Genomic DNA, 144,179 nt, shown 5'->3' on the forward strand with positions numbered 1-144,179 from the left:
ACAAATTTAAGAGAATCTTAATTGTTGCCAGTTTAAGAGGTATTTTAGGCTATAAATCATTATACACAGTGAACTAAACTGAGAACTTAACATTGTGCGGTAGAACAAGTTTCTGTGTATTTAAGGATTGAATTCAAGCACAGAAACACTGGCACATATATGCACACTTCTGTGACAATAGCAGCATCAAAAGAAGCATTTGGACTCTTCTACACAGCTGATCATTATTATATTAAATTCTAATAACTCAAACTTAACTCAAACACACCGCCAGATCCATTTCACTGAGGCACATGCCATTGATTATATCTTATTTCTGGACATACAGTGGACCCCCCGCCTATTCACTGTTCACTTTTACCTTCCACTCAACTTTCCATTAATATGCTCGTGGATACAGCACTTTTCAAGCCAGCTTTTATAATGGCTTATTGTGGTCATCCCCGCATCACTGGACAACTAGCAATAAGTATTTTCCATAATTGTGTAGGTGGTAAACAACATAACATTTTACTGGTCTTTTTTTTTTTTTCAAATTCTTTCTGACTGAGACGCTGAGCTTGGATTTTTGGTATAATCAATGACTGTTGAATTCGCAGCAAATACATCTTTTTTGGGTAGCGAATGTATGTATGAGTGATTATGTGATATTCAAGATAAATTAAAACAAGGCGCTGCTCAATATTGCGCATAATTCCCTTTTCAAGGCATTGATTTCAAATTTTTGAAGAACTACTTCAATCGCATCAGCTGTATTTTGCGTATTTCTAAGTACTTCAGTGGGTGATGTTCCAGATCCTCCGTGAATTATGAGAACCTCTTCTGGACGGCCTGCTGAGCTAATTGGTACAAGCGCCTCGGGGCAAAAACGCCTTTAACAAACTGAGGCCATGCATGTATCGCTCAGGGGGCTAAGATAGAATTAAGAAAAAATAAAAATGTAATCAGAAAACTTGACTTTGTAAACATTTGTTTTAATATACGGACTCTCTAGTGCCCCCCCCCCCCCCCCCCCCCCCCCCCCCCCCCAAAAAAAAAAAATCGGAAATGAAAGAAACTGATTTAAACCTGAAAATCCAGAGTGTAGCCTGCTGTAGACGGCCTGTTTTTCCAGGACGGGCCATTGCTGGTACACAGTGGCTAATAATGCAGCTTAATAGGCTGTGACATGGCAAGACTAATACTGTAAATAGACCAATAATGTGTCTGCATTCTTTTATTGTGATAATGTAGTGATGCTTCCATGAAGCAGGGGAGAGTAATGACCCGCACCTGCATGTGTTGGCACAGGGGGGATGAGTGCACAGACGCGCCCGCGCACCCGCTCAAATCCAAAAACCCAGGAGAGGAAACCCCTTAAAATACTGCGTATATAAAACAAAATATCAATTAGAGTATTTTTTTTTTCTAATTTGCATAAGATGCGAGTTAAATCTTTGCTGCAGATGAACAGTGAAAGGACGTGAAGCATTAAGTAAGGATTAAAACGGCGAAATGCGGGGCGATTGTACTATACTGTAGCCTACATTTAAATCCACAAATTAATATAAGAGCCACTGTGTTGTTACAGAACCAACTGGAAGCAGTTTGGCTAATAAATTCCGATGTATTTCATAGTGAAGAACTGAACCGAACGGTCTGGACTATGATTTGTATTTGTGTAATTTTTTGTTTTTAGGAATTAAAAGCAATTGTGTCAGGAGACATTTCATATTAAAAATGAAATCAGTGCTGTGCTGTAATGCAGACTCGACCCAGAGCGTTTTGACAAAAGGAGGTGACGCGTTTTAATATGGAAATCACTGGCTAGGGGCATACGTCATTTATTGACAGATTTGATGTTAAATGTCTCAAGCTCACTTAGTCTTGTAGCTCTTAATTTATTATGTTTTTTTTTTTTTTGTCTCTCTCTCTTTCTCTTTCTCTTACCACTCTCCCGTTCTGACCCGCAGAGGTCACACACGCAATTCTTTTTTTAAACGCATGATTAATTCCTCAGTAGGGCAAGCGGCTAATGCATTCGGAAAAAAAAAGTTAAATGTATTCCAACGGGGCTATTAGCGCTATTGTGTTCCAATAAGGCTTTTTCCTGCTTTGCGTGGTTTAGTCATGCAGTACGTTTGATAACATGTCAGACATACTTATCCCGGGACAAAAAAAAGTTGTTCCATTATGCTCTTTCCAAAAGTCTCTCCAATTGTATTTTTGCCTAATATATAAGTTCATATATTTTTCCATTTATCAAATCAAATTAAAAAAATCTAGCTTTCTTTTTGTACTTTTTCACTTTTCCGAAGATGTACATAAAACGATCATTTTGCTTATTTTATGTTCATTGTGCGCGCACGCCCCTCCCATCTTGGTGTCCTCCCGTGGGGTTTGTCCGCGAGACAAAAGCGCGCGCGGTGACAACCTAAATTGGTTGAAAAGAAGCAGATGGGGTCTCGTGCTTCTCTCGGTGCGTCGCTCATGCATCAGGGGCATGCGCGCACAGATTTAAAGCGGAGACTAAAAGCGACTCTGCTATCTTAATCAAGATGCTCTAATGTTAAAATATATCAGGTGACGGTTACAGATAGTTTCAAAAATAGGTACCCTGACTGCTAATGCACTGATTTATAATTTAAAGACCGCGAATAATGATAATAACAAGACGCAAAAAACAAAGACTATATATATATATATATATATATATATATATATATATATATATATATATATATATATATATATATATATATATATTAAAATGTTACAAATGTTGAACGTCTAAGAAATTTAATTTTTGCTGCAAAAAAGGGAAAATGCTGGTAAAAATACTTTCATGATAAGGTATTTATTTAATCAGACATACAATGTTTGAAAGTTTTGCAAGATGAGACTTCCTTAAGAGTTTTTCTGCATATGTGCTGAATGATGACATTTTTTTTTTAAGAATCTTATTGATTTATCAAGACAACCCATGTTGTATGAAGCCTTAAGGTTTATTCATCTTTCAAACACGTACCTCTAGATGCACCATTTATATTGAAGTGAGTCGTGTTCATTTTAGAGTTTGGTATAGCTCTAAAACTTGTTGGTCCCCTGAAAAAAAAAAATGTTTCGAGGAGCTTGTTCAGGTGCCTTTTATAGCACGGTGCGCTCCTTCTGAGCTCCTCTTACCTTCAATTACAACAGATGATAGCCCATAGGCTACAGCGTGCTTCCTGCTGCCGCGCATCCCTTGGGACCAACCTGCACATGCAGGGAGAGTCAAGTTTCCAAAAGCCTTCTCAGCGTTGAATGTGGGTATCAGCTGCTCTGACAGACATTATTCTGATCTCCCAGACTGTGTAGCCTATACCTGTCTGTCTGCTGCCTCAGCTTTTATTTCCCCCTCTCTTCTGCTCCTGCTTCTGTGGTTGGAATATTGTTTTAGTCCACACTCTGTCTGTGTTTAAAAGCCACATCTCCTTTTGCCACTTTCCGCTTCTGGCTGTCTGGTGCCAGCAGTCTGTTTTGACATCAGTTTACTGGTAATTAATTTGTAACTCAGACAGAGGCGAATCAAGACTGCATAGGGCCTTGAGCAGAATTTGATTGGGGCGCCTTCCAACTACCATTAGGTGCTATAACTCGGTACTCCTAACTTTGAGGATGAAATCTGTATGTTCAAAGTAGAAAACGACTTTTTTTAGTTCTTGGAAATTCTGTTCTACCTAAGTGGAGGGTGGAAATTAACATAACACACATATTCCTCTATTGTGCTATTTCCTGCGGTATAAATGTATATTTTGCGGTCCAGTTGTGCTGTTGTGTTAAAAAAATAAAATAATTGAAAACAATTTGACAATTTAACACATTTCTAATACAGAAATGTAACTGGTTCCACTATGCCATGTGGAACCAGGAAGACTACTGACTTGTCAGCTGTCCAATAGATTGATTCCCTTCACAAGGAGGGAAAGTCACAAAAAATGCTAAAGATGACTGCTTATAGAGAGCTGTATCCAATCCTATTAATGGGAAGTTGAGTGGAAGGAAACGAGTTGTAGAAAAAGGTGCACAATCATCTGTGCATGTTTAAATACACACATAGACTAGAAGTCATTGTCTTTAATATAATATATATATTCCATATATATGGAATATATATATATGGAATTTATATATTCCATATATAAAAATATATCCCAACTTACAGTCGACACTGACATACAATTTGATCAGGAAATTTATGCTTAATGTAGAGTAAAATTGGAATATTGATTCTTCACAAAGAAACTCAAGTAAATTAATGAACTCGTGATTAAGTCTAAGTTTTGTTGACCTAAAGAGTTTTTTACTTGGGATGAGATTTGCGTTTGCAACATTTTATTGGTTGTTGGAAAGACTTTATTTAAGCAGTTTAGTGGGACAGAGCAGCAAAGCGTGTGAAGCGGAGGGTAAGGAAAGTGACTAAAGCTGTCCTGGACGGTGGGCTGAGCTAAGGCTGCACGCCAATCAAGCTCAAGGCAGGTAGAGAGATGAAGGGAAAGCGAGAGAGAGAGAGAGGCAGGCACTCACAGGGAGAGGGAGAGGAGGAGCGCGAGATTAGGACAGCGCGTGGCAGCGCTGAAAAGAGGGATAAAGCCTGCGCGAGCGTCGCAGTTTACTCACACCTCACGAGCGGGTTCACGCCACAGTTAAAGAAAAAACTCCGGTACTTTCAGCGCGAACTTCCCGGAATTACCTGAGTGAGGAAAAAATGAAAATGTTTCTGCTGCGTGGGATAAATCGATCCAATTTGTGACGGGGTAACTTATTCTTGACGCGACTGGGAAACCCCGACAAAGTCAGAGGTAAGAATTGTTTATTTGTTTACTCCTGCTCTGAAGCTGAAAGCTAAAATATCCCCGAAGATATAGTTCTTGTATCACTTTTCTAAACCACTTTACAAAATTATTATTATTATTATTATTATTATTATTATTATTATTATTATTATTATTTGTTAATTATAAATCAGCAGTTTACAGAGATTAGTCTTCCACGCAGGATATGGTTCAACTAACTGTTCTTCATAATCATTAGTTTGTATTTGTAGTCCGACGTATTGTTAGAAAATAATTACAATATATAAATAATAATGAAAATAATCAAATAGTCTTGTAAAAATAATAATAACTAAAAAAAGTTTTATGTTCTCGTGTCCAAAACTTCCTTGGTAATAGTTTTTTTTTCTTTCTCGCTGGAGGCCAATGGTCATTAAGTTTAACGAATTAATGTTCCAGGTTTTAAATTTAATGCACATAAACAAGGGGCTGTGCTATCGCTTTAAATTTTAAGATATTATATATATTTCTTGTTAGTTACCAGCCCTTTGCAGCTTAGGACTTTTTTTTTTCCTTTCTATAAAACCAATAGTTTTCGGGCCTCATAAAGTCACTGCAAGCAAAAATCTTTTTAAGGTGCTATCTGTTTTAAATTCAAACAACTAAATGATGATAAAATTTGTTTTGTCAACCAGCGCCTGAACATTGAGATATGATTTAAATTCAGACTGAGCTAAAACTGAAAACTGCTTTTGGCACATTGTAGCTACCCTTCAAACAAGGCATTAAACAAATAACACTGAACAGCACGTAGCCTAAATGATAAGTAATTAAAAATAAGGATAAAATAACAGAGACAAGTTTATCATCGCATGGTGATTATTGGCAGATAAAGTGAGTCTTATTTGAGTAGTCCCTCATTAGAGACGTTCACAGATGATGAACTGAAGTACTTCATGTGTCCTTTTTAACGCAGACATTTTTCTGACTGTTTCGGCATGGTGAGCTTTTACTTTTATTACTGTCATTATCATGCATATTTTTAAAAAGGTTTTTTTTTTTTTTTTTAACCAGCAACAAAAACGGAAGGATAAACCAGAGGACCAGATATCATGATGCAGTGAGCATTAGGGAAAAATAAAACTGACTTCAAATGTAATCAGTTGCTGTTTAATTTCTGCAAAACCATCGATTGCAAGCTGCTTAAAATTGCATCATTTTGAGGTGTTCTTGAAGCACTTTCAGAATATTGTAGTTTCTATATATTTTTCTGTCATAAAAATTACTGAGTGGAAGAAAGTACAAATTGAACTATAAAGTTTTCTTATTCACTATATTTTACAAAACAGTATATTTTACATAGGGAATTAATTTTAAAAACGTTTTACATTTATTTAATTAGGTTGTTAGATGTAATAATTTTCCAAATAATTTTTAGGAATATGTTTTTCTTGCCTTCTTTCATTTTCTTCTCAATCGACAGCTAAAACACACATGAGTAAAACTTCATAAAGTTGTAAAAAAATATTTTTGGATAAAGTCATTAAATTTAAATCCTGAAGATGAAGGTTTTGTAAATACAATTTTTGCACTTTTTAAAAGAACTTTGTTGTGACAATTTTTGGAATCATATGTTGCAGTTCAAAGGAAAATTAAGATAAATTAACTGGGATTTTTTTGTTTTACATATTCCAAGGTTTTCTAAAACACATATTAAAAAATATATATTTTACTTGACATGAGAAATCAGAAAACATTTAAATGATAATGTTATACATTGTGTCTACATTTTTATCTCCTTACCTTTTGTTTTCATGCTAATAAACTCATCAAAAGCAGTGTATCTGTGGCAACAGTTACGCATAAGTTTAACAAGATGATTTATATATATTTAAATATATATAATAATGTGACAATCACGTTTCTTTATTTCCCTTTTCCAACAGGTTCAGCAGCAAAAAAAAAAAAATTCCAAGCATGGACAAGGCTCATCTTTCAAGCCCCAATGAAATAATAATGACAAACTCAACAGGCTCTTATCAACAGGAGCCTCTCACTCCACCCAGGCCTGCCCATCTGCACTCCTCATCCTCTTCATTATCCTCCCCTTCCCCTTCATCCTCCTCTCCCCTCAAACCCAACCAGGTGGGTCAGGTCATCTTGTACGGCGTTCCTATTGTGTCACTCGTCATTGACAACAATGAGAGACTTTGTCTGGCACAGATTTCAAACACTCTTTTGAAGAACTACAGTTATAACGAGATTCATAACCGCCGAGTGGCCCTAGGGATCACCTGTGTCCAGTGCACTCCAGTTCAGCTGGAGATCCTCCGTAGGGCCGGTGCCATGCCCATCTCGTCACGCCGGTGCGGCATGATCACCAAGCGTGAAGCCGAGCGCCTGTGCAAGTCCTTCCTGGGAGAAAACTCACCCCCTAAACTGCCCGACAATTTTGCCTTCGACGTGACACACGAGTGCGCCTGGGGTTGCCGGGGTAACTTCATACCAGCGCGCTACAACAGCTCAAGGGCCAAATGCATCAAGTGCTCCTTTTGCAACATGTACTTTTCTCCAAACAAGTTCATTTTCCATTCTCACCGCACACCAGACGCCAAGTACACCCAACCTGATGCTGCCAACTTCAACTCCTGGCGAAGGCACCTCAGACTGACAGACAAAATTCCACCGGATGAGTTGGTTTACGCATGGGAAGATGTCAAAGCCATGTTCAATGGAGGTAGCCGGAAGAGAGCACTGCCGTCATCTGTCCAGTGCGCTTCCATGGGTCCCATGAAGAGTCTCCCAGGTACAGTGGTACCTCATATGATAGGACCTGACCTGGGTGCACAGAAAAGAGCCCGCTTTGAGGATGAGGATGATCTGGACGGAGGCAGCCTCTCTCCTCGTAAAACACCACGCAACTACCCTGTCATCCCTGTCCCAAGCAAAGGCTTCAGCATGCTGCAGAAGTTCCCCCCTACATCACTCTTCCCATCGCCTTACCCCTTCCCTGCGTTTGGCCTCTGCCAGCAGAAAAAGGAGGACAGTGATGTTTCAACTGTTCAGAAAGGGCCAGGGCTTTCGGGTCTTTTATGGCCTGGCCGCAAAGACGCTTTCTATCCTCCTTTCTGTATGTTTTGGCCCCCGAGAGCAGCTGGGGGGATTCCAGTACCTACCTACCTTCAGCCTCAGCCCAGCACCCTTTCCACTCTAACTGAAAACCCATCTCTCAGGCAGGCCTTTTTGGATCTGTCAGATCCTAGTGATGCTGGAACTGTAAGCAGCAATGGGAATGCTGTCAGTGCTGCTATGGCCCCCAGCAATGGGACCACCACACCAAGATCCGGGTTGTTTGACACTGAGTGCACGACAGCAACCCCAGACCTTCGCCCTGTGACGTCAGAGGGATGGCTAAAACTTCTAGAAAACCCAGCTCTCCAAACGAGGAAGCCCAGCTATGGCTCTGCCTTTCGCCCAGTTGTCAAGGATGCAGAGAGCATCGCCAAGCTCCACGGCAACAGCGGAGGAGTCAATGGAGCAACAGATGAGGACTTTGCAGTCGTGGTTCCCGGATCAGACCGACACCAGCGGCTGTCGCCCACCAGCAGCTGCAGCTATGGCAGTGAAAGCGGAGGTGATGGGGAAGCAGAGGGAGCAGAGAGTGAGGAAGAGGGTGAAGTGGATGTGGAGTCTTCAAAGCAAGAGGATGAGGAGGAGGAGGGGAACTTCACAAATAGGCCGCCACAGACTCAGACCAACCTGTATCTCCCTGTTCTGAGTGACAGTGCTGGAGAGGAACGAGGGAAGGACAGGGGGAGTGGCGCAATTTTTCCCAGCACCTCCCCGGGATCCTCCTCGAATCCCATTGTACAGGAGTCCCCCAGCCTACCTGCCTCTCCACACGCCAGCTTGCCTCTCTCCAGCTCCACCCCACCCCACCGAGAGGACACAGCTTACAAAAACGTAAATATCCCCACAGGCCACTTTAGCTAATTATTATTTAAATGGTGCTGCAGTCAGGCAGTGCTGTGATCTGCATAAGCAGATTGATAGCCTGGTTTCTCCCTGTAGAAATTGAAACAGTCACCCCACTCTGATCTCAGCTAATAGGCCTAGACGTAGATTGTTTAATGGACGCAGTGTGTTTGTTCTGCCCCCGTCACCCCAACCTGTTAGGGCAGCTCTAATCTTTAACCTTCTGACTCCCACATTAACGAAGGCCCTGACAGGATGAAGGAGAGATAGAGGGGGAGTTGTCAAGACTGGCTAATATTAATTTTGAACCAGCTAACATATTTACTGTAAATATTGCATAACACAAACATTTCTTAAGAAAAAAAAGGTAAAATCAGCATCAGTTAAATTAATGGCAACATTTATTTTAAAGAAAACTGCCTACAAAACAGAAGAAACCTTTATAACTGCAGTAGGCCAAGAAAATTGCATTTATAAATAATAATAATAATAATAATAATAATAATAATTTTTTTTTATCAAAGTGTAGTTCATGTAAATGAAATTCTTATCTTTTTTTTCCAGGCTCAGAAAAATCGAGATGAAGGACTGCCTGCATATGCAACCAAAGACAATTCAAGCAATTCTGGTGAGTGCAAGCATGTTGAGTATTTTTTAAAGGTTGTTTTTACAATTCTAGAAGAAACTTATTAGTTGTTGATGTGTTTTACATGGGTTAGTTATTGACTTTTCTTCAGGAAAAATTGCAAAATGTCAAGTTCCCAATTTCAGTAGTGACAAAAAACTTTGACAAAAGTTTCAGAAATTACTATGACTTTTCAATTAGCTGACTTACTGACTGTACTTATATATAATTAATAGATTAATAAAGTGATATATGAAAATAATTTAAAAATGAAATTATATAACTATAAAATATTTTTGTACAAGAATATACATCTCCTCCTCATTCCAGAATTGACTTCTGCTGTGCTGAAGTCATAGGCTCCCACAGCTTCAAATGTTTGCCACCTTTATCAGAAAAAAAAATTCTGCACTGTTTTCATCTAATCAATTCTGATCAGATGCTGGAATCAATTGTATTAATTCCCTTTTGTTTCATTTCTTGTCTGATTCAGTTATTACCATCCTTATGAGGTTTCATTTGTTAAACTCATCTCACAGAATGACCCTTTTTCCTGAGGAAAATATCCTCTGTGTGTTTTCTCAACACTGAAAACCCCACTCTGTGGGCGCACTTAGTTATCTCCATGTGTCCGGATAACCAGCTCAATCAATGGGCCTTACTGAATCTCCCATTTTCTGTCTTTCTCTCTCATTTTCTCCCAGATGAAAACAAAGAGCAGAGAAGTTTCTTTGTGCCAGAGAGTGAAACCTCAGCGCCTGACTACTGGAGAGAGTGCACAGGTATGATCAAACAAGCTAAAGTGTTAAAGAGCAGCTGCTGTCAGACCGAAAACAAATGAATAGCATTTGAAAAGGGAAAATTGGCTGTAAATTTAATTTCTGTATTTTAGTTTAATTCATATTTGGTTCCCTATATTGCACCCTAAATCATCACCCAACCCACGAGGAAACAATGACAAGGTATTTAATGAGGAAATAAAGGTATGCATAAAACTGGTAATGCTGATTAAATTTCTCACATGGTAAAACTAGGATATGATGTTCAAACATTACACTTTTTTTCCTATTTTGTTACAAATGGCACTCAGGATGCTTAACGCAGTGAGGGGAAAGCTCCTCTGTATTCAGATGTGGAGTTAAGGGATTTATATAAATACACACAGAAATGAGAAAACAGCAGAGAGCTGCTCCTGTCGCCGCTCTGCCGCGGCAGCTCTCTGTCGCCTGCAATGTTACTCTTAGGGGGGCTGTTACAGTTCAACAAGAAAACATCAGCTCAGAGATAAGCAGCGCGCCGGCAATCTCCATCCAAGGCCCATATCTTCGCCAGCATAATTGCCTTTTTTCCCCTTTCTCAGCGCAAAACAGCCCTTCCCGTTTGAAAAAGATCACAGCTTATTGCCTTTTTATATCTGTCAGGAAGACATTAAAAGTGCTTTATGACATCTGTGCCAACATTTATATCTACTCCCACCCCCCCTGCACATGCAGACATCGTAATGATCCCCGCGCATAATGTATAATGTATTTCAAAAAATTACACGAAACAAATTAAATGAGACCACCTTTCCCCTGATTGCCAAATGTCTCCCTGGGCGGTGGGAAGCTCTACGTGATTAGAAGGCCTGATTCCTCCGAGTCCCACCACCTCCCTCCCCCCCTCCACTGTCTTTACACTCTCCCTCTGTTTCTAGGGAGAAAAAATAATCTAATTTTCCATTTATGTAATGCAAACCGCCTTGGCTTTGACTATTCACGGTTAATTGACTGTCAAACGAGGTTGTTATCCTCGGGCACTGTCTGCAAATTTGCTTGTCAAATGAGACAGAGAGGGGCGAGGAGAGGAGAGAAGAGAAGAGGAGTGGAGGAGAGCTCTAAATGGGAGAAAGAGGAGGAAGCATGGGGAGGCTGAAGGAGCCAGGACTCGAAATAACTGGAAGAGAATATACATGTTGAGGGGACTGGATTGCTTCATTTAAGCCAGAAAATGCCTCATTGTCACATATGCATACATGCATGACAATGCAGACAAATTCAAACAGCATGTGATGGAGCTGTTTAGTACAGTCACAAAAGTTCTAAAGAGTAGGTTCATTTTTTAGTACTTAGAAAACTAAATGTTGCTGTTCAAAAATAATAAAATTATTTCATTCTGGTGAACATTCAGTTTAAAATGTTCAATATTCTTTGTCTAGAGAAGGGGTCAGCAGCACAATTCTACTCAAAAACTAATTTTTCTGCATGACCTGCATGACCCTTTAACAAAAATACTGCAGCTGTATAAAAAGTGATTCTTTTATGGTGCATTTTAGGAACTATACTTTTTAGACTTTTAGATTTTTAGAGAAATAAATGTTTACTACAGAAAAGGACTGCCCATATTTCTGTAAATATTTAAGAGGCACATTGAATCCAACCCAAGGACAAAATATTAAACAGCTTAGCAAAATAATTAAAACTGATTTGTTAGTGTAGGGTACCTAACATCCTATACTAATAATGCCATAATGTATTTGTTATTGACTACATGTAACAAAATTTCTCAGCTCTGTCAAATTTAGAATGCATCAATGTAGAAGGCCGAGAAAGCAGTGTTGCAGACTCCTGGGATAGAATTATTTGTTGGCCATCCTGATATGATACTGCAACAGTTGTCAGCACTTTTGCTGCTGTTTTTAGCACCATTTCCACACTCTTTTCCTATCTCTAAAATTCAGTTTACTCCAAGAAGACAAAAAGATGGACAAATTAGTTTTTTGGCACCCATCATATAGAGCTCACAAATAATTGGAATAACATGATCACCGGCTGAAAAACATGTAATCTTTAATTGAAGTACATTTATTAAGCGGTGGGGGAAAAAAAATCTAAATCAAATATCACCAGAAACACAAGCATTGTTATCCTTAATAAGCCCTTACATAAATGGAAGCAAAGCTTTTTGAATGATTTTCTTTTACTGAATTTTGGTTTCCCCAGGGTTATGAAGGGGGAGGCTTCTTTCTTAATCAACAATATGCACACTGAGCAGGATGGAAAGAGAGGTTTAAAAAAATACCCAAAATGTGCTACAGCAAAGAATAAAAACCAGTGGGTGGCCAAGTCTTCTTTCTAACTGTTAAGTATGGTAGAAAAACTGTCATGTCATGGGCATTTTTCTCTTCCAATGGCTCTGAGAACCCTCTTACAGTTCATGATGTCATATTGTCTCTTTGACACAGGACTCTGAAGAGTTTTTACAGATTGTAAATGTAAAAGATCCCGCTCTTTTTGTATGCGCCAATCTTGTGTAATGTTATGTCACATCTTGGCAGCAGGAGTAACAAGACGTTTGCCATTTGTGATTTAGTTAAAAAAATAAATACATTTTCCCAAAATGTCATTTTTTTTATATATCTATTTTTTTATGCTAGTGCCTAAAATAAGAATTTAGTTTAAGAGTGTTTATACATCTTTTGCCTGGTTACTGTCACTTTTGCACATGTCCATATGTATGATTTTTTCTTGGTCCTTTTTATATTATTATTATTTTAAACTTACACTGGCACCCAGAGGCCACAAAATGAATTACAGCACTTTAGAAAACGGGTGAAAAAATGGCAAGAAAGTCAAAATTACAAAAGACCTTTCATAAGATTGAAACATTTTTGAGTCTTCACAAATATTATTATATTGTTAAAAAAATAGAACTTTCTTCATGTCCTTCAAAAGCTGTTATGTTGCTGCATCTTCAAGTAAAATTTAACATCAGACTGGTTTCTCTTCCTTGGACCATCTTCTTCATTCTCTCTGTAGTGATTCATCTAGTCTAAAAATGGTCTGTGCATATGGACTGTGGTCCATTACCTCAATATCACCTATACATGTCAATAAACCAATACAAATGTCCAATAATTGTGAGAAACGTTTCCACAAGTTTTTAATTAGTGAAAACTTGGAATTATGTAACCTGTTTGTTGAATCAATCTTTTTTTATTTTTAGGGGATCAGAGCAGAGGCGCAACCTCTCCTGTCACACTGAAGAAGGATGTTGAAAATATGGAGAAAGGTAGATGTTCTTTGATTTATAAATATGTTGGACAACATTTTAGCAAACTAATTATGTAGGCATTCCTATCATTTCTCCCAGTTACCTTAAGAAAAGTTTCATGTCTTCCCACGTTTTTTGTCTTTATGTAGAAGAACTTCAGAAAGTTCTCCTGGAGCAGATCGACTTCAGGAGGAGACTGGAGCAGGAGTTTCATGCCCTAAAAGGAACTTCCCCATTTCCTGTCTTCCGTAAGTCTTTTTTAAAATTATGATATTAATCTAAATGTTTATCTAGTTTTCATTCCAAGACTATTTTTATCATTTGTCTATTTTAGCTCCCTAAATGTCTCTTCTACTTTTTTCTTATTCATGCTATCATTTTGTTGTACCTTTTAAAATTCCATATATATATATATATATATATATATATATATATATATATATATATATATATATATATATATATATATATATATAATCTGATACAACCTAATTTAATTTGTTGCAATAAAGTAATTTCCTGCAAAATGATAAATGTTTTACGCCAACTTTTTCAGATAATTTTCAAGATCAGATGAAACGAGAGCTCGCCTACAGAGAAGAAATGGTCCAACAGTTACAGATGGTGAGAATCCGTAACTGCTCAGTACATTACATGCTGATGCATTAGATACTGAACACTAATAAGAAATAGACTTTGAATGACTAATAAATCCTTGAGTTAAAAACACACTGAATACTTTTAAAAATATTAAGATGAATTTCCAGGAAAGTTTCAATACACTCCAGTACAGAAGGGAAATCTAAAGTCACGGTGAAACCGAATCAGAAATCAAACTATAATAAATCAGGATTCAAATCAACACTAGTTTTGTTGTTTATTTGTCCAGCAAAAGACAAAACCAATCATGCAGTTCGTCTTTCATGGGTGAGAAGTTCCTCTGCAGTCGTCTGATTGTTTCCGTTGACATCAATCACAGGAGCAGCTGGCAGATCGGCTGACAGATGCTGTTTGTCTTTGTTTTCTGACACACGACTCAACTGTGTTCGCTCATACGCCTGTGACGGCGAACCGTGCATGCACACCATAGCCCTCAAACATGTGCACACACACACACGAGCAAACTACATCTGTGTGACTATAAAAGCAGAAAACACAAACACAGACAACAGATTTTTTGCTCATTTGCGAGGGCTTGTGTGCGCTAAAGTGCACGTCTGCACAGTAACTGACAAATGTCTCTAGAAGCAGCAGATGGATCAGTCTGAGAGTAATGACACATTAATTTCACACAGACATTTAAATGAACTTCAGAAATGTATAATCTATGTAGTGTATGTTGAAATTCAAAACCCTTTCTTGTTTTGGCCTTAATTGCCAATTTAAATTTTTTGTCAGTGAAACTATATTAATGTCAGAATGAGATAAAGCATAAATTTACAGACATTGTGCCGGGTTTAAAGTAAATGCATTTTATTAATTGACTCTTTATTTGTCGTTTAGATTCCCTACACCAACATCATCAGAAAAGAAAAGATCAGCCCTCATCTTGGCAAGTAGCTGAAAAGGTAACTTTATTGAATTAACTTGATGAATTCTATAAAATGGTGAGAATAGACTAACCTCCAATTTTTGTTAAACTCAGTCAAACATTATCAATTATTTATTTGAAAAAGTGTGTAAGCCGATTTAACTTTTTCACATAACAACAATCCCAGTGTATTTTACTGAAAGTGTTTGTGATGGACAGGCAAGCAATATTGCAGAATTGTGAAGTCAAAGGAAAATGACAAGCGGTTTTGAAAAATTCTTTATAAAATCTTGTGAAAATGTGGCTTCTGTTATAGTTTAGCACTTCTGATTCTAATATTTTGTAGCCTTTTGCTGCAGTTATATTTCTTATTCTTTTGTGTTAATATCCCTACCAAGTTTGAACAACAATACACTAAAATTCCCATATGGATTTTCTATTTGAATTAGGTTTAAATTCTGACTTGGCCATTCTAATTCATAAATGTGATTTCATCTGAACCATTACATTGTAGTGCTGATTGTATGTATGACTTGATAGTATTTTGCAGCAAACTGTTTATTTTTTTTTTTCAGTCTTGCCCTGTGTTTACCTTCATCCATGTAAGCCATGGAAACATCTCATAAACTATGCACAAGCAACATAATCAAATATTTCTGAAACCCTATGCTTTTTCTTCCACTTCACAATCATTAGCTACTTTGTGTTAATCTATCACACAAAATCCCAACACAGTTTGAAAAGTTAAATGTTATAAATATCAATGCAACATACTATAAGGTTTTACATTTAGCTTCAAAATGGTGGTTTTTCCACATCAGCATTTGAAAATATAGAACTAATGTATAAATCTATATTGAATTTGATAATTAATTAAATTATAAATTGCTTCATTCACAGGGTGAATCATTACGATCAACAGGACGAAGCTGCTTGGACTTGTGAAAGTCGCATATTTTTTTCATAAAAGGCACATACTGTACTGACATAAAAGGAGGTATACTGTAAATGAACAAAACACCAACATTAAGGAATTCCAATGCAATTATATATATTTACACATTTTTGGGATTTCCAAGGACAGTAACTGTTTGACTCATTCCTTCAATTCTTCTGAACTCATTTGGATGACTTCATGCTGCTTTTGTACCAGCATGTTGGTAAATGTTTACCAACTGTTTCATCTTCTCTTGGTCAACTTTCCCCCCTCACACTCGCAAATTAACTGAACTGAAAACATCTGGATCAACGGGACCATTCTTGGTATTTTGCTATTGCAAGATTTCAAGCTTCATTCAACCAGGACCAAAGCAAGCACCTGGATGAAGAACGTCAAAAAGGTGGAGACAAAATGCTGAAAGACTTGTGACTCTCATTGCTGTTGGTTGAATGCACTGGACTGCTGTAGCATTGGCATCACCAACCAGAGAGCCTGAAGAAAAGTTCCCCTTATTAAGTATCAGCATTTGGGCCCAAAGAGATTCTTCTTGGCATGTTGATCTGGGACCAGTCCTTTTGTACACAGATCATCATTGTTACCAATTATCAGCAAACACATGTGATACAAGCTCTGATTGATGTCTAAGTAAGGTGCAGAGCCAACAAGAGAACAAAAAATTTTACATTTTGAATTCCCAAAAAGGGTTCACATGCTGAAAATGTACAGTCACCATCATTTCTGTAATGTACAAACAATGAATCACTGCAGATGTAACGCCCTTGTCAATATTCAGTGTATCACATTTGTTAGTACATATTTTATTTATACATGCAAAGTTACCCTAAAAAATGTATTTCATTCACTATCATATTTATTCTGTATGTGTTTATAGCAGCTGAAAGGCACCGATTCAGATTTTTACCACCTCAAGAACTTTAAGTAAAAGTATTATGTTACCATCAGCTAATAGATGCTGATAAGGTAGTTGTAAGGCCATCTCCAAGCACCTGGTTAATGTATGGCCAGCAAGGAGAAAACTGCAGTTCATTCTTGTTGTGTATCTATTTGTAAATTACTTCACCTAACTGTATAAATCATCACACATGAGAGTATTGAATCTTACAGTCTTTTTATGTGTTTATTTATTTATAATTTGAAAATAAAATCCTGAGACCCTTGTTGTGAAAATATTATTATAGATTTTAAAGAAGTTGTAAGAGACTCAATAACAATGATTATTAAGATGGTGTGTTTAAGTGTATGTAAAAAAAAAAAGTACAAATGACATCTCCCCCACCTGGTTTATAGAATGAATGGATGAAGTTGTCATTTACTGATATGTTATTATCATAACCTGTTAATGCAGATGTATTTCAAAATGTTCCTGTAGTTTCTCTACTATGTGTAAATAAAAAAAATATATACAATAAAAAAACACAAGAAACTGTTGAAGTGTGAAATTTGCAATAAAAAAAAAGTTAAGAAGAACTTATTTTTGCAATTTATGAAGACATCTAATCTCCATGACCAACAAAATCAATTACAATGAACAGTGTCCATCATATTAGCTAGGAGCTCAGTGAACAGTCTTCTGCAAAGATCCATCAAAACAGTTTTGTTGTCAAAAATCACCTCTTGACAAGATTCTTAATCTTACTGGAGAACGTCAATATTATTTTTAGCTTTTAAATTTGGTCCATACATTTTCAGTAAAGGTGAAGTTGGATTAATCATTTTAATGTTGGCCTACATTTTTGTTCCATAACCAGTTTGCATAGTTTTGGGATTATTTTGTTGGAAAACCCGGTAATGTTGAAGTCTGAACTATCTAAAGGTTTTTGGTTAAATTCGGGCTCAAATCAGTGATGCTTTAGCAGAAAGAAGGAGATAAACTGGCTGTTAATTGAGCACGATCACTTTGTAACAGCATTACAGCGAGACATTGAACTACAACGATAAACTACAACTTGCGCCATTTGCACGACGTTCGCCGCTTTTTTACGGCTGTTATTCTTCTGGTTGTGGAGGACGACGACAGCAATGAGGGAGGAGATAAAACATCTTTTGCCAGCATGGCGTTTACTCTGTACACCCTCATCCAGACCGCTATTCTGTGCACCAATGCTATCGCCGTGTTACACGAAGAGAGATTTCTCAGCAAAAGTAAGTAGCTGCTTGTAGTAAAGCGAATACATTTATTAGTGTATGTAAGCAGTCTGGTGGTCATCATCATCATCATCACACAAACTGTAAATAAATGAATGAGCTGGAATTCTAACATTTAGAATCTGGCTTTATACATTTATTTGCTTAATTATGTTTCCTGACTTGTACTCTTTCTGCTTCTGTGTGTGTGTTTGCAGTCGGTTGGGGTGTTGATCAGGGAGTTGGAGGCTTTGGGGATGACCCAGGAGTCAAAGCTCAGATACTGAATCTCATTCGTTCAGTTCGGACCGTCATGAGAGGTGAGACATAAGCAGCGTGAAGCAAACATTTTAGGTCAATACAAAATAAGGGCATCTCAGCAATTAGGAAAGCTTCGGAAATATGTAATTTATTCAAAAAGAAATGTATAATAATGTTTTTTTTAAATTATCAGTCTTTGGGAAAAAAAAAAATAATTAATTGCAGTTACCAACACTTAAACACGAAAAGAAAATCATGTTTTACTTATAAAACAAAAATAGTGCAGCAAAAAAATATATATATTTTATTTTTTAGGAAAAAAGTTCGGATTACTACAATAAACAGTTACACCTTCGGTTGAAGTATATGGAGTTCCAGATGTGCCAAAAATATTTTTCTGTTTATGCATTTGCTAAGTATTACATGTCCATTGAACATGTGACTTAGCATTGTGCCTATGTAACTGGCAGCTGTGCTTTCTTGGTTACAGAATTAGTTGTAGCTACTACAATGTTCATGTAAATGACTAATCTGAGAAAACTATTAATATTGAAATTTTATTTAATTTTGTATTGGTGAAGTCTTGCTTCGCCAATACCAGACTGTATATGCCCTACTATCAAAAATATGCCACAGAGAACACTGATTGAAATGCCTGTGTGAAATAAAAAAAAGTAAAAACTCTTATAATTTTTTATGAGCTGAAGTTTGATACTCGGCTTCAATTAAATATTAGCTAATGGCTTGTAGGGATGTGAGATGAATCATTTTCTCCTAACTTTTTTTTCTTTCCTTTTTTTTTTTACAGTGCCACTGATAATTGTGAACTCAGCGTGCATCGTCCTGTTGTTGCTGTTTGGTTGACAACCAAGCACTGATGTGTCAATGTAACAAGTTTGCACAGGTTATAAGGAACGGCTGCAAAAATACACCCTCACACACTGAACAGTTTGCACATTCTTCAAGGATTTCTGTTGTCCGCCAACAGCAGCATGGAAAAGCCATGGGCTGCAAAAAATCTCTGCCAAAGAAAAGAGGATTCAAACCATCACCTAGTCAAAAATAATTGGAGAACGATTCCTCACCTGCTGTATGTTTTGTGAAAGCTTAAATAACATCCCCCAATAAGGGAATAAAAATTACTATTGCTATCTATTCAAAGTAATGTCCTTTATTTTTGATCAACAGTTCAAGTTTTTCGTTCAGTTAATTCACTGTTGTGTAAAATGTAAGGAGTTTTAATCATCCAAGTTTTTTTTTAAACTAAGCAAAAACGAATGTGCTGTTTACACACCGATCTTAACAGCAGTTAAGTATTTTATCAGATCGCAATAGAAAGCTTTGAAGCAGACTGGTTTCACTGGTTTTGTGTTTCCTCTCCTCAATATCCTCATGTCAGCACACTCATAAACCAGAGATATGAAATGTGAAGATGCTGGCTGGGAGTGATGTTTGTTTCAGCGTCCTCAGAAAGTGCTCAGTAAGTTTAAGAGATTCTAATATTTTACCTTATCAACTCCAATGATATATTTTACACCACATGTTTGTACATCTTCCATGGCCCACTGTCTTATTATTTCTCCTGACTTGTTATGAAATGTAACTATTTTCATTCTATGTTACGAAAAATATCTGTTTTTCATGTTAGTTTTGTACCTAAATTTAAAGGATTTATCGGGAGAGGGCCTTCTGGAATTAGAACATATGTTTAAGGGGGATTGTTACGTTAAAGCCACTTTGATATGTGATTAGTACAGGTTTAGCAGGGGGAAAGCTGTAAGCGATCACAGAATGAGTTGCAGCTTTCAGAGATTTGGATGGGTTTTTTTTTTGCAATATGTATATGTATATATATATATATATATTTTTCTTTTTTGATTCATAAAAGGAGACATTGTGAAACTTATCTCCAAACTAAATGCCAGTCTCTGTTTTGTTTAATAAAATAGTTTAAACTTAAAACAAGTAGAAAATTTTGTAAAATAAATTGAAAGGAAACTGAAAAAACATTACTAATTGATCAGAGAAATAATTAATGCAGTGGAAAAAAAAAACAGGTGGGGGTCAGAAACAATAAATCAGAAGCAAAACAGTACACTAAAATAATAAAGGCATTTTTTTTGTATATTTTTCCATAATAAAATAATGTTAGATAAGGTTTCTGGCGTCTTGTTTACAGAAATTAATATAAAAAAAGAAAAAACTGTATGAAAAAAGTAAATGTTGAAAACAACTGTGTTATTCACTCTGGATGTAAGATAAAAAGAGGATCAGTACTGTCTGGCATCATGCAGGGAATATTTTTATCTCTCTGATAATACCCCCATCTATGTTAAATCTAAAAGACCTACTAATGCGATACATCTGTTGGTTGTTAGTTTGATGGGGCACATATGTTCTTTATTATTCCTCTGGGTGATTATGTGGTTAAGGCTAACCCTCTTAACTGATTAAAAGCTCCGAATTTGAAGGAAAATAAAAATAATAATAACAATACGATATCAAAATTGAAGCAGTTGTAATAAAATGTGCGTGAAGTGCAAAATAGTTTTCAGTTGAGCAAGCTGCATAATGTAGAAAATGTGAAATAATTCTACCGTAGGAAGCGACATCTTATAGCTGTAGGGGGCAGCAGCGAGCACTAAATAGCAAAATAGCCGAAAAAGAAGAGACGTCAACAGGAAGAACCGCTGCTGCAGTAAGGTTAAGATTGCTTTTGTGTGCCTTTTTGTCATTATGGTTGTGCTGTCAGTTTTTGGACTTCTTGATTTATTAAAACTGAAGCATTGTGTGGTTAAACTGATATCATAAGAAAGATTTCAGGCACTGCCATACAAATCTCCTACCTCTGCAAGTCAATAGGAGTAAACCAGCACCATGTTTTTCGTGTAGGTAGAAGACACAAACACAGGAGTTGAATACAGAATAAGAGACTCTTTTATTATAAATTTCTTCACAAATTACCGCGGAGATCTGACAAGAGTTGGGTACTTAAATTCTGCATTCTTCATGTGCACTATGTTGTTTCAATAGTTACTGTATGGTGACAAATTTAAACTAAACAACATAGAAACATGAACCCTGTCATTCTTGAATATTATAGAAACACTGCAGAGCTATATCTCCTGTCTATGCAGTCCTTTTCTTTTTAATTTGTTTGCAATACCTGAAGCTTGGGCTTGTTCCTCTTATTAGAATATTTCCAGTAAATTTCCCTCTTGGAAAGGGATTTGAACACATGCAGTCTCACGACAACATATAGATGCCTTTGCAATTTTACCATATTTTGTCCCATTACAACAGTTGTGATGGAACAGCTTATAAAGTAGTGGTACAATGTCTTTTTCTTTTTTTACAAATAGAAATAAGAAAAGTGTGATATTCACATATATTCAGACTTGTTTCCTCTTCTAGTTAAAAATAAAACCAGTGTTACCACCTCTCCTCAGAAATCACTTTATTAAAGTTTACAAATTATGCATGTGTTCTGTGATGGACTCAGATGTTTGTTGGACAATATTAGCGAAAGAAAGCAGCATCATAAAAACAAAAGAACACAGCAGACAGGTGTGGAAACCGGAGATAAAAGACCATTTTTTTATAGTACATTTCAACTTAAAGGCAGTTCAAAGAAAAATCTGAATACAATTTTAAATTAATAATGCTCCAGCTATTAATTAAAGACATCTCTAAACAGATACATTTATATTTGTAATTTAAGTAAACTTAGTGTTTAAATGCCTTTACATGAGCATAAACTTAGTTTAGATTAAAACATTGCTGTGTATTGGTCTGCTACATACAATTCCAGTAAACCACATGGATGTTTGTTGTTGCATGATGAAAACTTTTAAAAAGGTCAAGAAACGCAAATACTTTTACAATAAACTAAATGTCCACAAATATTCTGGAATCAGGAGAAGAAGAAAAAATACGTAAGGGGTTATAAGATTACCTTTACAACTGTGATTCTGTTTACTATTAAGGTTCTGATTTAATTAAATATCCAAAAATTAAACCTTCATCAAGTTTTTTTTTTACAAACATAAAAAGTACAAAAAATATTGAAGAGTACAATATTGCAAACAGAATAAGAAAGAAACATTATTTTTTTCAGTGAAACTGCACAAACACACCCACATATACACACAAACAATAAACCTATCGTCAGCTTGGCGTTTCCATGACAGTTCAGTTGATCACTTGAGATAAATACAGATCTTAGTGGCTGGGCCTTATCAAGCATCTACTGTATGTGCTTGTGGTCTTTGGTTAGAGCATTAAGAGCATTAATTGCAGCATCAAACTGATAACTACACGACAGAAATCCAAACGTGTCTAAATAATAACGGATCACAGTTTAAATTCAAATACCAAAAAATACCACAAATCTGGAATCCAGGCAGGAGCCCCACACATGAAACGGTTTGGTAATCCTCTCAGTTTGTGCCAATGTGGGTTTTGATCAACTCTATAATCTGATCAATTCTGCCATTACCGATGAGAATTATGATTATGACAAAAAAAAAATTAATCTCTGAAATAATAAATTATTATGGAAGAATAAGCTTTTTTAAACAGAGTCCAACCTGCTCTTATGTGTTATCTAAAATGTTCCAAGCTTCTGTTGGTGACTATATTGAATTGCCATTTACTGTTGTTTTAAAAAGTCTGACTTCCACATTCCCTGTACATTTTTTGGACTTGCGCAAAAGAAGACAATATAACAAAAATATGCAATTCTTCTGCTGAAGCACTCATCTCAGACATTATATTTTTCCCTTTCAGACCTGCAGCATGGCAGGGCGACGGGCTCTGAAGGCTGTCCTCATAGACCTCAGTGGGACTCTGCACGTAGAGGACACTGCAGTGCCTGGGGCACAGGACGCCCTTAACCGGTAGGAGACACGCCACAAACCAAAAGAAAAGTCTCTACTTACACTTTACAAAGGCAGACTTTTAAATGTGCTTTTGATTGTGCCTTTTTTTCTTGTGTTCTGGGGCTGCCAGGTTACGGCAGGCATCAGTAGCTGTGAAGTTTGTGACCAACACAACAAAGGAAAGTAAGAAGAACTTACTGGAGCGACTGCAACGACTTAACTTTGACCTCCAGGTGAAATATCAAAAGTTGATTGTGGGTAATAAAGTGCAGTTTTAGAAAGTTAAGAAATATCAGTTCATCTCAATAAATTTGAATGTTATTGAAAAGCCTCCTAATGGTAGTAAATCTATTTAATTAATAAATGTAACCCTTTTTTATTTACTAGAATAAAAGGTTCTCCAGACTGCTTGTCTGGACAAGCGTTCAAAATCATTACATAAAGTGAATCTGGAGCACTTTCATTCTCTGAATCTGCAGGAAAAAGAAATCTTCACATCTCTGAGTGCTGCAAGGAGTTTGTTGGAACAAAAACAACACAAGCCGCTGCTGCTGGTGGAGGACAGCGCACTGGAAGACTTCACTGGTACCGTAGAAATAATTCTCTGTGTTACAAATTCATCTTCACTTTATAAAGTTGTGTTCCTCATCCGTCCATAACAGTTTGAACAAATAAATGAGCTGATTGAGATAACTCCAGACTGCTGTTCTTCCGTCTGCAGGTATCGACACTTTGGAGCCAAACGCCGTCGTCATTGGACTCGCTCCTGATCATTTCAACTACCAAACTCTCAATAAGGCTTTCAGGTGAGGAAACTGTTTGTAGATTTACTTCTCGATAATTTCAAAAACAGATTCTAATGTACCTCAGTGCAGGTTTTGGAAGGTTTTTTTTTTTTTTGAAGATAAGACATTTTAAAACTTAAAGTCAATTAACACTTCGCACAGATCAAGAAATTGTTGATATGTTGACACATCTTGACTTCTATTTTCAAAACTCTTTTATACATATTTGTCATGTATGTTTCTTTCTAGAATGATTTTGGATGGAGCTCCTCTTATTGCCATTCATAAGGCTCGTTACTACAAACGTAAGGACGGCTTGGCCCTTGGCCCCGGGCCCTTTGTGACAGGCTTGGAGTATGCCACAGACTGTAAAGCTACAGTGGTGGGAAAGCCCGAAAAGACATTTTTCACACAGGTAAAGATTTTTAGAAGTACATATAGGGTTAGTACAGCTAATAATGTTATAATGTTATATTTTCAGATCTGGTTAGTTTGGAAATTCACTACATGATATATATCTGAAAGAGTATTTGGTAGTCTGCCCTTCAATCTTTGCATGCCATTATCCATCAGCCAGTTTAGCTATTGACCCATGAATCCATCTATCCACAATTCTTAGTGAACTAAGTCATCTGGAATCTTTAAATAAAAGTTCCAGATTTGTTATTTTAGAGTTTATTCATCCTCTGAATAAATTCTGCTTATTTTTTCCTCTATATAGGCCTTGTCTGATTTAGGATGTAGCCCCAGTGAAGCCGTCATGATAGGAGATGTAAGTATATTTCTATCTGTTTTACTGATAATCATCTACATCGAAAAGAAGCTCAATGTCATTTTAGATGGTCATAAAGCTCTTAATGGGACTCAAATTGAAATTTTTTCACCTACATTTCTTCAGTAATTCCATTCCAAATATTTTAAACATCTAATAAGTTTAGGTAAAAACTGATATCATCCCATTGAAACATATTTCTATTGGAAGCCACTTACACAACGCAGTTGTAACCCTTATGTCTCATTTTCTGCAGGATGCCAGAGACGATGTAGGTGGGGCTCAGAACGCAGGAATGCTGGGTATTCTTGTTAGAACAGGTGAGTTCAGTCCTCCTGATTATTCATACCCCTTGGAATGATTCTTGTTACAACCACTAACTTTAAATTAAACTTAACATATTTACTTATATATTCAGTTTTTAAGAGGTGTGCAAGCAACATAAAGTTGAAACAAAGCTGAAAGCAGTTTGAAACACGGCTTGCAAACAGAGCAAACATGGAAGGAGGAGCTTTGGACACAATAGACAAATTTTTAACTTTTTTTTCAGTTTTTCTGATAATATTCCATCTTCTCACGCTGCAGGTAAATACAGAGACGGAGATGAAAGGAAAATTGACCCACCTCCTTACCTCACATGTGACAGTTTCTCTGATGCCGTCGAACACATCCTACAGAATCTGCTATAAGCTCCAATCGACTGCTACGAGAATGAAACATTTTGCACTATCAAGCTGTTTAAAATAAATATCGTAAATGTAAGAGTATGTACTGTGAAAAACATCTTGTAAAACAATAATGTTGGCTCTGAAAAGCAATATTCAGATGTTTGTTAAGAAGGTTCAAATTTATTTGATTATTGCAATATGCATCTGTGACCCTCAGAATCTGTGCAAAAGTAATTACAGAATGGTACTGAAAAATATCCAAATGATGTAAAACAAAAACCACAAAAAAAAAAAGAATTTGGATTAATATTTTCCGCCTGGACATCAAACTGACTTGTGCTTTTTCTCCCAGATTGTGTATCTGTCCATCAGGTTTTGGGTCGACGGTTTAGTGTGCACCAGAACCTCCATGAAATCCTCTGTTGTTACAGTTTCCAGCTCAATGACGGGCATGCCCACGTCTCCTGTGGAGGAGAAACACAGAAGAGCCTGAAGTATTGTAGGGGATCGATCTCCAATTACGAATGTGTGTTGTTTTTATTTACCACCATGATGCGACTCCAGAGCATCAAAGATCTTGCGAACTGGTCTCATGGCAGCTTCCTTGCATGTTAGTCTGATGTCACAGCCAGAGTATCCTTCCATCTCCTGTGTCAGCACACAAGAAAGATTCACTTTACAGAAGTAACAGAAATGAATGCAAGAAAAAATATAATTCCAAAATCACATTTATGTTGCTGATATTGGCCATGACAAACCTCTGCCAGCATTTTGTAGTCTAGGCTAGTCTGTAGCTTCACGCCACCAAGGAAGCTGAGAGGAGGCAGCCAATGAGAAATCATGGCTTGGCGAGCAGGTGACGAGGGAAGACCTACTAGAATCCTCTTCTCTAACCTCCTTAGCATCCCGTGGTCCAGCTCCCTGAAACAACAGCTGCTTTTCTCACAAATGCATAGGAATGAAAAAAAAAAAGAGCAGCCATCTCAAATGTTGCAAACGTTTATATTTTAGAATGTTACAATCTCAGACTTTATTTTGTAGGGATTTTATGAGATAGACTGACATAAAATAGTGCAGAATTAGAAAATGAAAGAAAAATATAACCAAACAGTGCTTTAAACTTCTCCCCAACTTTATGTCTGAGGTGGCTGAATGTATATTATGGTTTTACCAAGGCAGGTTGGAAGCAGCGAGAACAAACACGAGGTCTTCTGATGTTGCAAGCCCGTCCATCTGAATCAACAGCTCCGTCTTCATCCGCCGACTCCCTTCATGCTCATTCCTGGACACAGACATCTGGTTTCCGTTAAACTGATCTCTATTCTCTGCTTTGCTCGCTCAGGCGAGTGTTTTCAGCCCTAAACCGCCCTATGACTTATAGTAGCAAAGCTCACGTTGAACTGGTTCCTCTTTGGCCCATCACTGACTCCAGCTCATCCAGGAAGATGGTGGATGGGGCATGGTATCTCGCCAGCTCAAAAAGAACCTGCAGCACAGAAAATGCGTTTACCATAGGTGTAAATAATCTGGTTCAGCTTATGTTTGGTGTGTCACGTGCATCTCAATAAATAAAAAAGTGAATTTATTTGAATAATGTAAAAAGGAGTCATTAAATATATATATACAGGGGTTGGACAATGAAACTGAAACACCTCTCATTTTAGTGTGGGAGGTTTTATGGCTAAATTGGACCAGCCTGGTGGCCAATCTTCATTAATTGCACATTGAACCAATAAGAGCAGAGTGTGAAGGTCCAATTAGCAGGGTAAGAGCCCAGTTTTGCTCAAAATATTGCAATGCACACAACATTATGGGTGACATACCAGAGTTCAAAAGAGGACAAATTGTTGGTGCACGTCTTGCTGGCGCATCTGTGACCAAGACAGCAAGTCTTTGTGATGTATCAAGAGCCACGGTATCCAGGGTAATGTCAGCATACCACCAAGAAGGACGAACCACATCCAACAGGATTAACTGTGGACGCAAGAGGAAGCTGTCTGAAAGGGATGTTCGGGTACTAACCCGGATTGTATCCAAAAAACATAAAACCACGGCTGCCCAAATCACGGCAGAATTAAATGTGCACCTCAACTCTCCTGTTTCCACCAAAACTGTCCGTCAGGAGCTCCACAGGGTCAATATACACGGCCGGGCTGCTATAGCCAAACCTTTGGTCACTCGTGCCAATGCCAAACGTCGGTTTCAATGGTGCAAGGAGCGCAAATCTTGGGCTGTGGACAATGTGAAACATGTATTGTTCTCTGATGAGTCCACCTTTACTGTTTTCCCCACATCCGGGAGAGTTACGGTATGGAGAAGCCCCAAAGAAGCGTACCACCCAGACTGTTGCATGCCCAGAGTGAAGCATGGGGGTGGATCAGTGATGGTTTGGGCTGCCATATCATGGCATTCAGTTGGCCCCATACTTGTGCTAGATGGGCGCGTTACTGCCAAGGACTACCGAACCATTCTGGTTCAAACATTGTATCCTGAAGGAGGTGCCGTGTATCAGGATGACAATGCACCAATACACACAGCAAGACTGGTGAAAGATTGGTTTGATGAACATGAAAGTGAAGTTGAACATCTCCCATGGCCTGCACAGTCACCAGATCTAAATATTATTGAGCCACTTTGGGGTGTTTTGGAGGAGCGAGTCAGGAAACATTTTCCTCCACCAGCATCACGTCGTGACCTGGCCACTATCCTGCAAGAAGAATGGCTTAAAATCCCTCTGACCACTGTGCAGGACTTGTATATGTCATTCCCAAGACGAATTGACGCTCTATTGGCCGCAAAAGGAGGCCCTACACCATACTAATAAGTTATTGTGGTCTAAGACCAGGTGTTTCAGTTTCATTGTCCAACCCCTGTATATATTTTTTGTTCATTTTGATGATTTTTGAATCCAGAGAAAACAGTTAACCAGTAAACTCTCAAGGAAATCAAGAAGGTTTAAAACCTCAAAAGGCTGGCTATTAACAAGGCTGTATCTTAGCAACTTGTTAGAAAGTTGGCATAATGTTTTTTTTATTTTTTTTATTACAGGCATGAGCATTTCTTTTTAAATAGAGCTACTCCATCAAATTAACGTTTTGATGAAATTCAAATTCATTGAGATGCGTGCTGAGTGACAACCTACCCGGACGAGTTTCTCAGAGTCGCCTCTCCATTTACTGACGATGCTAGAGGCTGAGATGTTGAAGAAGGTTGTCTTACACTCTGTAGCCACAGCCTTGGCCAGCATAGTCTTACCTGTGCCTTTGTGTACAGGAGACACAGCGATGAGGTTTTGAATCAAGTCCATAATCGATAAAAAAATTATTATTAAATAAGGTTCCTAAAGAGTCTGAAAAAGTATGGAAGATGAGTAAGGTATTTTCCAGGTTTGAATAAGTAAGGACATAAAAAAGAGAGTATGGAAGAAGATTTGCACTTCCATATTTTAGTCCCTATCTCATTCATATATACATCCATCAACACCTCAGTCTCTCCTAACAATTCATCCATCTATTCTCTAATCCTTTTGTCCATCTTTTGATCTATTGACCAAACAATCCATCTGTCCATCCATCCATTGTCTAGAAGTCTGTCCATTGTCCTTTTCTTTACAGACTGGTCTTTGCAAGCTAGAGCTAGGCTTGGCACTTAAGAAATGTTGATCTACCTTGCATGTATAGTCAAATTTTGTATAAATATTTTAATGTTAACTAACAAGACATTGAGACCTTTGGAAAAGTGAGTTTGGAACAGAGTGGGATTTTGACATAAAAACTGTGTGGGAGCCATGTGAATGTAAGCAGTGTGTTACCTGGGGGACCATAAAGCAGCAAGCCCTTCCATGGAGATAAGATGCCGGTAAACAGCTGAGGGTACTGTGAAGAGGAGGAATTAAAGAAAGCAAGAATCAAAAGAGGGTAAGGTGATTAATCCAAGTATGAGCAAGCTATGAATAATACTGCACAAGTCTTCTATAAATCAACCTATTGTTCAATATCTATTCTAACTACACCGTTCTGGCAGACCCATTAGAAACTGAGTTATGTGCAAGTGAAGCTGTTGAGCCAGATGAAAAGCTGAGTCAGGGCTCCAAATGCCACGGGGTGCAAATTAGTCTGAATTTTAGGTGGTGAATCAAATCCGCCTGACCTTATAAGACTGAGAATGAATAATAATGGAGACAAAAGTTAGGGGCAACAGAGAGGTGGTTTTATTCAATAAAAGAGTCCAGCACTGTATACGTAAGAAGATGGACACATCAGTCCTCATCTTCATCTGGAAATGTCAAGAGGATGCAGACAGCCTGATTCGTTGTCACAAGAAAGGTCTGTATGATGATGATAAAAATGTGTGTGTGTGTGTGTGTGTGTGTGTGTGTGTGTGTGTGTGGCAGTTATCTATACGCAGCAGCAAAATTGCGTGAACGTGCATGGCTATGGCAAATTTTTACATGACCTTCGGTGTTTGTGCATTCCCGCCTCCCTCTCTGTCTATCCATCTGTGTATATGTGTTGCCATAAGATCCCAGATATAGATTTAATGTCAGTCTAATAGAGCGACCTGACCCTGATGGCCTCCTTCTCTTTAAGCCCCTAAAGGAGATGTATTCAGAATCGAAATACCAGGCGCGGGTGTGTGCCGGCCTCACCTTAATGGGATAAACGACGGCCTCTTTGACTAATCGCTTGGCATCCTCCAGACCAATGATGTCCTCCCACCTCACATTTGGGCTGTGCAAATAGATGTCCTTTAGGGGTGAACACACACACAGAGAGAGAGGGATGCATTAGGAAGAAGACACCGAGGGTCAATTAGGTTTGGGTAAGTAGGTGTCCTTTAGGATGAAGCATCATTTAAGTAATATAGATAGAACAGTAGACCTTCATTAATACAGCAGATCCGTCAATTTACAGCAAAGCTCTTTACTGCTCTCTGGTGGACAGAATCAGAATCATTCATTTATATAAGCTACTGCATTTAACAGTTTACAGGTGCATAAAATATATAGATTATTTAAATGAATGACAAAAAATATGTAACTTTTTCACAGTATTCCAATTTTTAAGACGTACTTTTCTATGTTATTGCAAAATTTACTACTTCAGTGATTATTATGACAAAGAATTAGGTACACATGTTTGACTTTATTTTAGATTTTACTAATCCACTTGGTAAAAATACATGCTCAAATATTTACATATACTCCTACTAATATTTTGATAAATATTCACTAGCAAGTTAAAGAGAAACCACAAACTCTTCACTTCTATGGACACGGTTCTGGGATAATACCGTCTGGGTATTTGACCACTTACAGGTGAAATGGTAGAGCTTGTTGATATTCATTGGTGTTTTGGCATGTATTTATATTTAAAATATGTTAATATTCAGAGTGAAGTGGAACCAAAGTCAAATTCCTTGTTTGTTTGCACAAACTTGGCCAGTGATAAAAGTATGAAAGCAGCTTGTTAATGGCTACAGAATGTATGTAAACCAGATGGAAAGTGGGGCATTTCTGTAAATATTAGTAGAATCTGTGTATATATCTGAGACTGTATGTATAATTTTGACCCTGTGTCTGTGTGTTTGTACCTCACTGATGATTGCAGCAAGTTCCCTCATCTCACCACTAATCCCAGAAAAGCCACTGAGGGGCTTCAGCAACCGCTCCTGCAACATAAAAAAACCATATAACTGCATTTCCTTATAAAAATATTATATAGTATCTAACCAAAATTAAACTGCAGTTTTATGGTGATGTGACTGACTCTTCCTTTGGTTTTTCTATGGTGTGTAATTACCATGTGGTCTGAGTGGATAACTGATCCGCTGAAGACATCGTGGATTGTTGATTTCCCATCAGCCATCTGATGACAAAGGCAGTATTAATTAAAATGGATACTTGTAGAACATTTATGAATTCTTTAATAAAATCCTATGTAAAATAACATTTTATTGACAGAATTTCACCTGGGAATTTTCAAACATTTATCAGAAAGGCTGAATGTGTTGTTAAAGTTGATTGGTCTCAAAACTAGTTCTCTGATTCAGACATCAGATATTTCTTATTTCATGTTTACTATGACACAACCAATGCTGCCTGAATCAGCCCTGTTCAATTTAAAAATGGAAGGTATATCAACAACAAAGCTGATGTAATGTCAATCCCTGAAGAATCTTTTGAGTTATGACTTCCTCTTTACCTTTTTGCTTGAAGCAGCTTCGCCAGCAGCCCCATTTTTGATGGAGAATGTGTTGAACCCTAAATCCAATGACTCTGGTGTTACAGGGCTGCCATTTTCCTATGAAAGATTTTACATAAGTTATTTTTTATCTATTTATTTAATTATCTGAGTTGTTTGAATAAAGTGTCCTATGTTTTTACATTAGCAGCTGTTTTCTTTACTGAATTTCCAGTTTGGGGGACGGAGGATGAGGCGATTTTGGGAAGAGGTTTCTGTCTCCTGTGACCAAAACAGACATTTTAACTTGTTAGGACATGAAGACAATTTAAACATCTATGTCATAAATTCATAAGGATGAGTTTTCAAGACTCACTTCTTAACAGCAGCACCTTTTGTCTGGCTGTTTTCACCTTTACACACAAAAAAAAAACACTTTAGGAAAAAAATCATTAATGCTGAAGCAATCTAACATTTTATTAATCTCAATGTTCGTCAACGATAACTTCAGCGCACAGAGGCTTACTTTCACCTGGTTCTGTTTTCCTGATGAGTTTGGGATACTTCTGGAATTTGACATAGTGATAATTCTCGTACTCCATGAGCACTATCTCCAGATCGACGTTGTCACAAACCTCAAATTTTTTCACACCTCCATTTGTCTCCTGATCCAAAGTTACCGCTGCGGATGCATACCTGGTGGGCAAATCCCAATGCAAATGTTAGATTTCAAATTGACAGACAACATCAACCGTTCCTGTCTTGTAGCATTCACAGATGCAGACAAATTAGTTTGGGACCCGTAGTAAAAGATTTTTAAAGCTAACTCAAAAAATATAAATACATTGATTCGGTGGGGGGGTTGCCTGTTAAGAAGCAGTAACTTCATAAGAAAATCAGTAAAAAAAAATTAACTTGATCTTTTAACTTTCTGTAATCTTCTAATTTGTAATTATGACAAAAAAAATCATACTGACCCTTGCCCAAGTAAATGTTGATAAATGAGAACAAGAATGCTCTTCTTCCTCAACTCGGTCCTCAGCTTATCCTGCAGAAGAGCAACAATGAACAGGATCAGGAATACAAGACTCCAGTCGATATAACAGGAATATTTGTCCTTATCCTTGTTTTTCATGGAGAAAAACAAAGATCATACGTAGATAACATTGCTTGATTTCAGTATGAGTTAGCTATTCATTCAATATGCTTAATATTGTATATGTAAGAGAAAGACAAGCTCCAGAATCTAGGTATAGGATGGCAAAAGGTGCCACCATGGAATACCTCAGGAGTAAATATTTAGATATGTGATAAATGATACATTTAAAAAAAAAGAATATGTTTGATAAATAAATGTATGAATCATTATCTACATTTTTAATTATTTAAACAAAAAATTCAAAATTATTTAATTAGAATCAAATACTTTTAATTTGATTTAAATAAATATTCCTAATATTTATTTAGGAATAATGTATGTACCTGCATACATTATTATACAGTGCACATTGTTTGTGCATATGTTAAAAGTATGTGTTATATTTAATGAATTTATTTTATTTGATTTGTTTCATTTTATAGTCAGCCTCATATAGTATGATTATATTTATATTTAAATTCACACCTTGACAATTATTCAAGTAATTTATTTTTGTTTAGATTACATTTCCAGCCTTCTACACACACACATATATAACATATGTTGAATGCTATATTTCAATATATAACATACTCAAAGTAAATTCGCCCAATACAGCTAAACTATTGATTCAATTTAAATTTGCAAATAAAAAGGCAGGGCTACATTGCCAGCAGGGGGAGACAAATAACCAAAACTATACTTCACGGTATCTAGGCAACCAGACAACGCCGATTCATGTGGCTTTTATAATTAGCTTAACGGCTACCTGCCAAACTTTAAAATGTTTACTTTTTCATGCATCTGTAAAGTATACCTATATTCAAATACTTAGCCAATGAAACAAACTGTAATTTCAAACTTCTATGCGTGTTGCCCTACCCTAAGTTTATAAGTGTTACTGTTATGTAGCTAGCTAAAAGATGTTTTAGCTAAAGGACGTTCTCCGTGTTGTCTTCCTGACGCTACAGCAAACAAGAGCATAATATCAACTCACAGCTTCCCGAGCTTCGTGGGCAATTTTCATGGATTGATAAGAAAGCTCCATCATATTTATGTAAACTGAAAGCTGCCACGCAAAACAGTGCTACTGGTTACCAGACGCTGTAGTGGTCACACGCCGTGTTGACATCATAGCAACCAAATCTATTAGTAAGCAATATGCGACGTCATCTGTTGTCGCCAAAGTCCGCGTACGTTTCCAAAAAAGACGCAAGGAAATAATTTGTAATTCAAGTTCATCAGTAAAATGTATTGTTTTGCTCTTTAAAAACACATACAGGAACATTTGATTATTAACACAAATGATCTCAAATTACTTTATCCAAATTGTAACTATTGAAAAAGAAAATAATCTTGTTGGCCTTTCACCAAGATGGTGTACACTTTCTTTTTAAGGCTTGTGTGGAAAATTATTTGCCATGTATTTTTTTTTTTTTTTTTTATAAAAAACGACTAAGCAGATAGGCGTTTTGGAATGAGGTGCTTTTATACATTAGCTTCTGTCTACACATGGTCAGCCAGGGCCTTTCTTACTGTAATTATTTTATAATTTCAAAGAAATTTCTTCAAACCAATGAGAGGCCTAAGTTGAACTCAGTTTGCTAAACTGGAAATGAAAGAAGAAAAAATGTATGCAACAGTAATACACTATATACTGTTGCTGTGATTACATTTCATATAAAGGTCAACTCTTTCTAATTAAATTCTTACATAAAAATACAGCACTGATTTTCCTCAGAAATTATAGATTTATTCTTCAACCATGAGGGTTAATATGTGATCAGTAAAGTGCCCATAATATATTGGTACAGCAAGAAGTTAACACGCTAATGTATGTAAAATGTTTCAGCACAGTACTGTCAATGGTTCTTTATCAAGTCAATAGTTCAACATTAAGACAGCACAAGTTTATTTTTTTAAAGAAGTGATGCAAAATAACACTTGAGCCTTGTAATTTTATCTTATTGTCTTCAGTATGTTACACTCCTAAAAGTTTTACATGTTTTTTTGAAAACATTCAGTAGAAAAATTAAACAGTAAGAGCACAGGATTACAGTGCAAAGTTTGCTGGGACAGATATGACCTGCACATATTTCAAATAGTTTCTATAACAAAAAATTGTCAGATGAACTATTTGACAGACTTCAAGAACATGAGGGGACATAGAAAACTGAACTTTTCTGTTGAAGACAAAAATAAACATTTTAACCATTGTACATAAAAATAAATGTAGTGTGGAAGGAAATTGCATTGTTATTTTACAAAAAGTCTGAACAAAAATAGTTACAACAATATCCTGCCAGCTTTTAAATATTTTCAAGAAGGCCGGATACAAATGAAAGAATCAAGTCTGCTAAAAATTGCTCGCAGTAAGAGAAAACATGTTTTTTTCAGTCCCTGGTGCTGGTTTGTGTGGGTTATTGTTGCTATGATCCTCCTTCTAGAGCATCAATGTGCATAGAAACAAAAAAATTATATGTTTATGTGGGCTGGTCACTGGTATCATGGTACATTGAAGTTTCTAAAGATAAATGTTTTGAAATCAGCTAAAATTGATATGTTACCATTCCTGCAGTTTAATGGTCCTTTAATGTAAAACTTCCAGAGCGATCAGGATTTTCTCCCCACCCGTCTTTTGACACATGAGGAAAAGCAGTCCTCCACATCTCCCACCCGTTACTGCACACAGATGATCAGATGGCTGAAAGAATGTCAGCTTTTCCCTGCACTTTCAAAAAAATACAAGTTGAAAAATTTCGAAATATTTATGATCATGAAAAGCAGACAGTCATAGTGTAGAAACTAAAGCTGGATACCCTAGCAAATATCAGCTGGATAAGCTCAACAATTCCAGGACGATCAGCGTGACAAAATTTTGTCCAACTGGTTCTTGAATTATAAAAGTAATGTGTGCTTTTGTTCAAGTCTATGTGAGAAAATGTTGTACTGTAGATGACAAGATTACTACTGGTATCTTAGCAGCAATATGATTGTTGTTTTCCTGTTTTATTGTGTCAATCGTGTTAAGAACTTTGTTTCTGTGAAAATAATCACAATACTGTTTCTCAAGGTTATCAAACCACATCTAAATATCAGTATATTTTGTACTTGTGGATTTCAGGAGGTTTTTGGACAATGAATTATAAATAATCTAAAATTTGGCATCAGAAACTGTAAGGCCTCAAAATCAATAAACCAGACATCCAGATAACTGCTACACTTGAGCAGTCTGACCTGTCACAGGGAATTATTTAGCGTGGGGTGTCAACCGTTTTGCAGATTTCCAAGATCTGTAGTGTAGTGTAACTGTGTTTGTGAAATTCATTTATATATTTAGCAGGATTTTAAAAAGAATAACTGTAAACTGGATTGTCATAAATTACATGTTACAGTTTTGCTCTCGAGAACTTTCTGCATAAAAACTCCAGCTCCTCATAACAGATTTAAACTGTGGACAGCGTTTTGATGTCCCAAGTCAATCTGGAAGTATGTGATCTTCTTCCATTGCTTAGAAGATTCCGGCCTCTGTAAGTAGCGTGCCGGTCTCCAGCATCAGAGCCTTTAGGTAGACACAGACGGTGTAGTACATGGTGACAAAGTCCTGGGTGCTGAAAAGGGTGTCTGCCAGAGCAAAGCCAAGCGTGGAGGGGATGAAGCCTCGGCCGTACTCCACCATCCACGTCCCAGCGCTCCACTGGACCGACGTGGCTTCACCCACTTCATGAACAATAGTGTCGCCTGAGGGGATACAGCATGGACGTAGAAAAAGATTCAATGACTGATATTTAGGCACATAAAGTGGGAATCAGAAGAGCATGTACCAACAAAACAATTAGCTGAAGAATACAGTTGCTCAGTAGACAGACTGTCTCTCCACTGTTTTGGATTCCTTGTATTTGGTATAAAACTCTTATGCCATAGTGACGGAGGAGCCGTCATGAGCCGGGACTTGGTTATGAGTCCGTGTCAACATGCGGGCACACCTCTACACGCAAATATATACACAATTGCTAACTTACTTTTTGTTGCAGCTTAAACTGACGCTGTTCATCGTGGGTGCACACGCGGCGTTTCTGCTTCAGCTAACATCCATCCTAACCTGTTATTTTCAGCTTCAAACATTTTCCCGGTTCTATTTTCAAGGAGGGCTATTTCGGGATTGTGTTGCGCCGGAAGGGAGTCATATGATGACGTAGTGATGTCATCAGTACGTACTGAGTGTTTTCTAATAAATTGAGTATTGTATTTTTGACCACAAGTTTATTTATTTATATCCCCCCCCCTTTGGTATTTATTACTTTATACTTTAAGAGTTTACTTGAGTTAGAAGTACAGTGGTGTGAAAAAGTGTTTGCCCCCTTCCTCATTTCCTGTTTTTTTGCATGTTTGTCACACTTAAGTGTTTCGGAACATCAAACCAATTTAAAAAATAGTCAAGGACAACACAAGTAAACACAAAATACAATTTGTAAATGAAGGTGTTTAGTATTAAAGGAGAAAAAAATCCAAACCATCATGGCCCTGTGTGAAAAAGTGATTGCCCCCTACACCTAATAACTGGTTGGGCCACCTTTAGCAGCAACAACTGCAACCAAGCGTTTGCGATAACTTGCAATGAGTCTTTTACAGCGTTCTGGAGGAATTTTGGCCCACTCATCTTTGCAGAATTGTTCTAATTCAGTTACATTACAGGGTTTTCGAGCATGAACAGCCTTTTTAAGGTTATACCACAACATCTCAACAGGATTCAGGTCAGGACTTTGGCTAGGCTACTCCAAAGTCTTCATTTTGTTTTTCTTCAGCCATTCTGTGGTGGACTTGCTGGTGTGTTTAGGATCATTGTCCTGCTGCAGAACCCAAGTTCGTTTCAGCTTGAGTTCACGAACAGATGGTCGGACATTCTCCTTCAGGATCTTTTGGTAGACAGCAGAATTCATAGTTCCATTTATCACAGCAAGTCTTCCAGGTCCTGACGCAGCAAAACAGCCCCAGACCATCACACTACCACCACCATATTTTACTGTTGGTATAATGTTCTTTTTCTGAAATGTAGTGTTCCTTTTACGCCAGACGTAATGGGACACACACCTTCCAAAGAGTTCCACTTTTGTCTCATCGGTCCGCAGAATATTTTCCCAAAAGACTTGGGGATCATCAAGATGTGTTTTGGAAAAATTGAGACGAGCTCTAATGTTTTTTTTGCTCAGCAGTGGTTTTCTTCTTGGAACTCTGCCATGCAGGCCATTTTTGCCCAGTCTTTTTCTGATGGTGGAGGCATGGACGCTGACCTTAACTGAGGCAAGTGAGGCCTGCAGTTCTTTGGACGTTGTTGTGGGGTCTTTTGTGACCTCTTGGATGAGTCGTCGCTGCGTTCTTGGGGTGATTTTGGGCGGCCGGCCACTCCTGGGAAGGTTCACCACTGTTCCATGTCTTCACCATTTGTGGATAATGGCTCTCACTGTGGTTCGCTGTATTCCCAAAGCTTTGGAAATGGCTTTATAACCCTTTCCAGACTGATAGATCTTAATTACTGTCTTTCTCAATTGTTCCTGAATTTCTTTGAATCTCGGCATGATGTGTAGCTTTTAAGGATCTTTTGGTGGACTTTACTGTGTCAGGCAGCTCTTATTTAAGTAATGTCTTGATTGAAAACAGGTGTGGCAATAATCAGGCCTGGGTGTGGCTAGAGAAATTGAACTCGGGTGTTAAAAACCACAGTTATAATCTATTTTAACGAAGGGGGCAATCACTTTTTCACACAGGGCCATGATGGTTTGGATTTTTTCTCTCCTTTAATACTAAACACCTTCATTTACAAATTGCATTTTGTGTTTACTTGTGTTGTACTTGACTATTTTTTAAATTGGTTTGATGTTCCGAAACACTTAAGTGTGACAAACATGAAAAAAAACAGGAAATGAGGAAGGGGCAAACACTTTTTCACACCACTGTAATTGTGTAGTTGTTTTTGCTTGTTTGGTCTTTCTGTGGGCAGAGCTTGTGGCTTTAAAAGCAGGGCTCTGCACCACAGGGAGTCAGTCTGTGGTTAGACTCCTGAGAAGTCACACTGAAGGTGATGGACTCTTGCATTGAAGGTACTGTGATTTGTCTGATTTTAACCTGCCTTGGACGTCCTTTGTATATATTCTGCACTTCTCCTCTTTGATCACCTGAAGATAAGCACAATAAATTCCACTAAAGTGATCTCCGGCCTTGGCCAGTCATTTTTGTTTGTCCAAGTCATAATACAACCCCGTCACAGCCATCTGCATGTTGGTACTGCCAACTTTGACTCCACACAGAACCCCAAATTCAAGTTTTAATTTGACTTTTTCATGAGTTTTTGACTCTCATATCATGTAGATGGTATAAAATAAACTTGACAGTCATTTCCGCCAAACAGTACTTGGCATTTTTTTCCCCCACAATATTCTGACCCAAAGCTTAAGCATTTGCCAGTCCATTACACACTTCTACACTGATTTAAAAAAAAATCTATTTTAAATTTCAGAAGATATGTGTCATTGCAGTTGGAAAAAGCTTTAGAACTATTTATAATGTGCTCATTTTATTAGATTGCAAAAGCATTTCATCATGGGAGTGTACACATTTGAGATGTACTGAACAGTTCTCATAGCTACAAATCCATTACAGATATGTGGATTTAAATCTCCTACTTCGTTACCTGGATAGTACATTTCACTCTTGGTGGTCCCCTCCTTCCACTGCCTGAAAGTACCTGAGATGATGGTGTCGGAGATCTCCGCCCAGTATCGACCTGACCCAAACAGGAAACGTAAAAAAAATGAAGACTTTGCTAGTTTGAAAACTAGCAAAGTCTTAACAATTCAGAAAAAAAAGAAGAAAAATAGGGAGATTAATGTAACCTCATGGTTTCTTACCCGAGTGTCCTCCAGTGTCCACTGCAGTACCAAACAGCAACAAGTACTCTGTGAAGGAGGCATGGAGGAGACACATGGAGCCCATCCAGCCTCCAGCATTCACAAACACCCACTGCAAGTCCTCATCTGGTAGGATGTGACCCGGATACCTGGTTTAGACACACGCAGCCTTACAAAAATGCTATAGTAAAATAAAACTACAGAATCTCACAAAACTATTCAGATCCCTTGATATTTTTCAGATCTGGTTTAACAAATCTAAGTGAGGTGTGTATATTTGTTTCGCCCCCAGATGTGGCAAAAACCACGCATTCACTTCAACTCACAATCTTAACAATGACTTATGCTGGTAGCAGCATCATGCTACGTGGATGGAGAAATTTATCAATTTTATTGTAAAGATATTTTTTCAAGTGTTTACATCTCTGCTGCTATTTGGACAGTATCCATTCTCTGTAAATAGTCTTCTGTTGTTTTTATATGCACAGATATACATGTAAATATTTTTAATTACTTAGTTGCTTAACTCTTTGAATATGAATAAGGTATTTCTAACACGGTATTTACTGTGCAGTCTCCAATTATTACTTTTTGGTCTTTTTAGTTCTAACTGCCTATTATTTTCTATTGATTTATGTTGGTCCTCAGCTTGAAGCCTGTAGCATTAAACTATGTTTTCATGCTCAGTTTTTGAAAGCAATCAACAAGTAAAATATTTTCCTATTCTTAGTTTACATTTCTTGGCTCCTTCCTCTCACAGAGTAAAAGCTTTTTTAGACTTTAAGATGTCAGAATGTAACCCATTTACGCAACCTCAAAATATAGAGATAGGATGGTGATGACCCTACTGAAAACAGTGTGCACAATTTGTGATTTATTTTATGGTATGTTGGAAAAATAAATAGGTGATAAAAAAGAGCGCCTTTTTAAAAACTCTTTTTGATTTTAAATAGACAATAAAATACATGCTTAACATTTACAGCACAAATAATATAATTTGTAGAGGAAAACTGATACAAATTTGTTTCTATTATGGATTTGGAACACCTTTATTTAGTGCAATCTGAAAGCACAATTTGCCTAATATTAGACTTAAAGCGGAGGGATATTTGAAGGCAAATGTCCCAATTTAACAATCTAGATTCACTCTCTGACATAGCAGTACCATGTGGACTAGAAGTATTCTCAAACATCGCATTGTTACCTCTTTCTGAGTTCCACCACCACTTTGGCGAAAGCTTGCTCATGGTCCTGCCCTGAAGAGTCCCAGCAAAAATAGATGCAATTTAGACCCTTTGGACCTCAACTTCTACTCACCCAAATAAAACTCAGCAGAACTCAACTTTCATTTGCACTTAAAACGCAACTTACCTGCATACTGCTTGGCCAACATAGCGACCTCTTCGTTACTAAAAACGTACGTCTTTGAGGCCATCCAGTACCGCAGTAGCAGCACAACCACGACAATGACTGCACAGAACGCTAACAGTTTAGAACATTTTCTAGCAAAAGACATGGTCACAAACAAAACTCACAGGCAAAAAGAATGCAGCAGGTTAGACTACATGCGTGCAGACAGGTTGCTAACTGGTTGCTTCTTCCTTATCACGTGAGTGCGAGAGATTGCGACTCGGCCAATCACAAATCTTATTATGTCGCATGCGCAATAGGATGGGACTTCTTACTGTTCTCGAGGATTCGGTTCATCTGGCTGAGATCTTTCAGTTCTCGATCAGCTCCTTGCTTGGAACGACTTCTGATTTTGAGAAACTTTATCCGTAAGAGTATATAAAGTGCTCTCACAAGTTCTTTTATTTTTAAATTTTTTTTAAACTAGTCATGCTAAGCTATTCCTATAAAATGTTAGACTATTGTTCCAATACATCTGGACTTTCCACTGCCTTTTAATGTGATCATATGGATCTTGGCATTTTTTAAATGTATTTTATAATATAACAAGACAAGATCTAAAGGCAATTTAGAACAGTACCAGTTAGAAGTTAGGAACTGAATGAGTTAGAAATTGGCCTGCATTTGCATACTGTTGAAATATCCAGATCATACTTCACTAAAATCGGTTTAATCCCTGCATTTCATCTAACCTTATGCTTACTAAAACGTCCTCCAGGCCACCACTTGAAGAAGGCACATCTTAATTTTTGCTGTAATTTACAAGGTTGCTGTTATAATGCTGTAATGTTAGAATTGGTTGTCAAAGATGAAGAAGATTCAGGGACAGGGATTGGAAGCAGAAACTGTCATGGCTCGATCAACCCCATATTAGCTAAACTTTGATTGATAGTAAATGTCATAATGACTTAATGACTATGTCATAGTTAAGTTATTAGGTACACATTTTTCACATTTTCAATCATAACTGAAATTTAACACAGAGGCATCCAGTTTGTACCGGACCAATCCTTCACTTAAACGAGTCGGTACATTTAGTCGGCTCAACCGCGACCGACCCATAGATAGTGGGCGGGTCCCTTCAAGGTTGCCAGAACACAGTCGAAACCTTAAAAAGGTCTTAAATTTATGTTTATATTTTAAGAATAGGGACATAACAACTACATGTTATATTTTCTACATTGTTTGTTCTGTTCTGTACTTGTAGTCTCACAGTTACGCTTATTTTTACTGAAACCCTAAGCTGTTTCATGGTAATGATCCGTCCCGAACGGAACGCCTGTTCGCCGTTTCTGTTCCTCCATAGGCTAAAAGGATAGTGGTGGACAGTGTGGGACCATGCTAAAGTTCACAACTAGTTTATGATTCATTTGTTCAACACCGAGTTGAGAGTTATCAAAGAGAACGAAGATCATGAGCGGGAATCGAGATCTCAGTTTCGATCCCAAAGGTATGTACGGACTTTAGCACCGATTCATTCAGGATATCATTCTGAGGATTTTGTTTACAACAGACTATATGACTGCTGTTCCAGTTTATTCAAACGTGAATGTTTGTTTTTCCTGTTCAGTGGGTAAAACACTGAAGCAAACGTGTCACAATGCTTAGTATGCAGCATAGTTTTACAATAAACACGCAGTCAGCTTGGCTTTCATGTGACTTGAGTTCCTGTTGTTTTTATATCTGCAAGTTGCGATATCAGCAGTTTTGCTCCTGAATGGCTGTTTGATGTGTTTCTCATAGTAATGTAAATTTTGAACGTCGCTTACATTTAATCTGTTTTTAGGAAGGTACGAGTCTTCTTTATTGGCTAAAAATCTAATTAGTTCATCTGAAACTGTGGTCGAAAGAGAGCCAAGTCCCTTTAAAGTTTATTACTAGTTGTGTTGTTGAAACAGGAAACTCATGCAAGAACATACTCTGTCTGGTCAGAGGGGAATCAAAGTAGACACAGTGAAGCATGGGGTGGAGGCATTGTGATGATGGAATGTATTTTTATGGAGTTATGGAGTTAAAAACAAGATATGTATGGTATGTTATATGAAATAGCTTCCAACAAGATGACAAGCTAGAACTTAAGGGGGGTGAAGTACATCTAGATGAAGATGTGTATAAATGTGTCAACACACATTGAGTTACATGGTTGCGATGTGGCAAAATAGTATAGTATTACACAGACGATAGATTCTGCCCTTGTCACTCCTTTATATTGTTTTTTTATCTGTTCTGCTTTTACCACCAGAGCATCAGCATCTGCGTTACAACCCGCTGAAGGATAGCTGGGTCCTGGTTTCGGCCCACCGCATGAAGAGACCCTGGGCTGGGCAGGTAGAAAAACCACCTGAGGAGCTCATACCTAGATATGATCCCCGCAACCCACTCTGCCCCGGCAACACGAGAGCCAATGGAGAGGTAGGAAGACTACCTTAAATAAGAATAGGTTTCAAAACAAATTAAAATTTGTTTTAATTTGTTGACTGCCGGGGTCCTAAGAGGAATGTTTAGTTCTCTAAAGTGATATTGTCAAAAATAGCGCAGCTTATCATGCTCCCTTCTTCAGATACAAGGACCCACATGACTTATTGTAAGCCCTGGTACGACTGATTTCTTACATTTAGGTGTTCATCGTTTTCCAGGTAAATCCAAGCTACGACAGCACTTTTGTGTTTGAAAATGACTTCCCCGCTCTTCAGCCTGATGCTCCAGATCCTGGTGAGTGTTTGTGTCGAAGCAATATGTTACCCAGTATTAGAAATTGCAGAAGCAAGAATTCTGCTCTTATTTATTGTTGTAATGTCTTCATGTCCTAAAAAGATGTTTTTCTGGTCTTTAGGCTCAGATCAGCATCCGCTATTCCAGTCAAAAGCCGCCAGAGGTGTTTGGTAAGACAACAGCTTTTAGCCTGACAGGGGTAGTACACAAATAGTTGTATTACTTTACCTTCTTAAGACTAAGCCAAGTTATTTACATTTTAAAGCAACATTTCAGTTCTGTTCGAAAGAAATTAGTTTTTTTACCAGGCTATTAAACTAGTAACAAATAGTATAATTTTGTAAAATGTGAAAAACTTGTTTGCAAGTCTCTGTTATACTCTGAATTAGTTCCCTTCATTTAGTTCACACACACTCTATGTAGATTCAGATGTGGATCTTAAAACCACCAGCAGATGGGGATCGTTCCCCACATCTTGCCTTTTCAATTGGTGTTCACTAAATTAACTTTTTGTCATATTTTCTTTTTCTATGAATAATAACTAATTCCACCATCATATAAAGTTCACGGTGACAGTATCCCTGTAGAGAGCTAAAAACTTTTTTTTTTTTGTAGAAATAATGTTTTCTTTTTCCTGCCACCCTGACCTCCCAGAACTTTTGTAGTCTTCTACAGATCATTTTTGAAGAAGTGACAAACTCAGCTTGCATTTTTTTTCTTTTTTATCTTGTCACAATGTGATTGTCTGTTTGTTGATAAAGCTCAATAGCAATTCCCTGTTTTTGTGGGTCTACGCGGATGATTGTGGCTGACAACAGAGTTGCATAACAACTGAATAATAGATTAAATCAAACGTCTTCAGTGAGTGTGCTGGTGAAAAACTGAACTATGGGTTTAATTCCCTAGTGTTGGCAGATGTAGAGGCTGTCAGGTACTCGTACTGTGAAAAGCACTTCAGCAGCGGTGATTGACGTGTTGTGCTTTCTCTGTGTTGATTTTTTAAATATCAGAAGTTATTTTTTTCTGTGTTTTGCAGTCTGAGTGAGTCGAGGTTTTGTCTGTGTTGGATGTTTGTCCTCATGCAGTATCTGCGTGCATCTTCCTGTTGTGTTTGTCATGCAGTTTGTGTCTTTATTGAGGTTGAAAAAAAAGGAAACTTTGAAAATAAGCTATAGCTTGTTGCCCTGGAGCAACTTTCACAGAGCCAATTAGCGAGGAAAACAGTACGGAAAACAGGATTTAAAGGATCTGGGTCATGGGAGACAAAGAAAAATGGGTTAAGGGGAGCGATAAGACAGACACTAATGATTTATTGTATTTTATTTTTTTTTCCAGTTATATGCTCCCAATTAACACCGCTGTGACAAAAAATGTGGTCGCACTTTGTTTTGCTTTCTCATTTTAATTATCAGGTTCTTTAAAATTTCCTTGAAAGGTCAACTTATGCTGCAGGAATTAATTAAAGCTTTTGCTTAGACGGAGCTTGACCAATTTAATCAGTATGTAAAACAAAACTAAGTATAAAAGTAATGTTTCCTATATTTATTTAGACTTCTCAATTCCCAGTTTACTTCTCAGTTTGTTCTCATAAGTGTCAGTTTAATTAATACTCACCTGCTTCTGAAGCCGGAGTACCTGGAGAGATGCACAGAGAGAACATTCGATCTCCATGCAGAAAGGGTGGGACTTGAACCCAGGACCTTCTCACTGCTATGGAACTGTGCTACCAACTGCACTGCTACTTCTCTATAAAAAGCATATATTCAATGTTCATAAAGCTCATTGTCTTAGATGTCTTCACACAAAGAATGTGAAGAGGGCATGCTAAATTTAGCTTTGTTTTTGGACATAAAGCTGTGCACAAAGAGGATGTAGAAGATGTTTTTTGTCCTTAATACATCCAGAATGAACAACACATTCATTCTGGATGTGTTATTCTCTACTTCCAGCATCCTAGCAATGAACTATGGTAACATTTTGCAGACTTTATAATGGTCAGATATGTCTCTTTACCATGCTGCAAACTTGACAGATTTCTTGGACTGCCATTGTAGTAGTGTAGTATTCTAAAGAAGAAGCTGTTGCATATCAGTCAATATATGTTGGTAGTTAGGTGTTTCCAATGAACTCTGTTCATAATTCACACACTTATATATATTTTTAAAATGATTTTCTGAAGAGTTCATGCCCCTGTTTTCATTGAGTGCTTCTGATGCCCATATAGACCAGTTAAATTATAAAATACAAAAGCTGCTGATCAAGCCAAATAATTTAATAATCTCCAGCTGATAGTTATGATTTTTGAAGTTAAAAAGTCAGATATGAAATGAATCCATCTGCTGTGTGGAACTTCATTTGAATAATCCATCAATTCGTAACTGCCAGCTTGACATTTTGTACCTGATTTAAAGTAACTTTCTACCTATTGTCTACTTTAAGGGAAAGAGATTACTGGACTATAATTTATACCAACCTGTAAGAAATTGCTTCTTGTTTGGTGTGATCAGACATCATAGGGGATCAGAAACCAAATAAATGGAAATTGGGCTCCATGCAGTGTTTTCAGAAAATACAGAACTGAGTTATATTATACATACATTTTGAGCATTGGAGCTTTTGCAACAATTTATAATTTCATTAAAACTAAATGGCAGCAGATTTGTATGTAATAGGGCATATGAATGGCCAAAGGAGACGAGACAACGAAATTGAAAAAACAAATACATTTTTGTGATAAAGAAATTTCAGTATTCACACCCCTTTCATGTAGCAATAGTACATTTTACCTGGGTTGTGTTGTTTACGTTTTAAATAAAACACATTTTTGATTAAGGGAAAATGGTTTGAGAGAGTTTACTTTAGGTCTTCAATATGTTAATCATGTCAATAAATGCTTCCTGTATACAGATTTTGACAAAATGAACAAAAAAAATGTCTGATAAAAAATATGTTTTGAACTGTTCTCTGGTCAAAATACTCTTATCTTTCTTTTTTTAATTGCTACTAAATATTTGTACATTGTGGTATTAGGATACAATTATAAAATGATTTTTGCCATATTGTCCACCCAGAGATCTGCAATACATTCACAGTAACTAGCAACACTTTAGTTTTTTTTTGCTTTTAGAGTTCAACTGGATTTAAAAACACAAATACTCAGAGCTCTCAGCTCTTGTAAGTCTTCTCATGAACAATTCATAAATACAGACCATTCATTTTTGCTCTGAGCATAAACACCAAAGTCGCATTCAATTATTGATCGCACACTAGCTGCTTTTCGTCCCAGAAGACTGCAACTGTCAATAGAAATGTAATATCTTTTTTACTCCGACATTCACGTTTGTTTGCCTGGGCGCTGTTTGCAAGCCTGATAACAAACAGTTGCATTAACAGTGAACTTTTCTTTTTTTTTTCCCCCCCAAGCCCACAGAGACATTTAGGTGGTATGTTCAATTCATACTCAAATAATCTTTTTCTACAATACTACTATTACAAATACATTTTATTTAGAAGTGCCTTTCAGAATACTCAAGGACACCATACAGATCACACAGCGCAAGAAGAAACAACACAATTACATATGGTTTCAGATGGCTGAACTCACAGCATGGTTTTATTTAAACCCAGAATTGTAGATATGACTTTATATCAAGTTCAAATTATGTCATTTTTTCTCTCTTCAAGTGTCTGTCAAAAATCTCATCCCATTTCTTCAATTTTAGAATTATAATAATAAAAATAAAAGCTTTGTGTTTCTCCATCAGAGTTTTGATAGAAAATTTGGTTGCACCAGCAATGTCACATTTTTGAGTACAGCCAGGTGGTTGCAGGTAAATATTGGAAAACCATTATATGATTATTAATTTATTAAGCATTTATTTTCAGTTATATATTCTCAACCAAGAAAGAGAGAGCGAGAGGGGAAATAAAAGCCTTGGGAATTTTTTTTAATAAAACTTATAAAACGTTTTCTCTCTAATCAGTTTGACTACGAGGCCAACCAGACACTATGGTCTACAAAACCCTGCACACATTGCAAACTCTTTGGAAATGTTAAAAATATTGTTTAGTGTACAGGTAAATTTGGCCACAAAGTGCACTTAATATTTGACACATAGGGTTTGTCCTACTGATTCCTTGTCCAATCTGGTTCTTTTAATAGGTTTCACTTCTGCACAAAAAGGTTTTCTCACAGTCTCCCAATTTTTGACATAAATAGGGAAGTTTCAGCACTGTCTGAAACCATCAGTTTCAGGCAGTGCTGAGAATGAGATTGATATAGATGTGCAAGAAACTTTTTTTGCTCTTCTTGAAGATAGCTGCCTGTTTGTGAGGCTTGAAGAATGATCCATCATATGTTTAATAAAGGATTAATTTAAGTTTGTGATCCAAACATAGTCATGTTTTCAGTTTACCATTTTAGCCAACAGCCTGAGCTTCAGCAATGCAATCTGAAAAACATCTCAAAGTAGGCATGCAGTAGTATCCAGAGCAGTGATCTCACTTCACAACAGAGATGCAAACAGCACTCCTGCAGATTATCAATTTAACCAGGCCAAGTAGATCAGTGATAGCACTGGCATGTGTTTTACTTATTAATATCTACCAGAACCACAGCAGAAAACTCAGGATAAATAATAGACGCACCAAGAGGAACAGAGAGAGTGAGAGGGAATAGATTCTGATGAGGTGCGTGAGCTTGAACAGAATTGTTAGACATGCACCTTCAATAGTGATGGATTAAAGAAAGGAAACACTGACTCACCTGACAAAGACAAAAAAGGCCTTAAAATACACACATTTTATTTCAGCCGTTAATATTACATCCAAAAGTGATGCAGCTTACCAGTTTAACATTGCACAAGGCTGGAGATAATCCTGAGGTATAGGCTGCTCCCATCTTGTGTTTTATAGTCTTCTGCGGCGCAGCAACAGGTTTTCTACAGGACTCGAGGGCTCTGAAAGCCATGGCAGAAGCTTGTGCACCTAGTGTCTGATATACCATTTTGGGGTAGATTTAAAGAGCTCATGATGCTTTGTGTAACAATCAGAGTATCAGGGGCACCTGGAAAAGAAACAAGCATACAAGAGACCTATAGCCATCATCTGGTGGGAATAAGGTTTTTTGAGGTAGGTTCATTTCTTAAAAGCTCAATCTTGGTCTTAGTGACCAAAGCACATTGTCCCAGCAACAGCAGAAAATAACATTTTCTGTCATGCCCACCAAAAAAGAACAATTGGCTTTTAGATGGCAGGATAAATTTGGTTTCTCACCCAACCTTATTTGTCACAATCCCAAAAGTTTTGTTCTCCTGACACAAGGAGATTAGTTGTCTCTGTGAAAAAATTGTCAAGCTTTATATTCAGACAGAATGGGCATTTAGAGTCCTGCTTACTGATTTTTATACTTATATGTTGTTACATGATTACCATTTCTTCCCTATTCTCTGTGTCATGTTTAGTAAGGTCATGTGCTTCCACCCCTGGTCTGATGTCACCCTCCCTCTGATGAAAAAAGAAGAGATTATCAAGGTCATTGATAAATGGGCTGAAATTTTAGAGGAACTCGGTGCTACGTATCCATGGGTTCAGGTGCATAAAACACACACTCCTTTCACTGCTATTTATTTTCACTCACCTCATCTAACTTTCTCTGACATTGCAGAGCTGTAAAAAGTTCACATCACAAATTTCACAACATTTTCCATTCAGTTATTTTGTATTTTAAAGGTGTTTCCATTGAACTCGGTGAAACTTTAATGGTGCATCTGTGCAAACTCACTTATTCAGAAAGACAGATGTACGAAAACATGGATTAAGGTGCATAACTACCTGAAAATCACTTCCTCTGGGAACAGAAAAAAATCTTTTGTGTGAAAACAGTGTTTTTTTTTCAAACTTCAGGTGCTGCTATGTTCCAAGAGAATAAATTACTTTCATAAATAATTCGCTTTACCATAGGTGTTGAATTTAAACCAGATCCCAAACTGTTTTCACTCACATTCGCATGTCAGCCAACACCATAAAGAAAAAAATCTTCTCAGAAATATCCAAAATGCTCTTGGGTATGGTAATTTAACTTGACAAAAAAGCACATTGTATCATCTACACCTGAAATATACATGGACTCCCACCTTCTGTCTGCAGATTTTTGAAAATAAGGGAGCAATGATGGGTTGTTCGAATCCACATCCTCACTGTCAGGTAAGGCGAGCACCTGAACACCACATTCTCACACTGAGTGAATTCTACACACATATTTACCTTTCTATTCTATTTATTGTGTGTGATGGTATTCTAAACTGTGTCGCCTACTTAGCCTGTCACATTTCAGCTATTTTATGTTTTTTAAAAACACTTGAATACATGTTCAAGTTTACGCTAGTAGCAGTGTTTGTTGGCACCCATGTCTAAAAGTTATAAAGTTAAAAACCCATCTGTTTCACTTAAATGGCTGAGAGAAATGTACTAAGTATGCCTAGACACTGAAACACATGAAAATATAATTTGTGAATTATAGTTTTTAGGTCACATTTCAATTATTAGTATGTTTACCATTCAAAACCATTCTTTTTGGTTTTGCTTAGTTTTCTTTATGTGGCATAATTGCTGAAATTAATAATTGTACATACATCAGAGATTGGACTTTGCCAAAAAGTATGAAATTTGGCTGCTGCAACAAAAGCTAAACTTATTTTAAAACTTTTTATACATCTTTCACAGAGTTTCTCTAAACTTGGATTACTTTACACTTTAATAACTATTAGAAGAAAATAAGGCTACTGATTTTACAATATCTTTGAAATTGCAGAGTGTTGTAGAATAAGTTAATCCCCCTGGTATTGTGCCAGTTACAAAAAGTATTGTCAGGTCTTAATTACTGCTCAATATCTACACCATATGCAAAAACTGAGGGTCTACTCTAGGCTTATAGATACTTTGTAGACATAACATTATTCCTTTTATTTAGTATGTCTTTATATAGAAAAATTCTGTGTTCAAGTTTAGAAATTCATGAGGGGCCGCTACTTTCAAAATGCAGAATGAGTTTAAAAATGACATAAAACAACACTTATCACATACACACCTTTATCTACAAGGGCCCTAATTTGCAGCTCCTTCACACACCACTGAAGAATTACAAATGTGTAAGAAAAACACGTCCAGGTTTTGAAGTCAGAAATGTCGCAGCGTCAGAGCTGTTAATTGAGTCCTCATCCAGAAATCAGATGCAGCTGTGCAGCATTGCCACATTATGCGTAAGGGGGTATGCATAGTCACACCTATATTACAGCTTGGATGCTTTGCTCGTCTTCATGTTTTTCTTTCTGGCACGGTAATTTAGAAAACTCAATTCGGGGACAGAGACTGTCAAGAAAACTGGCATAGGGTGTGAGATCTTTCCGGGTGCATGCAGAAAAGGTGCATAGAGGCCTGAGAGAAAATAAGTAATCTTGTAGTTTGATTAAAAGCTAATTAAATTGAATATGAAGGAATAGTAAAATGAATACAAGTAATCACATAATAACCTTCTGAAATGTATTATCTGAAATGTGATCTGTAATGATTTCTGTAATGAATTAACTGTGGAAAGATTATGGTTGATGAATTATAATAAGTAAGAGATGTGATTGATTGTTAACTAAGGATCAAACTTGTGATAATGTGAAGTTGTAATCATTTGAAATTAATTCAAACAGGTTTAACAACAGATTTGATGTGTTTAATGAGCTATAATACATAATAGTGGGTTATAGAAAAAGAGAGGAATACAGTACAGTCCTGAAACAGGAAATGTCGCAAGCAGTTCTGAACAGATGGTCAGAGCGCACAGGATGGTTGGAGTGTTGAGTTTGACTGAAGCAACGGAGAAAGGGGAAGTACGGGACTTTCCACTGTGGTCAGCAGAAATAGGTTGGGCAATGTGGGGGCTTTTTCATGATACATAGCAGATGTGAAGCAAGTCACGTAGACCAAATTTCCCCATACACACACATGGGGGAGAGATGCATAAAAAGGGGCTGAAAAGAGGAACCAGCCGTTCCCAGTCCGACGGCGCAGAAGGAGAGACAACTTGCTGAAGCAGATTGAGCCACGGACCGCACTTCAGAACCACGGGAGAGCTCGGACTTCACACCGCCAAGAAAGGACTGGGTTCCATCGCCCCATCCCTGGTTCTTCATTCGATCGTCGGTCTCGTCTCAGCCCAGCAATTACAAACTCTGCAACAAGACTTGGAGGAAGGACAAAGCTCCCTCAGGGATGAGGAACTGGGTTTTGCAAAAGGATTCGGACCCGTTCTGCTTTGTTTCTTTTCTAAAGAGGGTTTTTTCCACACAAGGCAAAGACCTCAACCAAGGATGCTAGAAATTCCTGTTGCCAAAGATCCACCATCGTCTGGGTATGAGTTGAATCTGCTCATTGAAATTCCATCTCAGAACTTGCGACTTTAGTCAGGGAAAAGAGGACAGGGTAGTATGATTGTACATGTAAATTTTATTACACTGTTTTTGAATTATTTACGATTGATTATTGATTTGTATGTCGCATATCCCTGCTTAAGCTTGCTTAATAAATTTATACTATAAAATTCTAAAGAGGTTGGTGGACATTGGAATTAATAGAGTCATTTAATCTTCGTTCAGTTCTTTTAATTAAGGTAAAACTAATGTACATGATTCCAGTAAATAGGAGGCTTCATAATTTCCTTTGGTGAGAATAAATAATGACCCTGGGACTTACATCTAAGTCACTAAACATAATCTAGCCGGTTCCAAGTGCAAGTTATGATTTAGAAAGTGGGCTACCGTTAACAGAAGTGGTTATTGGAATTATGCAGCTGTGAGGGCTACTCAGCTGATTGTTTCTTAACTGTAAAGGGTCATAACTTCTGGATTGGAGGTAGTTAGAGCTAGACGAATCACTTTCGCCACCAGTTTAAATAGATTATCTCTTATAGAGTACTTTTAGGGTAATACCCAGGTCTCAGAGATTTTCCGGACCTGTTAGACAGAGAACTGGTCAGTAGGCAGCCCTGGGTAGTAGTGAGGAGTGGGCGGGGCTGACTATTGCAGGATAACCTTCATGGCGCCCAACGTGGGGCGGCGCACAACTGAGTAGGCGGGCCCCAAAGACACCAAGTCAGTGAAAACAGATGCGAGACTCTGAATAGCTCACTTGGGTTTCTAACTCTTAGGGAAGAGAGTTAGTGGTGACTGACAAGGCCATCAGTCACAACCCTCGCAGTAACTGTATAGCATACAGGTGAGGGAAAGCTTCTACTGAGGATAGAATGACCAGATCCAGACAGTGAAGCCAGTAGCCAACACAGCCTGGACCCATCCCTACTCGAAAGTGCAAAGAGAGGCTTTGGGGGATAGGCGACTCGAAAGACAAAGACAACTATGAGTGAAGAAGAAGAAAGAGGGGAACTGGAGCCCCTACAAAAGCCAGCAATGGAACAAGAGGCAAGCAACATCAGCCGGGATGGGAAGAATCATCAATCCCATCTTTCCAAATCTACATTATCGCAATTTCCTGTAATGTTGATATTACTTGGTGATGGATTGGAATCCTGGACTGAGATAAATAAAAAGATGTTCTTTGATTCTCACTTCACCATGAGCAAGGACGTGGCTCGGAGCCCAATGGAAATCATAGTGCAAAAACGGATATACTACTGCACCCAGCTTAGACACGGCCACCGACTGGGGGTCGTCAGATGCCCGGTGAAAGTGGCTAAGAAGCCGGAGGTTAGAGGATGGCTGGAATGGTTCGCTGACCTCCTTGAAGGATGGGCGGATGGTGAGCTACGAATTGTCCACAGCCCCTCCGAAAAGTATGACCGTGTAGTAAAAACAGCTACCTTGGCGGCGGGCATCGATGGAATCCTGGTGGACCCAAACGCCAAGGGAGTGAACCAGTACAAAGACTACGCTGAGGCCATGCAGAGACTTTCAACCTACAAAGAGGGCAAGGAAAAGGAGCGAGCCCTCGAAGAGGCAGGGTCGGAGGTGGCTGAGCCTCCGTCCCGACTGCCCAGCAGAACCACGACACCGACTCGCCAGACGAAGCAACCTCCGAGGTATCTGATAGACCTGACGGGCGGCAGCGACGACAACGCCGGCGGTGACAGCAGCGACGACAGCGATGGAGGTCCCTCAGCTCCACCAGGTCCATCGCGGAACGAGGACATCCCACCTGCACCAGCCAATGAGGAAGACCCCGAGGAAGCGCTCGTCGGCGGCCTCACTGAGGAGCAGTTGGAGCAAGCGGCCAGGGACTGGTCCCTGCGACGAGGTCTGGAGCCCGGGTTTCATCCCCGAGCCCACAGCACGGAGAGGAGGCATCCACTACCACCTACGGAGACCCCAGCGGCCAGCAGTTCCGACGAGGACAGGGAGGAATCGGACGAGGAGCAGCGGGACCCCGGTCGCCCTAAGAAGAAGACTCAGAAATCGGACACCTGGAGGATGGCCCGAGAATTAGCCGAAATACCACCGGGGGCCAGCAACTTTAGACTGCAGACCGGCCTCCGGATTTATCAGGTTATTGGAAGAATATGGGATCTTGAGGGTGACGGACTGATTGTGTTCACCAATGACAGATACAAGATCCACAATCGAAAGTTCAGACGCAGCCTTGAGGACCAAGCAGGGCAATATTACCAAGCGGATTCAAAATTGCTAGAAGCCACCTGTAGCCCAAAGACAAGGGGAGAAGTAGTCTTGATGAACGGCTATAGTCTCCCTTATGGAGCTGTAATCCTAGTCCCGATTGACGTCTACCGAAAAGGAGAGAGTTTGGAGGAATATCGGAAGAAGATGTGGCATGGACTCGAGCGGGGCCTGACAGCAGCCAGCAACGAATGCATGAGAAGAGTGATAGTGAGTGTACAAGGACTGAGATCGCCAGATCTGCCAAGGGACACCGCCAGATCAATCGCGGAGAACGGAGTGGTGAATATAGCCAGGACCAACAGTCATTTCTTTGTGTTCAAAGAAGTGGTGGTGGTGATTGACCCCCGTCTGCATCGACTCCGCACTGAGCAAGGGGTGAAATTGGCAGCTGAGATGGAGGAGCAATGCCGCATTAGCCATCCATCGCAAGAAATCAAGAAATATCCCTTAAAAATTCCACAGAGTGAGGTTTCAAACACCACCCAGATCGGTAAAGCCAAAGCCGTGCAGCCGCCCAGGATAAAGATAAAGGAGGCACCTGTTGAACCAGAGTTCTCCGCAGCAAGGTACGTTAAGGAGTTCTCGTTTGAAGAGAGCCGCAGTGAACTGAAAAAACCCAATGCGGGAAAAGTTAAGAATAAGCAGCCGACGGTCCCGAAAGAAGAAGGACCGATGAAACCAGCCAAGATTCGACCGCTGAACTCCCCCAGGAGAGAACCTCTTCGACAACAGCAGTATGAGGACATCAGTGACTCGGAGGACGAAGAGGAGCAACCGGAGATCGAACATCCTGGAGAAGAAGAAGAGGAGAGCGATCACGGCAGCGTCTTCTCCGACCCAAAGCAACTACCGACCGAGCATAAAACACTCCGAACAGGACAGCACCGGGGTAAGAAGAAAGAAATAGAAACCTTTGACATCGAAGGATCTTCTGAGAGACTGGCAAGAGACGTGACCTGGGGTCCCGTGCAGGCTAAGGACGGACGGCGTACGTATGTACCAGAAGTCGGCCAGACCGAGTACCAGATCCCGGCAGGATGGGCCAGCAGATTGGGAGACCGTGTGCTGCTCGAGGTGGAAGCGACAGTCGGAGAATGGGCTAACATCCTGATGACACCATCCTGCTCTACACTGACAGCACACTATTCCCTGACTACCAACTTCAGGAATGCATACATTGGAATTATGTATGATGTGATGCTGCGACGACTGAAGAAAGCCGCCTTCAAATACTCCAGGGAGGCTCGACAGAAGCTGGACGAAGTGTCGGCTGATGAAGAGGAACCCCAGGCGACGTCTTCGGAGCCAGGACCACAGATCCCGGTGAGACCACCAGGGGCGTTGGCTCAGCTACCTGCCGCTAATACGGGACAGGACGCTTACGCCGAGCTGAAGAATCTAAGGCTGGTGATTAGGAGTAAAAACGCAGACGAAAACAATGAGGAGTATCTGAAAGATGTTTGGCCAACCGTGTTGTCTACCACCAACCACGAGGGAGCCAAAAAGTTGTGGCTGACCAGCGTGACCTCGGACCCGATGGTTGGAACAGATTCAGCACAGAGCAACTATGAAAGGCTGGTGTTGGAGGACATGGATGATGAAGAGTCCCAGGTGAAGAGAGCTAGAGGACGACTGGACAAGGGAAGCCGGTTGGAACCGCTGTGGCACACACTTAAACAGACCGTTTCCCCTGCGAGATATGTGAAAGTACTGCGTGAGGTGACAAAAGGACGCAGAGGGGAGATCGTGTTCGTGAAGTTGCCAGTGAGAAGCACGACGGTCGCTCAGATGGATGTAGCGGTGCAGGGATTCGACCTGGAACAACAGTACTACGAGGACAAAAGGAAGAAGGAGGCTAGCCAACCGGCAAAGCCACCTGGAAGGGTTAACATCAGACAACCAGCCAACTTCCAGGGTAGACCGTTCCAGCAAGGAGCACCGCCATCCAACTTCCAGAGCAGACCGTTTCAACAAGGAACACCGCCATCCAACTTCCGGAACCGGCCGTTCCAGCAGAAACCACCAGGACCGCAAGGGAAACCGACCAACCCTCCGGCTTCATCAAACCAGCCAGGAAAAGGTCAGTTCCTGACAGATGAGGAGTATAGGAAATTGAGCCAAGAAGAGAGGACGGCCCTCCGTGAGTCCCGTAAAGCCGGGGCCGGAGGGTCACCAAAGTAATGGCGTCCAGGTCGCGGGTCGTTTTAGAAAATGCCTACTGGGAAGGGGACGAAATCTACGCTAAAGTGGAAGGAGTGCCCTACCTAGTGGACACCGGAGCGGAGGTGTCGATGACCCGCAAAGACCTAAAAACAGCAGGACACCTGAAGGTTCAGTTTGCCAATGGAAAAATAGAAGAAATGCCATATGGAACCTGGAAAGGAGTAGTATGGGTGAAAGGTCCCTACAATCTCCTCACAGTAAAAGACTTAGACGAACTCAGTAAAAAGAAAGGCACACATCGCCGACTGGAGCGAAGGCTGACAAGTTTGAAAGCAAGATTGGTGAAAGTCGGCCCGACTCAAGCAGGGTCAGAAAAGCAAGACTGGTACAAACCGGTCGACATACCAACGGTGACAGAACAGAAACTTGAAGAGAGTGACTTCTCCCCGGCTGGGAAAGAGAAGCTACGTAAAATCATCGCTACAGCACAGGTAGCACGGTTCAAGAACGATTGTGGAGATTTGGGCCCAAAGTTTGTTCATCACATCGAAGGTGGGGTTCATCCACCTGTTCGGCAGTACCCGTTGAACCCAGGAGCAGTCGAGGAGATGGACAAGATCGTGAAGGAGCTGGGCGCCCTAGAGATCATCAGAGAGGAGCTCAACCCGATCACCAACAGCCCCATCCAGGCGGTGAAGAAACCTGAATCGGCTGGAGGGGGTTGGAGGCCAGTTATCAACTTCAAGGCCCTGAATCGGAGAACAATAGCAAACCGAGCCAGTTTGATCAATCCACAAGGAGCGTTGAAAACTCTTCGAGTCAAAAAGTTCAAGTCCTGCATCGATCTAGCCAATGGATTTTTCTCTCTACGCCTTGCCAGACAGTCGCAAGGTAAAACTGCATTCACCCACAAAGGCAAGAGCTATGTGTGGCAAAGGTTGCCCCAGGGATACAAGAACTCCCCAAATGTGTTCCAGTCAGCAGTGATGGAAGTATTGGGGGACGTAGGTGCTACTGTGTACATTGATGATGTTTTTATTGCTGATGACACCGAAGAAGAACACCTAGAGAGGCTACGAAAGGTGATTGAAAATCTCACCAAGGCAGGTTTGAAGCTAAACCTCAAGAAATGTCAATTTGGACAGTTCCAAGTGAACTATCTGGGTTTCCAAGTCACGTCGGACTTGGGACTCTCGGATGGGTACAGAGAAAAGCTGACGAACATTCAACCACCACAGTCAGAAAATGATTTGCAGAAAATATTGGGACTGTGCAACTATGTCAGAGACCATGTACCCAACTATCAGAAATATGCCAAACCTTTGTACCACTGCCTGAGGAAAAGTGAGGGCGACGAGAAAGACGGAAAAAGACCCTGGGTTTGGACAGCAGCAAATCAACAGAACCTAGAGGAACTGAGAAGGGCCATTCAAGCAGCTGTGAGATTGGAACCAAGGAGTTTGTCAGAAAGACTGGTGGCAGAGATCAGCTGCGAGAATGACGATGCCATGATCAAAGTGAGTAACGAAAATGGAGGCTTAGTTACCCTGTGGAGTTACACCCTAACTTCTGTTGAAAAGAAATACCCGCAGGAAGAGAAAGAGCTAGCGGTGTTAGCCCGCTATTGGGGTGTGCTGAAAGATTTAGCACAAGGACAACCAGTCAAAGTCATCACACAAAGCCAAGTTCACAAGTACCTAAGAAAAGGAACTGTGGAAAGTACTAAAGCAACCAATACTCGGTGGGGAAGATGGGAGGACATCTTGCTGGACCCGGAGCTTGAAATTGGGCCAGCACAACCTACCAGTAAGAAAAAACCACAAGAAACACTTGAGAAGCCAGGACAACCGGAATGGACAATCTACACCGATGGATCCAGAAAGGGGTCCGACCAGTCGGCATACTGGGGATTTATTCTGAAGCAGGACGGCAAAGAGAAATGCCGCCAGAAAGGAAAGGCCCCGGGTAGTGCTCAAGCCGGAGAAGTGACGGCAGTACTGGAAGGATTGCTGGAGCTAGTGAAAAGGAAAATCAAAAGTGCCAGGTTAGTAACCGACAGTTACTACTGCGCTCAGGCTCTCAGAGAAGACTTGGCCATTTGGGAAGAGAATGGTTTCGAGACAGCAAAGGGCAAGCCAGTGGCACACAAAGACTTGTGGAAAAAGATTGCTGAGCTAAAACTGCAGTTGGAAATAGATGTCGAGCATCAAAGAGCACACACGCATGAGGGAGCTCATTGGCGTGGGAATGATGAAGTGGACTGTTATGTCCAACAAAGGAAGATCGTCTTTGTCGGTACCGAGAAGTGGGACAGAACTCCCAAAGGACGGGAGGTCCCAGAAGAATACGTGGTCGAGGTCGTGCGGAGCGTGCATGAGGCCCTTGGACATGCAGGCGTGCGACCTACCCGTAAGGAACTGGAGGAGCAAGACCTTTGGATCCCAGTGAAACAAGTCCAACGCGTGCTAAGGGACTGTGAAGTGTGTGGTCAATACAACGCAGGTCGCCGAGGGCAGCGGATGGATGGGTTGTCCATCAAAAGCACAGTCCCCTGGGGCTCAGTCTGCATGGATGTTGCAGGACCCATGGGGATAACAGGAAGGAGAGGTGAGAAGTACCTCTTAGTGCTGGTGGATTCCATGTCGGGGTTTGTAACTACAAAAGCAGCCAGGAAAGCAAACGGCAATAGCGTTGTCGGCATGCTGGAACAAGTATGCAGTGCCCTGGGAATCCCGAAAGAGCTGCGCACGGACAATGGGACTCATTTCCGTAATTCACAGGTTGACCAGTGGTGTCAGAAGTATGGAGTAATGCGAGTTTACTCGCCACCCTACACCCCACAAGCTAACGGAGTGGTGGAACGAGCCATAGGGTTAGTGAAAAGCTGGATAGCTAAAAATGCTAACACCAACAGTTGGAGCACCCAAGCGGTGGAAATAGGGCAGGCCCTGAACGACAGAAGCAGAGCCGAAAGACCCGCCCCTGCGATGGAACTCAACCAACGGCCGTTCACCACGAAGGAAGTGGGGCGGGGCTCCAGCGACAAAAAGGAGAAGCTGACGCCCAGAGTGCCATTCCGAGAGGGACAGCGCGTGTGGGTCAAAGCAAGAGAGCAACCTGTACATGCAGCAGTAAAACCCAAGTTTGAGACAACTGACATCGTCAAGAGAGTACTGGATAGGAACACAGTATTGCTGGAAAGAAAAGGGATCCAAGGAGTCGAGCAGCTCAAGCCGGTTCCTGACTAAAGCGAAACAGAAGCCGGTGAAATGGCCAGTGAATCATGTACCATTCCACCCTATCTCGGACTGGCCACCGTGAAAGGGGTGGTTGTAATTAGAAGAACCCCTTCAGGGATTTGGGCAGGACGAGCCCTGAAGAAATTGGATTGGGCCAAAAATGGAGTCCTGTCGGAGGACAGAGAGATGCTGGTCTGGAGGAAAGCTAAAAGCGGCTGCCCGGTTTGTTTAGCCGACCACCATCTTCCCATTATCTGGGAAGGACCGGGCCGTGAGAAGCCAAGACACCAGGAGGCTACCGCAGAGATGCTACAACACCTTCGCGTCTCCCCAGTCACGGTATTGAACAACACAGTCTGTGGGAACTGCCGAGTGGGTTACCTGCCCCGGCTTAAGTTGGAAACCCAATGGGGGTGGCTCCAGGAAAAACCAAGAACTTGTTATTGCACGTGGGACGGAGATGAGCTACACCACTGCCCTGTGTGCGAGGAACAGCTGAAGAGTGGAGAGGTAACACTGACAGGCGAAGCTGAAGGGTGGCAAGTGACAAGATTTTACAGCTCGCTGCGATATTACAGAACCTATGGGCAAGTACAGCCGAACTATGGGAGCTCCATACCGATAATATTACCAGGACCTTCCGCCCCTCCGAACACTCCAGAGGAACTGGACCCATGGGTGTGGAAGAGGGAAGAAGGGCCCCATGATGTCCTGTGGGATTCTGTTCAGGCCGCCTGGCCATATGACGCTGCTAGAGCATCCCTGTCGTGTCCACCATTGAATGCCAACCACTCTCCTGTGGTCTTCCGGGTACATCGGCCTCATGCATACCAACCATCAGCTGAGGAGCTAAGTGCACTCCCAGATGACGCCCGAGAGCAAGCCGTTAACGGTGGGTGGACAGGCCCCTGGGAACTAACCACCTGGGCACATCTAATTTTGGAGGTCATCAATGACTGCACGATACCCATAGTGGATCTGCCGGATGTACCAAGAGAAGATGGGGTGCGCAGCTCGGATATGTATTACTACACCACAGAGGTGGAAGGATGGGGCAGCAATGCGGTGAGACCAAAGGAGAAGTCTTGCCTGTACTGGGTGACAGCGGAATCCCAGTTTCGGGATGGAGTTTTGCAACACCCGGGAGGCGTGGCTCACAGGGCGAGTACGCCCTCTGATCCTAGCACCTCCTGTCATGTCCAGCTGTCAGTGCGCATGATCACCGTCCCCTATAAAGGGATCTACTCAGTCGGAGCAGCCATCAAAGTGGTACCAGACGAGCAGACTCACGCCACCGTGTCCAGTACGGAGCCGGAGCCTCCCAAGAAGAAACCCAAAACTCACGCCTGGCAGAAGCTCGCCTCAGCATTTCCATGGAGAAAGACAAACCAAGACTGATGGACGCACCGGAAGGAGGAAAACGAGTCGTCGAGTCTGCAGGTCAGCAAAAAACCAAAAAGCGAAAGGGGAGACAGTGTTTTGTGACTAGATTGTTCAAAGTGGGGGTTGGAGTCTCATCGGGACTATCAGACAGAGGCCCGTTTTTAAAACTCCCTACCACCTCCATTCTACTAGATATGCCAAGAGAAGATTTCACTGTTTCCAATCCGCTCACCGAGGCCTATTTTCTCAAGTTTCTCATATATCTCCGACCCACCAATTTCCAAAACGTAAAAGAGGTGGGGGAAAGTGAAGAATACACGACGCCCCCTGCCATGAAGCCACATTTATTTATCCCTACCGCACCGCCCGCTTGGAAAGGAAGAGGATCCGACAACACGGTTAATGTTGCATCAATCTCACCTATGTGCCCAAGATCTCTGCCCTGGATTTTTAATACAGTGTATCTCAGGGTATGGGGGATCGAACTACGGATTAGGTGGGGTCCCCATTATCTTGAACCACTGCAAGGACTGTATTGTGAAATTTCACTTAATGACATGATGATTTGGACCACTTCACCAAGTATGGCGAAAACCATAGTAAGGAGGGAAATAAATCCTGAATGTTATATATTTAATAACACCAAGCTTCCATTAAAATTGGAAATAGACAGGGTCTACCCCAATCCACCACACCAGAGGATTTTTACTCCGTCAACCTGGGGGTACCGCACTAGACTAACTCTGCATGGACAATCATTGTACACCTACGTCTCAGTACCTGCCCCAATAGGGTACAAACACGAATCCTGGCAAGACCAGGCGCTGAAAAATGGAACCGCCCCAGGCCCATTCCCTAGGCCGGACTACTGGAGGGTGTTCCACTGGAAGTGGGTGTGGAGGGGGTTGGAGCCTGATTTACCCTACCCCTCTCCCATATATACAGCCCTGCAGCAGAGAAGGGCCACCAGACGGGTTGGAAAGAACCCTGCCAACCAGGGCCACTTCAACTCTCTGAGAAAAATCTGCACTACGCCTGATACAGCGGATCCCAGGGAAGCACTAATCTGGCCAGGATGGATGCTATCGGCATGAGGCGCAAGCCTACAGACCCGAATTGCCTGGATATCACATCGGATTCAGACAGCTCTACTGACACTGACGACGACTCGGAGACCTCTAACGAACCCTTGCTACGGAAAACGACTACGATAACCAGAAAAACCCTATGCCTGAAAGGGCTGCTAACGCTTCTTGCCCTGCTGTTTGCTGCTGCTGTTCTTGCTACTATCTTCTACTTCATCGGAGTTGGACCGTGGTATCTTACGCATACAAGAGTCACCTACGGACATTCTAAGTACGCTAACTTCAATTGTTGGAATACAAGCACCACGGCTATTTTTGTACCATGGAACAACGACACATCTGTCCAGAACCGAACCGGGCTGTTAGCCAAAGACAACGGGAAAAAGTACGTGGAGCGCCGAGCCTTCGGATTGAACGACTCCACTCTGGACGACCTTCTGAATCGCACCTGGGAGATCTACAACTATGACTTCCTCGAAACTGGAGTGCTCTGCTGGATACGGGTTCTGCGAAACAAAGAACGACGGACCGTCAGATGCAACTGGATTCACCCGGACCGAGGTATGCCAGAATGGCATTGCAACATGGCTTGTCGATCGCTGCTATTGATGCCAAGTCAAGGGTACTGGGATACCGAAGTAGTATACCCAGCCCCACACAGGTCCTCAGGCTGTCGGGCCTGGCTTCCACGAGGGGAATTTTGGGGAGACATCCACCTGAACTGCAGAAAGGATGACATCATCCCAACAGCACCAACGGGCAACTGGACCTTCCGAAATGCCTCTCGAGGTATCCTTCCAGTCAATGCAACGATTTCACCTACACCAGCCAATTTAACTAACATGACGGCTTTCCTGATCAGACAAGGACCTAGACGGTTTATGTATGAAAATGAGCAAAAGCACTGTTATACACACCACTTTCGTTGGTTAAATCCTTGCCTCTGGAATAAGTTTGTGCAATGTGCAGGACAGAATTATATAGTTACAGCCATAGAGGAATACTGGGCCGATTTGTGGCACTCTACACGCACAGTCCGCACAGAAGTTGAAACCTGGCTGAACAACTCATTCCCATGGACATTCATAGCCAAAGACCAGACGTTCTTTATGGGAGATTTCCCGGAGGGAACGGTTCGCTCTCATACTGGTTTGGAGGAGCTACACATTGCCAATTTGCGTACACAACCCCTTCCAACTCCTGATGACCTTCTGAGCGCTCCTAAAACGGACTTTGCAAAAATTGACAAATGTGTCGCCAAAAGAATTTTTGAGAGCCTTAATGACACCTGTTGGAGGAAAACCCACTCATCGCCACGTTGTGACCTCTGGCAAACGGGGAACGCTCTTCACTCCACCTGGAGGTACAACTGCCCTGATCCTGACAAAGCACCTACTGCTAAGTGGGCTTTGCGGGCCTGGTATGAAGATTACACTCGAAATTGGGAATACGAGTGGTGGGGACTCCAACAAGATGAGTTCGAAGCTTGGGTAACACCATGCCTCACGGAATCAACAAACTACTGGGTTAAGTACCAGTACATCGCCACGGTTTATTCGAAAGACCGCATGATTTGGCCTGGGGTTTTTTGGAGACCTGACAGTTATGTCAACCCGAGACCTTGGCGCATGACCTGTAGAAACACAACGAGACGGGTCCTCGAATGCACAATCAGTTTGGCCAGAAGACCCTGCCAAACCGTTCGAGGTTGGGAAAGCTACTGCGAGGAACATTATGCAGAGGAGTATGACACTCACTCTTCTGAGGTTACTTGGCGGAAAATCAATGGCACGTGGCGGAGGGCCATAGTGAGCGGACGGACATGTACCGACGCAATCCTAGGATATCATCTCCAGAAGCGCAAGAGCATTCTTGGACTACCCGTTCCGTTCATTCCAAATCCCCTTATAGCCATCGCCGAAGGACATGCTTTTCGGAAAAGTCTGTGTGAAGGGAACATCGACTCAGGGTTTGACTGGGTAGGACCCAACCTGTTGTATTCCAATCTCACCTGCTCCACCACTATGGAGCATTGGCAGCAATGTGGAGAAGGCTCTAATAGACATGACTGTTTCTGGTATGAGACTATGGGAGCAACTTTGGTGGCCGTCGCCACCGAGGTTGTGGAAGAAATTGCTCATGTGGTGGAAGAAGGCCTCAACATTGTTGAACAGTGGCTGCTAGACGCTTTGAGCGTGCTATGGCCATATCTTTTAGGTCTCCTGGGCGTCGCCGTAGCCATACTCATCGGCAAAATCGTCTTGGAGGCGTGGCTGAAAGCACTTTGTCGTTGCAAAAAGAGGAACTACCAGCCCCTCCCCCCTAAGGAGGAGCCTACTTCTGCATAAGAGAGAACTGCCGTGTGCCTGCGAGCCATTCAACCTTCATCGCAGCTGCCGATAGGACCTGATCCAGAGCGACCATCATCTCACATCATGGAAAACAACTCTTCGACCAACTCATCAAATCCCAACTCACTTTTTGCACCGATTCAAGTGAGTACCATTGAGCACTTAGGGATTACCCTGGCCTGGGTAGTCTTCTGCCACACCGGTCCTTGGCCCAAGGGACATCCTATGAGGATCTTCGTCGCGCTACAAGGATATGCCAAGCTTATCCTCCGCCCAATCATTCTCCACAGATGGGGGTTGGCTTCGTCCCTCTTCGCCTGTTACCTGATGGGCCGTACTCGCATTAACTGGCGCAGGGGCGTTGTGGTCTGCCTGTGGCTCATCACCGATACCGCAGCCCTGATACTGGAATTGGTCCTGGGGGGAGCACAAGCTACACGAACCGCCCCATTTAAGATTCTCACAGCTATTCTAGAAGGGCTTTTCGCAGTATCTATCCTCATCTACTTAGCGCGCCAGGCCTTGTCTATCAAAGGTCGAGGACGGCGAATTTGGATGCAAAAGTGGGTAATTCTGGCTCTTTGGGCAACGGTTTGGGGGATCCTGGTGGTCCTCTACTGGCTTCATGAGACCTCGGATCTCGCCATTGTTGTATGGCTGATGACCTACGCGGCAATATTCCATGATTCAGCTCATGTCTATGATCGAGGTGAACCAGCACCAGATCATGACATTTCGGCTCCTGTGATTAATTCACCTTGGCTCGCAAAACAAGCCGGCACACGGGCTTAAAACCAGCCTACTCTCTCAGCTTTCGCTTTAGCATTTTCGTCATTGTAAGTACATGTAGTTAATCAATAACCACTGATCATGAAGTTACCTGGGTTGCTGTTTCTCCTCAGGCATCAACCTGCTGTGTGGGATGTGGGATCACCGCAGAATCCTATGGATTCATTTGGGTGGCATCGTCCGCCCGCTGGTGTCACAAATGCGTGAGCAGCCATTTTAATGATGTAACGGCAATTCTCTGCGCCACAGGGCTGGAGGATTTGCCCTACATAGCGGATTCCACATCTAGATCCCTGGAACGGGTGCACAAAATCGTGTGGACCTCTGCATTTGGCCTAGCCGACGACGACTTCCCAGCATCTCCATTGTATACGGGGCTACGGCTGCCCGTAATTCATAAGTTGTGGGAACACCAACTTACTCGGCAATGCCTCCCAACTTTACATCTGTTGGATGGCCGAGTTGTGGCGGTGGGCGACTATCTTCCGCCTACACGTCCCGTGTCTCCGGATTTGTTTATCGACGTCGGATGCCAAGCCAGCAGTGCGACTAACGAGAGAGGTACCCAAACTGAGAACCTCAGTTCATCTCCCCAAGCATGCCAGACTGAGGACATCCTTTCCCCTTCATCTCCATCACCAAGTGATATGGATTTCCAGGATCTGCTGGCAGAGTTGGACGGCTACTGCAACAATCCATCAACGCTGCCAGACTTCGGCATGGACTTGCCTTCGCCTCTGCCGCCTCCGCTGGAACGTTCCACCCTTTCCGTCTCAGGTGACTCTACACTTGACAACGATTTGGGCGCAGAACGCTGGCTTTCTCCGCCATCCAATCTGTCGGAGTATGCGGTTGTGGATTCCTGGACACCTTCATTGTCTCCGGTTACCTGCTATGAGCGGGACATCCTCACTATCACTTGTGATGATGGACTTGATCTCTTTTGACTTTGGACTCTGTGTTTTCTGCGAAGCACCGTCCGATCTCATGGAGGGGGTGTCAAGAAAACTGGCATAGGGTGTGAGATCTTTCCGGGTGCATGCAGAAAAGGTGCATAGAGGCCTGAGAGAAAATAAGTAATCTTGTAGTTTGATTAAAAGCTAATTAAATTGAATATGAAGGAATAGTAAAATGAATACAAGTAATCACATAATAACCTTCTGAAATGTATTATCTGAAATGTGATCTGTAATGATTTCTGTAATGAATTAACTGTGGAAAGATTATGGTTGATGAATTATAATAAGTAAGAGATGTGATTGATTGTTAACTAAGGATCAAACTTGTGATAATGTGAAGTTGTAATCATTTGAAATTAATTCAAACAGGTTTAACAACAGATTTGATGTGTTTAATGAGCTATAATACATAATAGTGGGTTATAGAAAAAGAGAGGAATACAGTACAGTCCTGAAACAGGAAATGTCGCAAGCAGTTCTGAACAGATGGTCAGAGCGCACAGGATGGTTGGAGTGTTGAGTTTGACTGAAGCAACGGAGAAAGGGGAAGTACGGGACTTTCCACTGTGGTCAGCAGAAATAGGTTGGGCAATGTGGGGGCTTTTTCATGATACATAGCAGATGTGAAGCAAGTCACGTAGACCAAATTTCCCCATACACACACATGGGGGAGAGATGCATAAAAAGGGGCTGAAAAGAGGAACCAGCCGTTCCCAGTCCGACGGCGCAGAAGGAGAGACAACTTGCTGAAGCAGATTGAGCCACGGACCGCACTTCAGAACCACGGGAGAGCTCGGACTTCACACCGCCAAGAAAGGACTGGGTTCCATCGCCCCATCCCTGGTTCTTCATTCGATCGTCGGTCTCGTCTCAGCCCAGCAATTACAAACTCTGCAACAAGACTTGGAGGAAGGACAAAGCTCCCTCAGGGATGAGGAACTGGGTTTTGCAAAAGGATTCGGACCCGTTCTGCTTTGTTTCTTTTCTAAAGAGGGTTTTTTCCACACAAGGCAAAGACCTCAACCAAGGATGCTAGAAATTCCTGTTGCCAAAGATCCACCATCGTCTGGGTATGAGTTGAATCTGCTCATTGAAATTCCATCTCAGAACTTGCGACTTTAGTCAGGGAAAAGAGGACAGGGTAGTATGATTGTACATGTAAATTTTATTACACTGTTTTTGAATTATTTACGATTGATTATTGATTTGTATGTCGCATATCCCTGCTTAAGCTTGCTTAATAAATTTATACTATAAAATTCTAAAGAGGTTGGTGGACATTGGAATTAATAGAGTCATTTAATCTTCGTTCAGTTCTTTTAATTAAGGTAAAACTAATGTACATGATTCCAGTAAATAGGAGGCTTCATAATTTCCTTTGGTGAGAATAAATAATGACCCTGGGACTTACATCTAAGTCACTAAACATAATCTAGCCGGTTCCAAGTGCAAGTTATGATTTAGAAAGTGGGCTACCGTTAACAGAAGTGGTTATTGGAATTATGCAGCTGTGAGGGCTACTCAGCTGATTGTTTCTTAACTGTAAAGGGTCATAACTTCTGGATTGGAGGTAGTTAGAGCTAGACGAATCACTTTCGCCACCAGTTTAAATAGATTATCTCTTATAGAGTACTTTTAGGGTAATACCCAGGTCTCAGAGATTTTCCGGACCTGTTAGACAGAGAACTGGTCAGTAGGCAGCCCTGGGTAGTAGTGGGGAGTGGGCGGGGCTGACTATTGCAGGATAACCTTCATGGCGCCCAACGTGGGGCGAATCCTTTTGCAAAACCCAGTTCCTCATCCCTGAGGGAGCTTTGTCCTTCCTCCAAGTCTTGTTGCAGAGTTTGTAATTGCTGGGCTGAGACGAGACCGACGATCGAATGAAGAACCAGGGATGGGGCGATGGAACCCAGTCCTTTCTTGGCGGTGTGAAGTCCGAGCTCTCCCGTGGTTCTGAAGTGCGGTCCGTGGCTCAATCTGCTTCAGCAAGTTGTCTCTCCTTCTGCGCCGTCGGACTGGGAACGGCTGGTTCCTCTTTTCAGCCCCTTTTTATGCATCTCTCCCCCATGTGTGTGTATGGGGAAATTTGGTCTACGTGACTTGCTTCACATCTGCTATGTATCATGAAAAAGCCCCCACATTGCCCAACCTATTTCTGCTGACCACAGTGGAAAGTCCCGTACTTCCCCTTTCTCCGTTGCTTCAGTCAAACTCAACACTCCAACCATCCTGTGCGCTCTGACCATCTGTTCAGAACTGCTTGCGACATTTCCTGTTTCAGGACTGTACTGTATTCCTCTCTTTTTCTATAACCCACTATTATGTATTATAGCTCATTAAACACATCAAATCTGTTGTTAAACCTGTTTGAATTAATTTCAAATGATTACAACTTCACATTATCACAAGTTTGATCCTTAGTTAACAATCAATCACATCTCTTACTTATTATAATTCATCAACCATAATCTTTCCACAGTTAATTCATTACAGAAATCATTACAGATCACATTTCAGATAATACATTTCAGAAGGTTATTATGTGATTACTTGTATTCATTTTACTATTCCTTCATATTCAATTTAATTAGCTTTTAATCAAACTACAAGATTACTTATTTTCTCTCAGGCCTCTATGCACCTTTTCTGCATGCACCCGGAAAGATCTCACACCCTATGCCAGTTTTCTTGACAGAGACATTTCTTGTCAAACTGTTTCTTAAAAGTGTGACGCAGAAAAGGTGCAAAAAGATGCATGGAGGCAAAGGATTTAATTTAATATGTTATGTTATTCACAAACAAGACTGATAAATTAAAGCTGCCTACAAGTCTACTATAGATCATTTGTGAGGATAGTCTTACCTGTTGAGCTTTTTGCTTTTTTATCACATTACTTCCCCAAACTTCAGTGTATTTTTTTGGAGATTTTATGTAATAGATAAACACAAAGTTGGGAGTAATTATGAAGTAGAAAGAAAATGATGAATGGTTTCCTGACGACGAACTCGGCATGGAGTGCATTAATCAGAGAAGTAACCAAAAAACCCATGGGAACACTGAATCAGCTACAAAGATCCACAGCTGAGGGTAGAACAATCTGTCAACAGTTATCCACGCCACACGTCTGGTCTTTGGGGAAGAGCTGCCTGAAGAAAGCCATTAGAGGTCCTGTTTCCAGTTTGTCACAACCCACAACCTTGAAGAAGGTGCCCTGGTCCCGTTGCGACCAAATTTGACAGCAACCCTAATTAGTGGACCTTGAGACAGGATGGCTGTCAAGCCATCTGTCACAGCCTATCTATTTGATCTGTTGTTTGTTGTTATCCTTTGCTCTTTATAAAGATGGCAGTGCTTTATTTCTTTATGATCTTGAAACACCTCTAAATGTTACAACAAATGAAGGACTCCTGTTAAGATATTCTCTGTGTGGTGAAACACAATTATCCCTTCCTGCTTGGTAGCTGGTATCTCAGCTGAGATTTGTTGTCCCATGTACATCTTCCCTTTAAAAGCACCCAAGAAAAGGGGTGTGTGTGCGTGTGCGGGGGTGGGTGTGTGTGTGTGTTTGGTGGTTTAGACTAGTCACTCCTTGCAATTCCTAGAACTAGAAAACACAAACATGTAACAGCTATGCTGGGTTCCTGTTCAAAACAGGATTGTTCCACCATATTTAAAGGTCCTTTAAATTATTAAACATCTACAAAAACACAAAGCTCAAACAAGCAGAAGTTTTGAGGTCTTCTAAGGTTCAAACTAAAAATTAAAGGTGGTTATTTCTTGTCTGTTTCTGTTGTCCCAAATCTACCAAATAATTTACCAGTCCGCATGAGAGCTGCTCATTGTCTAGAAGCTTTTAAGGTGCAAAAGTTCAATTTTACCCTTTAGGCCTTGAATGAAAAAACCCCAAAACTTTGAGATCTTTATTTTTAGTAATGCAATATTTATATTGTAAAACCTTTATTTTAAAATGCTAAGTGTCCTATTGCACCTGCCATGCAGCATTTTGGTGCAATATTGAATAGTTTAGATCAGTGGCATCCAAAATCAGTCCTCAAGGGCTGGTATCCTGCATGCATGGACACCCATTTAGATTAAAGCTTATTAATGTGGTAGAACGGTCCAGTCAAAGTACAGGCTTAGACCAATTTGAGAATCGGTGAAAAGACTTGCACTTTTCTGTTGACATATGCTGTGCTCAACCTCAGCTATTTTGCAAAGAAGAAATGAGATGTGGAAAGCTTGTAGAGATGCACCCCAAAGGACTTGCAGCTGTAATTTCAGAGAACGATGCTTCCTTAAAGTATTGATTCAGGGGCTGGAATACAAATGCATTCTACACATTTCCGGTTTTAGTGAACATTTCTGACAACCTTCTATCTTCTTTTTTCCTTTAGCTTCACACTAATGCACTGCTTTATGTTAACCTTTTACTTTAAAAGTTTGAAAAATACAAATTTATAGAATACCAAGTATCAAACATAAGTTGAAAAATGCATACTTAAACTCGTAAATGTACGTTAGAGTTTCTATAGCAATTAAGTAAATCTACACAATGACAAAAAACAGGTCTTCAGTGATCAATAATTAAAAAGTTGTCTTCTCATTCCTCATCCTAAAATATCTATTTTCTTCCCAACTTCTGAATGATTCCTATAAATGTACACTGCTCAAAAAAATAAAGGGAACACTTAAACAGGTGTTTAACACTTAAAGTGTTCCCTTTATTTTTTTGAGCAGTATAGTTAGATGTGGATGACAAAGACAAACCCAGAGCCTAACTGAGTCTGTTCTGTTGTTTTGACAAGATTGTAGAAATTACCACCAGATGGCAGTATGTCACTGGAGAAAAATATGGTTAAATAGATTATAAAGTATAGCTGTAAGGTGAAAATCCTGTCTAATTTTAAATTATGATGTATACATATCTTTTCATATCAATATTTCATTTTGCCTGGTTTAGTTGTAAGGAATCAATAGCTTCAATTTTTGTGCACCTGGAATACAATTTGGGTCCAGTCTGTGAGAGAACTTTGAATACATTTATGTAGTTTGGTTTCTCTTTTAAAATAATTTTACTTCCTTATTATATTTGTCATCGCATTAAAATCCATGTGTTTGCACAGTCACGTCCCTCCCACCCGCACCCCCATGGTGAAAACCTTAGAAGCATTGATAAAACTTTGACTAACGAGAAACAAAAAAATCTTAATCCTGTTTTGTAGGCGGCATGGCTTCTGATAACTTTGGTCTCACAGGATCAGAGAGGAAGAAGGAAAACATATGCTTCTTGAATAGTAATAGCCCTTTTTAACTCCAGTAGCCATCAGTGTATATGCGGTTCTCTGTGTAGTGTTGCATTTGCTTACATGAGCAGCAACATTGAAGTTAACAGACTTATGGAATTGAAATATCTATCAAAAGAAATACCTTTCTCAGAAGTTGTATCTTCTAGTAAAGGATTATATTTTGGTTTCTCTTGGATGTGTTATCTGGACTTTGCATGATGAAACAACTGTTGTCGGGTAGATATATTATTGCATGTAAAGACAGAGGTGAACCAATAGCCTAAGGACCAGTTTTAAGAGCCCAATATTCAAATAGTCCTTGTTACACATGCCTGTAGTCTTTTAGCTGGTCAATGTTTGTGCATTCTATTTACATCATCTATAGCTGTTTTGTTTTTGCCTCTGCATAATTTGGTTCCAAAATCCACCTTTTGCTAGAACACATTACTTTACACATGTCAACAGTAATTATAAGAAGAATGGAAAGATAGCTGGGATAAATAAAAATAATACAAAATTAATATTTTCTGACTTATAATGAATGAGACCATATATAGGTGTGGTGTGGTTGAAGTGAACTCTGGCGAGGTTCAAATGCATGTGTGGATGGCAAGCAAGACAAAGACAGCTCCTAAAGCAGGAAGCCAACTATAGCATAGGGCATTCTGGGTAACTACAGCCAAAACAAACGTGCAAGTTTAGCACCCGTGGGAGAAATGGCTCAAAGTCTTTTGCCAAAGACAAAAGGAAAAATCTTTAACCATTAAAATCTCACGCCACTCCATATTGGTTTACATTTTGTGAGGAAAGAAGTTGCGCTCAGTTGTTTCCTTTAGTGGTCATTGGTGCAGCGCCACCACAAGCCAGGGGGTAAACCGGTTTTGCTAAGGGTTTAGTTTGTTTGACACAGTACAGTGCAAAAGTGAACTGCATCAGCTGAAAATGTAAAGAAAATGCAAATTTGGTACCCATTCAAACCATGTCTACTGAACTATCATTTCTGAAAACACCCCAAATGTATTTCACAATTTGATGATGGTAATCCCCCCACAAAGTAGATTACTACTTCATCTTTGCTCAGAGAGAGCCTATATAGTTTTCTGCGTGTCTCTGCTGTTTGCCGTTTTGCATAAGTATGAGTAGATAAGTGTGGATTTTAATTTAATGAACCCCGAATACCTCTTGTTCAAAATTTCATTTTTTTCATGTTCTAAATTATCTTGCAGCCCAGAGTCTGTAGTTGAATCGTGGGGTTGTTTTGTACTGCTTGTCTGCTTTAATGCCCATTAAAATGCTATAAAGCTAAAACCCGAATTGTGCAAATGTCTTCTGTTATGTTTATTGTTGCCCATAAAAAGCTTTCTGAAATGTGATAGAAATGTGTTATGAGGGCCAAAGAATGTAGGGATATAATACAGCCACACCAAAATGCAAAGCAGTGTTCCTGTCTGTAAAGCGAATAGAGCTGAATATTTCTTTTCAGATATGTGTTATCTTGTGCTTTGAAGCATCGTGCATAATTTTCTCCAGGGATGCTAAATTGGAGAAATTGCCAGCATCTCATTTAAGGTGAATGCAGTCTGATAAGGAGCACCAGTTGGTGGCTGATGAGAGCAATGCTGGAACAATGTGTTTGTTTCAGTTAGCAATCAGTGTGGCTGATTTAAATGTGTCTTTTGTTTTAGTGTTATCATAACAGATAGAGGCACAACTTTGCGTGTGCATGCGTGTGTGCGTGTTTCTTTGAATGCGAATGAATATGCAATAATATGCTGATGCTTAAGAGATCAGCTTTAAAGAATTAGCTCATTTAGTGATGTGGTTGGTTTTCTCTTTACATGTACAAGTGAACTAAAAACATGTGTAACATTTTAGATGCATATCATATTTCCACATTTAAGTTGTCTTATATAATTGAAATAGAACGTCCGGACCGAATGCGCAAAGGAGAATACAGAGCTTAATAACAAAGCCTACAGTGTGACAAGAAGTGGGCAGGCAGTCGATACTAATCTGGGAGGAGAGATTCAGAAGCGTCTTCAAAAAGACATTCTGGTTGAGGAAATGGGAAGGGAATGGAACAGGGAGGAGCATAATCAGGAGATGTGAAAAAGGTGGCAGACAGGGGGCATTTGAAGGTGGATAAAATGAAGGTGCCATTGGAGGGTATATGTGTTGGAATTCTAATGAGGAACAAAGACCCAGATAACTTTTTTCCCCCCTTTTTCCCCCCTGTGACTTCTAATGCAGGGTTTGTAGTAATCTTCAGAACTGTAAGCATTCAGTTTGTTTGTTGTTCAGTGAGACACAGTTACTGTTTTTGCTCATTTTGAACATAAAAAAAGTTTTTGAAATGCTCTCCGGCATCTTCATAAGGTTTTTGAGTTCAGTACAGTCCTTATTTTTTTATGGCAAAGATTCAGCAAGATGTCTTTCTTGGTAGTTTTTGGTCATTTTTTGAAAAAGTTATACCTCTAAGTTGCTTCTGCTTTGTTGACTGCACAGACTCACCACAAACTTTTGAAAGTAGCAGACTTTTGATAAAAAATTTGGGGCCTCTACCAGAAAATTGAAAATGGGATCCAACACAGATCAACTCAAAACCATCCATTTCCCAGAGAATCAACTATATCCTATAAAAAACTGTGAGGTAAGCTGAAAAGAAGAGTTTATAAGAAAAGATCGACAATTTTGGGCACCCTGGAACGATTGTGGAAAGTTTAACAAACTATTCTCTGTCTGGATTTGCATTTGCAAACTGACAGATTTAGTTATTCAAACATTCCTGGGTGTTGATTCATTAAAGTTTGTTTTTTCTCACAAGAAACGACACAGCATATAACCTCCAAATGCTAATACACATATTAGTGTTTAAAGGAAACTGGTCATCAAGAAGCTCATGTTTCCTCCATGTTTTATGAATATTTGTTGCACTCATAAATTAGTTTGAGTCAATGCAGAGTCTCTTTGTTTTCTTTTCCTTTCTGCTAAAGGTGTGGGCTAGCAGCTTCCTGCCCAATGAGCCTGCTGTGTCTGACCGCTGCCAAAGAGCATACCATCAGAAAAACGGAGAGCCGCTGCTGGTGCAGTATGCCAAACAAGAAGCAGAGAAAAAGGTACATGTAAGATAATAAGTGGACATCTTATGTTCTTTCATACTTGGATTGAGTTGCAGTGTCACAAATGAATCTAAGCCTTTCAGCCTAAACAGTTTCACAAATCATTTTTTTTTCTTTTTACATCTAATAGCTCCTAAAGTACATAAAATCCTCACAATCCAAATGGTAAAACAAGAAGAGCATGCAGGTCACACAGCAGCAGCAATATTCATTCCACCTTAAGTCAAACATTATTCTGAAAAAGCATCATGTTTCCTTCAGGGCAATTTCTGAACGACCTTTAAAGGTTTACAAAGATGGAAGCGTTGCTATGGCAATGGTATTTTTCATTTCATTTAAATCAAAATCTTTGCCTCAAAAACATGGATTTTATCTGTATCTTTCAACATTCAATGTAAAGGGGAGTGAGGGGTAAGATAAAGAAAAAAAAAGGCTGGATTTGGTTTGAATATTTTTGGGAATCTAACCCTGTAAAAGAGTGTGATGTGCAAAGTAAAGCCATCTAATGTTTGCTTACCTGTTTTGTTAAATTAGGGGGTAAATGATGCTGATAATTTCCCCATGCAAATTATTCTAAAAGTGCTTTACTGTATAAAATTGTGATTAAAAGATCCCATTTAAATAATGGTACCACATTTCACTTTTCTCACAAGTCTCCCTTCATCCATTTACTTCCACCCTTTTCCTCCTCGCCCCCTTTTTTTCCTATTCCATCATTCTCTTGATTTTCCTTCCTCTGCCTGTCTCCCAGTCAGTGAAGCGTGTGATTGGACGGCATTGATGCTCATTAGCATAATTCTGCAGCGTCCGTCTTCATCCCACCTGAACATTAGGGAAGCTGTGTGAGTACATTTAGGGTGCTCACACAGATTTTAGAGTGTTGCCAAATGTCATTAGTGAACACTAGCAAAAACCTTCTGCATTGAAATTAGACTTGACAATTTGAGAAATATTTTCTCTAACTGTTGGGGAAAGGCTTTTCATTTCATTTTAGCATAACTAATGTTGATTTTTGGTGATGTTGTTCTTGTCGTGGTGTTTTAAAATGTGTCGGCTCTGTAGTAGGATTTGCTTTAGCCCTCACAATTTATCATTGAGCTAAAATTAGACATGTTAGGTCATACAAACTAAACAAAAATGTACTTTCTTTGTAAACATGGGTCAGTTTCTGGTATAAAAGGTATACCAAGGTTTTATAAGGTTCTGATTTCAAAACCACTAAAATGTTGACTCAAACTTCTTCGACTTTTTAAGTGCTTTTATAGAGATGTGAGAAAAAGTACTATACCACAGAGTATCACAACATTGCACCGACCCGAGCTGTTAGTGCACACTACCAACCAGCTCTCTGAATAAACAGCTCCTATGCTTTCCCCAGACATACAAAAAATACAAATTTAACTTTGGACACAATAAAGACTAATATTGATGGCATTGGAACTAAAAGTGAGCCTTCAGTTCTTATTAAAGTAATGCCATTTTGATGTAAAGTTGGCAAGCTTCAAGCAGGATTTTCGTTCAAATGCAGATTGCAATTTTTCTTTTTTTTTTTTTATCCAGACGTAAAATATAAACTAATCAACCTGTCAATATCAGCTCCCTACTCTGTTCTCACAAACTTGGACTCACTTCTTGCTTTCACAACTACTTGTTCTTCTGTTCTTTGTGGCATAAATTCATCACTGTGTTTGAAACATTCCACAGAGATATCAATCCATACTGACATGATGGAATCACACAGTTGCCGCAAATTGTTTCACATTCATGATGTGAGTTTCCTGTTCACTGCATTCCAAAGTGCTCTATTAAGTTGGGACCTCATGAGGATGGAGTACAGTTAAGTCATTGTTTGAGATCATTTAAATACTCAGCTCTACCCGTCTGACTTCAACACCTGTGGGGTTTTGAAGCCAGAGTTTTGAGTTTTGTGTTTATAAAATTCTATTAAAATGATCTGAAATTTGTAGCTGCAACATTAAAAAAATATTGAAAAGCCATCAAGGGATATGAATGCCTTTGAAAGATGCCGTCACCTCCTCAATATTCTAAGTACAAGGTAAAATATAATCATTGCTAGTAAAGTCTAAACTGAACTAAAAAGATTTTAGACCCAAAGAAAAGCAAAAGCATGAAAGTTAGGACAGAATAAAGAAGAGCATTGAGCTGTAAACACACAAGTCAGAAAGAGAGATACAAGATGTGGGTGTCAGAAGAAAAAAGCCAACAATTTGTTCAGGGGAAAAGCTGACCTGTTCTACTGGGACTGTGGGGACACTCCTGTTTGCTTATGTGTGTGTGTGTTTGTGCGATATGGAAGGTAGCATTAAGGCTTTGAGAAAAACAGAGTAGACACTTGAATCTCCTTGGGAGCTAGTATTGGGCACCAACCTTTATAAAATCAGAGCGAAAGCCGTAAGCACAGTGTTTGTGTGTGAGCGAGTAGCCAAGAATGATTTGTCAATAGCTGGCTAGTGTGTTTGTGTTTGTGTGTGTATTTGTCTCTCTTTCTTTGCTCTTGTCTCCCTGACCCAAGGTTAGGGACCCTAAATTGGCACATCGGAGTGTTTGGAAGACACTGAATTGGGCTTTGGTTCCCCGGTGACACTCAACTTTGAAACAAAAACTTTCTTAGCTAATTGAATAAAACTCCTTGAGATTGGCCGTGTTAGAGGTTTCTTTTAGGACATCATCTGCTTCCTCTCCTTGTCCTCAATTCTTCCATCTTGAACTTGCCCCTGAATAATCTTGCTAAAGGTATAGCAGGGAAACAGTGAACACAGGCAAGTGCAACTAAGGTCAAGAAGATGAGCAGGAGAGAAAAAATGAAATATTGGTCAGAAAAGAAAATCAAATGAGCTGATAAAAGTAAAAAGTAAATCTAATATTACAACCATGAACCTCAATGAATTCCATAAGGATTTTATGTGATAGACCAACACAGTGTAGCACTATTGAGGCAGTTTGTTTCAAGCCAAGTAAGGTAAACAGCAAACATGTGCATGAAGGACCTCTGGTCAATTGAAACTTTTTAGTTTGCCCACAAAAGGCTATGTGTAAATGAAAACCAAGTCCCATCTTTGTTGCTAAGACTAAAGAAAAAAAAAAGAAGAAATCAACCCAAAAAATATCTTAAACTGTAGGACTGTCTTATAATAATGTCAAGTTAAGATTATTACATAACACATTACAGCAAACACAATAAAAATGTAGCACAATAACCAATTATGAAACAAGTAAATATGACATTTGTCAAGTGTCATCATTAATTACAATCATGCAAGATATTTTATGATGTTTTGATATGATCTGTTTTCTACATAAAGCTGAATATTTTGTGTATTTCATTAAATGTTTCATCTTTGGAATATTTTAATGAAACAGTGTTGAGCAGATAAATAAAAGATAAAAGCAGTGTAGAGCAGTTAAGTTAAAATAAGAAGACACAAGAAAATTACTTAGAATATACAAAGATATATATATATATATATATATATATATATATATATATATATATATATATATATATATATATATATATATATTGTGCCCATGCTCCCCTACTCTTATCCTACCAAACCTAAATCTTGATAAAATACAATAAAGTTTAAAATCTTGACAGCAAAGTAGTAATAACAGTTTTTATTATTATTATTATTCACTAAGTAGAGTCCATTAATGGTTCACTTCCATTAAAAAGTCAAGCAATTTGTGGTAAATTACTGGTTCCTCTACAGTTATTATAACACTCCTGTTTTCTCTCTGAATCCATTAATTATTTACTGATGCCTTGCTGTGAAAAGGTTGATTTCAAATTATTTTGACATTTGCTTTAAACGTTCCACCATCATCCTTGTCCATAAGAAACGCTCTGTCACAAGGTTAAGTGACTGCAGACTCTTACATCTGTAATCATGAAATACAGTGACTGCTGTTGAAGCATCTGAAGGTCATCATAGGCTGTCTCCTGACCCCCTGCAGTGGCAAGCAGGTTTGCAGATGATGCAGTCAGTCTAGAACTTTACATCATCCTGCACTGTTTGGAAGAAGGCCCAGCAGAGACCATACTACCGACAGCAACTCAAGGAGTAAAACCTTTCAAAGGAGCTGTTTATCATCATCTTCACAGCCATTTTTTCAGTCTGTCCTAAGTAGTCAGCTACTCCACTTTGAAACAAAATAAGCTTATTTGCACTACCACAATCTGCCTGCTGGCTGCACATGCAGACATCCTTTTGTGCACATATTGTTTTTATAGTTTATGTTATAAATTAATACTTAATGTTTGCATACTGTGAGCGAGTGTGTGAAGCTGCTGTCAAATTTCTTGTTTGTATGCACAGTCTTGGTCAATAAATCTGATTCTAATTCATAATTTAAAAAAATAAACTAAGAAAATCATCAATTTACAATGCTTGAACAAGTTTGAACAGGAAATAAAACACAAAAAAATCAATCACCAAATGATAAAATAAGTAATGAATTCACTATTAACGTCACAACAAACTTTGATACTTTTCGTCCTGCTCTCAAATCTTTATAAAACATAAAACGCCATATCTTGCTTGTGGTCTATAAAATGCACTGAAGTATATATACTGGTCAAATCTTTTTTGTTCAATTTCAGTTCCTCACAACACTGATGGTAAATAGCGAATGAAATCAAACATCCTACAACCCCATGTGTTCTATTTGAATAAGGCAGCTCCTAACAGTGACTGACACATGGAAATATCTGGACTGCTGCAGTGCTTTCAGCCAGTGGTAGCTCATTATTTTCTGTTTTCTCTTGCATTTGCTTAACAGCTTAGTCTTAATCGACTTGGAGCTGGTGTTTTCTTCAACAGCAGGATGCTCTTTTGCACAAATAACCATAATCAGTTGTATGCTATCTCCTCACAACCAAAGAGCAGAGCGATTTTGGATGGAACAGCTCGAAAAAGCCTTGAATTTGTCTTAGTTGAAATCCAACTCCGCATGTATATTTTGGACTGTGGAGAGAAGCAGAAGAAAGAAAATCCATGGTTAGCCAGAGTGAATTGGGGGATAAATGGTGAATAACTGGTTAATAGAAAAGTGGAAAGATTGATGGAAGGATAGATGGATAATCAGATGACTGATGGCTGGATATTTGGAAGTATACAAGGATGGGTTTGTTGGATTAAAACAGTGTGAAAATAATAAAGTCAAAATTAATTGATTCCTGTGAAACATAAATGTGTTTGAAATAAAAAAAACAAAAAAAAAAACATACAAAAAAACCAATAACCAATAATGCTGTACAAACTGCTTACTGTTAACACACAGGACCAAATTTACAAAGATGTCAGTTTTGGTACCCTACCTATGAAGGAAAAATTATTTTACCAATTCAGATTTATGACTATTCATTTTCAAATACTTGTTTATATTCATTGAAAATCCTAAGATGGGCATGCCGTGGTGGCGTAGGGCATAGCGCGACCCGTATTTGGAGGCCTTGAGTCCTCGACGCGGCCGTCGCAGGTTCGACTCCCGGACCCGACGACGTTTGCCGCATATCTTCCCCCCTCTCCTTCCCTGTTTCCTGTCAGCCTACTATCACATAAGGGACACTAGAGCCCACAAAAAAGACCCCTGGAGGGGTAAAAAAAAAAAGATCCTAAGATAATACAACTTGAATGATTTGGTTTTGTATAGAGTTCAATGTTTCTAAAAGGTGCACTCATTAAAGTAAAAGTCTTTGCACCCACTCCCCCAAAGAAAATAAGATCAAAACATTGGGACTGCAAGCCCTTTCTAAAGTCTGACCCAACTAGCACACCATCATCTGGCCAGTCTGGAAAAAAATTGTCAGGGTTGTTCAGATCTGATAAGCGATATTACAATAATAGTGGTACCACAGAGCAGTATTTCTTTCTCTCTCTCCGTCTCTCTTGCATTATTATCACCACACACACAGACACATATGCATGCACACGCACACATGCAAACAGCAGGCTAATCTATGTCTGATGGATTCTGAGAGCAAGGTCAGGTTGTGTTTGTGCTTACTCATCATCTTGTTACATTTTGCCCTGGACACATTCTGCATTCAACATTTTATGGTAATTACACTGTTTTCCCTACTGACCAGTTTAATTATCATTTCAAATTCACTTTGAGCTGACTTATGTTTTTTTTAATTACACCAAGTGGTAGTTTGTACTTACTATTCCCCTTTTTTTAATAGATGTAATAAAATCCGATAAAAACTTAAGTATCTGAGCTCTTCCATGTGATTACAGCAGCATGGAAGAAAACAATACAAATATTATTATAATTACCAAGATTTAACTACAGTTGAATGAGCCAAAAAAAGAAAAAAGTGATGTTGGGTGGTAAGACTTAAGACTTATGCATTCATGTTTTATTTATTATGGGTTCTAACACTGTAGGCAGACCGAATACACCCCCTGTAGTATCACAATGGATGGAGAACTGTTTCTGGATATGCTGCTTTGCATCCCAAGAAGGCCAAGAATTTGATTAGTAGATTCAACCGTCCAATACTCTTAAACATGAATACAACTTATTGTTCTCAGAAGTCATCTGAATTTATCTTACTGTTAATGCAGTTGCAAAGTGAAGCCCTTGGAGATTTATTCGAGAACATCACTGAACAAACAGACTCATGAACATCAACAAAGACAGCAGACATGTCACAGATAAAGCTGTGGCTGGGTTTGGGTTGTAAAACAATATCCTTAGCTCTGTCTATCTTACAAAGTTCTGTTAAATCCATTGAATGACACAATTTCAAACCTATCACAGTCCAACTAAAGTGAGCGAGTGGGTAATGAAAACATAGTCAGAGAAGCAACCACGAGAGCTCTCAACATGCATCAGCTTGACAGAGCTGCAAAAATTCAAAAAATTAATTTTTCCATTAACACTAACCCCATAGTGAATGACAGACCTAAATCAAAGAATATCTGGCAAGACTTTAAAAGTTGATGTTCACAGACAAACTTAATCCACGGTGATGTAATTTAGTTTATTGTGTCACCAATAAACTAAATGGTTCATTGGCGTTTTAAAGACTATAAGTATGGAAGGATGGAGTTCTGTGCATGTGTATAAGGTACAACAAATTTTCAGTTTATGAATTTTGATAGAAAATCTAATCTACTTTAAAATGTTCTTCTAAAAGCCAAAAGCAATGTTGAAGTGTCATTACTATACTGTTTTTAAGAATGAATTATGCTGTTTTTTCTTTTTACATTTGGCATTTAAGTATCTATTTTAGATAACACTTTGCTCTATGTTCTTAAAATGTAGATAACTTGCCTAAAAATCTGTTGTTCCCTTAGGAACGTGTGGTGGTAGAGAATTCTGATTGGCTGGTGGTGGTCCCATATTGGGCAACGTGGCCCTACCAGACGTTGCTGTTACCACGACGACACATCCTCAGGATCAATGAACTGACAGCAGAGGAGAGAGACAGTAAGTGTGTGTGTTTGTGAGTGTGTGAAAGTACCGACAGTGAGTGACTGAGAGAGCAGGGAGGTGATTAAGATCTGTCTAAGGTGACTGAGTGACTCAGTGAAGAACCTGTAGGTTTTACTGATGGTCATTCATGTCACATTCAAGCTTCTCAGAAACCAAAGTGTAATTTGTAATTTTTTTACATGACGACTTAACCTCATAAAGAGTTGTTTTTATGGAAAAGCTTTACTTATATCAAAACAAATTGAAAGGATCATTTTGACATTGTGATTTCATAACTATTTGATCCTCATATCTGCCTGATAATATCACTACATGTCCATGCGTTGATTTTAAGACTGGGTAACTTTTATGTATTTGCTGAAAGTTTCACTTTTTCAGAGCATGACTAAACCACCACCGGGCTTAGCAAGTTTTCTGGGGGAAACATTGGACAGAGTTCTATGCAATCAATAATTTATCTTCAATTAAAACTATTTTCTGGTGATTCAATTAAGTAAAGCTAAACAGAAAAACAGAAACAAGCATACTGACACTGATTTTCCACAAGTTAATTAAAGATAAAAGGGGAAGTATTATGAATTTGGAATAAAACATTTAAAATATTGACTCAGATTATTGAAAATGTAATCTAATCAAATGATTACCACCCTTTAAGGAGTTCCACGGCCCAGAATTAGAGTTCCACTATCTGGTATTAATTCGAGGAGCAAAATTTGGGAGAAACAGAAAGGATTTCAAATTCACTCATTCCAAATATATAAAATATATCATGTATATTTTGTTGTCTCGACTGCCTCTTTCCCTCATTCCTTTCTTTCTTCCTTGTGTCCATGCTACTTGACTTCCTTATTTTTTCCTCCTTCTGACCTTTTATACTGGTCTTTTTGTTGTGTTTTTTTTCTACTTTGTGTCTGTCTTGCCTCCCTCCCTGCCTTCCGTCCATCCGTCCATAAATAAAAGTGTGGGATTTTTACAAAAACAATGTGTAAAAATCAATCTAGGAATCGTTTCTCTGCTCAAGGGTTTCAACATGTGATTCATCAATCAATATCTTACTAATAATTGAGGACTATTTCCAAGCTTGCTGAATTTCCAAATCACTTAGATAATAGTAGGTTTTTAAGAGCTGTAACACAAATTGACAAGCATTTTCTCTTGATTTCATTGCACTTTGATATCATTAAAACAAATTATATCTTGGAGTTTTCCCGGCGTGGTCTGCATGGATTACGAGGCTGTGAAGACAATGAAATTTTAACGTGACCTAGAGAAAAGCAGTTTTTGTAAGTCCCTGTTTTTGTGTTAACTACAGATTTATTAAGATTATTATCATCATCACAAATAAATAGAAACTTTAAAAGCCTGTGTTGTCAAATAAGTGTGAGGTTTTATAACACACATTATTAACACGAGTTGGTGACATTTTGTCAAATTTACAGCACTTAGTGATATTTTTTGTCCATTTTTAGAATTTTACTTCCATAGTTAGACATATATGATAATACAAAAGTTTATTCCATATTACTTTGTGCATTAGTATGTTCTCATTAAAATCTAATTATCTATTGCTTTTTTACTTTTTCTGTACTTGTATTGTTGTTCATCAGGTCTGGCAGCTATCATGACGCAACTGTTGACCAAGTACGATAACCTCTTTGAAGTTTCGTTCCCGTACTCGATGGGCTGGCACGGTAAGACAATTTTTAAACATAACCTCTTGTGTTACAAATCAGATGGGTTCTTTTTTTGTTTTTTTGGATGGATTAGTGGATCTGAATACAGATTTGTAGCAACAAATCGGCTGGCTTTAAGTACTTTCTCTTGAAACTTAAAAGGTGAATTCACCTAAGAATCCTTAGAGAGGATGTTCATCTGTGACTGTAATCAATAGTGTGATGAGGAGGAGTTTTTGCAGTTACAACTGTAATGTACTTCCAATGCCACATCAAATTAACCAGCAGTAAGAGGATCAAAGGAAAAAGTGCTTTAGAATTGTGGCAGTCACACCCTGCAGGTTTTCAGCTTAAAATTCTCTTTAGCTCCACTTCTTTATACTCTTCATACAGAAGCACCAGAACTGACTTCTTTATAACCTCCTTAGTCTTGTTTTACCATCACCTTGCTTTTTATTATTATTTTCCATCGCTTCTGTTTTTGTTATTTTATGTTCATTAGCTTTACTATTCTCTCTTCATTTATCTAAAGATTTGCACCAACAAAGTCAGATCAATATAATTTTACATGGTATTTCTCTCTACATCTTCATGTTTCATCAGTCTTCACTCAAAACTGATTTTGCAAAAGCAGCCATCATGCAACAGAAGCATCACATATGAATATGTATTTACCCGTCAGATGTCATGGAAAGATATCAGTTGGGGTGCAGCGTACATCTTTCGGAGGTTAGATAACCATTGTTGCATTTCAATCACTGCCGCCTTAATAAATTATATGAGAACCCTCTCATCTTTGATGTCACCCTCATACTCGCCGTATTACCACTTCAATGCACACCCAGACACACTGGAATATTTAATGAATAAAGAAAGCTCTCTCTTATGTAAAGCAGGAGGTCTCACACCTAAAGGGCACTCACTTGTGGTGTAATTCCAGACTTTTAAAGCAGATCAAGCAACAGTGCAGAGACTGAAACTGCTACATATTCTTTTGCATATTTGAATAATAAAGTGTCCAAAAATTGGAGAGCTGCTTTGACCTTTTTCTGTTTTATGTTAGGAAGCACATTACCATCGAAATTACCTATCTACTTGAATATGTGCTGAAGTTTCATTAGCCAAGATTCATTGTTTGTTTGTTGTTTGATTTCATAGAGCAAAGTTAGAGATGCAACAAACAGCTTTTCACTGGCCAGTTTATTTGCAGTTTTCTTTAAAGTTTGACCATCTGATTAAGATTTTCTTTATAAGATCCTTAATGAATAGAATATAATAGAACAAAACAGAACATTATCATGCAGGAAGACACACAGGTTTGACTGAATTCTGTTGTGGAACTGTTAAATGTTGTAATGTTGTAATTTTCAGAAAAACCTAAATTAGTTTTTATTTACTATGAGGCATACATAAAGATGACCTAAGATTAGCTCTCAACATGTATCACTTGCTGATGCGCAGATTCTTTCTGATATTACATTATTTTACCCTTCCATTTCTGAATTATTTCTTTTTAACTTTCAGTAACAGGCTGGTCAGAAATCGTGCGTGGCCATTATGTGACTAAAAACTAATCCATAAGATTGGAAAGAATCCTGCTTGATTTAGTGAACAGGCTCACAGACTAGCATTAACTCACACAAATTTAAATCCCCTCATAGAAGTATTCTTTTAAAGCTGTGATCATGTCATTCTATATCAGTTTGAGAAAATAAAGCCATACCTTCTTTTAAATCTCACTGCCTGGGTGGATATTATACAGTTTTTAAAACCTTCTTTTGTATTTCTTCTTTTTTTTTAAAGAAAGTTGCTCTCTGCGAACTAGCAGAAATGTAAGGTAGTTGGTAAAGAGAAAGATGATACAGTACTTTGCTGTATGTGGTTTGGCTGAGAGGGCAGGGGGCATGAGAGGACACAAGCCTAGCTCCACTTTATTCCCTTTTTTTCAATCACATATCAAATATTTACAGAAAATCTTGGTTTAAACTTGCCTCAGGTGGTCTTTGGATACGTTTTGGCTTTAATCTCATATTCTGTTTCGCTGTTCAAGACTCAAAGGTACAATTCATGTCAGAGGGATTACAGTGATTTGCTGAAAGTTATGTGTTAGAGGACTGGAGAGGCATTCTTATCGTGGTTGGATCTTATTCCACCTCCACACATAGCAGCTGCAGTCATTATGGTCTTTCCATGTGCAACTCATACCAAAACTACTTTTGAATCAGCTGCACCACACGGTCTTTTTTATGATTAGCATTTTTTTTTTTCAGATTAGCAGTAGCCTTGCCAGCTATTTGGTTCAGAAGGTATATCTGACCCACTGCTTCGTTTAGCTGTTTTTTTTCTTTTGGAAGTGTCATCAACAAGGCTATTGATTCTCGATACGGTCTGATTTTTTCTCTCTCCATTCTTATTGTAGATCTTGCTGCCATTAATTGTATTCTCTTAATTTTTTTATTATTTTTTTATTTTTATTTTCTTACCTCTCCAATAGAAAGCACTCTTGTGCCGTTGTTTTAGTGTGTAGCTACAGCTTTTGTTCTGGACAAAGTCATTAGCTGAGATATTAATCCGATTAACTTTGTGTATTCCTTGTTTGATTTCTCAATGCAAATACTCCAGACTGTAGTTCAGTTTTTCTCTTATTTCTGTGCCAAACGCACCTCAGAGAAATATAGCCTGTAAGTTTTAGATTGGTTTTACCGAACAATAGCACATTCTCCTACATACGTTTGAGAGATTTTAGCTTGTTTGGAGTTTTCTTTAGAACAAATTACTTCTTTTTCTCAACCTTACTCCTTAGTCCAAGGAGATATAAAATACCAGACATTGTTGTCAAATATAGAACACAAGTATTTCTCTGAAATTCCTGAATCTCCTTCAGGACTGGCCCCCTCTCTTTGCCAGCTTCCCTGACAAGTTTCAGTCTCGCTATTCATTAGTTTTAGAGAAACGTCGATGACACAGTAATCACTGTGAAAGGCATAGGATAAAATGTATTAATTGTAATAAGAATGCTTCTCCATAAGCTGAACTTCATCTCAAGTTTATCAGCTTCTCTACAATTGATAGCAGGTGTTAATTCAAGAAGGCTAAATGCCACGACTGAATGAAAAGGTGCTTCAAGAAAGTATTAGCGCACTTATGCAGCAAAGTTATTGTACCTTCTTATTTACATGATTTCTCCTACTAATTTGTTTTCCACTTGAAAAGCAGATGATATATGTCACATTATGTGTGGAAAAGGTTTTGTAAGAATTTATCCAAGTCTAATTGCTAAAATCTGGCCTTTTAACAGAGGTCTGTACACTTTATAAAGTAATAGGCTATTCCATATCACACATTTATGTTTCAACACTTTTTCTTTGGAGGTGAGACAACACCTACGCATATGTGGTATGTCAGTTTGGTTCATTAGCACCCTCATTTTTCTTGTACTTAGAGGAATTTATGTGTGTGAAAAAGCTGACGAACACAAGGCAGAAATTGGGACAAATTATCAACTAAGAAAGTAAATGAGAAAACTTTTGACTGATTTTAACTTTATGAAATTATAATAAAATGGACAATGTATTCTTATCTTATTGTTGTATCATAACTGAGGACACAGATAGGGTATAATAAGGTGATTCTTTTTCAGACAGCACGTGAATATTTTAAACAGAAACTGCAGCTTGTTCACACACTTAACTTGTCATATTAGTCCTCCTCTAAAAGTATATAATTGATGAGGGGATTGTTGAAATTCCTTCTGTGTGCATTCTGACTAATTGCTTACTGGTTTCTGGGAACAGTTTCCTGAAATCATTGGGGATTTTTAAGACCAGGGATTCTGAAAACCTCCATTATTTAGTAGTAGAGCCATAAAATAACATCCTTTTGTATTTTGAATTATCATCTTTCCTAAAAGGTCAACACCCAATTCATCTTAAACCTTTGGACAGATAAGCCTTACATAATCTTTTGAACTTTTTAAATGATGCCGAGTTAAATGTCCCATCAATGACATTTGGCCTTTGAGGCAGTAAACTTTATTATTCAAAAGAGCAGGTTCTCCCTCAGAATGTTAATTTTAGAAACTGGACTTTTGTTCAGATGTTGTTTCTGGACAGGGAAAGCTATTTCCTGACATTGTTTGCATGAAGGGAGTTTGTTCCTGTCACACTGGTTACTGCTGTAATTGATGGCCCACTGTCTAGGGAAACACGCTCATACATTAATATGTGTGCATCTACAAATAAACCTGGAGACCATTTAAAACTGGGTAATTGTCTTCTAATAGGAGTGCCCATCTGTGTTCATTCTTTATCTGTGTGCTTCAGGCTCGTCTTTGTTCCTTATTTCTTTATCAATTAGTTTCCTTTATATTGCTCCTCTGCCTCCTTTATCTGTGTTTGATTAGTCCCCATTGTCAGTAAATGGACTCAAGAGAAAACACTTTCTTTAATCTCTCCAGGGATTTTCTTTTACTTCCAGTGTGTTTTAAGAGCGCTATACTGCTGTTTCTATTCTACTGATTATTTTCATTAAGTTAATGTAGGGCAAAAAAAAAGATATTTAAATGCTATTGTTGCACATTAATGAACATGTATCTTATTTCATAACCATCTGAAATGGGACTTTAGTGTAATTTTAGTGATGAAGAGTTAACTTAACACAATTGTTGAAGAGCCACCTTGTGTGTTTAATCAGATGACTTCTTATCACAAAAGGTTGTCATAGTGAAAGGTCTGAAAAGATTGAGGTCATTGACTTTTTCCTGTCAGATCAGACATCCTGATAAAGACAGAAGCCAAATCTTCTACCTATTCCCTACAAATCTTCAGTTTTTCTAAGAATTTTTTGAAAATCACAAACTGTTCCATAGTTTTATTTTCAAAGTTACTGTATACAACTACCAGTTTGGCTTAACCTCCAATTTCTTTTTGTTTTTCTTTTTAAAATGAATGTGTAAGCTGGTTTTTTACATAATGACCTGAGCAACAGCTGAAGACTACAGTTGGCAATTATAACATGACATTTTTATTATGCAGTCCAAACCTCACTCTAGGTGGTTTGGGATTTTAGAAGCTGTCTACATGCAGAAAACAAACCTTCATGTATGCATGAAAAGATTTGATGAGAAATTTCAGATGCTTTTGGAAATTGAAGTGTTTTATGGCAACCTCGGTCCATCTTAATAAGCTGAAGAGTCAGCAGTTGGTATGAACAAAGCCTTCTAACCAACAGAAGGGCTGGTCTCCAGTCTTATGTTACTTTTTTTCCCCTCTGTTATCTTTATTCTTCAGGAGCCCCAACTGGCCCTCATTTAAAAGAAGACAACTCCCACTGGCAGCTTCATGCTCATTACTACCCCCCTCTGCTACGTTCAGCCACAGTGAAAAAGTTCATGGTGGGGTACGAGATGCTCGCCCAGGAGCAAAGGGATCTAACTCCAGAACAGGTAACACACTTTGCATTGTACAGCAGTCTGCTCCTACTTTGTGTTCTGCAATACAGAATGCATAAGGATGACTTCAGTGCTTTGCAAAAGTATCCGCACTTCTTGAACATCTCCACATTCTGCCGCATTGCAGGAGAGCTCCCCTATTTATAATTTAATCTCAGAATAAAGACACTTATGTCAGTGAGAGAACCCGTCACATAACAGTGAACACACTGCATTAAGTAGGCAAAGTAACACAGTGGAAAGATCAGGAATTAAGTTGTAGAGACATTTAGATCAAGGTTCGATTTTGAAACAATGTCCCAAACTTTGAACATCTCATGGACCTCTGTTCAATCCAATATACAAAAATGCAAAGAGTACTGTTTTGCTGTTAAAATTTCCAGGTTTAGCAGTTCTACTACTTGGCATAAAAAATAGGCTGTTTCTTTCTTCATTCACAATAATCTTAAAATCAACCTTTGCTTTTCTTTTTGTCTCAGGCTGCTGAGAAGCTAAGAAATCTTCCAGAGGAGCACTATAAAACAAGAGAACCGTGAAAAGGAAGCACAATGGAAATGAAACAATCCCATCAATTCTTGGAAGAGCTCTGTTTAGAGGCCTACCAACCAAAATGTGCCTTTAAGAAAACAGAGAACAATTGATGGTGTATTCCGGTACAAATTGCATCCCTGACAGCTTTAAATGCGAGTGTTGCATCGTATGTCATTGCTTAGGTACAGATTTTGGACAGAAGTCTAGATGTAAACAATGACACTAAATGCATGCAAGAACTGAAAAAGACTTTAATCAGTTCAAATCTGAGTCTTCTCACCACACATCAACTTTCATGATAAATCAGTTGATACATCTTGTGGCTGAAGGATGGTGTGGAGAGGTACATGTTTAGCAAAGAGCAAAGTCAACATAAACAAAGTATAATAGGATTCAGTTTTCTTTCTGATTTCATGCTGTTGAAGTCAACTTCAACTTGTCTTTGAAGTTGACAAAATGAAAGGCAGCATCTGCAGACTCTGTCTAGTATGCATTTAAATTCCAATATAGATTTCATAAATATTTTTGCTCTTCTGTGTGTTTTACATATTGTTAAGGGAATAATTTTAATTGGATGTTTTTTAATGCATTTTTTTTCTTGCTGCGATTATTGATTTGAAATAAAATGCAACTTGAAACTCACACTATAAAATATATTATAAAATAAAATGAGAAAATGTTCTACTTTTCTCTCATCTCTTCTGTAAAATGTTTGGCGAAACCTGTGGCAACTTGCTACTGTTTAGCAAAAGAATTAATTGTAGTTCAAGTAAAACCAAAACATTCATTTAAAAATAAGAGTATATATGCAAGAGAAATATGAAAAAGATGACATTTCAATTGATTCAGGCCTTGACAAAGTGGTTAATGTGTATTTTGCTACTATTATTAATTTGCTTTTACCAGAGAGCAACTTCTAAGCACCCATAATTCTCACTGAGCATTTTCCCTCCAGCTTTCACTGAACAAAAAAGTTTTACCGAGATCCAGGTTGGAAGCACAGCTGCTCTCTGTGGGATTTGCCAAAGACTTGGACGAGAAAAATAGGCAAGTACGGTCGGAAAGTTGCGCCAACAAGGACTTCATGCTTCACCCACGTCAATGCACCTGGCAAACGTTCGCTCTCTGGCAGACAAAACGGATGATCTCTCTCAGCGTAAGAAACTCCGACTTCCACTGCAAATCCACTGGAATCTTAGTTTCTTGTGCTGAAAAAGAGCTGCAAGAAAAAATTTAGACATGAAAGGGCAACAAAAGACTAGAACTCAAAACGTGAAAATCTTTTTATTCTAATATTGACCACAAATGTCAACTGAGACGCTCCCATTCCAACACCCATCCCAAAGGTTCTTTTGAGTTTTGGTGACTGGGGAGACCATTGGTAAGACTGGTCTTATGTTAAAGAAACTAGCTGGTAACTAAAGCTTTTTTACATGGTTTTTTAACCTTCTGGAAGCTCCTTGGAGAATCCATGATTTTATGTTGTTTATGCTAAGAATGTGGCAACTGAAATTGTGACTTATTGGACCAGGAAATATTTTCCAATGTTGGTGAGCCTGTGCAAACTGTAGCTTTAGTTTCCCATCATTAGCTGACCAATGTGGCACCCGGTTTTGGCTACCTTCTGCAATAGCTCATCTATAGTAAAGTCCAAATTGGTGGATAGTTGAGATGGTACAAACGATGCAACAATCAAAGTGGTATAAATCTCTGTTGCTCTCTATATTGATGCTAACTGTAATTTTAGAAAGACACTTTCACTCCATCAAGATGGCTAAAACCATTGCTACCTAAATGAATGATTTGCCAATTGTAACAAAAAATAAACAAGTGTACTAAAGACAGTGGCGGGAGAGTGAACATGCTTGAATTTGTATCTTCTGCAATTTAAAAAGACAGTGGTCTCAGCTGCCTATCAGTGCATAGCCATCCTGGCTAGACATAAAGGGTAAACACTCTGATTCTGGAAACCTTATTCCACTTACACTGAAACATTTTTGTTCTGCAACCGTCAGGAAAAGGGATCTTATCAGCTTTTTTCCATTTTCGATTTAATGATACACCAACTACTTCCCTTCAGGCCAGCTGAAAAGAAGTGCAATACTTTATCCTTTTGGGATTTTGTCTAGGAAGGTGTTGAAATTCAGCTGTGCAGCTAATGAAAAAAGTTGCCATAACCACACTTGCACTCTTATATAGACAATGACACAAATCATTAAAACACACACTCACCACCTTCATTATTCATACTCCTTTCCTTGGAGCAAAGTCTCAGGTTTTCGTTAAAATATTGATTCCTCATTTTGTTAAAATGTGCAGTTGGGCAGTAGAAGGTGTGGGTGAAGTTTACAGGCTGAGAGGTTTTTGGAGGGCATGGATGTTGGCGTGTGTGTGTATGTGTAAACCCTTTTTATGTACTATGACAGACTTCATTCTTTCAGGTCAATATTTATCCAGTTCTTCAGGCTCACTGTGGATCCCCTTCTCATCTATTTCATCACTCTTCAGGGACTGTCCTGTGCACGTATGTCTCTGTGTTGCAGATATATGCCTCTATTCCCTCACAGCAGGGAATATGCGAGCTTCTCTCTGTGTGTAACTACTTTTTGACTCCGTTCTGGCAGAAGAATGAGCAGAGTTTGGTAATCCTGTGCCAGATTCCTTTGGCTTGTCTTTTTCAGTCAGCTCTGGTGATGAATTGTATTCCCAGCTTTGCTTATTAAGCCAAATTGGCCTTATGAAGCCTAATTAGTATCATCTGCATGTCTCCATTGCAGCATCATGTCATGGAATACTAGTGGATTCAGAAAAGAAAAATATTTTGAATCTTTTTAAATGATTTCAGATAGTGGGGATTTCTAATTTTTACACGTTTTTTTTTTATGTACTACTAATACACTTGAACCTAAAACTGTTGATTCAGTTGTTGGTTCACTTCTGCTTGCATTGCTGTCAGTAATCATGACATTTAAGAGGGATTAATGTTATTAACTTCCTTTTTAATGATGGTCTCATACTGCAAAGTTTCAAGGCTGTTTCCTTTATGACTGGGATACTGTAAAGTTGATCAAATTTGGCTAGCAGAGAAAATATACCCTATCCAAATCTAGAGGACAAAAGAGAGTTTGGCATTTTGGAGTTGGTGAAGGACAGCGTTAATCAGAGATGCACCCAAGAGGCTCGTGGCACTTCTGGAAGAGTGGCAGACATCCAGAGCTCAGGTTGGGGAATCTGTCAACAGGACAAATATTTGTTTTGGACTCGACTGATATGAGCTTCATGGAAGAGTGACTGGTGAACCTGTGTGATGGGAGCCTGCAGGTGTGGGAATATAAAAGACAGTCAGAGGTTATTGGAAGATGATGCTAAGTACAATGCAGTCCCAAAGAAGGCAGCACAACATTGCCTTCTGGTCTTCTTATGCCCTACTATGTACGGTATGTTTAGGGTTGAAATTGCTTAGATCAAATTACCTCCACATGTTATTAGACTGGGCATAAATCCAAATTAGATTTTGTGGCAACATCTGAAAATATATTCACAGCTCTACATCAAATCAGACTGAGCTTGAACTATTTGGTAATATGCAATGTTTGAACAGCTGTACCCCATCAATCTTGCAGCTGCAAATGCAGTGGTTCTACTAAACATGTTACCAGTGGGTTTAACCCTCCTGTTATGTTCGTTTCTAGGGTACAGCAAAAATGTTTGTGGGTCAATTTGACCCGGGGAGTGTTTAATCATGCTATAGTGTCAGAAACCAAAAAATTCATCCAAAGCATTTTTGTGTGCATTTTCATCATTTGTGTGCATTTGTGTGCATTAATGGATTATTAACTCCAATACTAACCATTTCAATCAATATTTGTGCAATGATGTTTTTTTTATTTCTGCTGAGTGTCCACTCAGTGTGGGTGGAGTTTGTCCACAGGAACAGAAAAGATTCCTGTCAAAAGTTGTGTGAACACCTGCTTTCTCGCAGTTTCCTAGTGAAGTAAAGAGAGTAGTGAGAAAGTGGGCTTGTGTGTGTCTTTGTGTGCATGTATGGGTGTGGTGTGTTGTGTTTGTTTGTGTGTGGTGAAATATGGTTCATAGCTGCAAGGAAACATATAGAATTGGACATTTTTTAATCTTTTTTTGCACTTTAACCTGACTGCCGGGTCAAATTGACCCTAACAGTATGTAAAAAGTAGATCTAGGGGTTGGTTAATACAAATGCACCCCACATGATTGGGATATTTGTATGAAATCCTTACATTTATGTATGATACTACTTTGTATTGGTCCATCACATACAATCCCAATGGAATGCAATGAAGTTTGTGAATGGAACATAACATGGAAAGTTTTAGGGAGAATAAACATTTGTGCAAGGTTCTGCTAGTTTTATTTGGCAGTAAAAATTTCCATATACTTTTTTTTTATTTAGGTAGTCATTTCTTTTATTTTTTTTTTTAGCCATTCCTGATCTCACTTTGCTTAGAGCTCCACTCTGACAGAAACCAGCAGCAGCAGACTACAAAATAAAGCTGAAAACTCTCACAGTTGGTTCTTAGAGCCATGTAGAGCTGTGTAATGACAATAGAGAAGGATTGATGGGTTTCATTGCATGTGGAGACTGTGGCTACAAAAGTGGTGAAAAACTCCCCAAAAACTTTGAAAACAAGATGCACATCACAGTCAGTGCTGGCATGTAGACTGAGCAAACGACATTAAAAACGGTGTATCTGCTTTGTGTACTAGTGTCTGCTCAGAATGTAAATGAACAATAGAGGGCAGTAGGAGACTTACAAACCACCGCAATGATGTACTAGACAGATGAAATTCAATATTAATGTAAAATAATCTCAAACCATTTCTCTGATTTCTTTTTCTTTCAAAAAGTGTTTATACCCCCTGGTCCCTCTCCAGCAAAAGAAATATCAGTTGTCACGTTGCATCCACAATTTATATTAGGAGTTTATATTAGTAACAGACTAATATGAAGTAGCACATTGTGAATTGTGAGGAAAATACATGGTTTTAAAGAAATGTTTACATGTAAAAAATCTAAATTTGAATGGCCTGCGCTTTTTTTGACCCCCATGGGTCAATGCTTTGTTCAACCACCTTTTATTGCAGTTAAAGCTGCAAATCCTTTGGATACGTATCCATCAACTTTGCATATCCAGAGACGGAACTATCTGCCCATTCCTCCCAAATCAAATACTGACAGACACAATTAAGAATGTCTGAACATCAAATTTCAACTTCTGTCACAAATAAGCAGTTGTATTCATGTCTGTACTTTGGCTAATTCATACACATGAATATGCAACCATTGCATTTGCAGCATCTTGCAGGAATGTCCTGCACTGATTTCTGCCCACCATCTCACCGACTGACTAACGTCCAGCTTTTCTGTCCCTACTGTAGATATCAATATGATGCTGCAATCACCACGTTCAATCTATTATGACAGTAAAAGTGAAAAGTATTGTATTCCTAATATATAAACTCTCTTATCGTTACACATTAGCATATCTGAATGTAGAGCAGAGAACATCCATTGAAAGTATGTGGATAACATGAAGTGCTTGTGGCTCTTCATGTTAGCAATATTTTGTTATAGGATTCAGCTCATGTACCAAGTGTCTCTTTCTTTATCAACAAAATTGTTACTGTCCTTAAGCTATTAAGATGATTCTGTAGTTTTGGTTTTGTGTAATATTTTTTGTTTATTTTGTTTTCTTAACTGAAAATCTTTAAGCATGAGTCACACGTTGAGTTTCGAATAAATTATGGATTATGGATTAAGGGGCAGCACAGTGAAGCAGCGGTTAGCGCTTCGCCTCACAGCTGGAAGGTTTAATCCTGCTGGTTAGCTGTAGCTCTTGTGTGTCTTCCAGTTCTGCCCCTCTCTGCTTATCTTCTCTTCCCTCCAGTCTAAAAAGACGAATAGGTTAATTGGTGGACCTGATTTGAATGCTGCCAGCCCAATAACTAGCTGTTATGATGATTTGGTCAGTGTGTGCACTGCTCTGTGTATACTCTAAATTGGCTCATTATATGAGCAGCTGAAGACAGTTTGTCTCTGGACCCCCACAGTAAGTCGGGTAGTAGCAGTGCAATAAACAAATCGAGCTGTCCTGTTTGCACTGTCCACTATGAAGCAGAATGACATAGTAAAACGTTGCTGTGATTTAGCTGACTTGACAAAATACAGACAGAAACCGAGATTCTGTCTGTAGTTTTGCATTTCAAAAGAAGACAGGTAAACATTCAACAGTGATGTGTACCATCACTGTTGTAGAGTGATGGCAAGTTCTGCCATAGTCTTATATGCAGAACTTGGATGGATGTATGATAAATAGCTTGATTTTCTGCTTCACTTTATTTTCTTGTACTCTTCCAGACCTGGGAAATGTTTTCATCACATTCTAGACTGTTCCAGATTGGGTAGCAAACCGTCAACTGCTCATCTCTACCTCTATTAACCAATTATAACATTTAATAAACTAGCAGACGGATAGCTGTGCTGAATATTCTATAATGTTTCTGTTAAAGATGAGAACTCGAGGTGTTGCATTGTATCACATTTTTCCTAACACATGCAAAATAAGCTACCAAGCTCTTTACTTTGTTTATGGTAACTATTTTTACAGGTAGGTACAATTACCAACTATAGGCTCGTCCTTGTGTTCCAGTTTTTCCGTCTGTCTGCTCTTCCCAATTCTCTCCTGCATCATTTCCTCCCTCACCCTTAGGGGTAATTAATCTGCATGGAAGCTGACTAAGCAACTGTTCGAGGTTATGCCTCTTTTTTTTCCTGTACTTTTTTGCATTGACAAGTGAAATGGATACAATCGATGAAATACATCAGAGTTTCGAAGCTTTCATGAGAACTGCCAAGCAGATGGATTTCAGGAAATAAACATTAACTGCCATAGCCGAGATGAAACTCCTTTAACTCTATGTCAAAGAACTGCAGTGAACTGTTAGATTTCATTATCTATCAGTAATGTGTGGAGTTTCTGCAGCTGCTGTAAATCGCAAAAAAAAAAAAAAATAGATCACACAGTTGCATTGAAAAGGGAAGACTGCTGTTTCAATACCCTAGTACAGCTTACTCTGACAGTTGAAAGCTGGTCTTTTATTCCAAGTATCTAAAATTCAAAATAAAGATAGCAAAATTCCAGTGCTTTGGATAATGAAACATACACACACACGCCCACCCCCACTCACGGAGAAACTGTGGAAGATAACCTCAGCTCTGGTCAAATCAAGATAAGAGGGACTGAACACTAAATAATCACTAGTTGTATCAGCTTCACTGAGCAGAAGGAAATAATAAAAAAAGACATTTTATTATGTTTGTCATTGCACGGTTTAACAGTGTTTATCTGTGGAGCTGGTGTGTGGATGTTATCACCAAGACTGCTCTGTTTTGTTTACTGTTCCAAAGCAAGTAGATTATTGATTCCCAAGGTTGTTTTTTTTTTCCTTTTTTCATGGAAAGCCAACATAGGTCAAACACTTTGACCTGCTGTCTTGTGTAGAAAGTGACAAGCTGACTACTTCATGTGATGAGATATAAATATATATACAGATATATATCTGTATACAGATATATATCTATATACAGATTTATATCTGTATACAGATATATATCTATCGATATATAGATTGATATATAGATCGATCGAACCTTTTGATCTATCAATCGATAGAACGATAGATAGATGATAGATAGATAGGATCGATCATATATATATATATCTGTATATATATATGCAGATATATATATATATATATATGATATGATACAGAAAACCAACATTCCCCCTATCAGTGATGCAGTTACAACAGCAGCTCTATAAACACTAAGAGTAAAGAATACAAATGCACACTGTAATATTTATTCTTTAAATAAACAGCTATGATATCTCATTTTCTTCACATTAAATTAATTTTGGGAATAATTGTTTTTTCCTTGAATTACATAAAATAGATTGAAATGCATAATCGCTGGATGCTATGTGAACAAGGCAAATGAAGGCAAATGAAGGCTTTTAGAATGTACTCTATGCACTAGTGTACAAAAGCACACTAGAGTGACAAAGAAGCATAGTAACAATACTTGCTATTTATGAAAACAACAGTTTCTGTCCCCTTTTACAACAGCAAAAATAGTGATGCTATGTCAGCCCCTTATAAAATTATGCAAATGCTCTACAGGCTGTGAGAAGTTTATGAAAAAAGGCAAAGACAGCTTTATAGCAGAATTTCTTCTTTTTAGTTGTGGAGTGGGTAGAATGTTTTTAAAAATTTATGATGACCAACAATATTAGAAAGAGAAATATTTAGGGATACATCTTTACACCTATTAGCAAATATCCAGGCAGCATTAATAAATGACATTAAAGGACCAGAAGCACACATCATGTAAGTTAATATATTGGCAAAGATGACCCAATCTAAGCTGCAGTTGGAAAAGACAAAAAGAGAATTAAATGCATTATCAAAGCTATTTTTGTATTTTTTTTTAAAACAACTGCTAGAACCGTAATTAGTTTAATCAAACATGAAATGTCCAAGTTTCACAAGGGGTTTCAGAATTCTGTCTAGACTTGCATAAAAGAAATGATGCTCTTCCTAGATGCCAAGCGAAACATCACACTGAGGCTTTTTTTTTTTTTAAGAACAGAAGAAAGAAAAGAAGCACAGACTGTACCAAAGGCAAAGAGGCACAGACAACAAAAGAGTGCCACGGGCTTTATATTATCATATAAGGGCGCCAGGGTGAAAATTGCAAAGTGACAACCATAAACATAAAAACAAAACTAGAGAGGAATGAGATCAGAGGAAATATACCCAGAAGACAAGAAGAATTCGACAAAGAAACAATGGAATTCATCTTTTTATCTGGTCATAATGTTAATATTGATAAATATTCATTTTAACAAGAATAGAAATATCATGGGACTAATGATTGTTTTTCCTCAGTCATGAGTGTTACTTATAAATGGGAACCTTTTGCTTGCCATTTTAAAGCCAAATAACCTTTCTTCTAGTTCGTTTTCACTCTGAACCATCCTCACTTAAGCAAATGTCAACTGCAGACTACATCACTGACTGCTGAGGGTCTGCTAGACTCTGTACCTGCCTTACAATTAAGATTACTTTGAGTGTGCAGGTTGTCCTCAGTCACACAGTGATTTCCCTTGGCAGGAGACAAGGTTAGTAGCCGCACACACCAACTCTGGAATTTCCAGCGATCCATCCAGTCTGGTGCTCATGTTGCTATGGATGCTGCAGCTGGCGAAGCAGGGTTATGCCACATCTCTCTGTCACATTTCTCTGTCTTGTTTGTTTTTCTTATCTCCCTGCCCATGTCTGTGTACAGTCTCTGCATGAGCGCATCATTATTCTTGGCTTGTTTTCTTTTTTTTTTTTTCCGTTTCCTGTTGTCACATTCTCCTTATTGCAGAAAAAACAACAATTTCTGTTGTTTTTTTTTTTACTACTCTCCTTCTCAAGGACATAGTTAGCGCTTTGTCAGAATGTTGATTAATAATAGTAAACCAATATCTGTTGAATCAATTGAATGGCTGACAGAGGGAGGCCAACCACACACAGAGGTATTGACAGGGAGTAATTGTTTCTTAAACACCACATCTCGAGATAGATGGGTTGGAAACACCTGTGATTAATGGGGATGAATAACAAAGGGCTCCAGAAATATGTCAAACATGACATATGAATTGAACTTAGATAGATGTCCACGTGTGCACAAACTGCTAATCTGCAGAAAAACTAATGTTATAAAGAAATGTTTAAAAAAGAATTGTAAGCAAAAGTGAACAAGCTGTTGAATTTTTTTTTTATTTTAATCACAGCACCCAAGGAACCATAGTGCCATCCTGTAGGGATCTTATTCACCTGGTTTCAAAAATGGTTTGGTTTGTTTGGAAGGATTTGTACTTGTGCACAAAAGACCCTCAAAAAAAAAATAAACTAGAATGTATCGACCTAATGTGGGTAAAAATTTGTAATGAAAAAAACTTTGTTTTTTTACATTTTTATTTTACATGTAAGCATTTTTAGTACTTAAGATATAGTGTTGATCAAGTGGCTAAGACACAAAGGAGAGAGAAAACAGCCTCTTACATCAGTGTTCAAGGTTCACTATCAAAGGATTTTTCTGTGGAATATAACTGAGTTATTTACATAAAATCTGCAGATTCACATATTTTTATTAACAACATATCTAAACTCTTTGAAAAGAAATTGAACTTCTAATGTAAAATGTGTGCAATGCTACCTGAGAAGCTATTGGCTGGCAATTGGAAAGCAACCAATCCAGGAGTGACATTTATATTCCTTGACTCTGATTGGCTCTACTCCCAAGAGGGAATATAAGGAAGACTTTGGGTGTTAGCTCCTGCAGTCGTGCCAAGACAGCTTCCACTGTGTGCATAATAAGGGATGGTGGTGGTGTTTAAACTCCCAAAATAGGCAGTTATCAGCGTGTTTAGAGGGTGACTCAACTTGATGCCCAGCCCCTGCGAATACTTGAAGTCCCCTATTTATGAGTTCTATTGTCATTGAATCATAGCCTTTGTTAATTAAATGAGATAAATGTCAGTAAAAGAGGGCACACTACAAAAAATAATTATTGTTATCCATAATATTCTAAGTAAATGTTTATTGTTGAACTCTACAATCGTATTGCTGCTTACTATGTGGCAGTTTGATGAATAAAAAGTAGGTCTTCATTTCCATCTCTTCTTTCAAAATAAACACTGCAGAAAAGCTTTCAATGTCAGCCATGACATGTTTTTGAGAGTCACAGACCGATTTAAATTTGCCCAGCCAAGGAGTTGTCTACAGTGTCAAGCAACACAGCTTTTCAGACCAGTGGAGTAAAAGCCACCCAGCATTTGATTGCCATTCAGCCAAATAGCCATCAGCCAGTTAGGGGCCATCTGGCCAGCCGGCAGCCAGTGACCAGTCACTGTAGCAGCCAAGCAAGTGTCAGCCAGTTGCCAGTCTTTGAGCCAGGAGGCGATCATGAATCCATCCTTTTATGGTTGCAACAAGACAGACCTCACCAAGTATGAGACAAAGAAGCTGAAGCTGCAAAATTCTGCTTTTTAAACCATTCCTAAATCATTTATGCTCAATGCATTACTGACAGAAAAAGGGTGCAGCCATCAAGAAATACAATCAATTAAAAGGTGTTCATGGTCTGCTGCAACAATGATTAGGTAGGTGGTATCAAAGCGACTTTTACAAGGAGGGAAGGGCCCATGGTTTCCCAGAAGAACATTGTCAAAAACATCCTGCTTCTGCGAGCTCACCTTTTTCCTAAAGTACTTCCTAGAGCCATGTGTTTTACTCGCCTGGCTTTTTCCTTCATGAAAAAGAAAATCTGATGCATTAGAAGGTCACCTTTATCCACTGATTGCACTTCTAACACTTTCTGTAGGTGGTTTGAGCAGCGAACATAGAGTACCGAGACTAATTTCCAAATATGCAGGCCCATAAGCAACAGTGCACTGTGGATTCTGACACCGTTTTATAATCAGAAGCAGCATAAACGTCTTAAGCAATTTAGCTACAGAAGCGCATCTGTTAAATCGGACCACCTGGACCAGCCTTTGCTCCAAATGTGCATCACTGTTCATGCTTTCAAGCACTTTTAATACATCCTGACCGCTGCAGACCTTGAATACCCTAGTACAGCTTACTCTGACAGTTGTTTAGTCGTAACATATTGGCCCCTTGGCATAAGAACTCAAATCCTTGAGCCAATTTTTCTTCTTTTAATACATCAACTTTGTGGACGATTCCGTAAGAAATAGATAAGAAAAGTGGATCATAAATGTCACAAATGAAGATTCTTTACAAAAGGAAACTTATATTGACATTTAATTAGACGTCTGTTTAAATTGATTTCACCATACACAACAAGTAGTGTTTGTGTTATGATTCAAAAATATATGATGATATGAAAATAAGTTATAAACCCAAACAACAAACAAACTGTTGACTTTTGATGATATCCATTGCATCATACGAAACTGAAACATTCAGCCAGCATTTTGTGATTGCCTGAGGCAGCTGAACATCAGTGTTGGCAGTAGATGTCTTTTTTCATGTTTGCTCCAAGTGCATGAACCCTTGGTTCCCGAGTGCTTATGTTCTTTATTGGAGATTTATAACAAGACAGGTCCACTGGAACATATTCACAGATCACAGATACACTCCAGTCGTACTGGTAATACTGACAGAGAGCAAAGTCGGGGTAATGCTACCTGTCAAAGCTCACCAGTACTAAAAATCTTGCTTTGTGTCTGCTTCCAAGGATCTAAATCCTTTCCTTGACATTCAGGTTTAGCCAGGCGTCTTCTAAGATCTGACAAAGTGCGAGGTTTAATTTGATAATTTTCGGTACTTCTATAATTACAAAAACACCTGTCATGAATAACAGGAAGCATAGTTTTCTCTGTTTGCAGTCAGATGGCTGGTAAAAAATATCTCAGTGAGGCACAGACCTGTTTTTAATCAAAATTCTTTTAGACATTTGTTCGAAGTTTTCAGGATCTTAAAAAATCCAGTATTGACTTCTTGCCTTGATTTTGCTTTTAGGGAAACAAAAATTCCCTTTCCTAATTTGCGTAGAGTCAAGGTTCTCAAACTGCGGTACTTGGGGAGCTTTTAGTGGTACTGTGGGCGGGGGGTGGAAAATTGGAATCAGCCTTTTACAAGCTAAATAAAAGCCAAAAGAAGGGTTGTTTTAAATGATTGAAGGATCTAACTCTTCTTGAACATTTGTTCTTTATTCCTAACTTTAATTGCTCATTATCTGCATAATTAGATAAATGCTTTTAATCCACTTATTGTGCATTCATCCTATTAGCAACATTTCACCAAATAGAAAAAAAAGCAGCAGCATCCAAAAGTCCAAATGCATTTATTTACTGACATAGTTGCTGTGATCAACCTCAGTGAATCACTTATTTTCTGACTAAAATGCTTGGGAACAGAAACAGACACACTTGGTTTTGATAAAGTCAAAACCAATTTTCAAATTGATGTCATGAATTTGAAAAAAAAAAATGCATGCAAAGAATGGAGTTGTATCGTTTACACAAATCTGGAAACCTATTTGGCCCTATTAAAATTCAGAATAATATGCTTTTTATCCAGTTTCAGAGGATTTAAGGCTGAATTCCAGAAATCAATTTTTATTCTTTAGAAAATGATTTGTAATTTTCAGTGACCACTGCTAATGCAGCCCATGCAGTGATGTCAGATCAAATGTTTATACTGCCAAGCTCGACAGTTGGTGGGCAGCAGCAGACAAAGCAGAAACGGAAAACAGGATATAATCCACACAGGCTCCCAAAGATTGGAAAGGAACAGATTAGAAACACAATAAAAAATAAACAAGACCCAAATTCAGCTGTAGCATTCAGATGGTAGAATCAGCATTACATACAACACTATAAAGCTCATAATTTTAAACTGGACTTTTGAACATGAAAATAAGCTCAATGCATGTAGGGGATCCCACACTCACCAGATCTCAATAAGGCCAATATTGCACCTGTGAGATGTTGAGTGAGATCTTTAAATTTGGGCTGTGCAGCTGGCAAATCTGCTTTAATGCTATGATGCCATCATGTCAGGAATGTGCCAACACTGTGATGGACTAGTGACCGCTCCTTTGTGTACTCCACATCTTGCCCAATGCTTACTGGAGATGGCTCCTTTGTCATACATATAAGTATGAATAAACTATGGATGGATTTCAACATCTTGTTAAATTAAAGCACAACTCATTAACAATAGCATCTCCCACAAGAAGGTTAAAACTACCCAACTTCTTTCCAAAAAGCAAAAAACCCAGCTGTTGAGTTAAAAATAATATTCACCTTTTCTTCTTTCTATACGAAACAATTTCTTTTGTTTTCAGTGTAAAATGTTGGCAGAAGCAGTTTTATGTAAGAAATAATAAAATAAGCATAAATGGTGGCAGTGGTCTCAAACTGCTTTGCTCAAAGTTTGGTGTCCTGCAACTTTTAGATGTCTTTCTGCTTCAGCACACCTAGCTCCAATATTAGCTCATTAGCAGAGCTCTATCTCTATAGAGCGTGACTGCATGCTAGTGAGGCATTTTCACCATTTAATTCAAGTGTGTAGGACAAGGGACATATCTCAATTTTCAGGACTCTGCCCTCATGGACTGCAGATTGAAACCACTGTGGTACAGGAAGCAATCTGCTGTTACTACTTCAACAAAGTCCTTCAGATGCAAATTAAATGCAAGCTTCTCAAAGATGTCAGCTTTTGGTTTGCTTCAATCCACGTAGCTCTGGACTGTTTGGATAATTATGAAGATTTTTGTGGCAAATTTCGTCCTTTAAGCTGGATCAAAACAAGGCAATGAGGTAACAACAACAAAAAAGATTTTGCACTCCAACTCCTGTGCATGTAAATATTAAACAATTGATATATTTTAGACTACAATGGCTTTGTTGAAAGAACTGAGGTGTTAGAGTGAGCGCTAAAACTCTTGATTTATCTTGTGAGCAGTTCATATACATTCATTCGGTTACTAAAAATAAAACCCCAAGCTCAAAAAAGAATACAGTCAAGGATGATTGAATCAGAAAAAAAAAATTGAATTAAAGACAGTCAGATAAACTTGCAACTGTTTTTGGCAGTGCGTGGGTCATTTTGCAGCTAGGCTGAACAGACCCTCCAAAAAAGAAAAATAACAGTTTCTTAAATTAGAAAAAATGCAGCTATTGAGCAAGAGCTCCTCAGAAAAGGGAGCTCATGGCCATCCATAGTTGCTCTTAATAAACAGACATGGGACGATATGAGGTTCAGATAAACAAAAAAAAAAAAAGAGGGGGATAGTATGAAAAAGAATGTCAAGAGGGAAATACCAGAATGGAGAGGCAAACAGAGAGCAGAGGGGAAAAGAGAAATAAAACTTCTGCTTGTATTCACTGGAACAACACACTATTTACCCTGAGTGACCAATTTCTGTTGGGTGATGTTGCAGTAGGGAAAGTGTATATTTAAGTAATGAAATTTAAAAATTGATGAGTGCATCAACTTGTATAACTGCAGTGTGTGCGTACATATGCGTGTGTGCGTGGAGGCGTGCGTGTGCATGTGTGATGATTTTCATAAGATGCCTCAGAGTGGTTTTTGAAAGTTTAAAAGTTATGTTCTTAGATAGTTTTTCTTTGTGCACTATTAGAGTGGGTCTGTCTGTTTTTGGTAAAAGACAATAAATGACATCTGGCAAGAAATGTGTTTACTTCTAAATGTAATAAAAAACTGAGATAGAGCTCCTTTGACATGTGATCCAATTATTTCTCTGGCTTCATTTCAAATTCGTCTTATTAGACCTGATCAGTACAAGTTTTAAAAAATTATACTATTCTACTTTTCTTCCAATACTCAATAATATTGTACCCTGAGTACATTCACAATCCCCCCTATGACGCATGCTACTGAGTTTCCATCTTCATCTCAGTCCTCTCACATTGAGCAACTGACATTTTTCTGCATTGTTTATCTCCATTATTTATAAAAATAATTAATTATGAAGAAAACATTTGTTTCATGTTTGTTGAATGTTGTTGAACAGGCAAGCTGACCTGGGGTTAAAAGCAAGATGTCCTAACTGCTGCCATTGCACCCATTACAGTATTTATGGAGTTTGGGGTTTTATTGAGTCAAGTTACAAAATTTTCTTTGAAGTTTATGTCATGTTAAAAGTGAGTAAATAAAATGGGTGAAAGCACATTTCACAACAGACGATGACATAATATCCTAGGCACAGAAAGAAAAAAAAAATATATATATATGTAAAAATAGAGCACTTCCCTTTCAATTTCTACATTGGAGCAGAAAGAATAAAATTATGGGGTTTTTTTTATACATTGCGTCAGCATTTCAGTTGTGTAATCATTAATGACATTAAAAAAAAAGCTGTTTTTATTTGCCTGATGCTACTTTAACCTACTTTTAAGACATTTGAATGATTTTCTTGCAATATCTTGCAACATTATTTTTGTCATTTTTATTCTGTGTATTCTCTAAAATAATGAAAGGAGGCTTAAATTAAAGTGATTTTCAATCTAAACACCTATGTGAGCAATTTGGCGATTAGGAAATGCCCAGATTTGGGGAAGCACAGATATAATGAACACATGATTACAAACAGCAGCATGTAAGATTGGGAACAAAAAAAGCTGAATGTAGACCAACTTGATAACTGTAAATGACATTACAACTAACCTGCTGTTTAACAACTGTGTCTAGCTGTGCTACCTTTTGTTGAATGCTGTTATTTATAATTTTTTAATCACCATTTTATTCACATTGAATGAATGTGTTAGAGGAGTTAAGACATTGCCAGCTACATTCACAGCAGAATCCCTCCACAGCACTTTCTCTTGTCAGGCTGCACTTTATCAAGGCTGTAGGCTTTTTGTGTTCCATCTATTTTGAATAATGGGTGGTAGATTAGAAACTCCTAAAGCTTATCCAAAATGGAAGAACATTTGAAAACAAGTTCTAAATCACAGTTATAACTTCAAACCAAACCCAATATTCACAGTAAGAGTATTAGCAGTTAGCTGCAATATTGTTGCTGCTTAAATACACTTTAGAGCTATCACATATTTAGCATACAAGAATCATTAAACAAAGGAAATATTTTATGAGGTATGTCATTCTTTTTCCACATTTTGTCCCTTTACAATCACAAACCTAAATGTACTTTATCATGTTTCAATATGGCAGACAACCACAAAATAGTGCATTATTTCTGTATGTCTCTGGCCATTTACCTGCTGGAAGGTGAACCACCACCCCTAATATAACTGTTCTATTTGTAAGGAGAATTATTCACACTCTGGTGAATTCTGTCAGATGGCTTCTGAAGGTTATTAGGTGTATTGAATTTTGTTTAGCAGTGTCAGAGTAAATGTTGCATAATAATTAGAAAATATTGAAAACAATCTACTCTTTCCCTTCCACTTCACTGCTTTAAGTTAGTCTATCAAAGACTCTTAGAGGAATACATGCACATTTTAGGGTTGTAACATCCCTAAAATGTTACAACTAAAAACATCATAGAGGTATTAAATATTGTTCAAGCCACTGTAGCTTGATGGTATTGTCTTTTCATGCATGCACATCACTGTTGATTGTGACATGCAGAAGAAACGTCAAACATTTTCTGTAGCTCAACCCTAGAGGTCCTGTATCTTTTTGCCTGTCCATCACCTATCCGTAACAAACCTCATCTTCATTTCACTGTTTTTAACTGCCAACTCCATTCTTTCATCTTGGCAGTGGGTCTCTCTGGTATCTCAGACTGTCCAGAAGTTATCTTATTCTAGCTTGCTGCCAAGAGTTTGACAGATTGGCCCGTAGCAAAAATGTTAGATTTTACTGTCAATTCCAAATTGCCATAGGGTAAATTCTTCAGCAGTCACAAGATAAATTATACATAAAACATTCCTCTTTCACATATATGTGGTTGAAAGGTCATTCTGTGATTCATTTACAGGAGAACTGAAAAGTGGTAAAGAGGTAGTTCTTCTTAAGGTGGACTTTAAAATAATAAAGGATTTCATAATTTATGCAGTCCATGTCGTTTTTAACCAAACTATAACAGTTTGTTAAATGAATAGGAATAATATCAAATTTAAGCTAGCCAAAGTCTAATCGTGCCTGTTGGTGCAAGCCTCCAAGAACATTGAATTTATGTGTATAATAGACATCAAAATGAAGAGGAAAGGACAGAGATTAAGTGGATTTGACCACAAATTGGGTTTGTGACGATCCATCAATATCCTTGAAGGAGCCAGTCTCCCCTTCACTCTGGCTGCATATTGGTCTCACAGCTGTTAAACTCAAATAGATCCCAGGTGCCACTTTTTGTTGAAGATATAGCAAATAAATAAATAAAAATAAGTATAATGTAATTTATTATGCTTATTTTTAAATTGGATTATGTTTCTATGGTGAGAATGTTTGCTAGTACAAAAAACAAGAGAAATAATTTGAGTATATCTCACTTATTGTATGGTGAGCCTCATACCACAACGTTTTTTGGGGGTTGGGTGACAGTTGCAACAAGTGTGGGAAGAAGTACTTGACTGTGTCCCTTTACCACTTTGCTTCTCATTATCTCCAACCAATCTTCTCATCTTTATAGAGATATTGTGTGAATAGAAGCTTGGTCTATTTTGACTTGTGGTGGATTTTTTGTTTATTCAGTCCAATAGCTTTCCTGTGGCTGTCCCCAGGGTAGCTGTGAACCTCAGTGGTCTTAGCCTTGCAGCCTCCTTACTATTCTAACTATTCTGCATCTCCACATAACAAATTCAAATTCATGCACACATGTGCCAGGGTCATGGAAACAGATATTTTTGTGATGTAATTCAATCAAGCATCTGTATTTCCTCAGGAAGTCTATTAAATGTGTTTGTTGCTGCCCCACCTGACACAGGCTTTCTCATAAAACAAAGTTAATTATACAGCAGGGGAAGTATCTCGAATCATATAAATCTAAAGCAAAACTCAAATGACAGAACAACTTGCATTGCCTCAGACATGCATTCTTCAAATGCATGTCTGAGGCGAAAGACATTGTGTTCAGTGTGAGACTTTCTTCTTTACATTAAATATACGTACCTATTTGAAAAGCATTGTACTTACATTGGAAATGTATGCAACATACAACAAAACTCCAACTAAAATAATAAAAGAAAAAAGATTTGTAATTACATATTTTTAAAGGAAAATAATTTTAAAAAATTTCTTGCACATATAGAACCAATTGTTTTCAGAGAAAAAAAAATGAAAAACAACTTTTTGGAAGATAAGAGTTAGAGGAATCTGTATCTACAAATTAATGACTGTAAGAAGCATAGTCAGTTTTGTAACTACAAATCAAGGAATAGATTGAACAGATTTAAAATGATTTGAATAACATTGATTTATCAAGAAATGCCAAGCTCATGGAAAATGCTAATCTTATCTGACAAATTAAACAAAATCACTACAACTATTTATCCTTCATTGAATAAGAACTTCATTGAATGTCTTTGTTTCTCATCGTTTTGTGGGAAGACTTCTAACAAAGAGATCTGAACCGACCAGCGCTAATTAACACACCACTGTAATATAAATATTTTTAGGATCTCTTTACGTATTAAGATTTAGAGGCAATTGTAGTTATTGCATAAACAATTTCTTTCTTTGCTTAGCCTTTTCTTTAACAAATTGCTTTCTTATCTACTGTAGATGTTCTTCTGCTAAAAATTAAGTACATCAACAACCCCAAACAGTGCTGCCAAGTGAATGAAACAAATGAAACCAGGCCAAGATTTTGTTTTCCCATTTCTATTCATCTTGTCTGCCAGCTTTTGCACTGGCATTGTTACAGCACTGAAATAAAGTGAGACAGGATGTCAGAGCACAACCCCAATAAGGGATTAAGAACTCAGGACAGACATTATTAAAAGGAAAGGCGTAATTTAATTCCACAGATCTTAAATTCAGGGGCACTTCTGTGAGGCGGCCATAAAGCATACAGCTGTTCTCGCAACAGCTAAAGTAGAATTTATTCTGCAAACATCTTGATATCCACTTTATGCATTGATGAAGTGTGGGTGGGTAAATTAAGATTTGTATTTTACTGGGCACCAAGGTGCACATAAGCATATGTACCAACTGGAAGGTATTTACACACTTCCCTTGGTATTTCAAACATTTGTCCTAAAGAGCTCATATCCAATGTCCTCACTGATTTTCATATTATCTGCTGAGCAGGGGATCTTTAAAGAACAAGTTGTGGACTACATACAGCCAGTTCCATCTCTACTGATCTGTCAAGTGGAACCTCTTCTTCACATTCATTATCTATATGTCTACAAGTACATGTTGCATTATGTATTAGTAATACTACAACATCAATTATTGCTACATCTGGTAAAGATGTACATAAAGTAATATCTACATTTATTGCACAGCAGAATTGGATGCAGAAACTTAGGCTGCACTCCTTTAACAGTGAACTTTGAGGGTAACGCAGGTCCTCACCCAAACTCGTTTGTCACAGTTCTAATTGTTTTACACTTATAGATGTCACTGTAGATATGGGCAGGTTTAGATCAATAGGTATTTTTAAGCCATTCTCATTTCCTGATGCATCAGATCAACAATCAACTTCCACTATGAATAATGCTGTTTGTTCCCCCATTTTGAAGAGTGCCAATTACCATAACATCATATTTTTACCCCTATAAGGTAGCAAAAAGTAAATAACTGAGGAAATACACTCAAAGATGAAATTGTTTTTAGAATTGTTACACATTTTTAAAAAGAGTACAAAGAAATGTGGTTGGTAATCTATAACTAAATATTTACAAGCTATTTGTTGTTTTTAAAGTGTAGTAATATTTAGTTTGTGTCCTATATTTTTATTTACATCTGAGTAACATTTAATTTGAATAACAATAACTCAGTGGTACAATGATCTCACCAGACTTTCAACTTGCTAGAATTGGGTTGACAGATTCAAAATGGTGTTGCAAACATTCCTCGTGCTGCCTACATTATTGTCAGCAGCCAAACTCTGCTGACAATAATGTTATTACTGCTAACAGTAATGTTAGAAGTAATATTACTGTTAGCAGTAACATTACTGTCTGCATTCTGTTGCTCTGTGTGTATCGTGCATGTGGGGGTGCGTATGTGTGAGCCTTTATTTATCCAGTTATGCTCATGTTTCAGTTATGCTCAGTTGCTACTAAAGGGCCCAAAAGTATTGTATACCACCATCAGCAGAGTGAACCACTGACAGCGAAATTGATCAATATTTTTCATATTTACCACATCGAATTCTCTCCCTACTACGTGAATGTTGCAACAGAAACAATAACTCATCTAACTAGGGAACATTTTTCCAATCTTTTATTGTTTAGGTTTAGTGAACCTGTGCTAATGCTGGCCTCCATTTACCCTTCTTAGCAGACCTGGTACCTGCTGATGTCGCCCATTTGCCTTACAGTTCAATGTGTCACAGAATGTCTGGGTATCAGTCCTTGACCCATTATCCTTGTGAGCTGATCTCGTATATGTGGAAGAGTGAGGGAAGGAGTTGGATGTTCTTTAGAGATGCTTAAACCTAATCTAATCGAAGAATAATACTCACCAAAAGGTGCAAGCAGTTAACCTTCCAAAGTGGAAAAAAAATCCCATACAATGATGCAAATTAATACAAAAAATACTCAGCTCAAAACATCTGCCATATATATAAAAAACACTGCTTAAGTGGTTTGTATCTTAGGTAGCAGGTGATAAAGAAACCCTCCCTATAGACTGAATGAACATTTCTCCTTGATGCTTGTCAGATAGCTGTACATATTTAAATAACAATAAAAGGAATTACGCAAGGGTTACACTAAATCATTATTTGTGGATATTTTTTCAGAGGCTAAATCCTTTGTTTCCCAACCACCTGTGACTGCCTATTTCACTTCAAACCACCAAACATGTCACAGTCACTGAAAATCATTTACCAAGCAGCTGCCCCAAGGAATTCAGACACTGAGACTTCACAAACAAACACATGCTGAGCATTGTCCCGCTGACAGAGATAGAAACGAAGCACCGAGGGGGAGAATTCTCAAATCGACCTGCAGTGAAACTTTTAATAAACACATTAAATCCTTATGGATCCTCCCACTGAGCTGCCACTACATGGTGCTCATGAGGAATTAGCACTAAACAAAATTAATTGGCTGCCTGGAGGGGTAAGAAAGAGGTGCTGGGTGAGAGCTGATCAGAGAAATCACAGAGAACAAGTGGGAATAAAACGGCAAGACAAATTGAATAGAGTATCTGTGAAACTGAAAATAACTGAAAGCGGACATTACCGACAGAGAGGTAATGAAAGATAAGGGAAAAGGAAAAACTACAGACTAAACCAAGTTGGGGAGTGGAAACAAAGGAAACCTGATGAAAGTTGTAAAAAGCATGCAGAAATGGCCGTTTCTGAGTGACTCCAAGAAAATATGATGGAAAATTCATAGCAAAATGTCAAGCAGATCATTAAAGATGGATTAGAAAATTATAACAAGCGAGTCATTCATTAGCCTACTGCTTCTCACTGTGATGTGTTGATATCTAAATAAGTTGCACTTACAATTACTTTAAAAGCTCCCAGTGCTAAGACAGGTCTAAAAAAAAATTCAAACACATGTTTGGATCATAGTCACATTATTTTAGAATTAAATTTTCATTGGAATAGACTTTGCAAAATGTGATACATAGCTTCTTCAGTGCTGAAGATAGAATATGCTTCATTCTTCCCACCTGGATGGAAGGTGGCCTCCATCCAGCAAAATTAGAACTAATCCTATTTTGCCAAACACCAGAGTATGTGTAGCCTGATAAAAAAAACAACAACCCCTTGTTCTAGGCTTAGCTCAATACTTTGAGTCTGGTTTCAATTCTTCCAGAGAAATTCATGTCAATGGGAGAAAGTCAGATTGAGCACTGAAGGGAAATTAGAATCAAGCAGAATTGGGTTGGAAAGCAATAGCCAGGACACAACAAGCAAGGAGTAAATCTACAAAAATCACATTGCATCAACAGAAAAAGGAACGAGCACAATATCCATATTCTCAAAATAATTCACCACTGACAGACCACATGCTCTCGAAATATTTATACATATGCTGTTAAAATGTGTCATTTATGGCTATGCATAAACTGAATACAAACATGTAGATTTAATTTTGCTTAATGGGTGGAGAGAAGTGATCTCGGAAAACCAACTCATCAATATCAGACTGAGACAGCATTGAAAGCTCACACAGGTGTTCCTACAGGAAAGGATTACCATGAGGCTACGACTGAAAACGAATCGCCTTACTGAATCTCAGTTCAGAACATGACCATAGCGTCACTCAACCGAAAGACCATGTAAGGATAAATTAAAAGATGACGACCTGATGCCTTCTGTTGCATATTTCTGTTGGTTGAAACATGCCATTTGAAATGTGGAAACTAAAGCCTGGAAAAATGTCAAGTGTCTGAGGAAAACTTTTCTGAATTCCATACATCACACCCAGCTTGGCTCGTCTTTTCTCTTGTTACCTTCAGGCTAGGTTTTGCATGTCAAACGTGACAGTAATGCTTTTGCTCAGTTGACTTTGATGTTCATTTGGCTTCTTATGGAATGTTTCCTCTAACCTGTCTTTATATCTCACACTACCACCCATGAGACTTACAGCAAGCAAAGTGACAGACATCCTTCTTTCCTGGTTGAAGCTGCTAAGTGTCAGTGTGATTATCTAAGGTTTCTCTTTAACTCCGATTTGATTGCTGACTAATAGTTTGGAGACACTTTTTGTATGCCTGCTTTATTGATTTCTGAATGAAAGAAAATCACTCAGCAGGAAAAACGTTAATTCAGCTGTTTTAAAGACTACACAAATTTGTGCATCAGTGTGGGTTCTGGTTTGATTCAAACAACTTTAGTGCAGCTTGGCTAGATCAGATGGAGGTTGATTATTTAAATTTTTTTGGGGGAAAGGAGGAAGGTACACTATATGCACGGGTACACTGGATTCCATAACTTTTAAATTATATCTATGCAACTTTTGCTTCCCATTAGAGTCCTTTAATTCTACGTAAATGTTGCACAGCATTCCAGGTTGAAGTTAATCAATGATATTTACTCTTGTAAGTGTTAAGTAGGGTGATCAGATGGCTTCGTCACAGGTGACTGAACTGCTCTGTTGACTGAAACTCATTTACGTAACACACATGGTGCCCCAAAACAGGAAGACCAGATGGCAACACTTGATACAAACATAAACAGTTATTCTAAACTCTTCCAAAAGCTCATATCTTGCTGGGTCGCCTATAAAAAACATGGTGAATTCTCATTTTGAGGTGATCATGTAGACAAATACATACACAAGCACCCAGTGTAAAATAAAACTTGTGGTGACAGCTGTGAGTCTGTGTCCTCTGAGCTTTTTCGGTGTGTGTCTTCAGTTTACAGCAGTCAGCATGTGTTTAGCAATTAGTTTCATCAACAGATGGCTAATTGCTTTATCAATTAGCCATGAAAATTGCAACGGAGTCTCATTATCAATTGTTTAATATAATATACAAGTTATTAATTTAACACAGTAAGTTACTAATGAAATGAGAACATCTTTTTGTTTTAAAGAAAAAAAAATTCTGGTGGTTTCAATAAGATTCAGATATTTAACTCAAGATCTTTGGCTCTGGCTTACCAAAATGTTTAAAATTACAAAAGTCTGTCTGGGTAGTTCTTACCTAGGCCCCATTAAATACTGGAGGGCCACAGAGTTTTTTACTTGGGTCAGTGCTAATGGGAAAACAGTTTTTGACCTTGAAAGTTTTAAACACAATTCCTTGCTTCAGGTGAACGCAGTAATTAATAAATGATTTAAAAAAAACAACAATGCTCAAGGTAGTGTAGCCAAACACATAATAATACATTTAGATAATATTCTTTTCCTTTTAAAGTCGCATAAAGTTGATTTTGAATAATTCCTCCCTTTTAAATGAAAAAATTGACTTCCTCTGTAGAATGTATTCCTCTTTCACTTCCTCTGATAAACGTATAAGCATCAATGTTGTCAGATGTGTGTCAAAAATGTTTTTCTTCAATAAAGACCACTAGTGCCTCAAAAAATAAAAAGGCAAGCAGTTATGAACAGGTGTGCCCTCACAGTTCCCTGTAACCATTTTTCCTCTTGTAGATCTTGTAAAATCATTCAAAGCAAAGTACGGAGCAAGGATGGATTTTGATATCGTAACCTAGTCCTTATAAGAAAAATGGTCAAGTGTTATTCCTGCCATCTTTCATTGATTCACTGCCTAACTCTCTCTATTGGGAAGTTTTATTTTGCTTTATGTGATGTTACGTCCAGTGTTTTTCTGTGTTTGTTGTTTTTCAGTGGCTAATCAGATTGACTCCACCTGGAAGTGGGTGCTGCCCTGCTTGTCCTGTGTCACATCCTGAGGCCTACCGTGATTGGGTCATCAATTGCCGGCTCCACCAATCACTGTTGAGGCCTCCCTTTAAGAACCAAGGACATCCTGGGAGAAGGCGCGGCTGTTTCTTTGTTTAGACAGCTTGCCACTTTGTTAGGGGTTTGACTGCTGTAAACTTGTTTTGTTAGCTCTGATAACCTTTGTTAGCTCTGACAACCTTTGTTAGCTTGGAGAGATTTGTAGTTGGTTTTGTGTACCCTGTTCTGAAAGTCTATTTTTGTTTGGTTAAGTTCTTTGATTTACAATTGTTTGTTTTGGGGCTTTGTTTTGTTTAGTACCCTTTTTGTTAGTCTCTACATTTTGACTATTGTTAATTTTTACCCCCTTTATTTTTGTTGAACCCTAACAATAAAACCTCTAAACTGTTAAACCTTACCACCTAGGTTTCTTTAATGTTACTTCCCTTTCCCCTGGCCGAGCCGGGTCGTAACAGTGAAATCAAATGGGTAAAATAGGACTTGCTCTAAAACATGTGGTGTGCTTCCACATGATACTTTCCTTGAGACATTACATTTTATTTAGACATTTTTCTGTCAGACTCGACTGAAGCTTTCTGCTCTTTCTATTGGATTCCATGTAAAGGAAAGTCAGTCTTTTCAGTTGTGGCTGTTGAATAGACCATTTAGTGTGTGCCATTGTTTACCGTGAACTAGCTCCAACAACGATCTTGTCTTAGATGTCAACAAGACTGAGACCATGATTATACCTCTGCCCGAATTGCATTGAAGAATCAGTCAGCCTCTTACTCCTTTTGACTCTGCAGCTAACTCTAGGTTTTCTAATTGCAGAATATCCAATGGTCTGGTGTGTTTTAGTTCATCTTATTAATGTAACTTTGTTAATATTTCCCAATTATTAGATATAGTCTCTTATTAAAATTTAGTTATTTTTGCATTTATGACATCATGCTCACATCACAATTTATTCTATACCAGATATAATAAATAATCTTTTTTCATGTAGCCAAGCTATTCAAAATACTATCACCCCTCTGATAAAGTGTAGTATCCTATTTTCTATTTTCTGCTATGTGCTATAGTTCCCATGTATAATATCACTTTGTCTTTTACTCAACTACAGAGCTCTGAACAACCAAGTTCTATAATATATACCGTATTTTCTTAACAAAAACACTTATGTTTAGTCTTCAATCATAGTCTGCGTGAAGAATTTACATATTTTCTGAAAAAAGATAAAAAGTCTAGGGCAGACATCACCTTTCAATCTGTGGCATGAAGGCTTTGGAACATTTTGCTATTACACCTTTGCTTAGCCGACTCTGAAATAGCTAAAAACATTTCGGTTTAACCAAATTTGTCTTGGACTCTCTCGTGTTTGGAGTCTAAGAATGTTGTGAATAAGTTTAGTCTTTGCTCTTTTCATGCATAGCACATGTGGTCACAATTTGATATTGGACATAATATTTTGCAGAGTCTCTGGTTAAGAATGTTGGTTTTTTCCCCCCTTTCTTTGCTTCCTGCCTTTGGCCTCATCCAGGCTGTCCCCTGTGTAGCAAAAATATCTCTATTTGTACAGCAAAGAGAAACAAACCATCAATTTGCCCACATTTGAGATGGAGTAGGGGGAACAGATTGTTTTTCAGTGTTATCTTGGCAAAATATTAGGGATTTATATGATTATTTGCTTCAAAGGTCCACTCTTTAATTACCATAGGGAGCCAATTACTGGCTTTTTCTCCGCAGTGATTTATCACTATCTCTCCAAAATGATGTCAACCATGTTAATGAGGTTGATATACCACACTATCAAAATCCCATGAATTTCAATCTTTTTATTTCAGCTTCCCTGGCACAGCAGTGTGGTAATACATAAAAGGGGCACATCAGGCTTCTGAATTAATTTTGAGTCACAATCATGTTACTCAAAACAAAACTGAACAATTTGAAAATGAATTGGTTTTTACTGGCTTTAAGATGAGTTATTTTTGTATTCCTTGTTACTTTACAAGTTAGATTAGTCAATATAAATGACCAAACCATTCAGTAAAAATTAAATGTTTAACTGGACTCTGGCATCATTTAGCAATTACAGCTTGGCAAGTTTGGAAAGCATATTTTTGAAATATGCCTCTATGGCTGTAAATGTGTGTATAATATATAGAAACATGATTATTACAAAGTCATTTGGTGAGTCATTTAATGAAGCCACTGCAGGGAAAGATAAGAAGAGATAAAGGGGTCAATAGCTGATTATACCCCAATATTTAATCACTACATTGCTAAGAGCCCATCCTGTATTCTTCATCATTATTCAACATTAATATTTTATCTTAGAGCTCTACAAAATACTATAATACAGAGCTTATTGTTTTCATTCGTTATTATTTTATCTAGACCAGTAAATACATTAAGCATTTTTCTCCAATGACATCTGTTTTACAAAAACCATTTTCGATAATGGTAAGGACTCTGATAACTTTGGCAAAACAATACATACTTCTGCAAAACAAATACTGGATAAAAATCGAACTAAAGGCAAAAGACTGAAATGTGTTTTCATCACCTTGTCTCTGAGTCTTTGGCTCTGATGTCTTTGCCCCAAGACATGGCTCCAAACAAAAGAGATAATCTGCTGCAGATTGTCAAGAAAATCCGAGCTCATCCCACTTCCCCATGCTGGAGATTTTAGTTTAACAGTAATAATAAATAAAGTTATCTTTAAAATGAATCACTCAAGTGACATCTAGGCCCAACAGTAGACTTAAGTGTCAATAAAATAAATCTGGTTGTGTGTGTTGTTTTTGTCTCATGCAAACTTTGCTTTAATTCTACTTTTTTCTATCTAATCATAAGAAATCATAGTCAGTCAGAAAGAGTCATTAAACAGGAAAAGCAGGTTTCCTGGAAAAAGAGGAAGTAAGTTCCAGCCTGCAGATTTATAAAAATAGCTGAGACTATTCCTTATTTTAAATCATGAAAGTTTAAAGAATGAAATCTAAACATTTTGGTAATTTGATAAGATTCAAAGTAAAATACTTATATTAATATTGGTTTACTTGTAATAATATTTACACGAACATTTGTGGGAACACTTACAAGAAAAACAAGTAACTGTAACTTTAGTATTAAATAATTAGAATCATGGATTATTCTTGGTTTCTTTTCAGAAAAACATCTGTAATAACTCACATTAGGATTATAATAAGTATAATTAATAAGTTATGGTTATAAAATCATAAATGAATGATAAATCAGAGAAGCTGAAGAAAATAAATGTGATATAAGTTATGGTTATAAAATTATAAATGAATGCTAAATCAAAGAAGCTAAAGAAAATAAATGTGATAAATGTGATTTTGACATTGAACTTGAAATGGTGTAAAAGGTGTAACTGCAATTAAACATCACTGATATGTTGGAGGTAGAGAGTAGGTGAAAGGTGAAAGGCAAGGAACTAACAGGAGAGCAGAGATGATCAACGCCTTATTTAGAGAGTAGGTGAAAGGTTGTGCAGGCAATGGACAGGAGGTTGAGCAACTCTGAGACATTAGCACAGACATCAGGACATAATGTCTGTAAGACAGTGATGGATATGAAATCATCTGAGCAGTCAGCCAATGAAACAAGCCCAGCAACAGTGCTAGCCAAAGAAACCCTATAAAAGGTGGGTGCAAAAGAGGAACCGTTCGTTGGATCCTCCGGGCAGCTTCGAGCCAAGATCGAGATGGACAAAGAACTCTGCAGCTGAAGAAGAGCCGGGGCCACGGAGCCGAAGACTGTCCGGCCATGGGGACCAACCCGTCAGCCCTACAACCTGTGGCTTCAAATCGCACTTCTCTCATCGGCTGGGTTCAGACCCCAAAGACAAAGATGAAGACAAAGACAAAGAAGAAGAACTGGTGCCTTCCTTCCTGCCAGCACCAAGTCCTGTGTGACCTCACCATCCATGCGGAGAGGAGGCTCATCAGACCTACAGAGATTCCTGCCTTCGCTGATCAACATCTTCCTCCTGTTGCAACACCTTCTTCATCATCAGACCTGCGGAGATCCTGGCCTTCATCGATCGGCGTCTTCCTCCTGCTGCAACACCTTCTTCATCATCAGACCTGCGGAGATCCTGGCCTTCATCGATCGGCGTCTTCCTCCTGCTGCAGCACCTTCTTCATCATCAGGCCAGGTCTGGGGTTCGAGGCGCCAGGCTCCGTCCGTCTCTCTCAAAGGTTCCTTTTTTAGTTCTCAGTGTCAGCAGTAGGGAAAGATAGACTAGATGATTGATTTTACTTATTTGATTATTTCTGCTACTGAATTAAGCTGTACTGACCCTTGCAAAACTGCCTTACTAATAAAATATTTAGCATAAAGAAAATCTAAAAGATGTTGTGGACATTCAGTTAATGAGTCACCTTAAAGTTCTTTGATGGTTGTAAAATAGCTGTGATGTTTGATTCTGGAGAGGAAAAAGTTTAAAATGTTTTTAGGTTGCTGGTAGCCCAAATTTAAAACGTCATCCTTGGGACTCGCCCGAGTCACTAAAACCTACCTGGTTCAATAACAAATGCAAGTTGTAAAATAGAGAACGAGCGACCGTTAACAGGTGTGCTCTGTGAAACTAGTTGGCTGTAGGCTGCTCAGTCTGGCTAATTCACAGGGGGAAGAAGGGTGGGACACCTGGATGTTGGCCGTCAGAAACCAGGCGAATCGTTTCTCGAAACCAGCTTAAACAGAGTTTACTTCAGTTCTGGACAGGGTAAATCCCGGCAGATTTAGGAAACTCAATTAACCCGTTAGATGGAGAGCTGGTAGCACATCTCCCCTCTCAGAAGAGGAAGCAGAGAGTGAGAGAGTAGAGACAGAAAGGAGGGGGGGGGTGTTGCGCAACAACAAGATGTATTCTTTTTTTTCCAAATACAGATAGAGCTGGGCTTCATTCACAATTCCTCTGTCTTCATGTACACAGAGATGTTACATTTCTACTATGCAGTCCATTTAAAGACCCAGATATGGTACATTTACTTTTCTACAACTACATTCTTTCCATGTTTCCTCCAGGGTTCCATTTGTTCCTAAAACCTTACCTCTTGTGATCAATAAAGTCGTCCATCCATCTAACTGTCTGTCTACACGATGGTCAACAGAATTCTCATTTGCTGTGTTCAATCCTCTAGATAACAGGAAGTCAGAACAATACACAGACTGCACCTTTCAAACATGTTCACACTCCTTTTGTCACATTACAACCACAGACTTCAACAAATGTTATGTGATGAACCAACAAAATGCTGTCATGTCATGGTGAAGTAAAAACAAAAATATATATACTGTATATTTTAAACCTTTCTACAAAAAAAAATAAACCTGAACTATATCCTTTTGCACAAAACATTTCATGTACCTTATTAACTAACGTGGTGACCCCAGAAGACAATTGGTTGTACTGGATCATATTTTCAGAGTTACTAATTAAATGCCAATATTCAGAGTTTTTTGGTACAACATATTGCATACCAAGAATTGTTTTCTTCTGCTTCACTGCTGCTGTTTACTTTGTGCGAATCTACCACATAACGTCTTAAAGAGGTTTGTAATTATAACATGACAAAACACGAAAAAGCTCAGGAGGTGGGAACAATTGTAGTTCTCTACCTTACCAAACAGGACAAGAGCTTTATTGTTTCCAACTGTGTTTTCAGACTGGAGAGTTTTCATATGTGATTAGTGGTGTGATCATGATTAGGACATTCCTGTAAAACACAGGTTGCCTCTTAGTAAAATAACCCTGCATAAATAAAGATTAAAAACTAAATTCAGCCCACCGACCTCTGGGATATTATTCAACAATATGTTCTATGAAGCACTCTTTCTCCCATATACACCTTCCGAACGACTGTACTATCAAGCACACTACAAAAGGCTAATTAAGAATATGCATGGCCTGGACTTAACAAGCTCATTTGTCTCCAGCCATCCGCATGGTGCTAACGAGGCCCTCTGCTCATTAAAGCTGTTCAGCTGCGGGCCAGTCAACCTACTGTCAGGTAGCTAACAAGGTAAATGAAGAAGGCAGCCAGTGTTGACTTTGCATGGGAAGCTGGAGGTGGGAGATTAGGCTGCTTGACTGTGCACCAAGACAAGAGGGCAAGGTTTGTTTGACCCGAGAAGAGCTGCCCAGCATTTGCACTCAAAAGACAGCAATCATGCTGATGAGATGCATGACTGTTTGGGTGCGTGCGTGTGCGTGTGTGTAGGTGGGAGGTTAATTAGCCTCCTTGACTTATTGCTGTGATGGTGGGAATGAGCCAAAAAGAGACGAGGTCAAACACAAAAAAGATACACTGATCATGCAAGGTAGAATTGGAGATGAGCAAATATACTTTGTCTAAGAGCATTTAAACAGCACGTTTGCAAGCTGTAAACACAGGAACATCAAAGCAGGTTTTAAAATAAGAATCTCAATGCATGTTTCTCTTCCAGCAGAAAAAAAATTCCACAAGTATCACTGAAAAAAATATTTACATTGTAAAATTATGTCATTTTTACACACTAAACTTCTTAATACTTTAAGAATTGTGTATTTGTGACTGAATCCAGTTGATGTTACTCAAATTACACAGCACTGACTCAATAATGATGTAATCTAATATCATGTTACGCTATGCAGATTCTTTGTCTATGCTAATGAAGTTTGACCAGTCCTGTTCTGAGGAATGCTTGCAGCAATAGACTTATAAACAGCCTATACAAAATAGGGTGCATAATAAGCAATGCACATATTTTACATATTTGTCAGAAGTGATTCTTGACCCTCAAGGTTCCCTTACATCATTAAGCATAAAAACAGAATCAATAGTATAAGACACAGTAAAAGTAATACAAAAGTAGAATTTAAATGAGACAGCGTAGCTGTGGTCAGAGGGTGTAAGCTAGTTTAAACTGAGGTGTTTGGATCTGAAATGTGGGGATGTGTGTGTGTGCGAGTGTATTACAGGAGATCAGGTGGGAGTGAATTCCAGGGCTGGGGAGCAGAGCGGCTCACTGTTCTGCTCCTTTTGGTAACAAGGTGGTCCGGGGGGACAGTGAGATGAACAGAATAAGAGGATCTGAGTGTAGCAATGTGAAGGCTCTAGAAGGGTTCAGTTTTGAAGGTGAGGAGTATTTTATAGCTGATCTGATGTGATATGTAATGGGAAGCCAATTGAGCTGTTGTAGAATTGAAGTGATACGATGGATTAAAGGGCAGCTGAATTTTACACCAGTTGTAATTTATGACTGGTTTTATGTGGAAAGCCAAACATAAGTGAGTTACAGTAATCCAAACAGGAACTGACCAGTGTGAACAAGAACAGCAGTAGAGTGAGGAATGAGAGAAGATCACATCCAGACTCTTGACCTAACCTTAAGCACAGTGCTACTGCCCAACCTGAAAGGAAGTGAAAGGCAAGGAACACAAACATCACAAAAATAACTTTATGCCTTTGGATACATTACTAGGGCCTATGCCACAGCATTAAGGTTTTCAAAATAAAAATAAAAATACTTGACTGGGTTCACTAAAGACGAAAAGAAGTGGAAGAAAATTGTCCTTCCATTTCTACCTGTGACATCTGAGAAAGTAAGAAGGATTTTTCTTCAAGCATATTATTATAGTGCATTTTAAACCTGACAACACTCAGGCAGAGAAAGATTCTTCCCAGTGAGAAAAAACACCCAAAAACAAGCTGTGTTGTGAGTGCAGTCCATTGCAGCTAGGAATGTTAAGACCTCAACACTGGATAAATTTAACAGCTACACAAACGGAGCTGCTGCCCCAACAAAGAAGAGCAAACTTTTCAGTTCAAGAATCAATAGTTCATTCACATTTCAAGGACAAGGAGCATGGCTTTGAAGGCGGCAATGTGCACATTTTGGATGAGGAAAAGATAGTTTTGACCTTAAAATAAAATTCAAGGTTTGAGCAGCGGTGCTTTGTCCTCTTTTTTTGAAAGCATAATTTGCATAGAAACAAAAAAAGCTTGGTATCTTTCTTGTACTCAAACAGGAATAGACTTGTGACAACGAAACACACACTGTCAGAGTGAATAAATTTTTTCTCATCAGTGATTGCTGTCTGCTACCAGTCAGTAGAGGAGACGCCCCACCTTGCAGCATGCACTGGGAAAACTAATGGCTTCGGAAAAATGTACTTACAAGTTATTGGTGCATCTGGCATGATTTTCAAATGAAGAGTTACACTGTATATAAAACAGAACTGCCACCACCAAATTTAAGGCTCTAGCCTCATTTATCGGTTCTGGGCCAACATTTATCCAGCCACCATGTGGCAAAAGTTTCAGCTTGTCTTAATGAGGCTGGGATCCAAGTCAAGATAAGGTAAGGCAACATGAGATTAACTTTATTGATCCCGGAGGGCAAGGAATGCTACCAGGGAAATTGAGTCATTACAGGAGCCAACAGACGAGGTGCAGGACGGAGGGCAAAATGGAAAGAAAAACAAGGAGCTGCACTGTGCCAGGAGAAGTCCAAGCAATCATCATTCCTAGTTTGAAGCCTCCAGCAAATGAGGGGGGGTTAGTGGAACCTTCAGCGTAATGCTGCCCAAGGTTACAAAGTGCAAGGATTTCTTATGTTGAGCGGCAGTATTTTTACTTCACATTTTTCCTCACCCAATTTCTCCAAAGATTCCTGAACCAGTGCATATGACAGTGATTTCCAGACATTTTCAAACAAAATTCAAATGAATAAATTCAGGCTAATGTCATCCTTAAATAAACACATGTAAATAGAAGAAAATTAGGGGTCATCATTCTTCCATCATTGACATGTTTCTAGTTAACCAGGCCTATAAGATTTTATTTCCACAGTTAAATAATTTTGTATTGCTTATTGGTCATGTGTTTTTTAAAAGTGTTGTGTAGATGGCATTGTGGACATTGAGTCTCGGTTTGAACTGTGATGATCTATGACATTATTATTACTTGGTCTACTTAAGTGGTGGGTGTAGCTGCATCTACAGCACAGGTTGGACATACATTTCAAATTCACTGTCACACTAAGGACACAGGAGCCTTATGCACATGAGTTTATTCATGAGATTGCTTTCTAGACAATCTAACACTGGAAATAAAGTGATAAATGCACAGAGTCCCTCCGCATTGCAATCTGAAATGAGTTAGGCGAGGACTGATGAATTTCATTACTGATCAGTAACATTTCAAGATACCGCTTTTGAATAAAATGAGAATGTGTTTACAGAAAGGATTTATTTAAATGGGAGGCAAAGGTGAAAACAAAAAAAAGTAAAGTAGTAAACATAAAAAGGATACTTAAACGGATAAAAGTATGAAAGAGAAACTGATAAGGCGTGGGGGCAAATGGATGAGGTGCTGGTAGTCTCGATAGCCCCAGGCGGCGATGAATGAGATCCAGTCAAAAATCTCATGCAAAGAAACAGAAGTAGTGGGATGCAACCGGCGTGTGTTGTGAAAGAGAATCTGTTTCTACACACGTGTCGGAGCTTTTCAGGGCATAACACACCTTCTTGACTAAGGGCAGCTCCTGGGACACAAACTCATATGGCTGCAGCACATAGAAACCTTTTGCACAGATATGGGATGAACTCTATGAATTAATGTCTTCAGTATTTCTTTCACACTGTTTAAAAAAACTGAAATATGGGATGTTTGGTGCATTCAGGCACACACAAAGGAGAGTAGCCTTGCAATCTCTCATTTAATGGACCTATTTTTGCAGAAAAAGGGACATCCTGGTGAGTACAATAGGAAAGAAATTGCAATATTTTCTACAGCATGATAATGTGGACGGTAATTAACCGTTAACTCACCTTTACACTTCACAAAGATGAAAATGGCTCATCCAAATCAAGCTATAATCACATCGGCTATTCACAGTGGAGGAAAGCAATTTCCACATTATTAGTTTCCACTAAACACAGAGTAGTTGTGGAAACTACGAATCAAAGACTCACTCTGGAATAAAAGACTATAATTTTCCTCTAAATATTGTGTTCTTCAGGCTTTTTAAGCTATTTAACCTAAAGTCATATTGTCCCACAATTATTGTTTTCATGAATAGTATATTTGTTTGCTCCAATTAAATTGGAGAATGGTGTTTTTGATGGTATTATTATTACATTTCCCATGCTTTTGTGACCTGCTTTTTTTCCTTCAAACTCTTCAGATGAATAATTATGTTATGATGTTATATTTTGGATTTCCCTATCATATGTAGACTATTATAATATGTATTTTCTTAGCCCCAAATTTCATTAGCGCACATTATGTGCCATTTGGAAATGAGAAATGCAAAGTTGAAAAACAATTTCCACTATGTCCCAATCAAACAAATGGAATATGCTATATCAAACAGGGAACTCGAGCATTGTAATCAGATAACAAAAACATAAAATACAGTATGTAAATATCTTTGCAGCTCGTTAGAAATAGTTAGAGTACTAACCTCAGCATATAGGTAGTAATAAAATCTATAAATACTTTTGTTGTAGTAGAGGTCCTCTGACATTGACAGTAACATTGATGCCAAAATGTGCTACACATTTGACATTGGGGCACTCTGTGTGGCCCACCTCCATCAGAAGACAAAATATAATATTCTTGGTCCACTGTTTTAATATGAAATGGTGTTTAGCAAGCCATGGCATGGAAGTGTGTTGCAAATAAAAAGCTTTGCATTAATCTGAAAAAGCTTTTTCCAGGGAAAATATTTTTGTTGACAGTCAAATATGAACTTTTTGAATGTTTTGCTTAAAATGTTTCCAGTCCAAAAATGTTTCCATCAAATTCGGGACAATTTTCTTATAATGACCCCTTTGACATAAGATGTCAAAAAAATATCTGTGTTTCTCCCGGTCTTCCAAACATATTTTGATTCAGCTTGGGATACTTCCTTTAGCTGCGCACAGGGAAATCAGTTTTGACCAAGCATTCTCATCTTGTAGCAGCAATTCAGACTTAAACAACTAGTTTGAAAACGACTTAAGACTCTTTTTGTACAAACAACCGAGGCTGTATTTTACATGCCCTTTCTAGACTGATTTTTCAATTTAATAATACATTTTTTGTGAACTTGTCTAATATTTTGTAGAGAAAAAAACCCAGTTATTTTTCCTAAAGGAAAAAAAAATACAAACTTTTTTTGGTGCCGTCAGGGCAGCACAGTTCAAATTGAGTTCAAGATTTCATAAAGCTTTGCTTCCATCTAAAAAAAACGCATTCATTTTTTCAAACCTAATCAGTTGAAGTTTTCATAACAAGTACACTGTCCTTAACCTCATTGCAGGAAACAGAACAGACGAAAGGCTATTTCAATGAATTATGTGAGAAATTATATTAAACTAAACAGATTTTTTTTCTTAGAATATAAAATTATGAGTTGCAATTTTTTTCTCCCAAGTTACAGCTCTTGTACTTCACATGCATAGACTTGGGTTCAAATCTAACAATCTATGCTTCATTTGAACCTGACAGATCGTTACCTTATTTTAGGCCTCGATTTCCTTTTAGACTCATTAGCTGAAAAGTTAATTAGCTGGTTTGTCAACACTGCAGTCTGTGCTCTCAGTTAACGTCGCACACAAAACTGACTCTACACCCTCGACCAAAACAAGGTGATTCCTCCATATCGCTGAGTAAATAAATGCTTGTGACATACTGTAATGCATATTATTACAGTCTGACCAACAATGTTTGAATAATTTATGAAGGTGCACAGTTTCATTAAATTCATTTGAAATGTAAGAATTTGTGTTAAAGGATGACTTCATTACTTTGAACTAATTTTAGATTCAGAATAAGATTTATTGGCCAAGTTTGTGTGCACAAACAGTAAATTTGACTGGTTTTGCATGCTCACAGTGTTATATTAACTGTAAATATATGTATTATGGAGGATATAAAATATTAAAAAGAACACAAAGAGCATGTGTGTGTAAACACAATCAATTTTAATTTAAAGTTACAATACTTCTTATTTTACTTTATCTTAGTAAAATCAAAGGAGAAAGCAGAAGACATCACAAAGAATTTCAGACCGTCACAAGTCTAGTGGTTCATGGAAATGATTCAATGTTCTGGAGTGGCCATCACAAACTCCTCATCGCTGGCCCATAGACAATTTGTGAAATGATCCAAACAGGCGTGTGCGAGAAAATCAGTTCACAAATCTGACTTATTTAAAATCAGTCCAATTAGGATGAGAGGCACAGATGTCCAGTAAATTTTGGAGAGGTTTGACTTCAGAATTATGCATTGCTTTGTGTGAGTCTATTACATGAAATCTCCCAGAACAAGGTAGTGTTTTTAATTGTAAGAAGACAATCTATAGGGAAAAGTTTGAGAACCTGAATTCTTTAGTAAGGTATTGTTTGATGTGTATGGCATAAAACAGTTGATTTCCAAATAAAAAGGTTATATAAATTTTCGAAGTTGTGTTAGCTTTTAGTGATTTCTACTCTTACCTTTTATTGAAATAAAAATTTAAAAATTCCTTTCAGTCAGGCTGTGAGTTACTGCTTCGTCTGTAAACACTAACTGCTAATTGTTGCCAATTGCTGCTTTGTCTGCAGCAGACCACACCTGCAGACTCTCTGAGGCGAACCTTTGGTTCATGTTCTGTGCTTGCTGAGATCCTGTGGGGGCTCTTGTTGAGATCAGGAATTAAACCAAACCTCCCGCATACACTGCACTGCTGGAAGTAAATTAAATACAGGGTGCTTACAATAATGAATTGCACAAGTCTCAGCTTGGAATCTCAAAGGCATGGTGAAGAACAAGTTAATGCAGTATTGTTGGTATGAAAAATGATGGCTCTGAGAGTGACAGATAGTTAGAGATCCCAAGTTACATTTCAAATACTTAATCTCACCATAATGAAAGATATACAAACTAAAAGGTCGAGTTAAACACCTGACTTTAATAAATACCTTAGTTGGAGTTATTTTTAGTACTAAAGTAATTTCAACTTTAGTCTATGTTGTACAATGCCTTTGCAGTTTTAAAAAATATTTGCCCTCTCATAGATGTGGTTTATGTATGCTAAACCATTTTCCCCTTCTTTTGATCTGTTCATTAGCAATATTAAATATGTTATGCTTTTCTGATGTTCTTACACAAGTCACAAAGGTTAAACTCCACTTGGAATGAAAAAAATATATATTTGTACAAGATGCATCCATTATTTTCATCTCAATAAGTGTCTCTCTGGATGACAACTTAGTGAGCTGTGAAAAACTCATTATTTCAAGTAAGTGAGATGCTCACACTATTTAAAATGTGACTAAGCTGACAGAGCAGCCGAGGGTTTACAGCAATATACTATAGTTGATAATATTGTCTACATTTGTGCGTGTTGCCTACCGGATTGTCGGAAACCCAACTGGTACCAAACGACACAGACGGTGGCATCAAGCTGTGAGGTTGCCTTTCTTCAGTAGGGACTGGAAGACATCTTCGCTCTGGTATTATAAGACATGAATAAATAGAAATACATTAAAACTTGCAACTCCAGCATTTGCTTTTACTTTAGACTGCAATATACTTAAAGTTTTCCATAGTGGTAGGCAAATATCCCGTTAAATTTGGAAAATACCAAATGATTAATCAAGGAATACAAGATGCACCGCAATCTGCTGAGGAGCCAGGAACGTGAGCTGACCAAGACACGAATAAGATGTAGGCATTCATGGAAATGGAGTTAGAGTCAATCTGCATGAATTATGTTGATTACTGCTTTTTCCTGCTAGTGTTCTTTCCTAGCATAGCCTGATAGATTACTTACAGTTTTGTTTAAATATGCAGCTTTATTTTTGTTTATTGGTATACTATTATGAGGGCTGCAACGAAGCATTAGCCAGTGTAGGTTTTGGCTATCATGTAGATTGAATACTGCTAGCAGCAGGCATTGCTGATAATGGAGTCACACTGATGTCTTTGGAAAGTTCTACATTTGAACGGGAGCTCTACTACTTTTTTCTTTCTCTCTGAAGAAAGAAAGAAAGAAAGAAAGAGAGAGCAAGTTCCTTTTAGTTATAGCTTATTTTTGACATTCATGAAATGACCATAAACTACTTGTTACTGCATAACTTTGACATTTATGAAATAATATTCAAAACCAGAAAATACAGGTCCTATTATGTTCTTTTATTACCAATCCATTCAGAGGCTACTTGATTAGGTGTACATTGTTGATATTGGGTTGGACCACATTTTATTTTCAGAGCAAACTATATTCATATTTGCATAGTTTTATCAGTCTTCAGATTTAGTTCATCCTGACATGACATGAATTATGCAACTCTGCTATTGCACCATATCCTAATACAGTAAGTGCTCTTTTGGACTAATATATGGTAACATGGAGCCCATTGAATACAGTGAAATTATTGTTTTATTAAAAAAAAAACTGGTGTTAGATTACTTAAGGTTTGTATTGGAGCAATATCCTAGTTGCTGTAGCCAATCAGAGGATGAGTACACTCATGTTACAAAACGGATAGATGTAGTCAGCAACAATATGCAATTCTGAGTCCAAGGAGCCTTAAGTGTGCCAGGACAATATCTACCACACCACCTCCTCACTACCACCAGCCTGAAGGGTGGATAAAATCCCGGATGGATTCATGCTCTCATGAAATTCTGACTTGATTATGTGAATGCTGCAGCTGAAATTGAGACTCTTCAGATCATGTAACATTTTTTCCAGTCTGCTATCTTTCAATTTTTGTTAGGCTGTGTGAATTATAGCCTCAGTGTCCTGCTGTTATCTGACAGGAGTAGCACCTGGTGTGGTGTTTTGCCACAACTGCTTCAAGATTCAACCTGCTTTCAAAGATAGAATGTCAAACCTTGACTGTAATAAGTAGGCTAGCTATTTGAACTACTGCTTCCTTTCTATCATATCAAACTAGTCTTACCAGTATACTCCGACCTCTAATATAAACAAGATATTTTTGTCCCAACTTTGGCTTACTGATTTTTTTTTTCTTTTACAGTCCATTTTCTGTAAATCAGAGATGGTTGTGTGTGAAAATCCCAGCAGATCAACAGTTTCTGAAGTACTTAGATGTGCCTGTCTGGTATCAGTAACTGTCATGTTCAAATTGCCTTAAATTTAATTTCCTTCTCACTGAAACACTCAGGTTGAACTTTACCAAGTTGTCTTCAAAATTTTGAAATAACTAAATGCACTGTGCCGTTGCAAGGTGATTGGTTGATTAGCTATTTCTGTTAACAAGCACTAAGTGGTCAGTAAGTATATGTGCCCTCTACTCTGTAAACCTCCTTATTGCAGCTGTAAAGTATAATTTATTTCTAATGAATTTTTGGATGCGAGTGTGTTTGATTTTCTTTCATCTGTCTCTGGGGCTGGAGTAGAACGACTTGAATTCTAAGTCCTTTCAAACTGAGCCATGTATAGCTGTGCCAACATACCTGCTTGCCAGGCTTTTATAGATAAAACATACTTCTACTGTTGTCCTATTTTTTGACATGTAAATTTTCCCTTGCATTGATGGATATTCTCTTCCACAAAATGTGCTTTCCTTTATCAGGACATTGTAGTGTAACAAGAAAATGAGCATAAACAGTGATAATAAAAGTACAAACTGTCAACTCTCTTTGACAAACATATGGATTTGCACTTTCTGGATATGCACCAATTGGTTATTTTTTCATATTTTCACATTGTGTGGAACCCACTTGAGTTGACTAAATACAACCCTGATTTATTTATCCATTCCATAACAAAACTATATGGACTCCATAATTAAATGTTAGCTAAATATCAGAACAAATTGATGAATTTGGTCTACCAAAACTGCAAAATTGTAACTTTAATAAACATTGATAAGGTGTATTAAATCAATCTACAAAGTGCCAGTCCATAGCAAAAAAACCCAGATCTGATTTAAATACACGCAAAAAATAATCCAATTGAATTTCAAATTAAAATTCTAAAAAAAAATATGTTGACAAGACAACATAAGTCAACAACTGCACAGTTTCACCCTCTGAGTAAGAGGGGCAAGAGAAAGACCCATTGTTGGGTTCAGTTCCCTTTGAATGAAAGCTTACATTACATGTTTCTATTTTCGTTTCAACTCCATTCAGCAGTTGAAATGTGCACAAAGCAAATTGACACAATTTTGGTTTTGTTTGTCTACTTGTATGCTCATATAACCCAGGTACAATACTGCTTGCCAAGAGCGTGAATAAGAATTACTGTAATCCATTGGGGTCTAACCTCATGAGTTAAAAGGTGCCGCCTTAGTACATATGGTTTATACACAAGTTTACTAAGTCAATTTGCCTGAAACTAACCTGTCAGTAAAACACTCTCTTGAAAACCAGTGTAGAGAGTTTCAGCCCGTTTCTCATCTCATGAACTGTATTGGTTTTACTTAAAAGTAGAAAGAAATGGGAGTAGGTGCCGACAGGATGCCAACAGCAGGCCAAGCGTGAAAGCAGATTGAATTTCAGAAATCCACAAGTATTTTGAAAGCCCCACAAATTACAACGTAATTCTGTGAAAGTAGATTCTAGCTTTGATCTAATCTTGAAAATTCTCTTTATTCCTTTTTATTCTCGCTTGTGCTGCCCATCCAGTATGGATGTTTGTCATTGTTTTTCTTCTCCACTGATCTATTCCTGAAATGACTGCACTCCCCTGTGGGCCTTGGTAGGGGGTCCCGTCAAATCTGAAACTGTGTGTCTGTCCTTTTCTCATTCTTCCCGTTTTTGTCCCCTTTTCTATTCTCTTCACCATTTGTTCAACTCACTCTCCCCCTTTTTTGCCCCTAAGGACATTATTTGCTGTAAATATGTGTCTGTTTGTCAGCTTTTCACCACCCAGTTTTCACCAGCTCTCTTATCTCATCACTGCCCCCTTCAGCTGCTGACAAGAGCTTCTGTTTGTAAGGCTCTCAACTCCATTCCAAAGCAAAGCAATGTTTTCTGTCATGAAGAGACGTCAACCCATAGCTTTAAACATTTTACATTTTGTGTTTCTGTGCAAAGCAAGTAGCTACTGCACTGGTGCTACTTTTTTAATGGGATGTGAAAATCTGAAGCCTGTACGGATTCTGTTGGGGATGTATCCTGGTCACATCAGATGTTAGAGTTTCCAAACGTGTTTATTAAAATGTAAAGAAGTAATATGTATTATAAGGTTTGCTGTTAACAACAATGATGTTGAGTTTCTTTTATCCATGTTCCTTGACAGCAGCAAAAACTTGTACAGGTCATAGTTTTTGAAGAACAGCTTAATGTGTTGCTCCTAGATGAGGTTAACAGGGTCAAGAAAGCTATAACGTTCTGACTATAATGTTCTGTGGGTAAGCCATACAGGTAATGACCAGCATTTTTATACTTACTTCTTAATGAACTGATTATTCACTTTTTTTGTGTAAACTTTCTCTCACTGACTGACAGACTAAGCTCCTGTCCACTGCAGCTCTGAGCCAACACTGTTTTTCTCAATATTATTCAACACTTATGTACTGAAGGACCCAATTTTCCCATACAAAAATAAATCCAAGTGACCTTCTAGATCTAGATCACCTCCCTTATGGTGAAGATCCTAAAAACGCACAGTGTATTGATCTTAATAGAATAGAACATTCCCAATGAGTTGCAAGCAGCGGATAATTAACCTGCTTCTGGACATAAAAATGTTTTCGAGTTCTAACAAAAATGGCAAGAATCTTCTTAAGGGGAAAATCATCAATCACTTATAAACTGAATAAAGAGAATAAAGAGTTACAGGACACCTTTCCACTCAAGTCCAGTTTTTAATGAAATGCTCCCTAAGCACAATTTGGCATCTAATACTTCTTTCCACCTGTATTCATCTCTTTTCCTTATTAAAAGTTTCCATCGCTCAGCTTTCCCAAAGACCTCATTAGCTGCTTATGTCAATGTGCTGTTCTGATGATGAATAGCTGCTTTGTCACCAGGTCAATGCTGCAAAGTATTGCACTGCTTACGTCGCCAAGCAAAACTGATGGCCCCTGGGGTGAAAAATAACTCTAGCACACACTTCCCTTCAATAAAATATCTGGATGATGGAGTTAGAAACCTCTTTTTAAAAATGCTGTTTTAGTTTCTGCTTGTGTAAAACTTACATTCTTCGTACATAAAAACTGAAAATGCAGATTGTTGTTGGAAAAATTATCACAAGGTCTGTATCAGCAACAAACTTATTAAAATGTTATCTTTGAAGGCAAGTAGCATTTATTAAATCCCACACACCATGGTAGTATACTTTTTAACCAGAGTATCCATAAAAAAACTAACTTTTTTGTAGTGAGATGATTTAATGTTCATAGGAGACTTCTATATCTAAAGGTTGGCACAAGACGAGGTTGATACTGTTAGCTTTGTTGTGCATCTGGCTAACTAATAAAAATGGAGTTAGATGGAAAATTAAGTATCAATTTTTTATGACATTCTGTAAATAAGTTGCTGGTTTGTGTTCTTTATATAGAAGTTAAATACTTTTAATTGGGGCCTGCCCATAGCAATGCATAAGGAGAGCAGTACTGACTTGCGAAGCAAGTCAGTACTGCCTCCATGCATTGCATGGCAGGCACCTATTATTCTACACCCAATAGAATGTCTCTTTATTTATATCTTTATTTATATCTTTATTTATTTTTCTTCCATCACCGTTAATGCGGCTCGTACCGCTGCGTGCACCCCCACAAAAGTGGTATCAAAACGTGCGGCTCGGTGCCGAGAAGGGAGCTATTATTTTTATAAGGAATCGGACTTACGATGGCGACGTAAAAAGCGTCAAACGAGCCAAATTTCCAACTGCCGAAACGCAGAGCATAACTGACACCAACTGCCGCTTTTTTAGAGTGAGAAATGAAGAGAATTTTTGACCCCAAATTAATTTTGAAATCGCCCTCACGCCCACAAATATCGCCCAATTGGTATCAAACTCGGTCATGACATCGATACGCATGCCTGCTCCGGTAAAATGTTTTCGAAATTTCTCTAGGGCTTACGGTTTTCTGTCAAGGTGCTTCAGAGCGAAATCATGCGCCAGGATAACTGACGCTCTCCCAGGTTCACTTCCATGTATTTCTGAAAAATTTCTGAGCTCTGCATACACCATTTTTGTCTCATCACTGCAATTACTGTGAGTGAGCTACAAATATGAATCGCGGTACTATGGGAGACGACAAATAGCCCTCTCATATGCTTCAAACGGTTTTCCAATACGTCTCTCGGTTCCTGAACGGCAAGGAGTTGTTCAGGCTGCTTTTTCCATATAAACCAATGGGGTGTCTCACAAAGATAGAAATCTTTTTCCACCTCTCTGTGTCACACACACATGACAGTTAGCAGAGGATTGATAACCATAGCAATGGAACACAGGAGGGGATTGGCTGCTGGTTAGGACTACAAATACGCATCACTGTAGTTCTAATCAATACTCAGTTAAAACAGAGGGCTGAGCTGCCATTTAGAGCTACAGGCTGTTTTGGCCAGTAAATAACGGATTTAACCCAAACACTGTTAGACATTTTAATTAGTGTGATCATTTAATATGAAGCTTATGTATTTTTTCAAAATAAAAGCCTCAATATCCCCCTCAGGTTAATGCACCGCCTATGGCTAAATAAGCTAATAGCTTATTTACCTTAAATAAGCTATTAGCTATTTTCTTACTTATTAGCCATGTTTAATATACTGAGTGGAGTAAGTCAATTACAGACAACATTCTAATGATATCCCACATGCTATTGACAGCATTTAGAGAAAGATATGTTCAGCCTGCTTTGATCAGAAAAACTAACTTCTTCAATCAGTTACAATTCTGTCTCTCCCTCTCTGTCTCACTCACAAGACAGCTGAACTGCTCTTTAGAACTACAATGACTGAAGGTTAGAACTACAACATGGCGGACACTGAGTGCCTACAAAAGAGGTCTGAGCTGAATGTCAGAACTACAACATGGTGGAACTGTCAGTTACTACAGAGGAGGACTGAGCTGGCCTTTAGAACTACTTGTGTTTTGGGCTTTTTATAACTGATTTTACCCAACCATTGTTACACATGGATTTAATGTGGCAATTTAAAATTAAGCTTAATGAAAATTTCAAAATAAAAGCCTTGACAATTTTTGCATCAGAAAATTGCTCTTTTGAGCTTTATATAACTGATTTAACCCAGCAATTGTTACACATGGGATTAGTGTGGCAATTTAAAATTAAGCTTAATGAAAATTTCAAAATAAAAGCCTTGAATATTTTTACATTATGTAATTGCTCTTTTTGGCTTTATGTGACTTTTTTATCCAAAGCACTGATACACATGGGAATAGTTTGGCCCTTTGAATGAAGCTTAACAAAAATTTCAAAATAAAAGCCTTGACAATTTTTACATCAGATAATTGCTCTTTTTGACTTTATGTGACTTTTTAATCCAAAGCACTGTTACACATGGGATGAGTTTGGCCCTTTGAAATGAAGCTTAACAAAAATTTCAAAATAAAAGCCTTGCCAATTTTTACATCAGATAATTGTTCTTGTGAGCATTATATAACTGATTTTATCCAATCACTGTTATACATGGTATTAGTTTGCACCTTGGAAAGGAAGCTTAACAAAAATTTCAAAATAAAAGCCTTGAGAAATCTTACATTAGGTAATTGCACTTTTGAGTAATAAATAACTGATTTAACCCAATAACTATTAGACATGGGATTAGTTTCGACCTTTGAAATTAAGCTTAACAAAAATTTCAAAATAAAAGCCTCAACATGCCCCTGAGGTTAGTGCACCGCCACAGGCGGTGCAATAATATTATTCTGCATTATCTTTTTCTCTGAGGTTAGGGAACTGCCTTGCGCAGCAAGGCAGTTCATTGGCATTAGCATTTTAGCTTAAATAAGCTATTAGCTATTTATTTGACTTATTAGCCATGTTTAGTATACTGAATGGAGTAAGTCCATTATAGAGAACATCCTAGTGATGTCCCACATGCTAGTGACAGCTATCATGCTAACATTAGCATTTTTGCTAATTTTAGCTGATACACTTACTTTATCATACTGAATGGTGCAAGTACATGTTAGTCAACATTCTTGTAATTGTCCTCATATGATTGCAGCTTTCTTTAGCATTGATGCTAATTTCTAGCATCAGAACGCTGGGTCCAAAGCGACGGGCACACTTTGGCAGGCCCCGGTTAAATTTCTTCAGGAATTTTCTAGTGAGTTATTATGAACCAGTTTGCTGGTTTGAAGAAAATTCATAGTATTTAGTAACAATTTATGAGCTAAAAAGTTTTTGGTTAATTTGTTGTTTATGAATTCTGTCAGTATGCATGATGTCCTGATTATCTAACATATGGCCAAACAATAACAGGAAAGCTAGTTGCAGCATTCTGTAATAATTTTATGAGGTCAAAGCTACTCCTCTGGCAGTCTTAAACAGCCTCTCCCCCCTGTTATTTTAGTAGCAAATATCCCATTATTGCAGAGGTGCTAATCAGGGTAGTTTTATGAAAAATCAGGGTCATGGAGGAGATATTTAGAGTTACAAATAATGGAAAACATCCACCCAGTACCGGGTTACCAAAATAACAGTATGTTTTTGACCTAGCAGTTTTTTGAGTGTATACATGCACTGAAGGACTATACAAACTGCTTGAAACAAAAACCCTTTAAAGCTGGGTCACACACTAGCAATACAATACTGATTCAGTTTGGACCTTTTTTCACATAGCCCATGTTTTTACCTGGGTACTTGATCCCTCATCTTTATTATGTTATCTGTCTGGCAGCACAAGCCTGACTTTTTGCAGAATCACAGTAGGTCTCTGTAGTGCCAACTGTGCTGGCAGTTTTCTATAAAACCATCTGACATGCACTGTTGAATTATCAATCGAATCTCAGCAGTAAATCAGTTTGCTCAAGAGCAAAGCTATAAATGATAGCTTTTTTGTCACAACCATTGTTACTATGGATCAAAAAACATATGGAGTATGTTAACACATCCATTGTGATGTTTCTTTCCATTTCTGAGTGTGTGTATTTGTGAAAAAATTCCTAGGAGACCCAACCACTGCAATTCTCCGGAATAATATAACACACTAAATGAATGGATCTTTAAACCAAACATGTTTTTCATAGCAAAAAAGAAAGAAAGAAAGAAAAAGATCATTGTTGTTTACTATGACTTTTCTGCCAATCTCTTCTGTTTCCCAGTACCGTTTTGTCTGTCAAGACATTATTTTACTTTAGTGACATAACTGATTAGGTGTCATGCATAACACAGCAAAGAAAAACTTATAATTTTACATTGAAAATAATGTAGGTACTGGGCTAGCCTACTTGCTCTTAATGCAAAAATACGTTATGAATTTGCTATGAATGGTTGGTTTGTTTTCTCAATGGAAAAAACTGGAAATGAAGACCTCTGCTCAAAAATTTAACATTACTCAAAAGAACTCACAAAACCAATGCTGCAAGAGTATTAATAAACAATATTTTTCTATTGCAGTAATTTGATTTAGGATTAGCAAACATGATCAAATGCAGGAAAATTTAGCCACTTATGGTCTTAATGTTTATTGCATGAAAAGGAAATATTACAATAATTTCTTACCCACAAAACAACAAAAAATATACCCTCAAGATTTAAGCTGCATCATGGTCCTAATTTAGTCAGTATTTTCTTGCCAAAAACATTTTTTGTGTCCTCTGCAGATGGTACCAGGTTCACCAACTGGTAAGTAAATGCAGATGAAGATTATTTTTCTTTAAGAAAATAACTACTAGGCTACCTTAATTATCTTCAGTAGTGGAGAAAGAGCGGCTTGTGAAAATGCTGACTCTGCATTTTGCTGTTCTGTGTCTGGATTCCATTTGAAAACTGTTTATTTGGTCAGCTGAAATAATCTATTAATTTGATTTTCATTTTTCTATCTGCCTCATTCTCTGTGCTCTTTAGGAGCATATTCATGTGGCTGTCTCCTTGCCCAGCTACTTAAACTGTCCATCAAAGAATGTTTATGCTTCGCTCTGCAGTTTGACTTTTTATATGCACTGACTTCATAGCACATATAAGAAACAGTTGATGTGCTTATGGACCATCCATCCATCATAAGTCTATTACATATTCAAGGCTCCAGCTTGATCTGTAAAGCCTCTCTTTCATTTTCCTCATCTGCTCTTTTCTGCCCACCCCATCTGTCTCTTGATCCTTTACTGTCTCCAGCAATACATTCACACATCTCTGTACCTTGTCTGTCATCTTTATAATATTCAGGTCCTTTTTAACCTTGGTCTTATGCAGTGTGGTAGATAAATAAAAATACAATTTATCACTCCAAGTCTTACCTGCTTGTAAAGTGTCTTATTAATGTGAAGGCTTTAGATTTGATCTCACAAGTACCTGCAAGCCATAGAACATCTGCCTCTCAAAAGGCAAATTATGAGACAGGGAAAGGGCAATTTTCATCTTGTGTGGTTGCGTCCTAAAAAGTGTGATGCAATGCCAATTTACTGAGAACTTTAAAGAAAACATCAAACGAAAAAGCAGAAAGAATATAAAAAATCTTCAGCTTGAGTAGCTACTGAAGTCACAAGATTCCCTTTTTAGCATAACTGTCTACTTACACAATTTGTACATATCTTAGTGTATTGCCACATGCTCGTTGATGCACAGCTAAAAAGGTCCTTCGCTGTCACCAGCGGCCATAGATTCTGCAGTTAATTCAGCACTTTATCAACAAAGAACCAAATGTCTCTTTCTCATATTCTGCAATGTATTTTCCACCCATTTCATGGGAGTGGAGAGGATGAACAGGAGTTTATTCAATAAATAAGTGCCTCTGAGGGCTACCATATAAATATTTTTTTTATTTGTGACTCAGTACATCTTGAGTGTCAAGTCACTTGAAGATTTATGAGAAAGCTTTTTTTTTGCAGCGGCAACAGAATTTGGATTTAGATTTAATATATTAGACACAGTTAACCTGCTTTACGGAGATATTTTGAAATAAACAAGTGGGGAACATAGCAGCGTTAAAAAGAGCTGCATTTCACTTTTCCGTAAGTTCATGCTGGTTGCCCCGTTCAAGCCGACTTTGGTCTCCAGGACCAAAGACTTTCAACCTTTCATTGCACTCTGGACTCATGCATGCAGAATCCTAGATTTTTCTTTTTCTTTTTCTTCTCATAGCTACTCTGAAAAAGACACAGGCCAATTTTAAGGTGTCAGATTTGGCTATATGATGTGAAGTCAAATTCTTTTAAAGTTGATTTTAACATAAATATACACACAATACTTTCACATAAAATAAAGGTAACAATTAGTTGATTGTGCTTTAAAATTACACTATGTCCCTGGGAAATTCATAATACCCCACCTTTAAAAAGTATATCGATTTAAGTTTGACTGGATATAAGCCTGAGGTAATTTGTCAACAACAATTTTGACATCATTAACCATTTGTTCTAATGTGCATGGTAAATGTTTCAGCAATTTGGATTTTTTTTGTTTGTTTTATATTATTTCATAGTCACAAGATGACCAATTACATTTGATATAGTGCATAATATAATCTGATTGGATCGTTGGACTCAGGCCATTTCATCTTCTCATCACCATGGTCTTTATCCTCATCCCTCTTTTGTGTTCTCTCTGTTATCTTCACTGTATAATTGAAACTCACAAAGCATCCGCTCATAATTACTCACAGGTTTTAATAAATTCCTATGGCTACAGTGATGCATATTTATTTGCACGTGTGTGTGTGGCCTTGTGTTTAAGGACCATTTTCCTAACAAATACTACATTGTGGGGACCGACTGCTCCTAATGGGGCCCAAAGCCCAAGCGCCACAAGAAGAAGTGTTATTTTTTTTAGGTTAGGGGTCAAGTTGAGGATCAAGATGTGAACTGAGTTTGAAAAATTAAAATGAGATTGAAAAATGAATGGAAGTCCATGCAAAGTCCTTGTGAATTAAATATATACTGTGTGTGAGTGAGTGAGCAGAGAGGGTGTATTTACAGTTATGCTGATAAGGAGACTGAATGAGTAACATTAGCTCATTGAGCTTTCTCATTAGCAGTATCCATTTGGCGAATAACAAGGTGGTCTCTGACAAAGTTCAGTCAAACCTAACGGATAATTAAGGTTCAATTCTGAGCCAGCACAAATTGTATGAAAGAGCCTCCCTCTGATCCTCTTTACCTACAAGGCAATTAAGCTCTTTCCAGAGAAATAATTTATTTCCATTAAATTGTGTTCTTTTGCCTGCACAAAGCATGTAAGTGTACTTTAAAAATCGATCAATTATTATTATTATTCCTCTATTTCTTTCTAAATTATTTGACCTCAGACAGCAAATCATCATTACGAGAGGCTTGCAGTTGTCCCATCAGTTCAATGAGAGTACATTAAGATATGCTGAGTATTAAGCTTCCTAAGCAAAATTAAAATTAGTAACGAGTAGACTAAAATTGAAGCAATTTCAATGTTTGACTTAACCTACAGAGGAATTGGGAAAATTTGATATTAGTTTTTATTAAAACCCATGATAGCAACTTTGAATCATTAATTTCAGGTATGATGGATGATTTCCTCGCCTATATGATATCAGGCTCAAGAACATCGTTTATAGCAGGAGTCCTCAAATCCAGGCCTCCAGGGCCGGTGTGTCCTGCAACTTTTAGATGCATCTCTGGTGCAACACACCTCAATTAAATTATGAATTACCTCCTCAATGTGCAGCCATAATCTCAGAGTCCTGTTAATGACCTCATTATTTGACTAGGTGTGTTGAAGAAGAGAAACTTCTACAGCCTGTAGGTTACCGGCCATTAAGGCCTGGATTTGATGATGACAGCTCTAAAGTACAGAACGGCTCCTGTACTTTAGAGCTGTACTTTTCGCACGATTTTAGCAATTCTTAAAGATATTTTTTACATTTTAGGTATAAATGAAAGAAAGTACTCCATTTAAGGAAAGTCTAAATAAAATGACAAAGTATCTCTGTTTCCAGCAACTGTCTACAGAGAAAATCCAAAAAGATGGGCGGAAATTAAACATATATTGTTTAAATGATGTATAAACATATATTGTTCAGTTGTTTTGTTAAAATTTTGACATAAAAAAGTAAGGATTTTGTCAAATTGTAAAATCTGAGTGTTGTATTCAATGTGTCACTTATTTTGTTGGATTTCTACAAAGTTTGGAGCCTAAATAAAACAATATCTTGTGAAAATATTCAAGATATTTTCTATATATCGATTGGCAAGGAGTTGATCACAAAGACATTTAAGAGGCCCATAGTAACTGAAGGAGCTGCGGAGCTCCCCTGCTCAAGTGGAAGAATATGTTGACAACAACTATTAGATGTGAGCATTTACATCTTACCATCAACCACACGGGCACCAGAATGAACACACGGAAAACGTTGCTCTGGGTAGACAATACCTAAACTGAACTTTTTGTCATACATACAAAATGTGTTTAGCAAAACTAGCACTGCAAATTCCAATGACAAAAACCCATCTCCTCTGTAAAACATATTAGTGGTGTTATATGGAAAGCTGGTAGAGAGACACTCCATAGTAAAATCAGCTTGGATTGCAGTGAAAAGTGGTCTTTCAAATTATTGATTGTCAAATAGGTGTCTATGTATCAAAACATTTTTAGAACCATGTACTTTCTTTCTTACACTTCACAATTATACATCCCCTGTATTGGTCTATCACAACGTATATAGAAGTTTCTGTTTGTAAAACTTGCAATATCAACGCGACTCTGTCATTATGTCTGGTGCTCCTGCATTTGGCATTGGCCCGTGATTAGAAGAACATTGACAGTTTTCTGTTAAACTGAATAAAGGCAGAGCACCCAGGTGTGTCATCACTGTGTTGAATGCTTGCCAACACAGAATCCCTGCTTAACCTGTAATGGCTGCACTGTATTTGCATCTCATCCTGATGTAACAGTCACTTCCATCGCTTTTGTCCCCTGCCTGCCCCCTCTGTGCTGTCTGACTCGGAGAATCCCTGCCATCTGGAGGAGATGGATCTTTTCATCATCTTCCCACCAGGTGGAGAAAATCCAACTGTACCCTGTCCCATCTGCACGTCAATGCCTTACTGAGGGAGGAATCGAATATCCACACAGCCTGGACCTTTTCCAACATAGAGACATGACAAACAACCTGGGGGGCTGATTTGTATTCAGCTTGGGAGGATAACCCTCTTCGAAACCATCTGAATGATGAAAATCTTTTACTAAACTCATTCAACTGTAGTTCATCATTTAACTTATTTCCAATACCATCTTCCAGACTTCGGATTACAGGTAAGAAAAAAGAATCAAATCAACAGTTTAGTATCCTCAGCAGTATTTTGTGTCCTTCGTTTAAGGAAAGTTGCATTTATCCCTGACAAACCCAAAGCTAACCTATTTATTAATAGTAAAAACTTTTGTTGCAGAGAGAATTCCAAGCCTGAATGAATACCAATGAGTTGTAACCCCTAGAAAGCCAATTTGCTTTGCTCTTGAATATTGTAGGAGTCCAGTGCCACGCCACCAGATGTGTGATAGCTCTGGCTGTTTGAGGGGTTGCAGCAGTGAATTCAAGTGGAATCTTCACATAGTAGTTGACTGAATGAAAACAGTATTGTTGTGAATTTTCTACACCTGATCATTTTATTACTTCAAATTTACTTTTTTTTTTGCTTACTGCTAAGTAAATGTCTTGTTCTCCTTTGGTAATGCTATTTTTTTTTGCATACAATTAGCAACTGCTACTTTGTACATGTAGCCATGAGATATTGTAGATATGATTTCTTTTTAACCATTCAGTAGTTTCTAGAATTAGATGTTCATTTACTTAGCTCGCTTTATTGAAAAGATATCACTCTAAGGTGGCAACCTTGCAGCTACATAGAAGTACTTTGGGCCTTGAGGAAAGAAAAATGAACCAAAACAAAATGCTGTTGACATTCACAAGCAGAAGATAAAAGCTTCTCTGGGAATATGTGGGAAATGATTTTTTTTTTGAAGAGCCTTCTGCTGGAGCCAAATGTTTCATATTATGATGCATCACTTCAAAACATCTGTCAGCACTTGCTGAATCCCAGTTTTTACATTTTCGTGCATAGCTGAAGTGCATGCACATCTGTGTTTCCATAGGAATGGGAACATAGACATAGATGTCTGCATGTCATAGCCATGCATGTCATAGCAGATGAGTATTCCCGGGTCTTTCCAAGTATCTGCTAACTCTTGACTAATGGCAGATCAACACAATTTCATTCATGGAATAAAATTCCATGAATGAAAGAACGCAATGTGCTTGTCATCTGCCATTTTAATTTATGTACTGCCTCATCTACAACTTAACATTGCATTTTAACTTTATGCATTTAAAAGAAAAATGCAAATGCATGCTGAAAAACATTCACCTGCTTTGAAATTTACCGCTTGTAGAGACAGGGCTGTTGTATGGACCAAGTTCATATGACTATGGAAAGAGTCTAAACCAGCTTTAAATCTCCAACTGAGCTCTTAATGACAGCTTAACACCACAAATAAAACTGATGATCTTAGGGGGTTTGGACAAACAGACTTAGGGAGCTTTCAAACTCAATATTAAAGTTGTTTTATTATGGCTAATTAACTTGACTGACTGGAAACAATAGGCAGAAAAAAGAAAGCAATAGTATGGCTAACTCACCTGAATGTTCTTTTTCAAGGCAGCAGCTTTTTATCTTGTTGTCCATAGAGTTCCACTGAGTGACCCACAGAGCAGTAAGCCTAGCCTAATCCTTTTTAATAAAAGCAATATATATTTGCACTTGTGACCAAAGTTCACAACAATGGGTAAATAAAATAAAATTCTGTATCATTAAAAGGTGAGCATTCCTCAAAATAAACTCTTAGTGGTTTGGCTGAAATAGTTTTCATCAAAACATTGTGTCTCTTCTATAGCATTTCTCTCTATTCTTATTCTTTGTTTCTACGTGCCACATCCAAACCCCACAGGTGAGGCTCATAAACCTGATGAAGACACTGCCTGCACTTTCCCAGATGGTGCATTTGCTGTTTCTGAGCTAAAACCAGTCCAAAAAGGCAGTTAGACCATTATGCTGAA

General features: G+C 38.4%; 6 protein-coding genes across 14 annotated transcripts; 4 read left to right on the forward strand and 2 right to left on the reverse strand.

Annotated features, from left to right (window-relative positions):
* The first annotated feature begins 4,424 nt into the window (after positions 1–4,424).
* skor2 (SKI family transcriptional corepressor 2) lies at positions 4,425–17,257 on the forward strand. The gene is made up of 9 exons (XM_023337996.1): positions 4,425–4,820; positions 6,740–8,756; positions 9,333–9,396; positions 10,098–10,175; positions 13,378–13,443; positions 13,575–13,673; positions 13,982–14,049; positions 14,929–14,993; positions 15,857–17,257. Exons 2-8 carry the CDS (start codon positions 6,771–6,773, stop codon positions 14,983–14,985), a joined length of 2,418 nt encoding a protein of 805 aa, XP_023193764.1. The 5' UTR covers positions 4,425–4,820; positions 6,740–6,770; the 3' UTR covers positions 14,986–14,993; positions 15,857–17,257.
* A 670-nt stretch (positions 17,258–17,927) lies between these two features.
* Positions 17,928–19,463, forward strand: LOC102216664 (immediate early response 3-interacting protein 1). Its single transcript, XM_005803935.2, has 3 exons — positions 17,928–18,059; positions 18,260–18,361; positions 19,111–19,463. The coding sequence occupies exons 1-3, from the start codon at positions 17,969–17,971 to the stop codon at positions 19,164–19,166; spliced, it is 249 nt and encodes an 82-aa protein (XP_005803992.1). The 5' UTR covers positions 17,928–17,968; the 3' UTR covers positions 19,167–19,463.
* Positions 19,464–20,934: 1,471 nt separating this feature from the next.
* On the forward strand, positions 20,935–25,736 carry hdhd2 (haloacid dehalogenase like hydrolase domain containing 2). 3 transcript variants are annotated; one of them, XM_014470584.2, is made up of 9 exons: positions 20,935–21,005; positions 23,091–23,200; positions 23,313–23,415; positions 23,662–23,767; positions 23,904–23,988; positions 24,217–24,382; positions 24,689–24,739; positions 24,996–25,059; positions 25,325–25,736. In XM_014470584.2, exons 2-9 carry the CDS (start codon positions 23,100–23,102, stop codon positions 25,426–25,428), a joined length of 780 nt encoding a protein of 259 aa, XP_014326070.1. In that variant the 5' UTR covers positions 20,935–21,005; positions 23,091–23,099; the 3' UTR covers positions 25,429–25,736. The 3 variants fall into 3 exon arrangements, with proteins under 3 accessions (XP_014326070.1, XP_023194157.1, XP_023194158.1); XM_023338389.1 differs by having other exon boundaries at positions 20,943–21,000; XM_023338390.1 differs by lacking the exon at positions 20,935–21,005 and adding an exon at positions 21,096–21,190.
* Positions 25,572–35,379, reverse strand: katnal2 (katanin catalytic subunit A1 like 2). Of its 7 annotated transcripts, none has more exons than XM_023338386.1 (17): positions 33,725–33,893; positions 32,567–32,637; positions 32,225–32,285; positions 32,122–32,155; positions 31,966–32,002; positions 31,793–31,871; positions 31,611–31,709; positions 31,209–31,274; positions 31,000–31,077; positions 30,056–30,154; positions 29,219–29,282; positions 28,550–28,668; positions 26,802–26,893; positions 26,579–26,689; positions 26,166–26,328; positions 25,953–26,055; positions 25,572–25,871 (listed from the first exon to the last, which is right to left on the reverse strand). In XM_023338386.1, exons 1-17 carry the CDS (start codon positions 33,776–33,778, stop codon positions 25,732–25,734), a joined length of 1,470 nt encoding a protein of 489 aa, XP_023194154.1. In that variant the 5' UTR covers positions 33,779–33,893; the 3' UTR covers positions 25,572–25,731. The 7 variants fall into 7 exon arrangements, with proteins under 7 accessions (XP_023194154.1, XP_023194153.1, XP_023194152.1 ...); XM_023338385.1 differs by having other exon boundaries at positions 32,116–32,155; XM_023338384.1 differs by lacking the exon at positions 33,725–33,893 and adding an exon at positions 35,295–35,379 and having other exon boundaries at positions 32,116–32,285.
* On the reverse strand, positions 33,959–41,232 carry sigmar1 (sigma non-opioid intracellular receptor 1). Its single transcript, XM_005803949.3, has 5 exons — positions 41,004–41,232; positions 40,837–40,888; positions 39,633–39,781; positions 39,416–39,508; positions 33,959–36,468 (listed from the first exon to the last, which is right to left on the reverse strand). Exons 1-5 carry the CDS (start codon positions 41,146–41,148, stop codon positions 36,239–36,241), a joined length of 669 nt encoding a protein of 222 aa, XP_005804006.1. The 5' UTR covers positions 41,149–41,232; the 3' UTR covers positions 33,959–36,238.
* Positions 41,233–42,116: 884 nt separating this feature from the next.
* On the forward strand, positions 42,117–90,563 carry galt (galactose-1-phosphate uridylyltransferase). Its single transcript, XM_005803933.3, has 11 exons — positions 42,117–42,492; positions 43,285–43,454; positions 43,679–43,754; positions 43,876–43,924; positions 49,217–49,346; positions 49,902–49,958; positions 74,681–74,803; positions 82,135–82,267; positions 83,881–83,964; positions 89,235–89,389; positions 89,875–90,563. The coding sequence occupies exons 1-11, from the start codon at positions 42,456–42,458 to the stop codon at positions 89,929–89,931; spliced, it is 1,071 nt and encodes a 356-aa protein (XP_005803990.1). The 5' UTR covers positions 42,117–42,455; the 3' UTR covers positions 89,932–90,563.
* Positions 90,564–144,179: the final 53,616 nt, after the last annotated feature.

This window comes from Xiphophorus maculatus, chromosome 8 (assembly GCF_002775205.1).
Source record: "Xiphophorus maculatus strain JP 163 A chromosome 8, X_maculatus-5.0-male, whole genome shotgun sequence".
Lineage (NCBI taxonomy): Eukaryota > Metazoa > Chordata > Actinopteri > Cyprinodontiformes > Poeciliidae > Xiphophorus > Xiphophorus maculatus.

Bases quoted from the DNA above. Each gene is read 5' to 3' on its own strand.
- LOC102216664 (XM_005803935.2), top strand. From the start codon at position 17,969: ATGGCGTTTACTCTGTACACCCTCATCCAGACCGCTATTCTGTGCACC. The intron at 18,060-18,259 runs GTAAGTAGCTGC...GTGTGTTTGCAG, and splicing joins AGAGAGATTTCTCAGCAAAA to TCGGTTGGGGTGTTGATCAG. The intron at 18,362-19,110 runs GTGAGACATAAG...TTTTTTTTACAG, and splicing joins AGTTCGGACCGTCATGAGAG to TGCCACTGATAATTGTGAAC.
- galt (XM_005803933.3), top strand. From the start codon at position 42,456: ATGAGCGGGAATCGAGATCTCAGTTTCGATCCCAAAG. The intron at 42,493-43,284 runs GTATGTACGGAC...TTTTACCACCAG, and splicing joins TCTCAGTTTCGATCCCAAAG to AGCATCAGCATCTGCGTTAC. The intron at 49,959-74,680 runs GTAAGGCGAGCA...TTTCTGCTAAAG, and splicing joins ATCCACATCCTCACTGTCAG to GTGTGGGCTAGCAGCTTCCT.
- hdhd2 (XM_014470584.2), top strand. From the start codon at position 23,100: ATGGCAGGGCGACGGGCTCTGAAGGCTGTCCTCATAGACCTCAGTGGG. The intron at 23,768-23,903 runs GTACCGTAGAAA...TTCCGTCTGCAG, and splicing joins CGCACTGGAAGACTTCACTG to GTATCGACACTTTGGAGCCA. The intron at 24,383-24,688 runs GTAAAGATTTTT...TCCTCTATATAG, and splicing joins AAAAGACATTTTTCACACAG to GCCTTGTCTGATTTAGGATG.
- katnal2 (XM_023338383.1), bottom strand. From the start codon at position 33,778: ATGATGGAGCTTTCTTATCAATCCATGAAAATTGCCCACGAAGCTCGG. The intron at 31,710-31,792 runs GTAAAAACATAG...AATCTTTCATAG, and splicing joins TAAAGAAAACAGCTGCTAAT to GAAAATGGCAGCCCTGTAAC. The intron at 31,275-31,610 runs GTAAAGAGGAAG...CTTTGTCATCAG, and splicing joins AAGCTGCTTCAAGCAAAAAG to ATGGCTGATGGGAAATCAAC.
- skor2 (XM_023337996.1), top strand. From the start codon at position 6,771: ATGGACAAGGCTCATCTTTCAAGCCCCAATGAAATAATAATGACAAAC. The intron at 9,397-10,097 runs GTGAGTGCAAGC...ATTTTCTCCCAG, and splicing joins AGACAATTCAAGCAATTCTG to ATGAAAACAAAGAGCAGAGA. The intron at 13,444-13,574 runs GTAGATGTTCTT...GTCTTTATGTAG, and splicing joins TGTTGAAAATATGGAGAAAG to AAGAACTTCAGAAAGTTCTC.
- sigmar1 (XM_005803949.3), bottom strand. From the start codon at position 41,148: ATGTCTTTTGCTAGAAAATGTTCTAAACTGTTAGCGTTCTGTGCAGTC. The intron at 40,889-41,003 runs GTAAGTTGCGTT...GGGACTCTTCAG, and splicing joins GTTGGCCAAGCAGTATGCAG to GGCAGGACCATGAGCAAGCT. The intron at 36,469-39,415 runs GTAACGAAGTAG...GTATCCCCTCAG, and splicing joins GAGTGAAATGTACTATCCAG to GCGACACTATTGTTCATGAA.